The sequence below is a fragment of the Salmo salar genome, chromosome ssa02, assembly GCF_905237065.1.
Source record: "Salmo salar chromosome ssa02, Ssal_v3.1, whole genome shotgun sequence".
Taxonomy (NCBI): Eukaryota; Metazoa; Chordata; class Actinopteri; order Salmoniformes; family Salmonidae; genus Salmo; species Salmo salar.
This window is the reverse complement of record NC_059443.1, coordinates 15509947-15651020: the sequence shown is the minus strand read 5'-3', so window position 1 is coordinate 15651020 and position 141074 is coordinate 15509947. Positions and strand designations below refer to the sequence as shown.

Genomic DNA, 141074 nt, shown 5'->3' with positions numbered 1-141074 from the left:
CAGGTAGGGGTGTGTTTGATCAGTGTCTACACTGTTAACCAGGTAGGGGTGTGTTTGATCAGCGTCTACACTGTTAACCAGGTAGGGGTGTGTTTGATCAGTGTCTACACTGTTAACCAGGTAGGGATGTGTTTGATCAGCGTCTACACTGTTAACCAGGTAGGGGTGTGTTTGATCAGTGTCTGTTAACCAGGTAGGGTTGTGTTTGATCAGTGTCTGTAAACCAGGTAGGGTGTGTTTGATCAGTGTCTATTAACCAGGTAGGGGTGTGTTTGATCAGCGTCTACACTGTTAACCAGGTAGGGTGTGTTTGATCAGTGTCTGTTAACCAGGTAGGGGTGTGTTTGATCAGTGTCTGTTAACCAGGTAGGGGTGTGTTTGATCAGTGTCTGTTAACCAGGTAGGGTGTGTTTGATCAGTGTCTGTTAACCAGGTAGGGTGTGTTTGATCAGCGTCTACACTGTTAACCAGGTAGGGTGTGTTTGATCAGTGTCTGTTAACCAGGTAGGGTGTGTTTGATCAGCGTCTACACTGTTAACCAGGTAGGGGTGTGTTTGATCAGCGTCTACACTGTTAACCAGGTAGGGTGTGTTTGATGAGCGTCTACACTGTTAACCAGGTAGGGTGTGTTTGATCAGCGTCTACACTGTTAACCATGTAGGGTGTGTTTGATCAGCGTCTACACTGTTAACCATGTAGGGTGTGTTTGATCAGTGTCTGTTAACCAGGTAGGGGTGTGTTTGATCAGTGTCTGTTAACCAGGTAGGGGTGTGTTTGATCAGTGTCTGTTAACCAGGTAGGGTGTGTTTGATCAGTGTCTACACTGTTAACCAGGTAGGGTGTGTTTGATCAGTGTCTGTTAACCAGGTAGGGTTGTGTTTGATCAGTGTCTGTAAACCAGGTAGGGTGTGTTTGATCAGTGTCTGTTAACCAGGTAGGGTGTGTTTGATCAGTGTCTGTTAACCAGGTAGGGGTGTGTTTGATCAGCGTCTACACTGTTAACCAGGTAGGGTGTGTTTGATCAGTGTCTGTTAACCAGGTAGGGGTGTGTTTGATCAGTGTCTGTTAACCAGGTAGGGTGTGTTTGATCAGTGTCTGTTAACCAGGTAGGGTGTGTTTGATCAGTGTCTGTTAACCAGGTAGGGTGTGTTTGATCAGCGTCTACACTGTTAACCAGGTAGGGTGTGTTTGATCAGTGTCTGTTAACCAGGTAGGGTGTGTTTGATCAGTGTCTGTTAACCAGGTAGGGTGTGTTTGATCAGTGTCTACACTGTTAACCAGGTAGGGGTGTGTTTGATCAGCGTCTACACTGTTAACCAGGTAGGGGTGTGTTTGATCAGTGTCTACACTGTTAACCAGGTAGGGTGTGTTTAATCAATGTCTGTTAACCAGGTAGGGTGTGTTTGATCAGTGTCTACACTGTTAACCAGGTAGGGTGTGTTTGATCAGTGTCTGTTAACCAGGTAGGGTTGTGTTTGATCAGTGTCTGTAAACCAGGTAGGGGTGTGTTTGATCAGTGTCTACACTGTTAACCAGGTAGGGGTGTGTTTGATCAGCGTCTACACTGTTAACCAGGTAGGGGTGTGTTTGATCAGCGTCTACACTGTTAACCAGGTAGGGGTGTGTTTGATCAGCGTCTACACTGTTAACCAGGTAGGGGTGTGTTTGATCAGCGTCTACACTGTTAACCAGGTAGGGTGTGTTTGATCAGTGTCTGTTAACCAGGTAGGGGTGTGTTTGATCAGTGTCTGTTAACCAGGTAGGGTGTGTTTGATCAGCGTCTACACTGTTAACCAGGTAGGGGTGTGTTTGATCAGCGTCTACACTGTTAACCAGGTAGGGTGTGTTTAATCAATGTCTGTTAACCAGGTAGGGTGTGTTTGATCAGTGTCTACACTGTTAACCAGGTAGGGTGTGTTTGATCAGTGTCTGTTAACCAGGTAGGGTTGTGTTTGATCAGTGTCTGTAAACCAGGTAGGGGTGTGTTTGATCAGTGTCTACACTGTTAACCAGGTAGGGGTGTGTTTGATCAGCGTCTACACTGTTAACCAGGTAGGGGTGTGTTTGATCAGCGTCTACACTGTTAACCAGGTAGGGTGTGTTTGATCAGCGTCTACACTGTTAACCAGGTAGGGGTGTGTTTGATCAGCGTCTACACTGTTAACCAGGTAGGGGTGTGTTTGATCAGCGTCTACACTGTTAACCAGGTAGGGTGTGTTTGATCAGTGTCTGTTAACCAGGTAGGGGTGTGTTTGATCAGTGTCTACACTGTTAACCAGGTAGGGTGTGTTTGATCAGTGTCTGTTAACCAGGTAGGGGTGTGTTTGATCAGTGTCTACACTGTTAACCAGGTAGGGGTGTGTTTGATCAGTGTCTACACTGTTAACCAGGTAGGGGTGTGTTTGATCAGTGTCTACACTGTTAACAAGGTAGGGGTGTGTTTGATCAGTTTCTACACTGTTAACCATGTAGGGTGTGATCAGCGTCTACACTGTTAACCAGGTAGGGGTGTGTTTGATCAGTGTCTACACTGTTAACCATGTAGGGTGTGTTTGATCAGTGTCTGTTAACCAGGTAGGGTGTGTTTGATCAGTGTCTGTTAACCAGGTAGGGTGTGTTTGATCAGTGTCTGTTAACCAGGTAGGGGTGTGTTTGATCAGTGTCTACACTGTTAACCAGGTAGGGGTGTGTTTGATCAGCGTCTACACTGTTAACCAGGTAGGGGTGTGTTTGATCAGCGTCTACACTGTTAACCAGGTAGGGTGTGTTTGATCAGTGTCTACACTGTTAACCAGGTAGGGGTGTGTTTGATCAGTGTCTACACTGTTAACAAGGTAGGGGTGTGTTTGATCAGCGTCTACACTGTTAACCAGGTAGGGTGTGTTTGATCAGTGTCTACACTGTTAACCAGGTAGGGTGTGTTTGATCAGTGTCTGTTAACCAGGTAGGGTTGTGTTTGATCAGTGTCTGTAATCCAGGTAGGGTGTGTTTGATCAGTGTCTATTAACCAGGTAGGGGTGTGTTTGATCAGCGTCTACACTGTTAACCAGGTAGGGTGTGTTTGATCAGTGTCTGTTAACCAGGTAGGGGTGTGTTTGATCAGTGTCTGTTAACCAGGTAGGGGTGTGTTTGATCAGTGTCTGTTAACCAGGTAGGGTGTGTTTGATCAGTGTCTGTTAACCAGGTAGGGTGTGTTTGATCAGCGTCTACACTGTTAACCAGGTAGGGTGTGTTTGATCAGTGTCTGTTAACCAGGTAGGGTGTGTTTGATCAGCGTCTACACTGTTAACCAGGTAGGGGTGTGTTTGATCAGCGTCTACACTGTTAACCAGGTAGGGTGTGTTTGATGAGCGTCTACACTGTTAACCAGGTAGGGTGTGTTTGATCAGCGTCTACACTGTTAACCATGTAGGGTGTGTTTGATCAGCGTCTACACTGTTAACCATGTAGGGTGTGTTTGATCAGTGTCTGTTAACCAGGTAGGGGTGTGTTTGATCAGTGTCTGTTAACCAGGTAGGGTGTGTTTGATCAGTGTCTACACTGTTAACCAGGTAGGGTGTGTTTGATCAGTGTCTGTTAACCAGGTAGGGTTGTGTTTGATCAGTGTCTGTAAACCAGGTAGGGTGTGTTTGATCAGTGTCTGTTAACCAGGTAGGGTGTGTTTGATCAGTGTCTGTTAACCAGGTAGGGGTGTGTTTGATCAGCGTCTACACTGTTAACCAGGTAGGGTGTGTTTGATCAGTGTCTGTTAACCAGGTAGGGGTGTGTTTGATCAGTGTCTGTTAACCAGGTAGGGTGTGTTTGATCAGTGTCTGTTAACCAGGTAGGGTGTGTTTGATCAGTGTCTGTTAACCAGGTAGGGTGTGTTTGATCAGCGTCTACACTGTTAACCAGGTAGGGTGTGTTTGATCAGTGTCTGTTAACCAGGTAGGGTGTGTTTAATCAATGTCTGTTAACCAGGTAGGGTGTGTTTGATCAGTGTCTACACTGTTAACCAGGTAGGGGTGTGTTTGATCAGCGTCTACACTGTTAACCAGGTAGGGGTGTGTTTGATCAGTGTCTACACTGTTAACCAGGTAGGGTGTGTTTAATCAATGTCTGTTAACCAGGTAGGGTGTGTTTGATCAGTGTCTACACTGTTAACCAGGTAGGGTGTGTTTGATCAGTGTCTGTTAACCAGGTAGGGGTGTGTTTGATCAGCGTCTACACTGTTAACCAGGTAGGGTGTGTTTGATCAGCGTCTACACTGTTAACCAGGTAGGGGTGTGTTTGATCAGCGTCTACACTGTTAACCAGGTAGGGGTGTGTTTGATCAGCGTCTACACTGTTAACCAGGTAGGGTGTGTTTGATCAGTGTCTGTTAACCAGGTAGGGGTGTGTTTGATCAGTGTCTACACTGTTAACCAGGTAGGGTGTGTTTGATCAGTGTCTGTTAACCAGGTAGGGGTGTGTTTGATCAGTGTCTACACTGTTAACCAGGTAGGGGTGTGTTTGATCAGTGTCTACACTGTTAACCAGGTAGGGGTGTGTTTGATCAGTGTCTACACTGTTAACAAGGTAGGGGTGTGTTTGATCAGCGTCTACACTGTTAACCAGGTAGGGGTGTGTTAGGCCATGATCAGTGTCTACACTGTTAACCATGTAGGGTGTGTTTGATCAGTGTCTGTTAACCAGGTAGGGTGTGTTTGATCAGTGTCTGTTAACCAGGTAGGGTGTGTTTGATCAGTGTCTGTTAACCAGGTAGGGGTGTGTTTGATCAGTGTCTACACTGTTAACCAGGTAGGGGTGTGTTTGATCAGCGTCTACACTGTTAACCAGGTAGGGGTGTGTTTGATCAGCGTCTACACTATTAACCAGGTAGGGTGTGTTTGATCAGTGTCTACACTGTTAACCAGGTAGGGGTGTGTTTGATCAGTGTCTACACTGTTAACAAGGTAGGGGTGTGTTTGATCAGCGTCTACACTGTTAACCAGGTAGGGTGTGTTTGATCAGTGTCTACACTGTTAACCAGGTAGGGTGTGTTTGATCAGTGTCTGTTAACCAGGTAGGGTTGTGTTTGATCAGTGTCTGTAATCCAGGTAGGGGTGTGTTTGATCAGTGTCTACACTGTTAACCAGGTAGGGGTGTGTTTGATCAGCGTCTACACTGTTAACCAGGTAGGGGTGTGTTTGATCAGTGTCTACACTGTTAACCAGGTAGGGATGTGTTTGATCAGCGTCTACACTGTTAACCAGGTAGGGGTGTGTTTGATCAGTGTCTGTTAACCAGGTAGGGTTGTGTTTGATCAGTGTCTGTAAACCAGGTAGGGTGTGTTTGATCAGTGTCTATTAACCAGGTAGGGGTGTGTTTGATCAGCGTCTACACTGTTAACCAGGTAGGGTGTGTTTGATCAGTGTCTGTTAACCAGGTAGGGGTGTGTTTGATCAGTGTCTGTTAACCAGGTAGGGGTGTGTTTGATCAGTGTCTGTTAACCAGGTAGGGTGTGTTTGATCAGCGTCTACACTGTTAACCAGGTAGGGGTGTGTTTGATCAGCGTCTGTTAACCAGGTAGGGGTGTGTTTGATCAGTGTCTCTGTTAACCAGGTAGGGGTGTGTTTGATCAGCGTCTACACTGTTAACCAGGTAGGGGTGTGTTTGATCAGCGTCTACACTGTTAACCAGGTAGGGTGTGTTTGATCAGCGTCTACACTGTTAACCAGGTAGGGGTGTGTTTGATCAGCGTCTACACTGTTAACCAGGTAGGGGTGTGTTTGATCAGTGTCTGTTAACCAGGTAGGGGTGTGTTTGATCAGTGTCTGTTAACCAGGTAGGGGTGTGTTTGATCAGCGTCTACACTGTTAACCAGGTAGGGGTGTGTTTGATCAGCGTCTACACGAACGGGGAGGTCTGTTAACCAGGTAGGGTGTGTTTGATCAGTGTCTACACTGTTAACCAGGTAGGGTGTGTTTGATCAGTGTCTGTTAACCAGGTAGGGTTGTGTTTGATCAGCGTCTGTAAACCAGGTAGGGGTGTGTTTGATCAGCGTCTACACTGTTAACCAGGTAGGGGTGTGTTTGATCAGCGTCTACACTGTTAACCAGGTAGGGGTGTGTTTGATGAGCGTCTACACTGTTAACCAGGTAGGGTGTGTTTGATCAGCGTCTACACTGTTAACCAGGTAGGGGTGTGTTTGATCAGCGTCTACACTGTTAACCAGGTAGGGGTGTGTTTGATCAGCGTCTACACTGTTAACCAGGTAGGGTGTGTTTGATCAGTGTCTGTTAACCAGGTAGGGGTGTGTTTGATCAGTGTCTACACTGTTAACCAGGTAGGGTGTGTTTGATCAGTGTCTGTTAACCAGGTAGGGGTGTGTTTGATCAGTGTCTACACTGTTAACCAGGTAGGGGTGTGTTTGATCAGTGTCTACACTGTTAACCAGGTAGGGGTGTGTTTGATCAGTGTCTACACTGTTAACAAGGTAGGGGTGTGTTTGATCAGTTTCTACACTGTTAACCATGTAGGGTGTGATCAGCGTCTACACTGTTAACCAGGTAGGGGTGTGTTTGATCAGTGTCTACACTGTTAACCATGTAGGGTGTGTTTGATCAGTGTCTGTTAACCAGGTAGGGTGTGTTTGATCAGTGTCTGTTAACCAGGTAGGGTGTGTTTGATCAGTGTCTGTTAACCAGGTAGGGGTGTGTTTGATCAGTGTCTACACTGTTAACCAGGTAGGGGTGTGTTTGATCAGCGTCTACACTGTTAACCAGGTAGGGGTGTGTTTGATCAGCGTCTACACTGTTAACCAGGTAGGGTGTGTTTGATCAGTGTCTACACTGTTAACCAGGTAGGGGTGTGTTTGATCAGTGTCTACACTGTTAACAAGGTAGGGGTGTGTTTGATCAGCGTCTACACTGTTAACCAGGTAGGGTGTGTTTGATCAGTGTCTACACTGTTAACCAGGTAGGGTGTGTTTGATCAGTGTCTGTTAACCAGGTAGGGTTGTGTTTGATCAGTGTCTGTAATCCAGGTAGGGGTGTGTTTGATCAGTGTCTACACTGTTAACCAGGTAGGGGTGTGTTTGATCAGCGTCTACACTGTTAACCAGGTAGGGGTGTGTTTGATCAGTGTCTACACTGTTAACCAGGTAGGGATGTGTTTGATCAGCGTCTACACTGTTAACCAGGTAGGGGTGTGTTTGATCAGTGTCTGTTAACCAGGTAGGGGTGTGTTTGATCAGCGTCACACTGTAAACCAGGTAGGGTGTGTTTGATCAGTGTCTGTTAACCAGGTAGGGGTGTGTTTGATCAGCGTCTGTAAACCAGGTAGGGTGTGTTTGATCAGTGTCTGTTAACCAGGTAGGGGTGTGTTTGATCAGCGTCTACACTGTTAACCAGGTAGGGGTGTGTTTGATCAGTGTCTGTTAACCAGGTAGGGGTGTGTTTGATCAGTGTCTGTTAACCAGGTAGGGGTGTGTTTGATCAGCGTCTGTTAACCAGGTAGGGTGTGTTTGATCAGTGTCTGTTAACCAGGTAGGGTGTGTTTGATCAGCGTCTACACTGTTAACCAGGTAGGGTGTGTTTGATCAGTGTCTGTTAACCAGGTAGGGTGTGTTTGATCAGCGTCTACACTGTTAACCAGGTAGGGTGTGTTTGATGAGCGTCTACACTGTTAACCAGGTAGGGTGTGTTTGATCAGCGTCTACACTGTTAACCATGTAGGGTGTGTTTGATCAGCGTCTACACTGTTAACCATGTAGGGTGTGTTTGATCAGTGTCTGTTAACCAGGTAGGGGTGTGTTTGATCAGTGTCTGTTAACCAGGTAGGGTGTGTTTGATCAGCGTCTACACTGTTAACCAGGTAGGGTGTGTTTGATCAGTGTCTGTTAACCAGGTAGGGTTGTGTTTGATCAGTGTCTGTAAACCAGGTAGGGTGTGTTTGATCAGTGTCTGTTAACCAGGTAGGGTGTGTTTGATCAGTGTCTGTTAACCAGGTAGGGGTGTGTTTGATCAGCGTCTACACTGTTAACCAGGTAGGGTGTGTTTGATCAGTGTCTGTTAACCAGGTAGGGGTGTGTTTGATCAGTGTCTGTTAACCAGGTAGGGTGTGTTTGATCAGTGTCTGTTAACCAGGTAGGGTGTGTTTGATCAGCGTCTACACTGTTAACCAGGTAGGGTGTGTTTGATCAGTGTCTGTTAACCAGGTAGGGGTGTGTTTGATCAGTGTCTGTTAACCAGGTAGGGTGTGTTTGATCAGTGTTACACTGTTAACCAGGTAGGGGTGTGTTTGATCAGCGTCTACACTGTTAACCAGGTAGGGGTGTGTTTGATCAGCGTCTACACTGTTAACCAGGTAGGGTGTGTTTAATCAGTGTCTGTTAACCAGGTAGGGTGTGTTTGATCAGTGTTCACTGTTAACCAGGTAGGGTGTGTTTGATCAGTGTCTGTTAACCAGGTAGGGGTGTGTTTGATCAGCGTCTACACTGTTAACCAGGTAGGGGTGTGTTTGATCAGCGTCTACACTGTTAACCAGGTAGGGTGTGTTTGATCAGCGTCTAAACTGTTAACCAGGTAGGGGTGTGTTTGATCAGCGTCTACACTGTTAACCAGGTAGGGGTGTGTTTGATCAGCGTCTACACTGTTAACCAGGTAGGGTGTGTTTGATCAGTGTCTGTTAACCAGGTAGGGGTGTGTTTGATCAGTGTCTACACTGTTAACCAGGTAGGGTGTGTTTGATCAGTGTCTGTTAACCAGGTAGGGGTGTGTTTGATCAGTGTCTGTAAACCAGGTAGGGGTGTGTTTGATCAGTGTCTACACTGTTAACCAGGTAGGGGTGTGTTTGATCAGCGTCTACACTGTTAACAAGGTAGGGGTGTGTTTGATCAGTTTCTACACTGTTAACCATGTAGGGTGTGATCAGCGTCTACACTGTTAACCAGGTAGGGGTGTGTTTGATCAGTGTCTACACTGTTAACCATGTAGGGTGTGTTTGATCAGTGTCTGTTAACCAGGTAGGGTGTGTTTGATCAGTGTCTGTTAACCAGGTAGGGTGTGTTTGATCAGTGTCTGTTAACCAGGTAGGGGTGTGTTTGATCAGCGTCTACACTGTTAACCAGGTAGGGGTGTGTTTGATCAGCGTCTACACTGTTAACCAGGTAGGGGTGTGTTTGATCAGTGTCTACACTGTTAACCAGGTAGGGGTGTGTTTGATCAGCGTCTACACTGTTAACCAGGTAGGGGTGTGTTTGATCAGTGTCTACACTGTTAACCAGGTAGGGTGTGTTTGATCAGTGTCTGTTAACCAGGTAGGGTTGTGTTTGATCAGTGTCTGTAATCCAGGTAGGGGTGTGTTTGATCAGTGTCTACACTGTTAACCAGGTAGGGGTGTGTTTGATCAGCGTCTACACTGTTAACCAGGTAGGGGTGTGTTTGATCAGTGTCTACACTGTTAACCAGGTAGGGATGTGTTTGATCAGCGTCTACACTGTTAACCAGGTAGGGGTGTGTTTGATCAGTGTCTGTTAACCAGGTAGGGTTGTGTTTGATCAGTGTCTGTAAACCAGGTAGGGTGTGTTTGATCAGTGTCTATTAACCAGGTAGGGGTGTGTTTGATCAGCGTCTACACTGTTAACCAGGTAGGGTGTGTTTGATCAGTGTCTGTTAACCAGGTAGGGGTGTGTTTGATCAGTGTCTGTTAACCAGGTAGGGGTGTGTTTGATCAGTGTCTGTTAACCAGGTAGGGTGTGTTTGATCAGTGTCTGTTAACCAGGTAGGGTGTGTTTGATCAGCGTCTACACTGTTAACCAGGTAGGGTGTGTTTGATCAGTGTCTGTTAACCAGGTAGGGGTGTGTTTGATCAGTGTCTGTTAACCAGGTAGGGGTGTGTTTGATCAGCGTCTACACTGTTAACCAGGTAGGGTGTGTTTGATCAGCGTCTACACTGTTAACCAGGTAGGGGTGTGTTTGATCAGCGTCTACACTGTTAACCAGGTAGGGTGTGTTTGATGAGCGTCTACACTGTTAACCAGGTAGGGTGTGTTTGATCAGCGTCTACACTGTTAACCATGTAGGGTGTGTTTGATCAGCGTCTACAATGTTAACCATGTAGGGTGTGTTTGATCAGTGTCTGTTAACCAGGTAGGGGTGTGTTTGATCAGTGTCTGTTAACCAGGTAGGGTGTGTTTGATCAGTGTCTACACTGTTAACCAGGTAGGGTGTGTTTGATCAGTGTCTGTTAACCAGGTAGGGTTGTGTTTGATCAGTGTCTGTAAACCAGGTAGGGTGTGTTTGATCAGTGTCTGTTAACCAGGTAGGGTGTGTTTGATCAGTGTCTGTTAACCAGGTAGGGGTGTGTTTGATCAGCGTCTACACTGTTAACCAGGTAGGGTGTGTTTGATCAGTGTCTGTTAACCAGGTAGGGGTGTGTTTGATCAGTGTCTGTTAACCAGGTAGGGTGTGTTTGATCAGTGTCTGTTAACCAGGTAGGGTGTGTTTGATCAGTGTCTGTTAACCAGGTAGGGTGTGTTTGATCAGCGTCTACACTGTTAACCAGGTAGGGTGTGTTTGATCAGTGTCTGTTAACCAGGTAGGGGTGTGTTTGATCAGTGTCTGTTAACCAGGTAGGGGTGTGTTTGATAAGTGTCTGTTAACCAGGTAGGGGTGTGTTTGATCAGCGTCTACACTGTTAACCAGGTAGGGTGTGTTTGATCAGCGTCTACACTGTTAACCAGGTAGGGGTGTGTTTGATCAGCGTCTACACTGTTAACCAGGTAGGGTGTGTTTGATGAGCGTCTACACTGTTAACCAGGTAGGGTGTGTTTGATCAGCGTCTACACTGTTAACCATGTAGGGTGTGTTTGATCAGCGTCTACACTGTTAACCATGTAGGGTGTGTTTGATCAGTGTCTGTTTACCAGGTAGGGTGTGTTTGATCAGTGTCTGTTAACCAGGTAGGGGTGTGTTTGATCAGCGTCTACACTGTTAACCAGGTATGGGTGTGTTTGATCAGTGTCTGTTAACCAGGTAGGGTGTGTTTGATCAGCGTCTACACTGTTAACCAGGTAGGGGTGTGTTTGATCAGCGTCTACACTGTTAACCAGGTATTGGTGTGTTTGATCAGTGTCTGTTAACCAGGTAGGGTGTGTTTGATCAGTGTCTACACTGTTAACCAGGTAGGGGTGTGTTTGATCAGCGTCTACACTGTTAACCAGGTAGGGTGTGTTTGATCAGTGTCTACACTGTTAACCAGGTAGGGTGTGTTTGATCAGTGTCTGTTAACCAGGTAGGGGTGTGTTTGATCAGCGTCTACACTGTTAACCAGGTATTGGTGTGTTTGATCAGTGTCTGTAAACCAGGTAGGGGTGTGTTTGATCAGTGTCTACACTGTTAACCAGGTAGGGGTGTGTTTGATCAGCGTCTACACTGTTAACCAGGTAGGGGTGTGTTTGATCAGTGTCTACACTGTTAACCAGGTAGGGATGTGTTTGATCAGCGTCTACACTGTTAACCAGTTAGGGGTGTGTTTGATCAGCGTCTGTTAACCAGGTAGGGGTGTGTTTGATCAGTGTCTGTTAACCAGGTAGGGGTGTGTTTGATCAGTGTCTGTTAACCAGGTAGGGGTGTGTTTGATCAGTGTCTGTTAACCAGGTAGGGTGTGTTTGATCAGTGTCTGTTAACCAGGTAGGGTGTGTTTGATCAGCGTCTACACTGTTAACCAGGTAGGGTGTGTTTGTTCAGCGTCTACACTGTTAACCAGGTAGGGTGTGTTTGATCAGTGTCTGTTAACCAGGTAGGGTGTGTTTGATCAGTGTCTGTTAACCAGGTAGGGGTGTGTTTGATCAGCGTCTACACTGTTAACCAGGTATGGGTGTGTTTGATCAGTGTCTGTTAACCAGGTAGGGTGTGTTTGATCAGCATCTACACTGTTAACCAGGTAGGGGTGTGTTTGATCAGTGTCTACACTGTTAACCAGGTAGGGTGTGTTTGATCAGCGTCTACACTGTTAACCATGTAGGGTGTGTTTGATCAGTGTCCGTTAACCAGGTAGGGGTGTGTTTGATCAGTGTCTACACTGTTAACCAGGTAGGGGTGTGTTTGATCAGTGTCTACACTGTTAACCAGGTAGGGGTGTGTTTGATCAGTGTCTACACTGTTAACCAGGTAGGGTGTGTTTGATCAGTGTCTACACTGTTAACCAGGTAGGGTTGTGTTTGATCAGTGTCTGTAAACCAGGTAGGGGTGTGTTTGATCAGTGTCTACACTGTTAACCAGGTAGGGGTGTGTTTGATCAGCGTCTACACTGTTAACCAGGTAGGGGTGTGTTTGATCAGTGTCTACACTGTTAACCAGGTAGGGGTGTGTTTGATCAGCGTCTACACTGTTAACCAGGTAGGGGTGTGTTTGATCAGTGTCTGTAAACCAGGTAGGGTGTGTTTGATCAGTGTCTGTTAACCAGGTAGGGGTGTGTTTGATCAGTGTCTGTTAACCAGGTAGGGGTGTGTTTGATCAGTGTCTGTTAACCAGGTAGGGTGTGTTTGATCAGTGTCTGTTAACCAGGTAGGGGTGTGTTTGATCAGTGTCTGTTAACCAGGTAGGGGTGTGTTTGATCAGTGTCTGTTAACCAGGTAGGGGTGTGTTTGATCAGTGTCTGTTAACCAGGTAGGGTGTGTTTGATCAGCGTCTACACTGTTAACCAGGTAGGGTGTGTTTGTTCAGCGTCTACACTGTTAACCAGGTAGGGTGTGTTTGATCAGTGTCTGTTAACCAGGTAGGGTGTGTTTGATCAGTGTCTGTTAACCAGGTAGGGGTGTGTTTGATCAGCGTCTACACTGTTAACCAGGTATGGGTGTGTTTGATCAGCGTCTGTTAACCAGGTAGGGGTGTGTTTGATCAGCGTCTACACTGTTAACCAGGTAGGGGTGTGTTTGATCAGTGTCTACACTGTTAACCAGGTAGGGTGTGTTTGATCAGTGTCTACACTGTTAACCAGGTAGGGTGTGTTTGATCAGCGTCTACACTGTTAACCATGTAGGGTGTGTTTGATCAGTGTCCACTGTTAACCAGGTAGGGGTGTGTTTGATCAGCGTCTACACTGTTAACCAGGTAGGGTGTGTTTGATCAGTGTCTACACTGTTAACCAGGTAGGGTTGTGTTTGATCAGTGTCTGTAAACCAGGTAGGGGTGTGTTTGATCAGCGTCTACACTGTTAACCAGGTAGGGGTGTGTTTGATCAGCGTCTACACTGTTAACCAGGTAGGGGTGTGTTTGATCAGTGTCTACACTGTTAACCAGGTAGGGATGTGTTTGATCAGCGTCTACACTGTTAACCAGGTAGGGGTGTGTTTGATCAGTGTCTGTTAACCAGGTAGGGTGTGTTTGATCAGTGTCTGTTAACCAGGTAGGGGTGTGTTTGATCAGCGTCTACACTGTTAACCAGGTAGGGTGTGTTTGATCAGTGTCTGTTAACCAGGTAGGGGTGTGTTTGATCAGTGTCTGTTAACCAGGTAGGGGTGTGTTTGATCAGTGTCTGTTAACCAGGTAGGGTGTGTTTGATCAGCGTCTGTTAACCAGGTAGGGTGTGTTTGATCAGCGTCTACACTGTTAACCAGGTAGGGTGTGTTTGATCAGTGTCTACTGTTAACCAGGTAGGGGTGTGTTTGATCAGTGTCTGTTAACCAGGTAGGGGTGTGTTTGATAAGTGTCTGTTAACCAGGTAGGGGTGTGTTTGATCAGCGTCTACACTGTTAACCAGGTAGGGTGTGTTTGATCAGCGTCTACACTGTTAACCAGGTAGGGGTGTGTTTGATCAGCGTCTACACTGTTAACCAGGTAGGGGTGTGTTTGATGAGCGTCTACACTGTTAACCAGGTAGGGGTGTGTTTGATCAGCGTCTACACTGTTAACCAGGTAGGGTGTGTTTGATCAGCGTCTACACTGTTAACCAGGTAGGGGTGTGTTTGATCAGCGTCTACACTGTTAACCAGGTAGGGGTGTGTTTGATCAGCGTCTACACTGTTAACCATGTAGGGGTGTGTTTGATCAGTGTCTGTTAACCAGGTAGGGGTGTGTTTGATCAGCGTCTGTTAACCAGGTAGGGGTGTGTTTGATCAGTGTCCTGTTAACCAGGTAGGGTGTGTTTGATCAGTGTCTCACTGTTAACCAGGTAGGGTGTGTTTGATCAGCGTCTACACTGTTAACCAGGTAGGGTTTGTTTGATCAGTGTCTACACTGTTAACCAGGTAGGGGTGTGTTTGATCAGTGTCTGTTAACCAGGTAGGGTGTGTTTGATCAGTGTCTGTTAACCAGGTAGGGGGGTGTTTGATCAGCGTCTACACTGTTAACCAGGTATGGGTGTGTTTGATCAGTGTCTGTTAACCAGGTAGGGTGTGTTTGATCAGTGTCTACACTGTTAACCAGGTAGGGGTGTGTTTGATCAGCGTCTACACTGTTAACCAGGTAGGGTGTGTTTGATCAGCGTACACTGTTAACCAGGTAGGGGTGTGTTTGATCAGTGTCTGTTAACCAGGTAGGGGTGTGTTTGATCAGTGTCTACACTGTTAACCAGGTAGGGTGTGTTTGATCAGTGTCTGTTAACCAGGTAGGAGGGTGTTTGATCAGCATCTACACTGTTAACCAGGTAGGGATGTGTTTGATCAGCGTCTACACTGTTAACCAGGTAGGGATGTGTTTGATCAGCGTCTACACTGTTAACCAGGTAGGGGTGTGTTTGATCAGTGTCTACACTGTTAACCAGGTAGGTGTGTGTTTGATCAGTGTCTACACTGTTAACCAGGTAGGGGTGTGTTTGATCAGTGTCTGTTAACCAGGTAGGGTTGTGTTTGATCAGTGTCTGTAAACCAGGTAGGGGTGTGTTTGATCAGTGTCTGTTAACCAGGTAGGGGTGTGTTTGATCAGTGTCTGTTAACCAGGTAGGGTGTGTTTGATCAGCGTCTACACTGTTAACCAGGTAGGGTGTGTTTGATCAGCGTCTACACTGTTAACCAGGTAGGGGTGTGTTTGATCAGCGTCTACACTGTTAACCAGGTAGGGGTGTGTTTGATCAGCGTCTACACTGTTAACCAGGTAGGGTGTGTTTGATCAGCGTCTACACTGTTAACCAGGTAGGGGTGTGTTTGATCAGCGTCTACACTGTTAACCAGGTAGGGGTGTGTTTGATCAGCGTCTACACTGTTAACCAGGTAGGGGTGTGTTTGATCAGCGTCTACACTGTTAACCAGGTAGGGGTGTGTTTGATCAGCGTCTACACTGTTAACCAGGTAGGGTGTGTTTGATCAGTGTCTACACTGTTAACCAGGTAGGGTGTGTTTGATCAGTGTCTACACTGTTAACAAGGTAGGGGTGTGTTTGATCAGTGTCTACACTGTTAACAAGGTAGGGGTGTGTTTGATCAGTGTCTACACTGTTAACAAGGTTGGGGTGTGTTTGATCAGCGTCTGTTAACCAGGTAGGGGTGTGTTTGATCAGTGTCTGTTAACCAGGTAGGGGTGTGTTTGATCAGCGTCTGTTAACCAGGTAGGGGTGTGTTTGGAGGAAGAGGGGGAGTGTGTTTCCCTGTAGTGCTGTTTCTGATCCATATGGTGATGTGTGTGTTCCGTGTTGTGTTGTCATTAGGACCACAGGGTGGAGCTGTTTGCAGCGTCTCCTCTCCACAGTGTATTGGTGATCAGCTATGAGATGCTGCTCCGCTCTCTGGAGGTGGTGAGTTGGTTCACAGCAGCTTATCTAACAGGGGGGAAGTACCAGTGTTACAACACTGTTGAATTACACCTCAACTCCTAAATGACACAGATTAGGAGTACGATGGATGATACACTCATGGGACATCATAACGTTCTGTGCGTGTGTTGTGTAGGTACAGAAGCTGGAGTTTGGGCTGGTGATCTGTGATGAGGGTCACAGGTTGAAGAACAGCAGCATCAAGACTTCCTCTGCCCTCAGTGGTCTCAGCTGTACACGCAGAGTTATTCTGACAGGTACACACACAGCCCTCTGTTTTATTGACCGTATACTTTCTCCTAGTGTTTTCTGATATATTGTGTGTGCTGTACTGTAGGTACTCCTGTCCAGAATGACCTGCAGGAGTTCTATGCCATCATAGAGTTTGTGAACCCGGGCATTCTGGGGTCATCTGCTGCCTACAGGAAGGTGTATGAGGAGCCAATCCTCCGCTCCCGACAGCCCATCTGCACTGAGGTACATTACCCATCTACACTCTCTATCTCTATACCTCTACACTATCTCTCTATTGTACGCTCACAACAGCCCTCCTGCACTGAGGTACTGTCCCCATCTCTTTCCCTCCCATCATTCCTTCTCTATATCTCTCCCTGTAGGAGGAGAGAGTTTTGGGGGAGGAGCGAGCGGCTGAGCTCTCTCGTCTGACTGGTCTGTTTATTCTGAGGCGGACCCAAGAGATCATCAACCGCTACCTGCCGCCTCGTCTTGATTGGACAGTGTTCTGTAGCCCCTCCCCCTTGCAGCGGGAACTGTACCAGGCTCTCCTCTCGCACCGTGTCATCCGAGCCTGTCTACTGGGGTCGACTCAGACACAGACTCACACACACCTCGCCTGCATCACCAGCCTGAAAAAGCTCTGCAACCACCCAGGACTGCTCTACTCCGCTGTACAGGTATGACACATAAAGACATGATGAAGATGATGACAACAATGATGATGGTGATGATTGTGTGTTCCAGGAGCGTTCTGATGGCGGCTCAGCAGAGGGTTCTCTGTATGAAGGGCTAAGAGGTGTCTTTCCAGAGTCTTACTCTTCTGGGGTCTTCAGTACAGCTGACTCAGGGAAACTACTGGTCCTGTCTGACCTACTGACCACTATTCGCCACCTCAGCCCTACTGACAGGTCTGTGCGTGTGTCTGTGTGTGCGTGTTTGTATGAAGTGCGTCAAGAGATTCGGCCACACTGGCATTGGTTTGTTGACACCATACGGATCCTATTACATTACTAGATGGGCTGTCATAAACCCTCAAAGTTCCAGAATGGGGTGAAATGGCAGCCATATTGGCCAAGGAGAAATCCAAACCTGTCTAATTGGAATGAATGGCAGTAGAGGCAGAATCCAGATGTTTCTTATAGAGGAAAATAAAAGCGACGCATGTGATATCAGAAATTGTGTTATAGAATAATTTTCTACCTAAAATATTGTCATATAATTATAAATACAATTTATATGGATTTTATACACATTTTCTGTATAAATAGCCTTTGAAATATATGTAAACAGACCATAAATGTCAACATTTTAGTTTTCTTGGAAAGCTGTTAGTTACAACTTGTCTCAGTCCCATCATCAACTGATTGACTGTGTTCTTTCAATGGAATGTTGGCATATTGGCAGTTAATTAGAAACATTTATAGAATCATTCCTCTAAAACTGGCTGGCTAACAAACACAGTGCAGATAAATTCTTAAAATGCATTACTTTATACAATATCTTATCACAACATCTTATCACAGAACTCCCTGACCAACATGGCTGACCTTTAGACCATCATAAGAAGGTTCATGTCCAGTCTAGTATTCTAATTCTATGGTTGACACACTCATATGCTGGCACATAACCGTGAGATGATCTTGATCGTGTGTGTGTGTGTGTGTGTGTCTACAGGGTGGTGTTGGTGTCAAACTACACTCAGACATTAGACCTACTCCAGGACCTGTGTGTCCACCTGGGCTACACCTACTGTCGCCTGGACGGCAACACCCCCACCATCCAGAGGCAGCGATTGGTGGACAACTTCAACAGCCCTCACTCCGCCCACTTCCTCTTCCTCCTGAGTTCTAAAGCCGGAGGGGTGGGGCTTAACCTGATCGGCGCCTCCCACCTGGTCCTGTACGACATCGACTGGAACCCTGCCAACGATATACAGGTACACACACACACACACACACACACACACACACACACACACACACACACACACACACACACACACACACACACTCACCACCATTAGTGTATGTTTCATTCACATCTGAAACACTCACCATGTACACGTTACTGGTCGGTCAGTACCTGCTATGCTCTTGGGAGGAGTGATGATGAGGAAGAGGCCTTCCTGCTGATGTGATAGTTGGGCTGATGTGTGTGTGTCTGTCCCCCTCCAGGCAATGGCACGAGTGTGGAGAGACGGACAGAAGAAGACTGTTCACATCTACCGCCTGCTCACTGCAGGTACCATAGAGGAGCGTATCTTCCAGAGGCAGGTGTCCAAACAGGGGCTTTCTGGGACAGTGGTGGACTTGGGGAAAGGGGCAGAGCACACCAGCTTCTCTTCCAATGAGCTGCGAGATCTCTTCAGCCTGACGGACACACCCTGTCTCACTCACGACCTGCTACACTGCAGCTGCAGTATGGACGGATCAGCCCCAGGTTATATATATATATATATATATATATGTCACACCCATTGTCTGCTTGTGTTTTTATTTAATGTGTTTCTTGTGTGTATTATAGAAGAAGGCGAGGATGAGGCGCCTGCGTCTGATAGGCCGTGTCAGCTGGGTCGTCAAGGTGACCGTGGTGGGGCAGGGCAGAAGCATCTGAGCATGTCAGAGCTGATGCAGTGGAGACACTTTGCAGGGGACACACACACCTTCAGAGATGCTTACCTGGACCACGCACGAAACCACATCTCCTTCGCCTTCCAGTCCACCATCTCACACAGCACTCAGTAACACACACACACACACACACACAGGCTTTCCACAAATGACCTCATGCAGAGACCAAAGAAGTGTCCCTTTCTGAGAAACATTGGACTATGTTATTCTTTCTTTATATTTTCTACTGTTTTTACAGTTTGATAGAAGAGAAAGTGTAAATTATCGAAATAAACTGCTAAGTTATACTGCGTATTCCATCTGTCTTTTTTTCTGTTTCAGAAATAACAAGATGAATCAAACACTGCAGATGAATCATACACTGCAGATGAATCATACACTGCAGATGAATCATACACTGCAGATGAATCAAACACTGCAGATGAATCATACACTGCAGATGAATCATACACTGCAGATGAATCATACACTGCAGATGAATCAAACACTGCAGATGAATCATACACTGCAGATGAATCATACACTGCAGATGAATCAAACACTGCAGATGAATCAAACACTGCAGATGAATCATACACTGCAGATGAATCATACACTGCAGATGAATCAAACACTGCAGATGAATCAAACACTGCAGATGAATCATACACTGCAGATGAATCAAACACTGCAGATGAATCAAACACTGCAGATGAATCAAACACTGCAGATGAATCAAACACTGCAAATGAATCAAACACTGCAAATGAATCATACACTGCAGATGAATCAAACACTGCAGATGAATCATACACTGCAGATGAATCATACACTGCAGATGAATCATACCATACACTGCAGATGAATCAACACTGCAGATCAAATCAAATGTTATTTGTTTCATGCGCCAAATACAACAGTTGTAGCCCTGACCATGAAATGCTTACTTACATGAATCAAACGCTGCAAATTAATCAAATCAAATTGTATTGGTCACATACACATGTTTAGCAGGTGTTATTGCCGGTGTAGTGAAATGCTTGTGTTCCTAGCTCCAACAGTGCAGTAGTATCTAAACACTGCAGATGAATTAAAACACTCCATTAAAACCTGTGTTTGACTTATAGGGATGGAGAGGTGGAAATTACTTCTGGAATGAGAGGAATCCAGCTGTGTGAGTGTGTCCATGTCAACTGTTTCATTCTTGGCAAAGTGTGTTTCCACTGTCTTCAACTGTTTCATAAAGGTATATATTATCTGAGTTATAGTCCAGGACCACACACATAGCAAGGCTGGCATGAAGGGCATGTGTACACACACCACCACCCTGGGAGAGCCAGCCTCAGTACTGTAGTTACTACTGGTAGAGATGGAGGGCCTCAGTACTGTAGTTACTACTGGTAGAGATGGAGAGCCTCAGTACTATAGTTACTACTGGTAGAGATGGAGAGCCTCAGTACTTTAGTTACTACTGGTAGAGATGGAGAGCCTCAGTACTGTAGTTACTACTGGTAGAGATGGAGAGCCTCAGTACTGTAGTTACTACTGATAGAGATGGAGCCTCAGTACTGTAGTTACTACTGGTAGAGATGGAGGGCCTCAGTACTGTAGTTACTACTGGTAGAGATGGAGAGCCTCAGTACTGTAGTTACTACTGGTAGAGATGGAGAGCCTCAGTACTGTAGTTACTACTGGTAGAGATGGAGAGCCTCAGTACTGTTGTTACTACTGGTAGAGATGGAGTCTCAGTACTGTAGTTACTACTGGTAGAGATGGAGAGCCTCAGTACTGTAGTTACTACTGGTAGAGATGGAGAGCCTCAGTACTGTAGTTACTACTGGTAGAGATGGAGAGCCTCAGTACTGTAGTTACTACTGGTAGAGATGGAGAGCCTCAGTACTGTAGTTACTACTGGTAGAGATGGAGCCTCAGTACTGTAGTTACTACTGGTAGAGATGGAGCCTCAGTACTGTAGTTTCTACTGGTAGAGATGGAGAGCCTCAGTACTGTAGTTACTACTGGTAGAGATGGAGAGCCTCAGTACTGTAGTTACTACTGGTAGAGATGTAGAGCCTCAGTACTGTAGTTACTACTGGTAGAGATGGAGAGCCTCAGTACTGTAGTTACTACTGGTAGAGATGGAGATCCTCAGTACTGTAGTTACTACTGGTAGAGATGGAGAGCCTCAGTACTGTAGTTACTACTGGTAGAGATGGAGAGCCTTAGTACTGTAGTTACTACTGGTAGAGATGGAGAGCCTCAGTACTGTAGTTACTACTGGTAGAGATGGAGATCCTCAGTACTATAGTTACTACTGGTAGAGATGGAGAGCCTTAGTACTGTAGTTACTACTGGTAGAGATGGAGAGCCTCAGTACTGTAGTTACTACTGGTAGAGATGGAGAGCCTCAGTACTGTAGTTACTACTGGTAGAGATGGAGAACCTCAGTACTGTAGTTACTACTGGTAGAGATGGAGAGCCTCAGTACTGTAGTTACTACTGGTAGAGATGGAGAGCCTCAGTACTGTAGTTACTACTGGTAGAGATGGAGAGCCTCAGTACTGTAGTTACTACTGGTAGAGATGGAGAGCCTCAGTACTGTAGTTACTACTGGTAGAGATGGAGAGCCTCAGTACTGTAGTTACTACTGGTAGAGATGGAGAGCCTTAGTACTGTAGTTACTACTGGTAGAGATGGAGAGCCTCAGTACTATAGTTACTACTGGTAAAGATGGAGCCTCAGTACTGTAGTTACTACTGGTAGAGATGGAGAGTCTCAGTACTGTAGTTACTACTGGTAGAGATGGAGAGCCTCAGTACTGTAGTTACTACTGGTAGAGATGGAGAGCCTCAGTACTGTAGTTACTACTGGTAGAGATGGAGAGCCTCAGTACTGTCGTTACTACTGGTAGAGATGGAGATCCTCAGTACTATAGTTACTACTGGTAGAGATGGAGAGCCTCAGTACTGTCGTTACTACTGGTAGAGATGGAGCCTCAGTACTGTAGTTACTACTGGTAGAGATGGAGAGCCTCAGTACTGTAGGTACTACTGGTAGAGATGGAGGGCCTCAGAACTGTAGTTACTGCTGGTAGAGATGGAGAGCCTCAGAACTGTTGTTACTGCTGGTAGAGATGGAGAGCCTCTTATCTCCTGCTTCTAGAGGTCTGTACATTTGTATTGTGTGTTCTTTGGTGTGTGTGTGTAGTCAGTTGTATTTTATGTAGGACAGTCTCAGGCTGGGTGATTGCCTCGTGTTTTCCTGCATGTGTGTGTCCTTTGTCTGCTGGAGCACCAAGCAGCTGCGTGGGACTTATGGATCAGAGTGTGTCCACTGTCCTTGTTTCAGATGATATAGTCTGTGTTTGTGTGGCACTGTGGGTTGATTTGTATGGCAGATGGAATGAAGTCTGTCTGACATGCCCTGTCCTCAACAGAACCATGATTATTATAATTATTACACAGCACAAGTGATCAGGCCCGCACCCTGTGTTTGTCAGCTTGGAATGTTGTGTAATAACTAGGTCTGAATGGCATTCAGCTCTTCCTTTTAGTGTAGTGATATAGGTGAAACTGCTGGAGTGGGCCTTGAACCAGTAACCCTGCGCTTAGTTACAGGGCAGGTGCACTACCTCCTATGCCATAAAGGCCCAGACTCTTGACAGAAGAAGTAGGTGTGACTCACTTGGTATTATTGAACCGAGTTCATCCCCGAGCCTCAAGACCTTTAGCCTACAGAGCTAAAGCCTAAATATATTGGCACCTTTACACAGTTTATCATTTCTTCTAAAATCACTTGAAATTGATAAACGTTCGTTGTTCACACGTGTAATTGTTTGATTAACAATTTCACACGACCTCAACAATTATAATAATCTAAACTGAAATTGAGATTTGTCACTTCAAAGTAAAAAAAAAAAAAAAAAGAAAAGTATTATTACAAATTCTCATTACTTTGGTTCGAGGCAAGTGTCATTTATCTCACCTGTGGTAAGTTACAGGTGCATACTGGGTAAAAATAGCCATTCAAGCAGTTTTGAAAGAGAAAACAAAACATTCTACCCCATTGGACTCCATTGTAAAGTACAAGGTTGCCAATATATTTGATCGTATATTGGTATATGCATGAGATTCGAGTCTTCATGGCACAGGCAAGATGACTCATCATACGAACGCAGTTTCCCAACCACTTCCTCTACATCTGCGTCCATACAGAGAGAAGAGACAGTTAAAGTACTACCTAGAGTTCTTTGCAAAATGGCATCACCATAGCAACCATCTCTATATAACTCATGAACGCATTCAGCCTCGCACTCCCGCTTAGAGCACGTCATGGTGTCGTGAGACGCATCTCGCCTCAGACACAGTGCATTGTGGGTTCTATAGACCATGTTGTTTTTCACGTGTCCAGCAGACAAAAGAGTCAAACAGTCACTCTCTATCCAGACAGTGATCTTTGTTGAGAGGACATGACACACACTAATGGAAAGATGTTAGAAACGCTCCTGTGTGTCTAACACGCACGCACAAGGACACACACACAGACAAGTAGACTGTGTGTGAGTCCAGGCTTATTGTTGAAGAAGGTATGAATAGAGATGTGGTATTAACCTTATAGGTCACTGCAGTAGTGTATTAGTGCACATCCATTCACAAGGCTTTAATCCAGGGCCCACAGACTCACGTTTTACTGTCATAAAATATATTCATAGCAAACAACAAGCATTAGCAGCAGATGAAAAAAGGGCATGTTTGGGACTGGACTGGCTGCTCTGACTGGACTGGCTGCTCTGACTCTGACTGGACTGGCTGCTCTGACTCTGACTGGACTGGCTGCTCTGACTGGCCTGGCTGCTCTGACTCTGACTGGACTGGCTGCTCTGACTGGCCTGGCTGCTCTGACTCTGACTGGACTGGCTGCTCTGACTCTGACTGGACTGGCTGTTCTGACTCTGACTGGACTGGCTGTTCTGACTCTGACTGGACCGGCTGTTCTGACTCTGACTGGCCTGGCTGCTCTGACTCTGACTGGACTGGCTGTTCTGACTCTGACTGGACTGGCTGTTCTGACTCTGACTGGACTGGCTGCTCTGACTCTGACTGGACTGGCTGTTCTGACTCTGACTGGACTGGCTGCTCTGACTCTGACTGGACTGGCTGTTCTGACTCTGACTGGACTGGCTGTTCTGACTCTGACTGGACTGGCTGTTCTGACTCTGACTGGACTGGCTGTTCTGACTCTGACTGGACTGGCTGCTCTGACTCTGACTGGACTGGCTGCTCTGACTCTGACTGGACTGGCTGTTCTGACTCTGACTGGACTGGCTGTTCTGACTCTGACTGGACTGGCTGTTCTGACTCTGACTGGCCTGGCTGTTCTGACTCTGACTGGACTGGCTGCTCTGACTCTGACTGGACAGGCTGTTCTGACTCTGACTGGACTGGCTGTTCTGACTCTGACTGGACTGGCTGCTCTGACTCTGACTGGACTGGCTGTTCTGACTCTGACTGGACTGGCTGCTCTGACTCTGACTGGACTGGCTGTTCTGACTCTGACTGGACTGGCTGTTCTGACTCTGACTGGACTGGCTGTTCTGACTCTGACTGGACTGGCTGTTCTGACTCTGACTGGACTGGCTGCTCTGACTCTGACTGGACCGGCTGCTCAGAGGCTCTGAATCTCTGAATCTCTAGAGGCCATTGGACACATGGAAACCCACCCAGGAGACGATAATCCAGGGGTCAGAGAATAATGTAGTGTCGATATAGTCACTGAAAGTTGGTGAACACGCCTGTTGTCACCCAGGCAGAGAAGTGGTACTGAGAGAGAGATTTGTTGTTTTGGTCCAAGTTCAAGAACAAGACTTGCAGTCCTACCTTGGCCCTCGGCTGTCTCAGGAGCTGCGAGTTTGGGAAACCCTGGACTACTGCACCTTATAGACATGTGAAATGAAACCTGGCCCCATAATGTAAATAGTATAAATGTGGATGACAGGACTCTTGTCTGGTGCCTGAATTGTGAAAGAGTGTGTGAGTGGATATGTGGAAGTGTGATTGTGTGGACTTACCACTGTCATTATTTTGGTTTGTTAGGTAGGAAAAGAGATGCCAATGCATAGGTTGGGTGAGGACATCAGAGGACTGTGTGACTCGTGATGTAACTCCTGGCCCAGTGTGACTCATGGTTTTACTCCTGGCCCAGGGTGACTCATGGTGTAACTCCTGGCCCAGTGTTTCATCTCATTGGCGGTATTAATCTAAGTCTTCCGTAAGCCTACTGCGTTAAGGCTACCTCTAAATCTATCTGTTCATTCAGCTTCTTTACCAGTCAGAGGTTAATGGAGACATAGACCTGCTTCAGGAGGAATTGTGATAATGACATAGTAAATGCATTCTGATGCCCTATATACCTCATCTAGAGGTAGGGGGCACAAAGTACCTGGGGATGGGGGGGCACTAAAGAAACAAAAGATTCTCTGCTAAAATCTGGGTAAAAGATTAAAAGGAATGTGAGTCCTATTCATTACATTTAGTAATGTCTTTCTTTTCTAAAGTCTACCAACCATGACAACAGGCTTGTTAGTTAGACAAGCTACAGTGCATTCGGAAAGTGTTCAGACCCCTTGACTTTTTCCACATTTTGTTACATTACAGCCTTATTCTAAAGTGGATTAAATAATGTTTTTACCTCATCAGTCTACACACAATACTCCATAATGACAAATGAAAACAGTTTTTAGAAATTTTTGCAACTTTATTAAAAAAAAAAACAGAAATAGCTTATTTACAGACGTATTCAGACACTTTGCTATGAGTCTCAAAATTGAGCTCAGGTGCGTCCTGTTTCCATTGATCATCCTTGAGATGTTTCTACAACTTGACTTGAGTCCACCTGTGGTAAATTCAATTGATTGTACATGATTTGGAACGGCACACACCTGTGCCTTTTCTGGTCCCACAGTTGACAGTGCATGTCAGAGCAAAAACCAAGTCAAGAGGTTGAAGGTATTGTCTGTAGAGCTCCATGACAGTATTGAAGGTCCCCAAGAACACAGTGGCCTCCATCATTCTTAAGTGGAAGAAGTTTGGACTCTTCCTAAAGCTGGCCACCTGGCCAAACTGAACAATCGGGGGAGAATGGCCTTGGTCAGGGAGGTGACCAAGAACCCGAAAGTCACTCTGACAGAGCTCCGGAGTTCATCTGTGGAGATGGGAGAATCTTCCAGAGGGACAACCATCTCTCAGGCCTTTATGGTAGAGTGGACAGACGGACGCCTCAGTAAAGGCACAAGACAGCCTGCTTGGAGTTTGCCAAAAGGCAGCTAAAGGACTCTCAGACCATGAGAAACAAGATTCTCTGGTCTGATGAAACCAAGATTGAACTCTTTGGCCTGAATGCCAAGCGTCACGTCTGGAGGAAACCTGGCACTATCCCTACGGTCAAGCATGGTGGTGGCAGCATCATGCTGTGGGAATGTTTTTCAGCGGCAGGGACTGGGGGACTAGTCAGGATCGAGGCAAAGATGAACGGAGCAAAGTACAGAGAGATCCTTGCCGAAACCTGCTCCAGAGCGAAGGTTTACCTTCCAACAGGACAACGACCCTAAGCACACAGCCAAGACAACGCATGAGTGGCTTTGGGACAAGTCTCTGAATGTCTTTGAGTGGCCCAGCCAGAACCTGGACTTGAACCCGATCGAACATCTCTGGACAGACCTGAAAATAGCTGTGCAGTGACACTCCCCATCCAACCGAACAGAGCTTGAGAGGATCTGCAGAGATGAATGGGAGAAACTCCCCAAATACAGGTGTGCCACGCTTGTAGCGACATACCCAAGAAGACTTGAGGCTGTAATCGCTGCCAAAGGTGCTTCAGCAAAGTACTGAGTAAAGGGTCTGAATACTTACATAAATGGAACGTTTCTGTTTTTTATATATATATATATATATATATATATACTGCTCAAAAAAATAAAGGGAACACTTAAACAACACAATGTAACTCCAAGTCAATCACACTTCTGTGAAATCAAACTGTCCACTTAGGAAGCAACACTGATTGACAATAAATTTCACATGCTGTTGTGCAAATGGAATAGACAACAGGTGGAAATTATAGGCAATTAGCAAGACACCCCCAATAAAGGAGTGGTTCTGCAGGTGGGGACCACAGACCACTTCTCAGTTCCTATGCTTCCTGGCTGATGTTTTGGTCACTTTTGAATGCTGGCGGTGCTTTCGCTCTAGTGGTAGCATGAGACGGAGTCTACAACCCACACAAGTGGCTCAGGTAGTGCAGCTCATCCAGGATGGCACATCAATGCGAGCTGTGGCAGGAAGGTTTGCTGTGTCTGTCAGCGTAGTGTCCAGAGCATGGAGGCGCTACCAGGAGACAGGACAGTACATCAGGAGACGTGGAGGAGGCCGTAGGAGGGCAACAACCCAGCAGCAGGACCGCTACCTCCGCCTTTGTGCAAGGAGGAGCAGGAGAAGCACTGCCAGAGCCCTGCAAAATGACCTCCAGCAGGCCACAAATGTGCATGTGTCTGCTCAAACGGTCAGAAACAGACTCCATGAGGGTGGTATGAGGGCCCGACGTCCACAGGTGGGGGTTGTGCTTACAGCCCAACACCGTGCAGCACGTTTGGCATTTGCCAGAGAACACCAAGATTGGCAAATTCGCCACTGGCGCCCTGTGCTCTTCACAGATGAAAGCAGGTTCACACTGAGCAAGTGACAGACGTGACAGAGTCTGGAGACGCCGTGGAGAACGTTCTGCTGCCTGCAACATCCTCCAGCATGACCGGTTTGGCGGTGGGTCAGTCATGGTGTGGGGTGGCATTTCTTTGGGGGGCCGCACAGCCCTCCATGTGCTCGCCAGAGGTAGCCTGACTGCCATTAGGTACCGAGATGAGATCCTCAGACCCCTTGTGAGACCATATGCTGGTGCAGTTGGCTCTGGGTTCCTCCTAATGCAAGACAATGCTAGACCTCATGTGGCTGGAGTGTGTCAGCAGTTCCTGCAAGAGGAAGGCATTGATGCTATGGACTGGCCCGCCCGTTCCCCAGACCTGAATCCAATTGAGCACATTGGGACATCATGTCTCGCTCCATCCACCAACGCCACGTTGCACCACAGACTGTCCAGGAGTTGGCGGATGCTTTAGTCCAGGTCTGGGAGGAGATCCCTCAGGAGACCATCCGCCACCTCATCAGGAGCATGCCCAGGCGTTGTAGCGAGGTCATACAGGCACATGGAGACCACACACACTACTGAGCCTCATTTTGCCTTGTTTTAAGGACATTACATCAAAGTTGGATCAGCCTGTAGTGTGGTTTTCCACTTTAATTTTGAGTGTGACTCCAAATCCAGACCTCCATGGGTTGATAAATTGGATTTCCATTGATTATTTTTGTGTGATTTTGTTGTCAGCACATTCAACTATGTAAAGAAAAAAGTATTTAATAAGATTATTTCTTTCATTCAGATCTAGGATGTGTTGTTTAAGTGTTCCCTTTATTTTTTTGAGCAGTATATATTTGCAAACATTTCTATAAACCTGTTTTTGTTTGTCATTATGGGGCATTGTGTGTAGATTGGTGAAGGGAAAAAACGATATAATCAATTTTATAATAAGGCTGTAACGTAATAAAATGTGGAAAAAGTCAAGGGGTCTGAATACTTTCCAAATGCACTGTAGCAACTCTAATTTGATAACCTGAAATGGCTCTTGGTAGCTAGTTATGAGGCTATGTAACGGCTGTCTGTAAGAGGGAACCAAGGTACAGCAGAGGATGTGTTCATCATTAGAATTTTAATTCAACAAACAAGAGAACACTACAAAATGAACAAAAAACGACAGCAAACAGTCCTGTTAGGAAAATATTCTAAACAGAAACAATTACCCACAAAACCCAAAGGAAAAACATGCTCCTTATGTGTGACTCCCAATCAGCAGCAACGAGCTTCAGCTGTGCCTGATTGGGAGCCACACACATGGCCCAAAACAAAGAAATACCAAAACATAGAAAAAGGAACATAGAACGCCCACCCAATGTAACACCCTGGCCTAACCAAAATAAAGAACAAAAAACCCCTCTCTATGGCCAGGGCGTTACAGGCTAGCTAAAGCCAACTTCATAAAATTGCTATGGGGCTAGTAGTATTACAGAGAAACAACAACATATCTTTTTTATTATTCTGATTTTTTAAACAGGACACATCTGTGCCCTTGTGCCCCCTGTGGGCATGATGCCTCTGCCTAGAGGAGAATGTACTGGGGCCTTCTGTCACTCAAATGCATGGCTTTTTAGGACCTTTTCCCATTGCAGCACCAGAGTGTAACCAGTGATTATGTTAATGTGAGCTCTACTGTTATTTTGGGGAAGTGTGTATCCATCACCCAGTGTGACACTGAAGACATGTGAAGAGGAGAATCAACAACTTCTGCATAATCAAAACAGTTGCTTTGTGAGAAAGTCTTAGCACTGGATCTTAATGCATGTCCAAAGTTAGCCATTTTTATGTAAAGGAAACCATGTAGCCATACCAAACATAACATAACATAACATAACATAACATATCATACTACTACTATACTCATTTGGTATCCCGGAATTACGTTTACTATGTTATGTCTAGTCCATGAGACCAGGCTGTTATGATATGTCCCTGCTCAGCCTCTACAGTATCGGAAACATTGGCAGGGATACAGTAGCCTACACATGTGGAAACACACATCTCCACTTATCCACTGCTGCCTCTGGGTGGGAGGGCCAGTCCCCCTCAACACCGCTGGTCCCGAGCTGTGAGAACGCACAAGGGTGAGGGAGGAGACACAGACTTGACGTCAAGGAAACCCTATCTCGCGCTGAGCCCTTCTTTATATAAATCTCGCCGCGGAAGAAATCCCATTATAACATTAGAGGGAGACCGATTTACGGGATTACACGCGCTCACAGTGTTCAGAGACCTCAACAACCAAACAGCCTCTTCCTTTCCCATCTCGAGGATTTAACTGTCTACCGGCACTAATGCGTGACTTACACTGATGTGGGACAACTTCTGACATGTTCTCTTATTCCTGAGTTTGGACATTCGGTTGTATCCAGTCTTCATCCATTTCACTCAATTATGGACTTGTAGGATTTATTTTACTTTCTGAGAATACTTTGGAGATTCTCATCTGTTCCATTATTTGTTTTATAGTCCAGTCCAGGGGTGTTTTTTCAGCGCACCTTTATTTTTAAAGGGCGAGTTTTATTGGTTTGATTTATTTTATTATCTTATCATCATGCTGTTGAGCATGCGACGACACAGTCTGCGGCTGCAGCACCAACTCCACCGGTGGAGCATCAGTGATACCGGGAGCCACCTATCAGACAGCCTCGCGTCTCCAGCGTGCATGTCCCGCTCCAAATCCTGTTCCAACTCCGCCGGGGAATCGGATGGGAGCCGCGACAGCTGGGCCTCTTTAGACTCCACAGACTACGTCATCTCCACTGGGTCTACCGGGAATACCGGCGGCAGCTCGAGACCGTTTCGCGTGGTGCTGCTGGGCGCAAGAGGGGTCGGTAAATCCGCGATTGCCAGCATCTTCGCTGGAGCGGCGGACAGCATGGACAGTGACGAGTGCGAGCTCTATGGAGGTGAATGAATTACAATGCGCTTGAGAATAAGGAAAATATGTTTTATAGGGTAGGCCAATACTATGACTTTGTGATGGATGTATTTAATGCTTTTGTGCGTAATGGGCACATAGGGAAACATCCACTTGGGCTCCTTTTTACGCATCCATCTTACATCAATATAAAAGTAAGATGCTTGACCAATTCTATTTGTATGAATCTAAATGTTGTTTGTGAATGTGGTTCTTAACACAGTGATTGGTTTGTTGTTCAGATGAGGTGTGTGAGCAGACCATCACAGTGGATGGAGAGAAAGCCACAGTCATTCTAGTGGACAACTGGGACTCAGAGGTAAGAGAGAAACTTCTAATGGTTACTTGATGAAACTCTAGTCTGTAGGCCTAGTCTCATCTCTGTCTTGCTGTGTGTGTTCTTGCCATACTCCAACAGTTTGTTTACATATCACAGTTCTAACATAGTAGTCTCTATTTGTGTTCCCTTCAGGATGAGGGAGGCTCGTCTCAGGACCAGTGTATACAGACAGGCGATGCGTACCTGCTGGTATACTCTATAACTGACCGGTCCTCCTTCCTGCAAGCCTCAGAGCTACGTATAGCCCTCCGCCAACGCCGCCCTGCCCACCACACACCAATCATCCTGGTGGGAAACAAGTGTGACTTGGTCCGCCGCAGAGAGGTGTCAGTTACCGGTGAGATTAGAGGCGCAGGTTTGGTGTGTGTGTGTGTGTGCATGCGTGCACATGTGTATACAGTTGAAGTCAGAAGTTTACATACACTTAGGTTGGAATCATTAAAACTTGTTTTTCAACCACTCCACAAATTTCTTGTTAACAAGCTATAGTTTTGGCAAGTCGGTTAGGACATCTACTTTGTGCATGACAAGTAATTTTTCCAACAATTGTTTACAGGCAGATTATTTCACTTATAATGCACTGTATCACAATTTCAGTGGGTCAGAAGTTTACATACACTAAGTTGACTGTGCCTTTAAACAGCTTGGAACACTCCAGAAAATTATGTCATGGCTTTAGAAGATTCTGATAGGCTAATTGACATCATTTTAGTCAATTGGTGGTGTACCTGTGGATGTATTTCAAGGCCTACCTTCAAACTCAGTGCCTCTTTGCTTGACATCATGGGAAAATCAAAAGAAATCAGCCAAGACCTCAGAAAAAACAATTGTAGGCCTCCACAAGTCTGGTTCATCCTTGGGAGCAATTTCCAAACGCCTGAAGGTACCACGTTCATCTGTACAAACAATAGTATGCAAGTATAAACACCATGGGACCACGCAGCCGTCATACCGCTCAGGAAGGAGACGCGTTCTGTCTCCTAGAGATGAACGTATTTTGGTGCGAAAAGTGCAAATCAATCCCAGAACAACAGCAAAGGACCTTGTGAAGATGCTGGAGGAAACAGGTACAAAGTTTCTATATGCACAGTAAAACAAGTCCTATATCGACATAATGTGAGAGGCTGCTCAGCAAGGAAGAAGCCACTGCTCCAAAACCGCCATAAAAACGCCAGACTACGGTTTGCAACTGCACGTGGGGACAAAGATCGGACTTTTTGGAGAAATGTCCTTTGGTCTGATGAAACAAAAATATAACTGTTTGCCCATAATGACCATCGTTATGTTTGAAGGAAAAAGGGGGAGGCTTGCATGCTGAAGAACACCATCTCAACAGTGAAGCACGGGGGTGACAGCATCATGTTGTGGGGGTGCTTTGCTGCAGGAGGGACTGGTGCACTTCACAAAATAGATGGCATCATGAGGGAGGAAAATTATGTGGACATATTGAAGCAACAACTCCAGACATCAGTCAGGAAGCTAAAGCTCGGTCGCAAATAGGTCTTCCAAATGACAAGCATACTTCCAAAGATGTGGCAAAATGGCTTAAGGACAACAAAGTCAAGGTATTGGAGTGGCCATTACAAAGCCCTGACCGCAATCCTATAGAAAATTTGTGGTCAGAACTGAAAAAGCGTGTGCGAGCAAGGAGGCCTACAAACCTGACTCAGTTACACCAGCTCTGTCAGGAGGAATGGGCCAAAATTCACCCAACTTATTGTGGGAAGCTTGTGGAAGGCTACCCACAACATTTGACCAGTTAAACAATTTAAAGGCAATACACTCAATTAGTATTTGATAGCATGTAAACTTCTGACCCACTGGGAATGTTATGAAAGAAATAAAAGCTGAAATAAATCATTCTCTCTACTATTATTCTGACATTTCACATTCTTAAAATAAAGTAGTGATCCTAACTGACCTAAGACAGGGAATTTTTACTAGGATTAAATGTCAGGAATTGTGAAAAACTGAGTTTAAATGTATTTGGCTAAGGTGTATGTAAACTCCCGACTTCAACTGTGTGTTACAGAGGGCTGTGGATGAGCTATGGTGTTTGATAGTGTGTTTATGAGTTTCTCAGCAGCTATCTGACTGTGTGTGACTGTTTTTCTCTCCAGAGGGCCGTGCGTGTGCTGCAGTGTTTGACTGTAAGTTCATCGAGACGTCAGCAGCGATGCAACACAACGTCTGGCCAGCCTTCCATGGCATTGTACAGCAGCTACGACTACGCAGAGACACCAAGGAGAACAACAACCGCCGCAGACACACACACTCACACACACGCTGCGACAGCATACCCAAGAAGGCCAAACGCTTCCTGGACAAGATGGTGGCCAAGAACAATGCCAACGTCGCATTCCGTCTGAAGTCCAAATCCTGCCATGACCTTTCAGTGCTCTAAGACCCAGGACACACACACAACCCCAACCCTACTGCAGTCTACATTAGACTGACCCCTCAAAACTGTCGCCCCATTCGCCAGCCTCTGTGACGGTCTGGAGAATCAACCAATGGACATGCAGTGTTCTGACAATCTCAGCCGACAGAGAGATTGAAATAGGAAAAGAGAGAGAGGTGCTAGATAATTAGTGATCTCTAATCCTTTTAGGATCCCTCACTGAGACGCTCTCTCTCTCTCTCTCTCTCTCTCTATCATCCGTCGTTCTCTCTCCCAAGTGCTTTAACTAGGTTACCCGGACAATTTGAATTCTGATAACAAGGTGTTTGTATGTCTGTGGTTTTGTATATAGTCCTATCTGTCCGATTGAGATAACTGACAATCTGCACAGCTCATCATGTGTATGTTTTGCTGTGTGTGGATATTTTCCATTGGTTTTGTTTAGCTGTGGAATAAAATCCATATTTTCTTTAAAATGTCATAATGTTCACTTGTTGTCTTTGTCTTGCGAGACTCCAATAACATCACACACACAAACATGCTATTGGAATGACTAGCAAGTTTCCAGGTAACTATGTGTGTGTTTTTTTTTGTGTGTGTGTGTGTGTGTGTGTGTGTGTGTGTGTGTGTGTGTGTGTGTGTGTGTGTGTGTATTCCCACCAGAGTGATTGGCACTGACCCCCTAGAGACCTGGGATTGGGGCCATGGCAGTAGCGTGTGTGAGAGAGGGATAATTAGGCTACCTTCAGCCAGAGTGTGTTTGGGGTCCAGCTAAATCTGTTACGAGATTGAAGCCAGCGGGGAATGAGAGAGCCATGTCTGGATTAATGACTGACTGGAGAGGGCTGCCTTTATAAACACTCCTTCAATTAATGAAGGGAAACTGGACACACAGACATGTCTTGTACAGTGGCATCAGATTGTGAGAAGTGAGTGAGTTGTCAAGGTAACATCCTGGAGGAGGAGTCAAGAACCAGGAAGTGGTTAGATAGAAGCCTGATTAAATTGTGTTTGTCTGTCTGTGTGTGTGTGTCAGGGGCATAGGCATGGGTGGGCTGGGGTGGACACAGGCCCACCCACTGGGGAGACAGGCCCTGCCAGGTCCACCCAATTAGATTGAGCAAAAACAAAAAAATGCAGGCCTACCCACAAACTAATTTCTGGCTATTCCCCTGGTGTATGTGTATGTGTGCATGCGTGTGTATTTGCGTTCCTTATCTCAGAGGCAAGGTAGGTTAGGTTGATATCCTAATCTTGATTCAGTACTTTAACACTGATTGATCAAAGTAGACAATTATCGATTATGGATCACCTACTGAACGAGTCAGCAGGGAGATGAATACCTTCATCCTCATCCTCATCATCATTGAAGGGTTTGCAGGATGGCAGCACTATTACTGACCAACCTTTCATGGAGGGACAGAGAACCACAGAGATATGGGTTTGTGGTTATACATTTGCGTAGTTCTCAACTAACCACATGGTACCTTTAGTTTAGACCAGTGGTTTTGAACTTTTTTATTTATTTTTTATTTTACCTTTATTTAACTAGGCAAGTCAGTTATTAAGAACCAATTCTTATTTACAATGACGGCCTACCCCGGCCAAACCCAGACGACGCTGGGTCAATTGCGCGCCTCCCTGTGGGACTCCCAATCACGGCCGGAGGTGATGCAGCCTGGAGCCTTTTTGAATCTTCTTGTGATGCTAAGTGTACAACACCAAGTCAGCAACTGTAAATACGACCAGATCAACTGGTCTGTCTGACTATTTGGGATACAGTTCCTTATTCCACCAATCAGCACACTGTATCAGTTCATTATTACAGGGGACCTGTCAGAGGTGTGTGTGTCTGTGTGAGAAGCAGTCATATCTGTGTCTGAGCTAAGCTCCTCTAAACAGCTTCCTACTAGACATTCTCAGACAGGAAGCAGTTCATAAAGTCAAAGGTTGAAGTTCGCTTTGAGTGAGAAACTTTTCCAGTCCTTTGTAATCCCCACCTCCACCCTTACAGATTGTTCAGTCTGCCTGCTGGTTCTGACTGTGTTGTGATGAGTCCAGTAGCCAGTTGTATGGTTCTACAGAGATGAGTCTTCAGCTTGTAGTAACAGTAACAACTCTAATAGGGGCTTAGCACTGAATATTCATACATACATTACAACCTACAGTACTTTTGGTTCCTGTGTCCTGTTCATGGTTACCATTCTGTGACGATCATGTTATATTATACTATAATAATGTTATATTCATTTATTACATCCCTTAGTTACACTCACTTCTCCTGTCCCCCTGTTTCTATATTGGCTCGGCCTGTTGTAGGGGTGGGGAGATTAGACAATGATTAGGTTCAATAAAGTATTGCGTGTTAATGTTGAGTTAACGTTTGACCAGGCTGGATGGGGCAGTAGTGATCACACTACAGTCGAAGGAGTGAAACGTGAACTCTTAAGCAAGGTATGTCTCTCCCTCTTCCTCTCTCACTCTTTCTCTCCCTATCTCTCTTTCTCTCTCTGTCTTTTTCTGTGTCAGCAATGTTGAGTTGAAGCCTGTATCTATGTTGGTTACTTCTGTTTTCTATATGCGTGTTTAATATTGAGCATTTTCCATTAGGCGATTTCTTTTGGGTGTGTGTTGTGATCTTGACTTGACTTTGCCAGGGCCTGTGTGTATATATGGCATCTTGAAGTCTGTGTTATTGAGCACCACAGTCCTGGAGCCTCTGGGCTCTGGTTTCTGGGTCAGACACAGGGGCCTGGGTTTGATCAGTCTGGTCTGGTCTGGTCTTGGGGGCAGAAAGACACTAAAGGTCACCCAGTGTCGGCCTTCTAGAGACAGGCCTACATCAGGCCTCACACAAAGTTTGAAAAATGCATTCTACAGGCTGAGATGAATCTGTTTTATAAGGGCGACATGTCCCAACATGTCAGAGTAGTGTGTTTCCTTCAGTCCTCCACCTGGTGCTTGTCTGGGAGTGCCGGTTTGCTGTGTTCTGATCCCCATGTGTTGAGCATGATTAGTTATGGCGATGCTGGCATGTGTCAGTCAGCCAGTCAGCCAGTCAGTCAGCCAGTCAGTCAGTCAGCCAGTCAGTCAGCCAGTCAGCCAGTCAGCCAGGACAGAACTCCTGGAGGTGCAGAGAGCCAGCAGGAGAGAGATGTAACAGGTGACTAACAGAAGACAATTTGTGTTTTAGGAGAAGGTCGTAGAAAAGGTCGTAGCAGTAGGTAGATAGTGAGACAGGTAATGGAAGTTCTATGTAGGCACCACAGGCGGCTGGTGGCACCTTAGTTGGGGAGGACAGGCTCATAGTAATGGCTGGCATGGAATAAATGGAATGGTGTCGAACACATCAAACACATGGTTTCTATGTGTTTGATACATACCATTCACTCCATTCCAGCCATTATTATGAGTCATCCTACCCTTAGCAGCCATCTGTGGTAGGGAAAATTAAATGGAGTGTCAGGTGGAGTGAGCGAAGCAAAGGTCGTCTGCAGCGGCAAGCCTCAAAGTCACATTCACACTATTAATATCCCCCTATCACCTCTCTCTGCCCTCTGCAAGACTGGTCATACACAGAGACACATGTACTGGACACACTGTAGACTCACATGTACTGGACACACTGAAGACTCACATGTACTGGACACACTGAAGACTCACATGTACTGGACATACTATAGACTCACATGTAGAGGACACACTATAGACTCACATGTAGAGGACACACTATAGACTCACATGTAGAGGACACACTATAGACTCACATGTACAGGACACACTATAGACTCACATGTACTGGACACACTAAAGACTCACATGTACTGGACACACTGAAGACTCACATGTACTGGACACACTATAGACTCACATGTCGTGGACACACTATAGACTCACATGTACTGGACACACTATAGACTCACATGTCGTGGACACACTATAGACTCACATGTACTGGACACACTATAGACTCACATGTAGAGGACACACTATAGACTCACATGTACTGGACACACTATAGACTCACATGTAGTGGACACACTATAGACTCACATGTACTGGACACACTATAGACTCACATGTAGAGGACACACTATAGACTCACATGTACTGGACACACAATAGACTCACATGTACTGGACACACTATAGACTCACATGTACTGGACACACTATAGACTCACATGTCGTGGACACACTATAGACTCACATGTACTGGACACACTATAGACTCACATGTACTGGACACACTATAGACTCACATGTACTGGACACACTATAGACTCATGTACCGGACACACTGTAGACTCACATGTACTGGACACACTATAGACTCACATGTACTGGACACACTACAGTCCTGTAGCCTGAAATGGAGACGTGTACATAACAGAATGTCCTGTAGCCTGAAATGGAGACGTGTACATAACAGAATGTCCTGTAGCCTGTCATGGAGACGTGTACATCAAAAGGCTGACGTTTTGATTGTGTGTGTTATGGAGTATATTTACATGTTAGTAATTTAGCAGACGCAATTATTCAGAGTGACTTACAATAAGTGCGTTCATCTTAGGACACTGTAGCCAGGTGAGACAACAACACATCACAATGGTATCAGGTACATTTTCACTCAACAAAGTATTTATCAGCAAAGTCAGTGCTAGTGGAGAAAGAGAATTGCCTTTTTGTGGTGGGGTTTCAGATGTTTTTGAAAGATGGGCAGGGACTCTGCTGTATATATACAGTTGAAGTCAGAAGTTTACATACACCTTAGCCAAATACATTTAAACTCAGTTTATCACAATTCCTGACATTTAATCCTAGTAACAATTCCCTGTCTTAGGTCAGTTAAGATCACCACTTTATTTTAAAAATGTGAAATGACAGAATAATAATAGAGAGAATGATTTATTTCAGCTTTTATTTCTTTCATCACATTCCCAGTGGGTCAGAAGTTTACATACACTCAATTAGTATTTGGTAGCATTGCCTTTAAATTGTTTATCTGGGGTCAAACGTTTCGGGTTGCCTTCCACAAGCTTCCCACAATATGTTGGGTGAATTTTGGCCCATTCCTCCTGACAGAGCTGGTGTAACTGAGTCAGGTTTGTAGGCCTCCTTGCTCGCACACGCTTTTTCATTTCTGCCCACAAATTTTCTATAGGATTGAGGTCAGGGCTTTGTGATGGCCACTCCAATACCTTGACTTTGTTGTCCTTAAGCCATGTTGCCACAACTTTGGAAGTATGCTTGGGGTCATTGTCCATTTGGAAGACCCATTTGCGACCAAGCTTTAGCTTCCTGACTGATGTCTTGAGATTTTGCTTCAATATATCCACATAATTTTCCTCCCTCATGATTCCATCTATTTTGTGAAGTGCACCAGTCCCTCCTGCAGCAAAGCACCCCCAGAAGATGATGCTGCCACCCCCGTGTTTCACTGTTGGGATGGTGTTTTTCGGCTTGCAAGCCTCCCCCTTTTTCCTCCAAACATAACGATGGTCATTATGGGCAAACAGTTCTATTTTTGTTTCATCAGACCAGAGGATATTTCTCCAAAAAGTACAATCTTTGTCCCCATGTGCAGTTGCAAATCGTAGTCTGGCTTTTTTTTATGGTGGTTCCTTGCTGAGCGGCCCTTCAGGTTATGTCGATATAGGACTCGTTTTAATGTGGATATAGATACTTTCGTACCTGTTTCCTCCAGCACCTTCACAAGGTCCTTTGCTGTCCTTTGCTGTTTGATTTTCCCATGATGTCAAGCAAAGAGGCACTGAGTTTGAAGGTAGGCCTTGAAATACATCCACAGGTACACCTCCAATTGACTCAAATTATGTCAATTAGCCTATTAGAATCTTCTAAAGCCATTACATAATTTTCTGGAATGTACCAAGCTATTTAAAGGCACAGTAAACTTAGTGTATGTAAACTTCTGACCAACTGGGATTGTGATACAGTGATAAGTTAAATATTCTGTCTGATCTGGGGAAGGGTACCAAAAAATGTAAAGCGTCACGCCTGGAGGAAACCTGGCACCTTCCCTACGGTCAAGCATGGTGGTGGCAGCATCATGCTGTGGGAATGTTTTTCAGCGGCAGGGACTGGGAGACTAGCCAGGATCGAGGCAAAGATGAATTGAGCAAAGTACAGAGAGATCCTTGATGAAAACCTGCTCCAGAGCTTTCAGGATCTCAGACTGGGGCGAAGGTTCACCTTCCAACAGGACAATGACCCTAAGCACACAGCCAAGACAACGCAGGAGTGGCTTCAGGACAAGTCTCTGAATGTCCTTGAGTGGCCCAGCCAGAGTCCGGACTTGAACCCGATTGAACTTCTCTGGAGAGACCTGAAAATAGCTGTGCAGCGACGCTCCCCATCCAACCTGAAGGAACTTGAAAGGATCTGCAGAGAAGAATGGGAGAAACTCCCAAAATACAGGTGTGCCAAGCTTGTAGCGTCATACCCAAGAAGACTCAAGGCTGTAATCGCTGCCAAAGGTGCTTCAACAAAGTACTGAGTAAAGGGTCTGAATACTTATGCAAATGTTATATTTCAGTTTTATATTTGTAGTAAATTAGCAAAATGTTCTAAAAACCTGTTTTTGCTTTGTCATTATGGGTGTTGTGATGTCGTTATGGGGTGTTGTGATGTCATTATGGGGTGTTGTGATGTCATTATGGGGTATTGTGTGTAGATTGATGAGGGGGAAAAAAATATGTAATCAATTTTAGAATAAGGCTGTAACGTAACAAAATGTGGGAAAAGTCAAGGGGTCTGAATACTTTCTGAAGGCACTGTATATATATTTGTAAGGTTGACAGGTGTGTGGGTGTGTGTTGTGAATCCTCATGAGTGTTTATAGTGAAGGAGTGTCAGTAGAGATAAGAATTGGCTCTCAGTAGATGTATTCTGTTCCTCATATCTGTCTCTGTCTCTCTATGACTGTGCTGCTGTTGGGGCAAGGAGGAGCTCACAGACGAACACTATTTCAATCTACAGTAATACACACACACCTTTAGGGTGTTTTTACTCTCTCTGTTCCCCGCCCTAAGCTGTTATATCAGGCTCTGAGGTCACTGTCAGGTCATGGGGGGGTTTCACACCTGAGTGACCTTTCACTAACGAATGAGTCACGTCTGGAGGGGGAGGGGGGTGGTGGTCATCCAGTCATCTTCAAAAGGGAGTACTTACTCAGATAACCTAGCTACCTGTCCCCTCTCTGCCCCTAGAGCTTAAAACTCCCATGTATGGTCAGTCATGGCTGCCACTGGCTCAAACTTTCTGTTTCTAACCAGGGGGCGGGGCTTTCTGGTTGAGTGGGAGGGGTCCTGCACATGAAGCCATTGACTTCCCCATCAGCTCAAAGTCTGTCTGATAGAGAGAGAGATAGTGTGGCCCTGGCAGGGGACAGTTGGACTACAGTAACACTCCCTTAGTGGATCCCTGTTACTGATACTAAGAGAGAGAGATAGTGTGGCCCTGGCAGGGGACAGTTGGACTACAGTAACACTCCCTTAGTGGATCCCTGTTACTGACACTAAGAGAGAAAGATAGTGTGGCCCTGGCAGGGGACAGTTGGACTACAGTAACACTCCCTTAGTGGATCCCTGTTACTGACACTAAGCTAGAAAGATAGTGTGGCCCTGGCAGGGGACAGTTGGACTACAGTAACACTCCCTTAGTGGATCCCTGTTACTGATACTAAGATAGAAAGATAGTGTGGCCCTGGCAGGGGACAGTTGGACTACAGTAACACTCCCTTAGTGGATCCCTGTTACTGATACTAAGATAGAAAGATAGTGTGGCCCTGGCAGGGGACAGTTGGACTACAGTAACACTCCCTTAGTGGATCCCTGTTACTGATACTAAGATAGAGCCTGTTTGCCCTTGACTCTAGTCCTTCAGGTGAATTAGTAACAGACTCTACTACCAGGGAATGTGCTGAAAAACTAACCACTTCTCACCACTGGTGGACCCCTACACATACACATATACACACATATATACACACACACACACACACACACACACACACACACACACACACACACACACATATACACACATATTTATACACACACACACACACACACACACACACACACACACACACACACACACACACACACACACACACACACACACACACCTAGACCAGGGTTTCCCTAACTCGGCCCTGGGCCCCCCCGGGTGCACGTTTTGGTTGTTGCCATAGCACTACACAGCTGATTCAAATAACCAACTCATCATCAAGCTTTGATGATGTTTCCCAAACTCTCATCTTCACATGACAATGTTACACTAACACAAACAAAGGACCAACCCTATTCAGGAACCAAATCCTAGAGGATGGGTTGCTGCACTGTAGTCAGAGTTCCAGGGAGGAAAATAAAACGTGCACCCAGGGGGGCCTAGGGGGTGACCCAGGGGGGGGGCCTAGGGGGTGACCCGGGGGGGGGGGCCCAGGCACGAGTTTGGGAAGCCCTGATCTACACAACCTCTCATTGACAAAGGGTTTATTACAGTCTACCTCTGTGTATTCTAATCCTCCTCCACCCCATCCTCTCCCTCTCCTCTTCCTCCTCTCCTCTCAGAGTCTCATCCCTGAAGCTCATCATGGCACATCCCACAATGCACCTGCTGCTGCTCAGCCTCCTCATCGCCACTGTGAGTTCCCTCCGACCTCAAATATTTGAAGTTATACTGTATTACTCTACATACATGAACTCTTACGTTGATATTTGACTGTCACTGTTTGAGGAGTGAGACTTCTCTGGGTTCTATTCCGGTTTGTTTCTGCTTGGTGAGCTTTGGCTCTGGTTGGCTTGGAAACGAGCCACAGGGTGTTGTGCCGCCCTCTGTGACTTATTAGCGTTACTGAAAGATTGAATGAAGGACAGACGCACAGGCTCACGCAGGCCAGACAGTCTCCTTCAGTGGAAACCTGTAGAGTCGGTCAATGAGTAACTGTCCTTCTGCAAGGAGAGAGAGAACGTCTACCTCATGCTGTAGTGTTTTGTCCTTGAGAACACCAAGGGTTTTACATTTTCATTACAGCCCAATACTGGCACACTGGATTCAGCTAATCAAGGTGCTCATTTATAGTTGAGTGATTGAATCAGGAGTGCAAGTACTGGGCTGGTGCAAAAATGTGCAACTCTGGAGCTTTTCAACGACTAGAGTCCAGGAACACTGGTCTACTGTATATTCATCACATGTGTTGTGATAGGCTGCTGGGAAAGGCCTGGAGAAGGGACCACTGGAGAACAAGGTTCTAGACGTACCAGAGGGGACACCTGTACCCTACGCCCTGTACCAGGTAACACACACACACACCTGTCCCCTTCATTTCTGGTCTTTGTATTAATACATTCTCCCTCCGTCTGCAGTTCCAAGCGTCCCACCTCGAGGTTGATGGGTTCAGATTGACAGGAGAGACTGAAGGAAAGATCAGCGTCTCAGAGGACGGTTGGCTCTACCTGGAACAGACCCTGGACTGGGCCCACACACAGACACATACTCTGGAGGTGACACACACACACACACACACACACACACACACACACACACACTGTAGAAGTTAACACACACTGTAGAAGATAACACAAACTGTAGAAGTTAATACACACACACACACACACACACTGTAGAAGTTAACACACACAGACATACACTGTAGAAGTTAACACACACACACACACACTGTAGAAGTTCACACACACACACTGTAGAAGTTAACACACACAGACACACACTGTAGAAGTTAACACACACACACACACTGTAGAAGATAACACACACAGACACACACTGTAGAAGTTAACACACACACTGTAGAAGTTAACACACACACACAATGTAGTAGTTAACACACACAGACCACACAATGTAGTAGTTAAACACACACAGACCACACAATGTAGTAGTTAATAACACACAGACCACACAATGTAGTAGTTAACACACACAGACCACACAATGTAGTAGTTAATACACACACAGACCACACAATGTAGTAGTTAATACACACAGACCACACAATGTAGTAGTTAACACACACACCACACAATGTAGTAGTTAACACACACAGACCACACAATGTAGAAGTTAACACACACAGACCACACAATGTAGTAGTTAACATACACAGACCACACACTGTAGAAGTTAACACACACACACACTGTAGAAGTTAACACACACAGACACACACTGTAGAAGTTAACACACACACACACATGTAGAAGTTAACACACAGACATACACTGTAGAAGTTAACATACACAGACACACACTGTAGACGTTAACACACACACACACACACACACACTGTAGAAGTTAACACACACAGACACACACTGTAGAAGTTAATACACACACACACACACACACACACACACACTGTAGAAGTTAATACACAGACCACACAATGTAGTATTTAACATACACATGATACAAGTTAGTATTTGATGTCCATCCATGTCATGGATGTGGAAAGACAGGAGATGATGTGGAAACTGCCCACTAGGGGCAACAGTGAGTGCTGTTACCTTCAAGTAGGTTTTGACATTGTGGATGGGGATGGTGGATGGGTGTAAGCATCTGCCTCTGATTCCAAAGGTTGCATGTTCAAATCCAGCAATAAAAAGTTGTTTCTGATTTTTTAAAATGAAACCTATCCCAAACCTTAACCCTTACCTTAACCATTCAGAGTTAAGGTCTAACCTTAAGAATTTGGAGTTAATGCCTAAGCTTAACCCTAACCTTAACAATTCTGACTTAATACCTAAACTTAACCTTAAACACTTCCAAATTTGATATTTGGAACGACTTCAAAATGTGACGTTTGAGAAACATGGATGAACGTCTAATTCTGACGTGAGACTGTGAGAGCTGGTAGGACACACACACAGACATACACACACTGTCCATTCACAGATCTGACAAGTATCTGCATGCACACACATACACAAAGACATTTTGTACAGACCCACACACCACCCAGCGTCATGTTGTTGTTGTTGTTGTTGTAGCTGGAGGCCTTAGTGGGTTCAGAACCAGTAGAAGGTCCAGTCAGCATCACCATCAACGTGGTGGATGTCAACAACCACGCCCCCTCCTTCAACCAGACTGACTACATCAGCATCGTCAAGGAACGTACCCCCGCAGGTCTGTCAGTCTGTCTGTCTGTCTGTCTGTCTGTCTGTCTGTCTGTCTGTCTGTCTGTCTGTCTGTCTGTCTGTCTGTCTGTCTGTCTGTCTGTCTGTCTGTCTGTCTGTCTGTCTGTCTGTCTGTCTGTCTGTCTGTCTGTCTGTCTGTCTGTCTGTCTGTCTGTCACTCTGTCACTCTGTCTGTCTGTGTGTGTGTTCATTATGTGTGTGTGTGTTGCAGGTGTTCCATTTGCGCGTGTGTTTGCTACTGACCTGGACGACCCAGAGTCTCCCAACGCCCATCTGAGTTACACCCTGGTCTCCCAGATCCCCAACAGAGACAACACCCTGTTCTTCCAGATCAACAGCAACACAGGAGAGATTTCTACTACTGCCGAGGGTAACACACACACACAAACACACACACACCCCCTGGAGATCCTCAAAGTGCACACACATAGATCATCCCAGATGTTGTGGTCTCTAATCTCATCCTGTATGAGTGCTAATCTGTGAGTTCTGCATCCTTTAATCTCACACCAGCCCAGATTACCACAACTCAACTCTCGTGCTCCAGATTAACACATCAGATTAACACATGCTTGGTGTCAGATTGACCACATGTAACACGTGATTATATTACTGATTACAGCTGTGTGTGTGTGTGTGTGTGTGTGTGTGTGTGTGTGTGTGTGTGTGTGTGTGTGTGTGTGTGTGTGTGTGTGTGTGTGTGTGTGTGTGTGTGTGTGTGTGTGTGTGTGTGTGTGTGTGTGTGTGTTCCTGCAGGAGAGCGTCTGCTGAAGGCCAGAGAAAGTGTTATTCATTCCAGAGGAGGGGACTTCAGTGATTCTCTGAAGAAGAGGTTTGATGACTACTGCACCCCGACACAGGACATCCCTTATGAACGCAACCCCTTCTACAGCTGTGTTCAGAGAGCAGGTCTGTGTGTACTTCACTATATTTACTTGTAGTTTCAGATCAAACTAGAAAATCACTATTGTCAGGTAAGCCTGACCAAGATGGTCCTAATAGATAGACGACTGAGCCTATAGCAGACCACAAGGGGGGTGGATAAAGAGAAAAAGAGGAGGGCATTTCAGAGAGGAAGCAAATAGAGCAGAGCACAAGCAGACACTTGGAAACATGTCAGGCAGAGAGAGAGAGGGGGGGATAAAGAGAGAGATAGGGATAGAGAGAGCGAGAAGGATAGATAGCGCGAGAGGGATAGACACACAGGCATAGAGAGCGAGGGATAGATAGATTAATTCAAGTGATTAAGGCTGATTAAGAGGTTAATGGTGTGATTGAGAGGCTGCTGAACTGAACCTCCTCTACATAATGTTGTTGAGTTCAGCTGTGGCCACTGGCCAGAGCAGCCTGACCTCTCACCTCTGACCCCTGTGTTATCACACAGAGAGCCCCGAGGTCACGCTCAGATATTCCCGTATAGTACACTACTACTAGTACACTACTTTTGTCCAGGGCCCTACGTTTGGCCAGTTCATCCATAGACATACAGGGCGACAGTCAAACACAGTGTGCCATATGGGAAATAGGGCATCATTTGGGCCTGTCTTCTTCGGTGGTGCCTGTGTATTGACTGTGAATGGTCCTGTTTCTTCCTCTGTGGTTTAGAGTCTCGGAGGCTGAACCCTCTGGAAGACCCAGACTTCACGCTGATTGTTCGTGTGGAGGACATGGGCGGGGAGTCGGTGAACGCTCTCAACGGTAACGCGAGGGTTAAAATTGTCGTGCAGGAGAACCTGTGGGTCAATCCTGGACCGATCAACCTCAGAGAACAGTTGAAAGGGATATACCCCATGCCCATCGGGAAGGTACGGCAAGGGTGGAAATCACACTCACACAATCACTATAGGTGACCCAGTACCTAACTAAGGAGACTGTTTAGAAAACACTAAGGACCTAAAGAGGCTGTTTAGAAAACACCAAGGACCTAAAGAGACTGTTTAGAAAACACTAAGGACCTAAAGAGACTGTTTAGAAAACACTAAGGACCTAAAGAGACTGTTTAGAAAACACTAAGGACCTAAAGAGACTGTTTAGAAAACACTAAGGACCTAAAGAGACTGTTTAGAAAACACTAAGGACCTAAAGAGGCTGTTTAGAAAACACCAAGGACTTAAAGAGACTGTTTAGAAAACACCAAGGACCTAAGAAAACACCAAGGACCTAATTAGGCTGTTTAGAAAACACTAAGGACCTAAGAAAACACCAAGGACCTAATTAGGCTGTTTAGAAAACACTAAGGACCTAAGAAAACACCAAGGACCTAAAGAGACTGTTTAGAAAACACTAAGGACCTAAAGAGACTGTTTAGAAAACACTAAGGACCTAAAGAGACTGTTTAGAAAACACATAATCAGCATGCATACCTTAAATTTGATCTCCTATTGACATCACTGCATGATTAAAGGAAAATGTTACATAAAGCAGTTAAGATACAGTACATATCTAAAGCTGTCTGTCTGTCTGTCTGTCTGTCTGTCTGTCTGTCTGTCTGTCTGTCTGTCTGTCTGTCTGTCTGTCTGTCTGTCTGTCTGTCTGATGTCTCCCTGCAGGTCCAGTCTAATGATCCCAGTGCCTTCTACAGGCTGGTACAGAAAGAACGGGAGCTGACGTTCCCCTTCAATGTCACGGAGGATGGAGACATTCTGCTGACTGAGGAGCTGGACAGAGAGGATAAGGCCATGGTAACCAGCTAGTCCTCCTCATCACAATCAATGGAGTACTGTCCATCACTGGATAGTTCACATCAAAATAAATGTGTGTGTGTGTGTGTGTGTGTGTGTGTGTGTGTGTGTGTGTGTGTGTGTGTGTGTGTGTGTGTGTGTGTGTGTGTGTGTGTGTGTGTGTGTGTGTGTGTTCCAGTACATCCTGGTGGTGTTTGCTGAGGATAGCTACGGTAACCAGGTCGAACCTCCCCTGGAGGTGCAGGTGGTGGTGGACGATGTGAATGATAACGCTCCAATCTGTGAGGAGGAACTCAGTGTGTTTGAAGTGCAGGAGAACGAACCCACAGGTAACTTACTACTGGATGTGTGTGTGATAGGTTGGAGATGTGTGATACACTACACAGCCAGAAGTATATGGACACCCCTTTAAATGAGTGGATTAGCTATTTCAGCCGTAGCAGCAAAGGGGGGACCAACTCCATATTAATGCCCAGGATTTTGGAATGAGATGTTTGATGAGCAGGTGTCCACATGCTTACTTTTACATTTCATTGACCCTGATGTGCATTCCATAAATGTCTGAAAAGTCTTGTATCTTGTGACTTTGATGTTAGGACTGTGTTGAGACTGATGTTAGGACTGTGTTGAGACGGATGTTAGGACTGTGTTGAGACTGGTGTTAGGACTGTGTTGAGACTGATATTAGGACTGTGTTGTGACTGATGTTAGGACTGTGTTGTGACGGATGTTAGGACTGTGTTGAGACTGGTGTTAGGACTGTGTTGTGACTGATGTTAGGACTGTGTTGTGACGGATGTTAGGACTGTGTTGAGACTGGTGTTAGGACTGTGTTGAGACTGGTGTTAGGACTGTGTTGGGACTGATGTTAGGACTGTGTTGTGACTGATGTTAGGACTGTGTTGAGACTGGTGTTAGGACTGTGTTGAGACTGGTGTTAGGACTGTGTTGTGACTGGTGTTAGGACTGTGTTGGGACTGATGTTAGGACTGTGTTGACTGGTGTTAGGACTGTGTTGTGACTGATGTTAGGACTGTGTTGACTGATATTAGGACTGTGTTGAGACTGGTGTTAGGACTGTGTTGAGACTGGTGTTAGGACTGTGTTGTGACTGGTGTTAGGACTGTATTGAGACTGGTGTTAGGACTGTGTTGACTGGTGTTAGGACTGTGTTGAGACTGATATTAGGACTGTGTTGAGAATGGTGTTAGGACTGTGTTGAGACTGGTGTTAGGACTGTGTTGACTGGTGTTAGGACTGTGTTGACTGGTGTTAGGACTGTGTTGAGACTGGTGTTAGGACTGTGTTGACTGGTGTTAGGACTGTGTTGGACTGGTGTTAGGACTGTGTTGAGACTGGTGTTAGGACTGTGTTGAGACTGGTGTTAGGACTGTGTTGTTATATTAAAGGTATGTGTGTTCACAGCTGAAGCATTCTAATAGGAACTCATATAACCTGTGTGATTGGTTCCTCTGGGTTCCAGGCAGCCCGGTTGGACATCTGATGGTGCATGATGCTGATGATGACAACACACCCAACGCACTGCTCTCCTATTCGCTGGTGTCCCAAACCCCTTCCTCCGTCTTTACCATCGATGGCATCAGCGGCCGCATCCAGGCCAAGCAGATGCTCCAACGCAGAGACGCAACAGAGTACCACCTCACTGTCAGAGTAAACGACCCAGGTACATGCACACACACACTTGACCTTTGTCTAAAAGTTTGAACAGCACAGACACGTGTTTGCTTCAATGGGCCCTCACATACTATTGTGTGTCTCCGTCAGGTTTCAGCACAGAATGTAAGGTCCTCATCAAGGTTATCGACATCAACAATGAGCTGCCCATCTTCGAGATGAATGACGTGAGACATACCTGAGACACACCTGAGACATACCTGAGATATACCTGAGATATACCTGAGATATACCTGAGATATACCTGAGATATACCTGAGATATACCTGAGATATACCTGAGATATACCTGAGATATACCTGAGACATACCTGAGACACCTGAGTTTCATAGATGCTTTAGTTGGTATGGGTTGTTGACCTGTGACCTTTAATACTGTCTCTCTCTCTCTCTCGCTCTGTCTCTCTCTCCCTCTCGCTCTCTCTCTGTCTCTCCCTCTCTGTCTCTCTCTCTCTCTCTCTTTCTCTCTCTGTCTCTCTCTCCCTCTCTATCTTTCTCTCTCCCTCTCTCTGTCTCTGTCTCTGTCTCTCTCTCCCTCTCTCTGTCTATCTTTCTCTCTCTCTCCCTCTCTCTCCCTCTCTTTCTCTCCCTCTCTCTGTCTCTCTCTGTCTCTCTCTGTCTCTCTCTCCCTCTCTGTCTCTCTCCCTCTCTATCTCTCCCTCTCTCTCTGTCTCTCTGTAGTATGGTAGTCACAACCTGTCTGAAGACACAGCTCTAGGCCACACCCTCCTGACAGTGAAAGCCACAGACGCTGACGACCCTGGAACAGGAAGCTCCCGCATCGAGTTCCACATAACCGCTGGCAACGAAGACGGAGTTTTCGCCATGGAGACAGATGACAATGGGGAGGGCAGGCTTGTTGTTGCTAAGGTAACTTCATACTGGAAGACACCTACGGAAGGTCAGATTTCGATAGGTGATGATAAAGATGGCAAGCTGATCCTAGATCTATGGTTGTATTGATTATTAAAGGAAACGTCCACCAGCAGCCTGAAACAAACCCACACAAATGCTTCCATTTTGCTCAAGAATGCTCACAGATCTCTCTCTCCTTTCCTTCCCATCTGCCTCCCTCCCCCTTCCCCTCTCCATCCCCCTCTCTTTCCCTTCCTCTCCCCTCTCTCTCCCTTCCTCCCCCTCTCTCTCCCTTCCTCCCCCTCCCTTCCTCCCCCTTTCTCTCCCTTCCTCCTCCTCTCTCTCCCTTCCTACCCTTCTCTCTCCCTTCATCCCCCCTTGATCTCCCTTCCTTCCTCCCCCTCTCTCTTCCTCCCTCCCCTCTCTCCCTCCTTCCCCCTCTTTCTCCAGCCTCTGAACTATGAGACTGCTTCCTCCTATAAGCTACAGATTGATGCTCGTAACCCAGAGCCGCTGGTGAGCGGTCTCGAGTACAGCGCTGAGTCGTCCGCCGTGGTCTATGTGGCGATCAGTGACGTTGATGAGGCTCCAGTGTTTGACATGGACATTCTGGATGTCACGGTGCCAGAGGACACCAAGGAGGGAGCTACGCTGCTCAAAATAGATGCCAAGGACCCAGAGGGCAAAGAGATACTGTAATCACATTATGAGAGGGACTGATGTTGTGTGTGTGTTATAGCTCTGATAGTGTAGGTTTTGTGCTCTAACTGTGTGTGTATTGTAGGTTCAAGATGGAGGGAGACACTAAGGGTTGGTTGGAGATTGATCCTGCTACTGGAGAGATAAAGATAAAGAATAAAGCTGTGCTGGACAGAGAGGCGGTGGAGGCCTTCCACTTTACTGTTGTCGCCTTCGAGAAAGGTGAAGAACACACATGTATATTTAGGATAATTTTTTGACCCACACACTGCCAGTTTGAGTCCAGATTAGAGAATATCCATAATGAATAATATCTCTCCACCCCCAGCCAATCCAGAGCTGTCCTCAGAGCGTGAGGTGTCTGTGAGGCTGCTGGATGTGAATGACAATGTCCCCAAGCTGACAGAGAACCAGGCCTTCATCTGTGTGAAGAAGCCCCAGCCTATAGTCCTGACGGCCCTGGACGCAGACGCAGATCCCTTCGGAGCACCTTTCACATTCAGCCTGGCCCAGGGCAAGAAGTCCCCCAACTGGGACCTAAGCGCTGTGGACGGTACACATTTGTTAGACAAGACTACATCTCCTAGAGATCCTGTCTATTAATGTGCTCCCATGCTGATGTGGGATTGTGTCTCTTCCCTTGGTTTCCTGTAGGTACGTCTGCTAAACTGACCCTGAAGAAATCTCCCAGCGAGGACAAAACCTTCCTAATCCCCATCAACATCAAAGACAACGCTGGCATGGGCATCACACAGAAGTTTGAGGGTGAGTGGTTACAGCCAGCTGTGTGTGATAGATCACACACCAGAACGTGTAGCTGTGAGCGGGTGTCTTTTACCAATGTGTATTTGTCTCTGATGTGTGTGTTCTCCCTACAGTGCGAGTGTGTAACTGTACAGAGCTGGGATACTGTTTCACCGAGCCAGGCGTTCATGCAGGGGTGTTAGGAATGCCCACCACCATCGGAATCCTGGCTGGAACTGTCGGATTCATCGGTGGGTAGCATGCGCTGTTGATCACTGGTGTTGTTGCTATGCACTTTAAGGGAAGAGGGCGGAATGGTACAATCGAGGAACTAAGACCTAACTGTAGCATAAAACGTTGTATTGTTGTTGATAGTTGTTGTTATTTTGGACTAATCGAGTATCTAACGCAATTACGCAGGATTTTAGTTCTGGGTTTCCAATATTATTTTTGGACTGTTATTGATGGGTGATGTCACTTCCTCCCTAGCCCTGGTCCTGATTATCGCTTTCCATCGTATAAAAAAGGACAACCAGAAGAAATCCGTGCTGGGAGAAACGGACGCCATTCTCTAGAAACACATGAGATAGCATGTGATTGTTTAATTGTTATATTTCTGAAGAACAGATCTACTTTGATTGGTTGTATGCATATGTTATAAATACTACCTGGTCTTGTCATAATCATGCACTCACGCAGCTCAATAACTTATTTCCCCTGTCAGTGAATTTTGTCTGTATTTAGAATGTAGACTGTCCATTCTCAGCTAGTGTGTCTTGACTGGCTGTGCACTGTGTGATGGTTCAAACACTCCATTTCAAGCTGCTTGCTGTAATTGTGTAGACTGTTGCTTAGAGACTTTAGTTCACTGTTTGCCTCTGACTGTTATTTGTGGTTGATACTGTCTTTATACTGATACTCCATGATGTTTTTTGTTGAGGCCTGATATTAGTGAAGATGCTAGCTAGCCGAGGGTTAAATTAGGACGGTTCCACCACTTTAGAATGGGAGAAAGACGGCATACAGTAAAGAGTAGAAATGACCATGGAAAAACAACCTGTTGGAGACAGTTCCAACACCTAAACATCCCTCAGTTTAACCCTTGGTGTTAACTGTTTGACAAGCCCAGTGTAAATGAGTGCCTGGTGAATGTCTGAGTGTGTACCAAGGTTATTATAGATTTGTGATTTTCTATTCAATTTTATTTCTATTACTTTTTAGATTTTATTTGAAATTCAGTTGAGTTTCCATTCGGTTTCAGACTTGATTTACTAGTTTTTATTCTGTTTCAGTAGGATAAAAAACATTTTGTTTTTATATTATTCAGTTGTAGTTTCAGTTTGAGTTGTAGTTTTTTGTGTTAGGGACAGAAAGTAGCCTCAAGTGTCCTTATGCTAGGGGCCATGTATGTGTTGTAGGACTATAGGAGATACACACACATTTCCTAGGTGGAAAAAGTCCTGATGGATATTTTCATTTATCAGCGTAGTAACAAACCCCCACCTCGCAATCCATGCCACACCAAACTGTTGAAACCGTTCATACCCTTCTTGTTGGTAGAGAGAATCATTTGTTGTTTTAATGCTCATTGTCGGCAATTCTACATATTATCCACATCTTATGCGTGTTCATATGATACCGGGAGTCGAATCCTCAGCGAATTACAAAAATAAAACAATAGCTATCTCCCAGTCTTTATCCTGAAATTCTTTGTGGGTGCTGTACAGATTAACTTTGAGGTTGGTTGGGTTTTTCCCTTTTATATCTGTTCCACACATGCTGCCAGCCAGCAGCATACCACCCTGCATCCCACTGCTGCCAGCCAGCAGCATACCACCCTGCATCCCACTGCTGCCAGCCAGCAGCATACCACCCTGCATCCCACTGCTGCCAGCCAGCAGCATACCACCCTGCATCCCACTGCTGCCAGCCAGCAGCATACCACCCTGCATCCCACTGCTGCCAGCCAGCCAGCAGCATACCACTCTAGATCCCACTGTTGGCTTGCTCTGAAACTAAGCCAGGTCGGTCCTGGTTGGTCCCTGGATGGGAGAGCAGATGCTGCTGGAAGTGGTGTTGGAAGGCCAGTATGGGGCACTTTTGCCTCTGGTCTAAGGAGATCCCCAGGGCAGTGAAGGGGACATTGCCCTGTGTAGGGTGCTGTCTTTTGGATGGGATGTTAAACGGATGTCCTGACTCTCTGTGGTCATTAAAAAGCCCGTTACTTATCATTAGAGTAAGGGTGTTAACACTGGTGTCATGACAAAATTACCAACCTGGTCCCATTCCCATCATGACCACCTAGCTGATGTGTGGTGAGTGTTCTGGCACAAAAATGGTTGGTGAGTTTCCCCCCTACAAGGTAAAGTGCTTGGAGTACCTCAGTTGGTAGAAAAGTGCTATATAAATCCAATAAATGATTATTAGCTTACATTTGATTTTGTCCTTTCCAGCAATGTACTCAAAATAATCTCATACAGGGTTTTGTCTTTTGCAACCAACCACTGCTGGTGTTGTGTTTGCTGCTGCCATTGTTCACGCTCATGCTTCGTGCTCGCCCTGGGATTTCTTCCGTTAGCTAGCATGCAGTGATGCATCAGCTAGGCCTATTTGAAACATCGCCATCTACTGGCAGCATTTACCCTCCAGATTCAGAAGCTTCAAAACCCCATTAGATTTTTGTCCAAAGTTTAGAAGGAAAAAAACAACTGAACATAATTCATGATGGTTTTAATTCTATTTTAGTTTGTTTTGCAGTCAAAGATAATAGTTTCAGTATAGTTTGTTTTTCAGTTTACTCAATTGTTTTTCCAATTTTTGTTTTTATTTAATTTAATTTTCATTTCAGTTTTTGTTTACTATTATTACCTTGGTGTGTGCAACACAGTAATGGAGAGAGGAGTGGGGAAAATGTCTGTCTGAATAAAGGCTATCTGGACCTACTGATTTTCAGTAAAATGGTGTGCTTTGGGCTGAGAGAGGAATGTAATATTATGTGCATGTGTGTGTGTGTGTGCTTTGGGCTGAGAGAGGAATGTAATATTATGTGCATGTGTGTGTGTGTGCTTTGGGCTGAGAGAGGAATGTAATATTATGTGCATGTGTGTGTGCTTTGGGCTGAGAGAGGAATGTAGGTGCGTGCTTGTGTATGTTTCTGACAGGTGAGTGATGAGGTAACTGTAATAACCGTTAAAACTTCTCTGGTCATAACTGCAGAGAACAGTCTGTCACGTTGATCGTACAGCAGCAGCTTTTTATACCTCTGAAAAGGCTTCTGATGAGGAAAACTCCTTAGAGGTGGTATTTCAGTTCTCTCTCTGCCTGTTTTTGTGTCTACCTGTCATTCTGTCCTCTGAACTGAATGATGATGACTCGTCTCAGGGAGAGGGGAAGAGGGAGAGAGAGAGAAGAACTAAAGACTTTTCTTAAAGGTACTGGGAGAATGAAAGACAATTATCTCTCTGCAAATTATTTCACAGCTATTCTTTCAAAATAATATTTATTGTAAGTTAATGGCAGCACCTGTCAATGATTTTAGAGGTTGGAATAATTCTGATTTAAATGGTTTCTTTGTCCAGATCCGTCTACACTTGTAAGATATCCAGACACAATGTGTGTCTGACTACCTCCAAGGTGGGCAGGATGATGATCACAATCAGATCACAATGTGCCTTTTGACTGTCTAAAAATGTGGGCATAATCAGAATGTGGACAAGATCAGGACAAAAGAGGCAAGTTAGAACCATGTAGGTATAAACGGGCCTAGTGTGTGTGTGGAGACAGAGGCAGAGTGCAGTTTAGGTTTCAGAGCTCATAAAGTGCATCTAAGCATCAGACAACTTTTATTGTTTACGCCTGGGTCCACTCTGCTCTCGTAACCTGGTAACGCATTCCACAACAACAGACCCAAACACACCCACCAGAGAGACAGAAGAGATGAAGTGATAGGATGTCGTTACTGTCACAAAACACAAATGTGTGCAGGTCAGGTGTGTGTGTGTGTGTGTGTGTCATCACAGCTTCTCATGACCATCAACTGACCTCTGATCTCTCCGCCCATGCAATACATATCACCAGAACGGCCCTTATTCCTTTAACTGTGTGGTGTGTGTGCGCATGTGTGTTTTTGTTTGCCAGTTTGTGTGTGTGGGTGTGTGTGTTACTTTAGATTTTTAAAGTTGAATAGGAATTTGTAACACCATCACCACGCTGTTCAGCAAGACACAAAATACTGTTTTGTGAGGAAATGCAGGTCTTTTAACATTGACAATAGAGTCTACATGTTTGCTTTGTATATGTTTCACAGGAGTTTAGTTTTTCAGAACAAAAATACAACACGTAGCTAACAGGGCAAAACTGCACCTGCAAGATGTCCTCATGTAACTGCGACATGGCCAGAGGAATTCCTGTAAAGACATTATGAACACAAGTGACGAGCAGTGTGTATGTGCTGAGGGGTGAGCCAGGGGACAAGGATGTGACATAATAGGAAGAGCCTCCTCCACCCCGTCACCATCGCTGTTCCACAGGGAGATAACGCAGGTCTCATGAGAGAAAGACTCACGCACACGAAACAAGATGTTTACTATTAGTTAAGCGCGAAGAGGTGTCAGAGCGTGGAGTCTGGGCTGTGTAGACACAAACCTTAAGGTAAACTATGATCTGTGATCAGTAAATAACCTCCCAGTGGTGCGTTAGTGAGTGATGGTGGAGCGTTGTCCTTCAAGTGTTCCCGTAGCAACACCCACTCCTCCACTCCTGACAGGAAGTGGTGATGCGTGAGCGTTCCAGAGTGGAGCATCTGTTTCTGTGACTCAGTCCTTCTCACTCACTCACAATGCAGGGCCACAATCCAGAATCACATTGGATCCCAGCAGGGAAGTTCTGGAGCGGTAACAGAGGGGTCAACACAGCCTTCTACTACTGGGCCCATTCTTGTCCACCAGCCGCCTCTCTATGTTTGATCTACTGTTGATGCCATTGTTATTTACCTGGTGACAAGGTGACTTTATGCCAGACTCGTGTGATGACTGAAGCTCTGAATGGGTGTTAATTACTATCAACTCAATAAATAAACATCACAACAACAAATCAAATTGTATTTGTCACATCATAAGCAACATGTGTAGACTAACAGTGAAGTGCTTACTTACGGTTCCTTTTCTAACAATGCAGTTAAATAACTTTTTTATAGAAATAGTGACACGAGGAATAAATGAAAAACATGGCTCTATACAGGGATTACCAGAACAGAGTCGATGTGCAGGAGTAAATAAATGAAAAACATGGCTCTATACAGGGATTACCAGAACAGAGTCGATGTGCAGGAGTAGATACAGTTGAAGTCGGAAGTTTACATAAACGAGTTCTAATGACTCCAACCTAAGTGTTTCAACCACTCCACAAATTTCTTGTTAATTAACAAACTATAGTTTTGGCAAGTCGGTTAGGACATCTACCTTGTGCATGACAAGTAATTTTTTCAACAATGGTTTACAGATTATTTCACTTATAATTCATTGTATCACAATTCCAGTGGGTCAGAAGTTTACATACACTAAATTGACTGTGCCTTTAAACAGCTTGGAAAATTCCAGAAAATTATGTCATAGCTTTAGAAGATTCTGATAGGCTAATTGACATCATTTGAGTTAATTGGAGGTGTACCTGTGGATGTATTTCAAGGCCTACCTTCAAACTCAGTGCCTCTTTGCTTGACATCATGGGAAAATCAAACAAATCAGCCATGACCTCAGAAAAAAAATTGTAGACCTCCACAAGTCTGGTTCATCCTTGGGAGCAATTTCCAAACGCCTGAAGTTACCACATTCATCTGTACAAACAATAATGTGCAAGTATAAACACCATGGGACCACGCAGCCGTCATACCGCTCAGGAAGGAGACGCGTTCTGTCTCCTAGAGATGAACGTACTTTGGTGCAAAAAGTGCAAATCAATCCCAGAACAACAGCAAAGGACCTTGTGAAGATGCTGGAGGAAACAGGTACAAAAGTATCTATATCCACAGTAAAACGAGTCCTATATCGACATAACCTGAAAGTCCGCTCAGCAAGGAAGAAGCCACTGCTCCAAAACCACCATTAAAAAGCCAGACTACTGTTTGCAACTGCACATGAGGACAAAGATCGTACTTTTTGGAGAAATGTCCTCTGGTCTGATGAAACTAAAATTGAACTGTTTGGATATAATGACCATCGTTATGTTTGGAGGAAAAAGGGGGAGGCTTGCAAGCCGATGAACACCATCCCAACAGTGAAGCACGGGGGTGGCAGCATCATCTTCTGGGGGTGCTTTGCTGCAGGAGGGACTGGTGCACTTCACAAAATAGATGGCATCATGAGGGAGGAAAATTATGTGGATATATTGAGGCAACATCTCAAGACATCAGTCAGGAAGTTAAAACTTGGTCGTAAATGGGTCTTCAAAATGGACAATGACCCCAAGCATACTTCCAAAGTTGTGGCAAAATGGCTCAAGGACAACAAAGTCAAGGTATTGGAGTGGCCATCATAAAGCCCTGACCTCAAACCCATAGAAAAATTGTGGGAAGAACTGAAAATGTGTGTGCGAGCAAGGAGGCCTACAAACCTGACTCGGTTACTGATAAGGGAATTTATATGTTTAAGGTAATGACTAAAGAATTCCACCCTGAAACAAAATTATTAGATTATGTAACATGTATTATGAATAATTAGACAAACGTAACTATTAGTAATTATTAGATTATGTAACATGTATAATGAATAATTAGAGTGATAAACCTAAGTCCAATAAGGTTTGGTCGAGACTAGTAAGGGAGAGAAATGTGTGTGTGACTAAGAAAATAAAGAGGACAATTTAACTATTCATGACCTGACCTGGTTAGAACTCTAAGAAACTTATGACAGGAAAGGGAGTCCTGTCAAGGTCCCTCTAATGTCGGGAGGATAGAACTCCCAGCTTGGTAGTGATAGACGAGGAATGCGGACTGTGGGGAAAGATACAGCCCACCTACTGTTTGTGTGTCTCTATGTGCATGTAAGGAGGTGGGGGATAATGGGAGTTATAAAATGTCATGTCTTTGCATTTTTTGATTTTAGAACGTTCTCTGAATAAACTGTACAGACCTTTTGCATAAGCTGAGTCTTTGCCTAATTATTATTAAACCCAGGGTCTTACAAACCTCTGGGATTGGTCAAAGCTTAAATAATTGTTAGTTATCATCATTGGGATTGAACATTCTTGTGACAGTTTCACCAGCTCTGTCAGGAGGAATGGGCTAAAATTCACCCAGCTTATTGTGGGAAGCTTGTGGAAGGCTACCCGAAACGTTTGACCCAAGTTAAACAATTTAAAGGCAATGCTACCAAATACTAATTGAGTGTATGTAAACTTCTGACCCACTGGGAATGTGATGAAAGAAATAAAAGCTGAAATAAATCATTCCCTCTACTATTATTCTGACATTTCACATTTTTAAAATAAAGTGGTGATTCTAACTGACCTAAGACAGAGAATTTTTACTAGGATTAAATGTCAGGAATTGTGAAGAACTGAGTTTAAATGCATTTGGCTAAGGTATATGTAAACTTCCGACTTCAACTGTATGTACATATAGATAGGGGTAACGTGACTATGCAACAGGAGTGTGAAAGTCTCTCTGTGTGTGAGTGGCATCAGTATGCATGTGTGCGCGTGTTATATGTGTGTGTATGGATGTGCGGTTAGAGTCCAGTGTGTGTGCATAGTGTCACTACAGGAGAGTTAGTGCAAACAAGTGTGTGTGTATGTTGGGTTGTCAGTGTAAATATGTGTGGGTAGAGTCCAGTGTGTGTGCATAGAGTCAGTGCAAAAAAGGGTCAATGCAGGTAGTCCGGGTGTCCGTTTTACTAACTATTTAGCAATCTTGTTTAGCAGTCTTATGGCTTGGTAGTAGAAGCTTTTCAGGGTCCTGTTGGTTCTAGACTTGGTGTACTGGTTCTTCTTGCTGTGGGATAGCAGAGAAAACAGTCTATGGTTTGGGTGGTTGGAGTCTTTGACAATTTTTTGGGCCTTCCTCTGACACCGTCTGGTATAGAGTTCCTGGATGGCAGGGAGCTCGGCACCAGTGATGTACTGGGCCATACACACTATCCTCTGTAGTGCCTTGCGGTCGGGTGCTTTGCAGTTGTCATACCAAGCGGTGACACAGCCAGTCAAGATGCTCTCAATGATGCAGCTGTGAGGATCTGAGGGCCCGTGCCAAATCTTTTCAGCCTCCTGAGGGGGAAGAGGCGCTGTAGTGCCCTCTTCATAACTGTGTGGGTGTGTGTGGGCCATGATAATTCCTAAGTGATGTGGACACCGAGGAACTTGAAGCTCTGGACCAGCTCCAATACAGCCACGTCGATGTGGATGGGTTGAGCTCGGCCTTCTGTTTCCTGTAGTCCACGATCAGCTCCTTTGTCTTGCTGACATTGAGGGAGAGGTTGTTGCCCTGGCACCACACGGGCAGGTCTCTGACCTCCTCCCTATAGGCTGCCTCATCATCCTCTGTGATCAGTCCTACTACCAATGCCTTGTCAGCAAAGTTGATGATGGTGTTGGAGTAGTGCATGGACATGCAGTCATGAGTGAACAGGGAGTACAGGAAGGGCCCCCGTGTTGACGGTCAGCGTGGCGGATGTGTTTTTGCTGCCTAGGGGTGGCCCGTCAGTAAGTCCAGGATCCAGTTTCAGAGGGAGGTGTTCAGTCCCAGGGTCCTGAGCTTGGTGCTGTGCTTGCAGGGGACTATGTTGTTGAATGCTGAGGTGCAGTCAATGAACAGAATTCTTACATAGGTATTACTTTTTTCCAGGTGGGTGAGGGCATTTTGGAGTGCAATAGAAATTTACTCATCTGTGGATCTGTTGGGGTGGTATGGAAACTGCAGTGGGTCCAGGGTGACCAGGCTTTCAAAGCATTTCATGGCTATAGATGTGAGTGCTGCGGGGTGATAGTCATTTAGGCTTTGGTGTTCTTGGGTACAGGGACTATGGTGGTCTGCTTGAAACAAGTTGGTACAGACCGGGTCGGGGTAGGTTGAAAAGTCTTAAATCACCTCGCCTACAGAGAGTGATATCACATAGTTGTCCGGAACAGCTGGTGCTCTCATGCATGGTTCAGTGTTCCTTGCCTTGAAGCGAGCATAAAAGGCATTTACATGTCTGGTAGACTTGCAACGCTGGGCAACACGCGGCTTGGTTTCCCTTTATAATCCTTGATAGTTTGCAAGCCTTGCACATCCTTCAAGTGTCAGAGCCGGCGTAGCAGCATTCGATATTAGTCCTGTATTGATGCTTTGCCTGTTTGATGGCTCGTCTGGTTGGGTATGTGTGTACGATCACTGTGGGGACGACATTGTTGATGCAATTATAATGAAGCTGGTGACTGATGTGGTAAACTCCTCAATGTTATCATATGAATCCCAAAACACACTCCAGTCTGTGCAAGATAAACAGTCCTGTAGCTTGGCATCTGCTACGTAGGAACACTTCTGTATTGAGGGTGTCACTGGTACTTCCTGTTTGAGTTTTTGCTTGTAAGCAGGAAGTTATGGTCTGATTTGCCAAAGGGAGGACTTGTATGCGTTTTTGTGTGTGGCGTAAAAGTGATGTAGAGTTTTGTCTCCTCTAGTTGCACAGCTGACATGCTGGTAAAAATGAGGTAAAATGGATTTCAGTTTCCCTGCATTAAAATCCCCGGCCACGAGAAACGCCGCCTCTGGATGTGCATTTTATTTTTTGCTTATGGCCCTATACAGCTCATTGAGTGCAGTCTTAGTGCCAGCATCGGTTTGTGGTGGTAAATAGGCAGCAACAAAAAATATAGATGAAAACTCTCTTGGTAAATAGTATGGGCTGCAGCTTATCATGAGGTACTTTAATTCAGGCAAGCAAAAACCACACCGGCTGTTGTTAACAAAGAGACACACCACTACGCCCTTCGTCTTACCCGAGTCAGCCGTCCGGTCTTGACGACGCATAGAACAACCAGCTAGATGTATATTATCCATGTCCTCGTTCAGCCACGACTCGGAGAAACACCAAATATTACAATTTTTCAGGTCCCGTTGATAGCTTTGCCTCGAAAGGAGCTCATCCAGTTTGTTTTCCAGTGACTGCACGTTCGCCAATAGAACAGAGGACAACGATGGTCTATTTACTCTCCAACGTAGTCTCGTCAGGATGTCGCCTCGCCTGCCTCTCCTTGGGCCTGGTCCGGAGGAAGCACAACATCCAGAGCTACTCGTTGAAGTAGAAATGTTCATCCAGACGGAAGTCAGTGATCAATGTTCTGATATCCAGAATATGTTTTCAGATATAGGAAATTATGGTGGAAATATTATGTACAAAAAAAGTTAAGATCAGCGTAAAAAGACCACATGAAAAAGGTCTGGAGCCCGTAAGACGGTAACAAGAACAGTCCAATAACACCAGCCTTAAAACCATAACAACAACACAGTCCAATAACACCAGCCTTAAAACCATAACAACAACACAGTCCAATAACACCAGCCTTAAAACCATAACAACAACACAGTCCAATAACACCAGCCTTAAAACCATAACAACAACACAGTCCAATAACACCAGCCTTAAAACCATAACAACAACACAGTCGAATAACACCAGCCTTAACACATAACAACAACACAGTCCAATAACACCAGCCTTAACACATAACAACAACACAGTCGAATAACACCAGCCTTAAAACCATAACAACAACACAGTCGAATAACACCAGCCTTAAAACCATAACAACAACACAGTCGAATAACACCAGCCTTAAAACCATAACAACAACACAGTCGAATAACACCAGCCTTAACACATAACAACAACACAGTCCAATAACACCAGCCTTAAAACCATAACAACAACACAGTCGAATAACACCAGCCTTAAAACCATAACAACAACACAGTCGAATAACACCAGCCTTAAAACCATAACAACAACACAGTCGAATAACACCAGCCTTAACACATAACAACAACACAGTCCAATAACACCAGCCTTAACACATAACAACACAGTACAATAACACCAGCCTTAACACATAACAACAACACAGTCCAATAACACCAGCCTTAACACATAACAACAACACAGTCCAATAACACCAGCCTTAACACATAACAACAACAACACAGTCCAATAACACAAGCATAAACATGTAACACAGTCCAATAACACCAGCATAAACAGGTGGTAACACAGTCCAATAACACCAGCATAAACATACAACACCACAGTCCAATAACACCAGCATAAACATATAACACCACAGTCCAATAACACCAGCATAAACACGTAACACCACAGTCCAATAACACCAGCATAAACATGTAACACCACAGTCCAATAACACCAGCATAAACATGTAACACCACAGTCCAATAACACCAGCATAAACACGTAACACCACAGTCCAATAACACCAGCATAAACACGTAACACCACAGTCCAATAACACCAGCATAAACACGTAACACCACAGTCCAATAACACCAGCATAAACACGTAACACACAGTCCAATAACACCAGCATAAACACGTAACACACAGTCCAATAACACCAGCATAAACACGTAACACACAGTCCAATAACACCAGCATAAACACGTAAACCACAGTCCAATAACACCAGCATAAACACGTAAACACAGTCCAATAACACCAGCATAAACACGTAACAGTCCAATAACACCAGCATAAACACGTAACAGTCCAATAACACCAGCATAAACACGTAACAGTCCAATAACACCAGCATAAACACGTAACACCACAGTCCAATAACACCAGCATAAACACGTAACACAGTCCAATAACACCAGCATAAACAGGTAACACAGTCCAATAACACCAGCATAAACATGTAACACAGTCCAATAACACCAGCATAAACACGTAACACCACAGTCCAATAACACCAGCATAAACACGTAACACAGTCCAATAACACCAGCATAAACAGGTAACACAGTCCAATAACACCAGCATAAACAGGTAACACAGTCCAATAACACCAGCATAAACACATAACAGTCCAATAACACCAGCATAAACACGTAACACCACAGTCCAATAACACCAGCATAAACACGTAACACAGTCCAATAACACCAGCATAAACAGGTAAACACAGTCCAATAACACCAGCATAAACATGTAACACCACAATAACACCAGCATAAACATGTAACACCACAGTCCAATAACACCAGCATAAACAGGTAACACAGTCCAATAACACCAACATAAACACGTAACACAGTCCAATAACACCAGCATAAACACGTAACACAGTCCAATAACACCAGCATAAACACGTAACACAGTCCAATAACACCAGCATAAACAGGTAACACAGTCCAATAACACCAGCATAAACACGTAACACAGTCCAATAACACCAGCATAAACATGTAACACAGTCCAATAACACCAGCATAAACATGTAACAACACAGTCCAATAACACCAGCATAAACATGTAACAACACAGTCCAATAACACCAGCATAAACAGGTAACACAGTCCAATAACACCAGCATAAACACGTAACACAGTCCAATAACACCAGCATAAACACGTAACACAGTCCAATAACACCAGCATAAACAGGTAACACAGTCCAATAACACCAGCATAAACATGTAACAACACAGTCCAATAACACCAGCATAAACAGGTAACACAGTCCAATAACACCAGCATAAACATGTAACAACACAGTCCAATAACACCAGCATAAACATGTAACAACACAGTCCAATAACACCAGCATAAACACGTAACAACACAGTCCAATAACACCAGCATAAACATGTAACAACACAGTCCAATAACACCAGCATAAACAGGTAACACAGTCCAATAACACCAGCATAAACAGGTAACACAGTCCAATAACACCAGCATAAACAGGTAACACAGTCCAATAACACCAGCATAAACAGGTAACACAGTCCAATAACACCAGCATAAACATGTAACACAGTCCAATAACACCAGCATAAACAGGTAACACAGTCCAATAACACCAGCATAAACAGGTAACACAGTCCAATAACACCAGCATAAACATGTAACAACACAGTCCAATAACACCAGCATAAACATGTAACACAGTCCAATAACACCAGCATAAACACGTAACACAGTCCAATAACACCAACATAAACATGTAACACAGTCCAACACCAGCATAAACATGTAACACAGTCCAATAACACCAGCATAAACAGGTAACACAGTCCAATAACACCAACATAAACATGTAACACAGTCCAATAACACCAGCATAAACACGTAACACAGTCCAATAACACCAGCATAAACATGTAACACAGTCCAATAACACCAGCATAAACACGTAACACAGTCCAATAACACCAACATAAACATGTAACAGTCCAATAACACCAGCATAAACACGTAACACCACAGTCCAATAACACCAGCATAAACACGTAACACAGTCCAATAACACCAGCATAAACATGTAACACAGTCCAATAACACCAGCATAAACAGGTAACACAGTCCAATAACACCAGCATAAACAGGTAACACAGTCCAATAACACCAGCATAAACAGGTAACACAGTCCAATAACACCAGCATAAACAGGTAACACAGTCCAATAACACCAGCATAAACATGTAACACAGTCCAATAACACCAGCATAAAGAAAATAGCCCATAAAGTACCCTCCTTCCAAACACAACCTTACTTGACTTCAGAAATACACTCATTATGCCAGTAGGACATGCTGAGAATGATAAACACAATACCCACTGACACACACGATGCAGGAATGCACACACACACACACACACACACACACACACACAAACACACAAAAACTCCCACTATCAAAACAGGTCTATACACCCAAACACATAGATTGGTAACTAAGGACAGAAAAACCTAGGAGAATAACAATCCTGCCTAGAGGTCACTGAATCAAATAAATTAAACACGTGTGCATGGGGACGTCTCAGTCATATTTCTGTGTAAGGGATCTTCTCATATTTCTGTGTAAGGGATCTTCTCATATGTCTGTGTAAGGGATCTTCTCATATGTCTGTGTAAGGGATCTTCTCATATGTCTGTGTAAGGGATCTTCTCATATGTCTGTGTAAGGGATCTTCTCATATGTCTGTGTAAGGGATCTTCCCATATGTCTGTGTTAGGGATCTTCTCATATTTCTGTGTAAGGGATCTTCCAATATTTCTGTGTAAGGGATTTTCCAATAAGGTTCTCTGACTACTAGCGCCATCTAGTGGCTGACAATGGACACGCCTGAGTTACTGACTGACTAGACTGCAGAATGAGAGCAGTGTGAACATAATATGAACCAGACTGGTTACATTACATGGACTCTTCTTGCTATCCAAGTAGCCAAAAAAAGCACCACTGATTACTGATCCAACTACACAAACTAGAAGATAACTCCATGTCAGGCAGACAGGGACACAGATTAAACTACTCCAGAGCTACAAAGCAATAGGGGATTGTTGTTGGGGAGAGTGCGGAGCAAGAGGGTGAGCTGAACACACACAAATACACACCAGTGTAACTTGACACCTCGCTGGCTGACCTCTGGAATGAACTCAGTCTGCCTTGACCTTCTGAGAGCACCGCGGGCACACAGTCCGGTCTGACCACATTCCAGGGGTGTGGGAGGAGAGAGTTAAAGACAGAGGCACTGCAGAACAGCACAACCAGGCAGCAATACGTACAGACAGGCAGAACTAAATATAACATGTGTAGTAGCCATTGTGTGTAGTCAGTGTTTTATTCAAAGTTTCCAAATACAAAAAAACTTTTGTCTCAAGCCCAAACAGGTAAAGACACTGTACATACATACCTGTCACATCTCATATAATTGTGGATAAATACCTGCGACATATTAAAAGTTGCATAAATAACCTTCAAGTATTCAGCCAGCGTCCAGACAGAGCCACCTTCAGCTTTACATGTTCTCCTCTCCTAAATATACACCACCATAAGATATACAACCTCATATTATGCACACCCTTCATTTGGCCTATAAAAGCCTAGAACCACACCAACGTGGTTAGTGTCCTACCAACAATGACGAAGTCTGTCTCTGTTTTAGTCACTCCTGGAGGTGGCATGAATATGACAGATGGTTACAGTTCTAATTCCTAATTCCATGGTTACATCAGACCGAGATCTGACACCAGGCTAGCAATGATTCACTGTTAAAAACTAAAAAGTTTACTTTTTAATCAAATCCACACCATGTAAGCATGATGACGTTAGTATACCATATCCCCGTATGAGCGTATAACTGTCAAAAAACACAAGAGGTTGTGCCTGGGAGTTCTTGGCTGTCCGTCTGTAACAAGTAGAAAGGACAGTATTCCATCCAATGACAGAACACAGACCAGACAGAGCCCTACTATGTAACAGCAGAGCCATGCAGTAGAGCCAGGATGGAGGCCAGTTGCAGCTCTAGAGCAAGACAGATGCTGCAACTGCACAGCACAGAATCTGTGATATGAAAGAGGGAGGGATGTTTGTAGAGGAGTAGACAGGCCAGATTCAACAAACACAAAGGCTGCCACCGTATCATTACCTCAATGCTCAGACAACATAGTTATAACACAGCAAACTCTTTTGGCACAAATTAAAGTTTCCTATGGGCAGAGACTGTGACAGGGCAGAGACTGTGACAGGGCAGAGACTGTGACAGGGCAGAGACTGTGACAGGGCAGAGACTGTGACAGGGCAGAGACTGTGACAGGGCAGAGACTGTGACAGGGCAGAGACTGTGACAGATGGGCAGAGACTGTGACAGGGCAGAGACTGTGACAGGGCAGAGACTGTGACAGGGCAGAGACTGTGACAGGGCAGAGACTGTGACAGGGCAGAGACTGTGACAGAGCAGAGAAGCAGAATGCTGCAGGGAGGTTGATCAAACATCCTTTAGAAGCTTCATACACACACAAGGCCACAAAACTCAGAAAAGAGCCAACTTGTGGTCAGTTTCAGCAAGCATTTCAACAATCCACATGACCAGGACTGTGTGCTCACATGTGCACATACTGTACACGCACCTCTTTAATAACCATCCTAAAATAATGAGTCCGAAGGTAGGCAGTCCTCCCTCTGCACGGTTAGTCCATAAACAGTATGTTTTATGCGCGTTTGGTAAAATAAAGATTAGGGCTTAACTATGTGTCTGTAGCAAGACCCAGTCCTCACATCAGTGTTTTTCCTTCTAGAAAGTAAACTTCCTGTTCATGTCCACGTTCCCCTCTGAGAGGCTGAGCTGGCTCAGGACTCCCCCCCTTGGCGCTGGTGTCCAACCACGTGGGGGTTGAACTGTGTGATGATGATGGTGATGTCGTCGCGGTACATGCGGGCCAGTTCCTCAGGCAGAGACAGCATCTTGGACAGCGTCTCGTGGTCCACTGCTCCAAACTCATTGTTGCCCACCGCGTGGCGAATCAGGTGGGTGGCAGCGTTCTGGTCCTGGAACGCCAAGGAGGCACGGGCCTTCCTCTCAGCCAGCAGCCCCTGCATCTGTCCCAGGGTGACATGGTAACCCCCCACGGTGAGGGGCTGGCGCTGGTGGACCCCCGTTAGATACTCCCCTACGATCCGGACCACCTCCTGTCGGTGGAGCGTCTCCCACAGCCCGTCTGTACCCAGCACCTGCGGAAGGATGGACAAAGACCTGTAGTGAACAAAAGGAAACTTCTAACTACATAACTTCAGATATAGGTATGTTTTAATGGAGCACAATGCAAGTTTCTGTTCAAGAAAAGACAACAAAGCCTCATCAATCAATCAATAAACGAATGAAATCATGAATTGGTCAATCAGCCAATTGACCAATCCTTTGTCTCTCACCAGGAAGCGGTCCTGAGGTCGGAGGCGGTGGTGTGTGATCTCAGGCTCGGCCGTGAGGTAGGGAGGGGTGTGGTAATTGGGGGGGATGAACTTGGTGTGTTCGTTGTCATGGAGCTGGTCTGGTCCTGACTCCAACACACCTCGCTGCAAGTCAATGCTCCACTTGAACTTCACATCTCCAAACGCACGGAACGGCATCAGCAGGCCCAACAACCGGTCCTGACAGAGGGAGAGAAAGAGATAGGGGATATATGTTTGTTTTTACTTTATGTTTAACTGACCTGCTCTGCCAACGTTCTCTCTGGATGTGTAACGGTACTGACCTGCTGTGCCACCGTTCTCTCTGGATGTGTAACGGTACTGACCTGCTGTGCCACCGTTCTCTCTGGATGTGTAACGGTACTGACCTGCTGTGCCACCGTTCTCTCTGGATGTGTAACGGTACTGACCTGCTGTGCCACCGTTCTCTCTGGATGTGTAACGGTACTGACCTGCTGTGCCACCGTTCTCTCTGGATGTGTAACGGTACTGACCTGCTGTGCCATCGTTCTCTCTGGCTGTGTAACGGTACTGACCTGCTGTGCCACCGTTCTCTCTGGCTGTGTAACGGTACTGACCTGCTGTGCCATCGTTCTCTCTGGATGTGTAACGGTACTGACCTGCTGTGCCACCGTTCTCTCTGGATGTATAACAGTACTGACCTGCTGTGCCACCGTTCTCTCTGGATGTGTAACGGTACTGACCTGCTGTGCCATCGTTCTCTCTGGATGTGTAACGGTACTGACCTGCTGTGCCACCGTTCTCTCTGGATGTGTAACGGTACTGACCTGTCGTACGACAGTCTTCTTCTCAGAGGGGGGGTGCTCCCCCTGGATGCGGGCCACCTCGTTCTCATTCTGGGCGTTGTGGTCGTTGGAGAGCGTGTGAGCGCTGAACGAGCCGTCCTCCTCCTGGACCCCCAGCACCGCCCGGCCGTCGCCCGTGTTCGCTACATACCTACACAACCACAGTCAGAGGTTTCAGACACTCAGTCAGAGCAGACAGATGGAGACCAGGCAGTACATATGGGAGCCAACAGAGAGAGATCCGTGGCTGTGGACTACAGTACGTACAGGTCGGATCCATCGATGTGAGCTACGCAGGCAGTCGCTCCAGAGAAGGCCACTCTCAGAACCCAGTAGTGGAGGAAGGAATTGGCGTCTCCCACCTGGACAACACAACATAGGGATCAGCACTACACATTTATACCCAGGGCTGGATACTATGGTAACACAGAGACATCGATGGACAGAGGATAGAAGTCAAGGGCATAGAACAGGGTCTCCCACCTGAGCCTCCAGAGACAGGTCACTGTCCAGTCTCTTAAAGGCACTCAGCAATGCCTCTCTGGGCCCTAGGCTCTCCCCTGGACTGGGAACACAATCACATACAATCAACTCCAACACTGCATATACCCTATGCCTGTTGAGGTCTATGACTTTCTGCGTGTGTACCTGTTGAGGTCTATGACTGCTGTGTGTGTGTACCTGCTGAGGTCTATGACTTGCTGTGTGTGTGTACCTGCTGAGGTCTATGACTTGCTGTGTGTGTGTACCTGTTGAGGTCTATGACTGCTGTGTGTGTGTACGTGCTGAGGTCTATGACTTGCTGTGTGTGTGTACCTGCTGAGGTCTATGACTTGCTGTGTGTGTGTACCTGCTGAGGTCTATGACTTGCTGTGTGTGTGTACCTGCTGAGGTCTATGACTTGCTGTGTGTGTGTACCTGCTGAGGTCTATGACTTGCTGTGTGTGTGTGTACCTGCTGAGGTCTATGACTTGCTGTGTGTGTGTGTGTGTGTGTGTGTGTGTGTGTGTGTGTGTGTGTGTGTGTGTGTACCTGCTGAGGTCTATGAGTTCCTGCCAGTAGGTTCTGAGGCTGTTGAAGTACATAGTCTGAGCCTCCCTGGTGAAGTAGTCATTGGGGTGTTTGTGCCACTGCAGGATGGGGCTGAGGGGTCTGCCTGCCTCTACTGCCGACTCCAGCTCACACAGGGTCTCATGGGGCATCAAGGACATGGCTACGTAGTAGAACAACCTCTCACTCAGCGCCTGAGAAACAGACAGGTAGATGTTTTAACTGCACATTAAAACTAACTCGCCGATTATACACAATGACAGCAGAAACTTTACCTGAGCACAGGCGCAGCCCGCATGGCCGTCGAACACTCCCAGCAGCATCCCCCGCGTCTGCAGACAGGTGGCAGCGCTGCGCCGGTCCTCGATGGGTGCGTTGGCAGGCAGCTGGTTACTGTCGAACCCCATCACCGACGACACGTTCTTACCATCAAACTCTGGAACCTAGAACCAAAGCACACACTCATATTCTTATGGTCTCAGCGCAATCGTGAAGCTGTACTCGTTGTGTGTATCATCCGCCCCTACCTTGAAGCTGTACTCGTTGGGTGTAAATGTGTGTATCGTCCGCCCCTACCTTGAAGCTGTACTCGTTGTGTGTAAATGTGTGTATCGTCCGCCCCTACCTTGAAGCTGTACTCGTTGTGTGTAAATGTGTGTATCGTCCGCCCCTACCTTGAAGCTGTACTCGTTGTGTGTAAATGTGTGTATCGTCCGCCCCTACCTTGAAGCTGTACTCGTTGTGTGTAAATGTGTGTATCGTCCGCCCCTACCTTGAAGCTGTACTCGTTGGGTGTAAATGTGTGTATCGTCCGTCCCTACCTTGAAGCTGTACTCGTTGTGTGTAAATGTGTGTATCGTCCGCCCCTACCTTGAAGCTGTACTCGTTGTGTGTAAATGTGTGTATCGTCCGCCCCTACCTTGAAGCTGTACTCGTTGTGTGTAAATGTGTGTATCGTCCGCCCCTACCTAGAAGCTGTACTCGCTGGGTGTAAATGTGTGTATCGTCCGCCCCTACCTTGAAGCTGTACTCGTTGTGTGTAAATGTGTGTATCGTCCGCCCCTCCCTGAAGCTGTACTCGCTGGGTGTAAATGTGTGTATCGTCCGCCCCTACCTTGAAGCTGTACTCGTTGGCCTTGAGGATTGAGTTGACCTGTGGGGGGGTGAGATTGTAGCTGTGGAGGTCAGGGCTCCTCCTATAGCCACGCACAGGCATGGCTGTCGGCCATATGGGGTGGGGCGGCGACGAGGTGGGCCGGTGGGAGGTGGGGCAGCAGGGGGAGCTGGCGTTGGCATGGGAACAGGGAGGAACCCCAGAGCTTCGCCCGAGGGAAGCCTCGGAACAGCTGTGATGTCACGGGCATGGTGGCTCGCTCTGGGCGCACACACTCTCAGAGCACCGCCACATACACACACAGACTCTCAGAGCACCGCCACACACACACACACTCTCAGAGCACCGCCAATACTCCTACACCTACGGGAGACACCAGGAACTGTGAGCGATGGGCAAAATTGCAGCTTGTATCATCTGTATCATTCAGTCAACACAACCACGGCTGACTATGGCATTTTGATTGTGTACACACCTCTCATTCAGTCAGTGTACAGAAAATGACTGACACGTAGTAACAGAGCTCTCAACAAAGGTACCATTACAGATCAACACAAACAAAAGTGACATGCAAATAACATAACAGATCAAGACAAGCACTTTTATCTTCCAACTGTATTTATTTTGATTGTGTGGTGAATAAGGGAGCTGGAACCAGTGACCTTGCTACAAGGAAACCTCCTGGGCAATAAAGGTCTGAGCCTCTTGGCAGAGGCTTTATTATGCTTTGAGGCAGGTTGCACTCCAACAATGGAACACTGCATTCCAGTACTCTAGCGGGCTAGTGTGACAGACTGGCACTAGGTTGCCAGGCTGTGTTGCTCCATGAAAGAGCCTTGCCCCTCTACAGCAGTGGTTTTCAAACCTCTCCCCAGACGTTTCACAATTTAGCTCTAAACTAGCTCACTGATTACAACAAAGGCTTAGATGTGAAAGTTGGATCAGTGTGCTAGTTTAAAAAACATGGAATGGCTCGAGGTCCCAAGGACAGGTTTGAGACCCAGTGCGCTACAGGGGTCAACCACCACTAGTCGTCTTCCAGGCTTTGTTGCTCCATGAAAGAGCCTTGCCCCTCTACAGGGGTCAGCCACGGCTAGTGGTCTTCCAGGCTGTGTTGCTCCATGAAAGAGCCTTGCAACCACCACTAGCTTTCTGACAGACTATATATAGTCCTGTGAAGCGGCTCTGACATTTGCTCACTCCTGAAAACCCAATCTTGTCCTACTGAACTAGATTCTCTCAAATGGCATAGGCTATCCCTCTCTCTGCCCTTTCCACCGCCTAGATTAGGACCCCAGGGAAAGGAGCTACTGCTATTGTAACAGCTAATGGGGATCCTAATAAAACATAAAAAAATACAATAATTACACAATAATTAAAGGGGCAATCAGCAGTTGCTAAATTAATGATATGGACCCATTGATTCTTGAAGAATATAACTTAGAAAAGCCTCGATCTTAGTTCAACTGTCACACTCCATCAGAACCCAAAATAAAAGCTTGTTTACCTTCAATGTTTGTAAACAAAGTAAATGTAAACAAACACTATACAGCCTCAAGACATGGTTAAAACTATTATTTCGATATCATGGACGGTCAGTCCTTGCATCCATAGCTCTGTCTATGAATTTGAGTGTAGATACATTTCTCCAGCCCTATCCCCCAGTTTTTTTCTTACCGAAACAGGAGCCGGGATTTCGCTTTGCTGATTGACGCTTTAATCTAGCTATTTGTAGCGAAGGGGCAATGAGTGCAGCTGCTCTGGTCGGTCGAAAGAGACCCAGGCACGGCTGAAATACACGGAACCACCCGGTACTCGTTGAAATACCGCTCAAACCGCCAGTCTATAACCAGTGACCACGGCCTATCCCTGGATAGGCCTGACTGCTACAGATTTGCCATATTGATTACAGTACAGTTCAGAGTCAGCCTTCTTTGTACTTAGATTAAATCGACATCAATATCTACATAGTTCCCAATAGCGAATAATCCCAAATACAAGCCAGCACATTGTCACCTATTAATTTGATGGGCCGACAAAGTCTTCTCTACTGCTGGGTAGTAACGTTGGCTAGCGATGATCTAGCTATGCGTCACCGCAAGCCAGCTAAAAATACCACTCCCTCCGTCAGTCTTGTACATTACTGTCACGGTAACAAAGCTCACAACATATAACAGAAGTTAGTTATCAATGCATTAACACATACTGCACAAAAGTAACATGCCAAACACATTTATCTAGACACCGACCTTGTTCTCAGAGTTTACTATTTCGTTTTCCTACGCTACCCACCCTGCTGCATCTCTCTCCAGCTCACAACATACTAAACTCTGATTGGCTCACCTCTCTGACAGAGGAGATCTGGCTGGCTTGTTAACCCTTTGCACGCTGCTGGGTGTGACAGACTTTCAAGCACCAAAATTAGTTGTCTAGATCTCTATTCATCATGAACTATTTGCAAAATAACACAAGGTGTAGTAAAGGAACAGGTGAATGGAACCTGCTGGCTGCAGCTCCTACTGGCCCTGGAGCAGAGCAGAGCTGGGCCTATTCTGTTATCTAGTTTTATAGCACCATAATAAGGTCATCACACTTCAGCAGAAGATATGTTTGCTGGCACGTTAGGTTAGTAATTGATGATGCCACTACAGCAGCCAATAGCTAATGTGTGGATGGTTTTAAGTACCACAATCCTTCTCTCTTCTACCTTCACCTCCCTCCATCTTCTCTCTCTACAGGGCCAATAACAGAGGAGGCGAATGAAGAGACAATATGAAATCAGACACATTGCTTTAATTTTTAAAAACATATCACAAAGAAAAACTGAATTACAAAATGTACATCATCGACCCTGTGAAGAACATGTACAAAATAAATGTCTAAACAAGTAGAAAAGCATTTGTCCAAAAAAAAGAAGCTGCAAAAGCTGTAAACAAAACAATTAAACCGTGCTAGTCACACAGCTACCAAGGCTGTTACATGCTAACAGGACATGGCATACTATAGTCTATACCACTCAAGCTCATCTCTGGACCAGCTCCACTGCTTTTTTCCAGATTTAGAGCTGGGACACCAGGTGGGTGTAATTAATGATCAGGTAGAACAGAAAACTAGCAGGCTCTGGACCTCGTCACACTTTTTCTCCATCCCTAGCAAACACAGCTGATTGATCAAATGTCATTGTAAACTGAAGATCATGATTAGTTAGCTGGAGTCAGGTGTGTTAGCTGGGGCAAAACTGTGACACCAATCAGGCCCCCGAGGACTAGAATGACCTGCGCCTGGTCTATACTTTCACCATTCTGACAGCAGAAACTAGATAAGGAACCTCTGGTCCACCAATGTTTTGTTGGCCAGGTTTCTCCGCCCAATACCGTTACGGATTAACCGAAAGATCTAGAATAGAAAATAAATCAAATGTTATTTTTTGCTGTTATACAACTAACACAAACAAACAAAGACAAGTACACCCACAATACTGACCATTTGCTGGAAGTATGTGAGTACGCCTGCCAGTATGAAGCTCTGTGCTCCCAGGTCGACCACACAGAAGAAGAGCGTGTCAAAGATCAACAGAGTGGCTTCGTTCCCATAGAACAGCACGTCACTGAATGAATGGGACTCATCTGTCAGAGTTTAATAAAGACATTTCAGAGGTCATACAGCTGTAGAGGCTTGTTCACACAGACCACACCACCATTTATCTGCAGCCCACACAGTGTGTGTAATGTAGTAATATAGACAGCGTATTACTGTTGTATCTGCCATGTTTTGAGATATATACAGAACCAGTCAAAAGTTGACACCTACTCATTCAAGGGTTTTACTTTATTTTAAAAAAATTCTACATTGTAGAATAATAGTGAAGACATCAAAACTATGAAATAACACATATGGAATCATGAAGTAACCAAAAAAAAGTGTTAAACAAATCAAAATCTATTTTATATGAGATTCTTCAAAGAAGCCACCCTTTGCCTTGATGACAGATTTGCACACTCTTGGCATTCTCTCAACCAGCTTCATGAGGTAGTCACCTGGATTGCATTTCAATTAACAGGTGTGCCTTTTTAAAAATGTATTTGTGGATTTTATTTCCTTCTTAATACATTTGAGCAAATCAGTTGTGTTGTGACAAGGTAGGGGTGGTATACAGAAGATAGCCCTATTCGATAAAAGACCAAGTCCATATTATGGCAAGAACAGCTCAAATAAGCAAAGAGAAACAACAGGTGTGCTTCACGGTGGGAACCACACATGCGGAGATCATCTGTTCACCTACTATGCGTCTCACAAAGACATGGCGATTGGAACCAAAAATCTCAGATTTGGACTCATCAGACCAAAGGAAAGATTTCCACTGGTCTAATGTCCATTGCTCGTGTTTCTTGGCCCAAGCAAGTCTCTTCTTATTATTATTTGTGTCCTTTAGTATTGGTTTCTTTGCAGAAATTTGACCATGAAGGCCTGATTCACGCGGTCTCCTCTGAACAGTTGATGTTGAGATGTGTTTGTTACTTGAACTCTGAAGCATTTATTTGGGCTGCAATTTCTGAGGCTGGTAACTCTAATTAACTTCTCCTCTGCAGCAGAGGTAACTCTGGGTCTTCCTTTCCTGAGGTGGTCCTCGTGAGAGCCAGTTTCATCATCGTGCTTAATGGTTTTTGCAACAATTTTCGGATTGACTGACCTGCATGTCTTAAAGTAATGATGGACTGTCGTTTCTCTTTGCTTATTTGAGCTGTTCTTGCCATAATATGGACTTGGTCTTTTACCAAATAGGGCTATCGTCTGTACATCACCCCTACCTTGTCACAACACAAATTATTTGCTCAAGCGCATTAAGGAAAGAAATTCCACAAATTAACTTTTAACAAGGCACACCTGTTAATTGAAATGCATTCCAGGTGACTACCTCATGAAGCTGGTTGAGAGAATGCCAAGAGTGTACAAAGCTGTCAAGGCAAAGGGTGGCTACTTTGAAGAATCTGAAATATAAAATATATTTTGATTTGTTTAACACTTTTGTGGTTAGTACATGATTCATATGTGTTATTTCATAGTTTTGATGTCTTCACTATTATTCTACAATGTAGAAAATAGTCAAAATAAAGAAAATCCCTTGAATGAGTAGGTGTGTCCAAACTTTTGATTGGTACTGTATATACATATAAACTATTGAAACCAAGATTGAAAAAGCAGTGAGGGAAGGTTGCAGCATAACCGTTGTAGAAGATGCTCTTGTCCATAGGCTCCATGAACTCCATCCCTATGACTCTCTCAAAAAACAGTTTGTCTCTCACAACATATTCCATGTCCCGATGGGCCTACAGAGAATACAACATAACATCAGGTAAGGGTGTGTGTGTTTAACCGATGGGCCTACAGAGAATACAACATAACATCAGGTAAGGGTGTGTGTTTAACCGATGGGCCTACAGAGAATACAACATAACATCAGGTAAGGGTGTGTGTGTTTAACCGATGGGCCTACAGAGAATACAACATAACATCAGGTAAGGGTGTGTGTGTTTAACCGATGGGCCTACAGAGAATACAACATAACATCAGGTAAGGGTGTGTGTGTTTAACCGATGGGCCTACAGAGAATACAACATAACATCAGGTAAGGGTGTGTGTGTGTGAAAATGATTAGAACAGATCCCAGGAAGTGACTCATGGTGTGTTGTGTGTGTTTGGTATGTTGATATCTTACATGGTCTATGACAGATCCTAGGAAACGGTTCATGGTATGTTGATATCTTACATGGTCTATGACAGATCCTAGGAAACGGTTCATGGTGTGTGGTATGTTGATATCTTACATGGTCTATGACAGATCCTAGGAAATGGTTCATGGTATGTTGATATCTTACATGGTCTATGACAGATCCTAGGAAACGGTTCATGGTATGTTGATATCTTACATGGTCTATGACAGATCCTAGGAAACGGTTCATTGGTATGTTGATATCTTACATGGTCTATGACAGATCCTAGGAAACGGTTCATGGTATGTTATATCTTACATGGTCTATGACAGATCCTAGGAAACGGTTCATGGTATGTTGATATCTTACATGGTCTATGACAGATCCTAGGAAACGGTTCATGGTATGTTGATATCTTACATGGTCTATGACAGATCCTAGGAAACGGTTCATGGTATGTTGATATCTTACATGGTCTATGACAGATCCTAGGAAATGGTTCATGGTATGTTGATATCTTACATGGTCTATGACAGATCCTAGGAAATGGTTCATGGTGTGTGGTATGTTGATATCTTACATGGTCTATGACAGATCCTAGGAAACGGTTCATGGTGTGTGGTATGTTGATATCTTACATGGTCTATGACAGATCCTAGGAAACGGTTCATGGTATGTTGACATCTTACATGGTCTATGACAGATCCTAGGAAACGGTTCATGGTGTGTGGTATGTTGATATCTTACATGGTCTATGACAGATCCTAGGAAATGGTTCATGGTATGTTGATATCTTACATGGTCTATGACAGATCCTAGGAAACGGTTCATGGTATGTTGATATCTTACATGGTCTATGACAGATCCTAGGAAACGGTTCATGGTGTGGTAGGCTTTGGTGCTCCGGTCAAAGGGGTGACCCGAGGCTGCGTCCACCAACCGCGACGGTCCATTTCTCTGTTAGAGACAAACACAGATATACCTTTGAACAAGGTAAACATTTCCATGCCCTTGAGTGTACCTGACCCATTGAACTCTACGAAGTAATCTGAAATTGCAAATCATGAAATGTGTTGTAACCTGAAATAATATGAAAACTACATTTTTAAAAGCTTCAGACAGAGGCACGTTCAAAGTGCTACAACGTAACAGAATATTCTGATAGAAACACATTGCATAGAACAGACATGAATATCTTTCCTGTTGATTATGATGATCTCAAACACACAGACACACACACAGCCCCACCCTGCTGAGGGGCTCCAGGATGCGGTCGTACTGCAGGCGTAGGCGGCTGGTGATGGAGATCTGGAAGGTCTGAGTGTCTGTGTTGGGAAGGAGACCTCTCTGACCACACAGAGACTCCTACAGGGAGAGAGAGGGAGAAAGGGTTGAATAGCTTTTTATATCGGAACGAAATACACACAAGCACACATCCCAATTCCACACCCTCTCTCTCTCTCTGTCTGTCTCTCTGTGTGAACATACGGCCTCTCTCTTGAGGTTGATGTTCATCTCCTCCATGTTGGTGTCAGCGTGGCCGTGGACGGAGCGCCCGTGGATGTAGTAACCAAAACACCTGTGGGACAGCAGCAGCACCGAGATCTAAGACAGAAGAAAAATGTTCTTTAAATGACTGATCGCATTAAAACAGCAGCAGTTCATCATCAGCCCATCTCACTTTTACAAAATGTGCACGGCAGCTGAGACACACACACACACACTGTGCATGCTGGTGAGAGTGATACTCACGTTGCTGATGGAGCATAGGTCCACAAACTGACGGATCTTATCCTCCACAAAACGCTCATGGAACGCAGTGAAGAAAATGATCTGCAGAGAGAAAGACAGAGTGAGAAAGCCTGTCCAGAGACCCACTCTGGTAACAGGTCCGACCAACGTCTGCAGTTCATAGGGGTGTACCTACCTGCAGCAGTCCAATGCAGAGCCAGAGTGTGGCGGCCAGGCCATAGCGCAGCGTCAGACTGTAGGGAGGGGAGTAGGACTGAGGGGGGCGCTGGAGATCTGACCAGGGGTCCCTAAGGGCCAGACTGGAGAAGCCAACCACCTAGATACACAGGGAGAGAGAAAGAGAGAGCAACAGAGTCAATGAGAGAGCGTTAAGAAAGTGATTTGAAATGTATCAGGGGAGAGTGCTGACATTTCTCTGATGGGAAAGAGTCACAGAGAGAGACAGAGGGAGAGAGGGAGAGAGAGAGACAGAGAGAGGGACAGACAAGGAGACAGACAAGGAGACAGAGAGAGACAAGGAGACAGAGAAAGAAGACGTGTGTGTACCTCCAGTAGGAAAAGCACAGCCATGATCTGGAAGGTGGGGCTGATCTTGCGTATGGTCTGAATCTCATTCCACTCGTTGGCCACAAAGTAGGTCCTCCAGATGCTGACAGGAGAAGGGTTGTGCTTCGCCTCACCGATGGCATTGCCTGACAACAACCCAAATCATGGTCACTTGTAATTCAGAGAGACAGAGGGGTAAAACAACTTTCAGAGAAAAGGGGAAAGGTGTTTTTTGACTACGTACCCTGGATGGTCTTGTTGGCTTTGCCACGCGGTCTCTCCCAGTCGATGAAGAAGATATCCACTGACAACTGCTGGATCAGCTTATGGAGAAACTGCACAGTCTGGAGGACAGGAAGACCATTTAGACCAGTGGTATTCAAACTTTTTCAGCAGGGATCCCATTTCTATCGGCAGAATTTCTCGTGACTCCACCCCAAATCTAATGACCGATATCGGCCAATAATTCCATCGCTATTCGATGAATAGGATGAAAAAGGCAAATATGTTCCTTTTCCCCCCCAACTTTATTATTAGGATTAGGAGGCTCCAACACAAGGTTACCACAGGAAAGTGGGAAAATCACTTCCTCAGCAAAACCTCTCACTGTCCAAATCGGCATGTGCTTCAGGGAAGAGAACAGAGTTGTGAAGTAGTAGATCCATGAACAACTGACTGCTCAGCTGCAGTGTTTTCCCCGTAAAACACAAGGGTTATTCTTTGACTGTGCATGTTTATGTTAATGTTATGTTCCGAACGTTGGGTCAGAATCTGTGTGTGGGTTTGGGTGTGTGCGTTAAGTCATGTGGTGTTCCTAGGTGTGGATTGACGAGGCATTCAGATCTTCTATTATGCCATTGGCACCTTGGGAAAAACTGTCAGAAAAATATAGTTTATTCTCCATAAGATTTGTTTCATGAAATAATAGATAATTAGGATCCTTGGCATCCTAACGATGATAGTCAGAGGAGTTGGACTGCAAGTTTCAACAGATTCATCTATATTAACACCAGCTCTATTTTCCTGACAGTTTTCCTATGGGTGTGCCACAAAGCGGTATCCTTAGCGTTGGCACACAAAACAGAAAAGTATTAGGATTTTGGAACTAGATGTTCATGCACATGTTTGAGGACGTTACATCATGTTATCCCCCCACCAGTGGTGAGAACCTGTTCTCGCTCTTATTATCATCTTCTATGCCTTAGTTGGTTTGAACCAATTTATATACTAACACAACCTTAAACATCTGTAAATGGACATTTTACATCAACAAATAACACTCAATTCATTTTTATCTCTTACAAAATTAGGAGAACCAATATAAATAATTTACTAAATCACATTTCATTTTTCAAATAATCTGTACTGTAATCCCCCCGACCCCTTTAAAAAAATATATATATAATACTTTTTTTTTTTACGGCGGCGACCCCACTGCAATTCCCCCACGCCCACACTAGGGGTCGCTCCCCGACTTTGAATACCACATTTTTGGACAAATATTAGCATACACATAACACAAGCTGTCAACCGGGTGGGATGGCCTCACCTTGAGAGCGAAGGCACAGCCCACATACGCCACAAACCTCTCCTCCTGCAGACCTGGTAACGGTAGCAGCACTGACACAAAATGCTGGGCCTAGACACACATACACACACACGTTTGCATGTTTAATGTTCTTGTGTGGGAGGGGGAGAGGAAAGGAGGAGGGGAGGAGAAGAGAAAGACTTGCCTCCACCGTCTGAGTGTGCAACCCAGGAGAAGAAAGAAGAGAAAAACCTTGAATAAAATCAGAATCGGTATAAACAGGAGTAAAGACCAGAGGTCAGAGCTAAAGGTGTACAAGAGAGGGAAAGGTCTGTTAGTGTGTGTGTGGGGGGCTGTGGTGTGGTGGGGGGCTGTGGTGTGGGGGGGGGCTGTGGTGTGGGGGGGCTGTGGTGTGGGGGGGCTGCGGTGTGGGGGGGCTGTGGTGTGGTGGGGGCTGTGGTGTGGTGGGGGCTGTGGTGTGGGGGGGGCTGTGGTGTGGGGGGGGCTGCGGTGTGGGGGGGCTGCGGTGTGGGGGCTGTGGTGTGGGGGGGCTGTGGTGTGGGGGGGGCTGTGGTGTGGGGGGGCTGTGGTGGGGGGGCTGTGGTGTGGGGGGGCTGTGGTGTGGGGGGGCTGTGGTGTGGTGGGGGCTGTGGTGTGGGGGGGCTGTGGTGTGGGGGGGCTGTGGTGTGGGGGGGCTGTGGTGTGGTGGGGGCTGTGGTGTGGTGGGGGCTGTGGTGTGGTGGGGGCTGTGGTGTGGGGGGGGCTGTGGTGTGTGTCTGTCTGCGGGGGTCTCCGTCTACCTTATAGAAGATGAGCCAGTACAGGCCTGTTCCCACGGTGATGAAGAAGAAGACGTTAGCCAGATCACCAGCGTAAAACAAAAGGAACTTCAATACGGTCTGAGAGCAAGAAAAAGAGAGGGGTGAGAGACAGAGAAAAATAGAGAGGGAGAGGCAGAGAGAGAGAGAGGTCAGGGAAAATATATGACAAACATACAATCAATGGAATTCTACATTTAAATAAATGCATTTGGGTGTTTAAAGGTTAGAAGTCAGGGGTTACAGGTCAGGTACCTCCATGTCAATGAGAGGAGAGCCAATCCTCCTCTTCCAGCTGGCTGTCTTCACCAGGGAATACAGAACAGAAACGCCACCCAACACACCCAGGGCGATCTACACACACACACACACTAATCATTATGGTCTTCACTATGCATGCAATCGCAACAGCATTACCCTTCTCGTTCTCTGCCCCCTGGTTACTCACATCAGTCTTCATGTGAGCCTCAGTCTGGTCCATCTCATATTCCACAGCAAACGACACCTAGAACACACAGAAGTTACAGTGGGATCAGGGATGTGTGTGTGTGCTGTGATAGGCGTGTGTGATGTGTTACTCACAGAGACAGTCTGTGTGTTTGGGGCAGTGATGACGACGTCTGAGTAGGTCACAGAGAGGAGAGGAGGGTACACCTGTCCCTTCTGAGTCCCTGGCACCAGCTGAAACCTATGTCACAAATACACACACACGTTTTCACACCCTGCTAACATTGATGAATGCGTGTAGTCCTACATGGATGTGTGTTTGTGTGTGCAACTCACCCAATCCTGATGCTGCTTGCGATGCGTATGACTTTTGGCAGAGAGCCGAGGCTCTTCTCTCTCCCACTCAGAGTGTCCACCAGTAACACACGTCTCGATAGGTACCAGTCGTTCAAGTTACCTACACACACACACCAGTTATTCAAGATACTTGTTGAGGGAGAAAGGATTTAAAACAAATGTACCCCCTCCCACATTCACCCCGGTTGATGAACTTCCTGTTGTATTCTTGGTTGAGGTTGCGTGTGGGGAGAGGGAGCAGTCTCCTGTCCTCTCCTCGGCTCAGATCCACAAACACATCGTAGAATAAAGGCTCAGCATAAACACGCAACAGGTCTGCTACGGAGAGAACACACTACACACACAGATGTAACAGAATAGACGGATGAGTACCGGAACCTATTTCAGTCCAAGTCAAGCACTGGATAGAGGTAGAAACTCACAGTCTCCTGGTAGGCCGTGCCAAAGGTGTAAGCTGCCTCCTGTCTCCTGGCGGTGTCTGGACAGAGCTGGGAGAGGAGACAGTCACTTTCCTCATGTCAAAACTAATAATGATAACAACTGATCTATGACTGAGCTGTATCATGAAACACTGGCGTCTCAACACTGGAACCAACAGTGTGATGGAAAGAAGACCACCTTTAGGCTTGTGTGTCACTCAGGGCTCTGCTCCCAACCTCAGGTCGTTACAAATATTACTACAGTAGACAGCTCAGCTTGAAGGTCAATATGAATGGGAGTCATTATGAGACTGCAAAGTGTGGCAATGCAAGACTAGCCTTCACTAGGCAGGCTCAAGATTAACTTCCTGTTTTACCTGCAAATTGTTTCCTCCCACTTTCTCCCATTGGAGGAAGTCTCCTCTGGCATTGTAGACAGCAGCCACTAGGTTGATGTCTGTATTCTGAGAAAGAGAGACAACGCACGTAGAATCGGAGTGATCATCATAGGTGTTATGGTAATAGTGTTGGGTCAATGTGTGTATTACGGACCCTGCTGCGTCCCTTGAAGCTGAATCCAGTGGGAAGTGGCTCTGTCTGCAGCACGCGGTTGGCCAGACCCGGCTGGTCCCCGTAGTAAAGCCATGGGAGATTGGCTCTCCTAAAGCCACAGGGGCAGGAATGGACAGTTCCATTGACTGATCTACTCCAGATTTTACATCATTGGTTGAAAACAGTGGTTAGAGACTCCAGAGCAAGAGTAGATCTTCAGAAGATGTTTTAGGGGTTATAAGTCAGGGGTCAGGAAAAGGGTTCGAGGTTTACCAGTAGGATATGTCCTGTGTAGATCCCAGGGCTGCGGTAGCTCTGAAGATGGTGTTGTAGAGACCACAGGCATCGTTGGCCACGCTGCTGAAGGAGTGCATGTTCATCACACACATGTTCCCCAATGCCTGGCATGCTGTCAGGTTAGTATACACCTGTACAACGCACACATACCAACACGGTCAGGTCAGAGAACACATGCAGCACCACAAACACGGACAAGTGCACATAGATCGTCCAGGGACGGAAAGGTAAACAGGTATTTGAAAGATTGTATATTTTACCAAGCAGGCAGCTGCTGAAGAGTAGAGGTTTGTGGAGAACCATGCCGATTGCACAGGAAGGGACTACAGGGGGAACATACCAAACAGTGTTACAGTATTACTATAACTCCACAGTCACATAATTACAGCAGGCTCACTGATGCTCTGGGCCCAGTTTTTAAAAAATTACAGTATCTACCTGGATTTGCCTATCGGATAGGATTAAAACAGAGAAATAGAATGAATACAACGGAATACCCCATTCAAGTAAATTATTCGTTCTATTTCTATGCATTTAATCTTATCCGATAGACAAAATCCAGATAGATAACATTTGAAAAACGGGGCCCTGTTGTGTTGACTTACCAGCTCGGCATAGTTGACGTTTGGGTTCACAGCTGTAGGGAGGTTGTTGGGAGGGAAACACAAACCTCCAGCCTGTAAAGAAAGACGACATATGATTCACGGATGCTCTAGACTTGTATTTCATTTTAAACCCATACATGACACACACGCGTATTATAGAGGGTGGGCTCACCAGGATGTTGGAACCACACATACAGGACTGAGAGGTGTTGATGAGGGAAGCCTGGCATCTCTGACACCTGGCAGAGTCAGACAGAGACAGAGTCAGACAGAGTCAGTCAGACAGACAGACAGTAAATGGTTCAATCAGCAGAATCTTAACAAGTCATGCCATCTGAGAGTTTAGAGCAGAAATATCAGTTGTTCTGCAGGAAGACTTGGCTGTGTCTGGTACCTGTCTCCGTAGCTGTCAGGGGCTGAGAGGGCAGGTTCAGCTCCGTTACACACCTCACACCTGGCCTCTTCCAGAGGGTTCCCCTGGACATCCCGCTCCACTACAGTACAACAATACAGCATTAGCATCACATAGCGCCGCACCATAAACACCATCACATCCCCTGTAGACGTGGCTCCTCCAGCTGCTGTCTCACCCAGTATACTCCCAGACGGGCACTGACAGGTTCCCTGCTCAGTCAGACTGCCCGGACAGAGGATACACCCATAGCCATCCTCTGTTACTGCCTACAGGAGACAGGCAGAACAACACATGCAGTTCAGCACCAGTGGAGGCTGCTGAGGGGAGAACAGCTCATAATAATGGCTGGAACGTAGCAATGGAATGGCATTAAACACATAAAAAACATGTGTTTGACGGATTTGATACCATTCCACTTATTCCGCTCCAGCCATTACCATGAGCTGTCCTCCCCAACTACGGTGCCACCAACCTCCTGTGTTCAGCACACTTCCCAGGACAATCTGTATTGACTGAGACCTTTAAACTGGTCGGTGAATGATAAGTAAATTGAAATAGCGGATTTTGTAATGCATTATATGGTGTGATGCACTGTCTAGCAGTACGGAATAAGAACATACCGGTTTTTGTAGTGGACACTGCTGACAGGTGATGGAAGCTCCGTTGGTGGCGAGAACTCTGAACCCAGTCACACATTCACAAGACAGACCTGATGAAGAAGGAGAGGGTAATTGGTTAACACAAGAGATTATAACAGTAGACACAGCTGTAGGTTACGTTGTAAACCATCAGTGCTCTCAGCAAACAATACCTGCAGTAATCTTATTGACTGATGAACCAGCTAACATAGTCTACATATAGGACAATGCAACTAGCAGGCCAGTTTAAACTATATTAGCTGCATTATTATCCAATTCTAACCAGCTAGCTAGCCAGGTGGTTTACTGCAATACATTCCTCCCCTATGATTCGCTACTGCTATATTTAAGTACTATTTAGCAAAGATGGTTGAGCCTGTTCTATTCTTACACGTAACGTTTTAAACAAAGCGATTGACTCTACAACAAACCCGGACTGGAGTCGATTAGAGTACTGCTAATTAGGTAGCCCGTTAGTCACAGTATAACCAGCAACACCACTGATAAACGCACCAGTTGCACTCGAACTCTGGTTCGGACCGCATTTCACACAGGACTGACTGGAGATGTCGTAGAACTGTTCCACGCCGCAGTCTGAAGGACGCTGAAACGAAATCGTAAACTGCTGGGAGTGAAGTAGGTTTGATTTTATTGTTAGAAATAGTGCCAATCCGCACACAAGTAACTTCCCCGTTGCCATGGTAGAGAAACTGACTTCCTGTTATTTTACCCACAACCCCTTCTGTCTTTTGGGGCGTGTGCTCGCGCCACTTTTCTCGCGCCTCCCTATTTCCCCATAAAATGCGCGCACAAGGCAGCTCGTGCACAGTTAATGTGGTCGGGCTCGTAAAGGGACAACGTTTTGACCTATCATCATCACATAAAATTACGATATAGAGGCTAAAATACAGAGGAGCCAGAGTTGTTATGGTTTTCATCTGGTAAGTAATTTGAGGAGTTGAGCTGTTTACCTTTTTAACTGAAATATTCTTAAATGTTTCGTCTTACAGGGCAGGCTAGCTAGTCTCATTTCACAGCAACTGTGCCTCCGGGCTAACTAGCTAGCCAACCAGGTGTTCATCATAATAATGTACCGCGTGCCAGCGTTCATCAGTTGTGTTGTTGGTTACTTAATTAACGTGTTTAATTTCTATGGAAATTTGGATGTTCCTAATATAAGTAAAAATGAATGTGCCCATTTAAATGTTTATCCTTTTGTTGCTGTTCTTAATGTATTAAATAACTCGATTTCAGCTTCATGTTAAAGACAGATTTTTTTTTTGTATCTGTTTCCAGATCTCTGGTTGCCAGATAAAAGGAGTTAAATATGACCATAGTACTTCGGTTGCAGGGTCTGAGTATTGAGGCCGGGACTGAAGACATACGCAGATTATTTACCAATTTATACATCCCAGAAGGTGGTGTATATATTATAGGAGGACACCTTGGTGAAGTTTTCATTGTGTTCACTACAGAGAGAGATGCCCAGCACGCAATGAGGCGCTCTGGAACTCTTCTTAAAGGGTCTCCGGTGACCCTACATATTAGTAGCATCGCAGAACTGCAACGAAAAATAGAGTCCAAACTACAGAGGGAGAAGCTCCTTCCAGTGCTGTTACCTGAGAAGAAGCCTTTGCTGCCCCCGGCAGTGCCCTTGCCCGACCCTGCCACAGCCCTACTGATCGGCCTTGTTGCTGTTATCAAGGACTGCAGTCTAATCGGCCAGGAGAGCACAACAAAGCAACAGCAGCACCTGGTCCTGTGCTCAGGGCCGATAGCCCAGCTGTCGGTCCTGTGCTCAGGGCTGATAACACAGCTGTGCCTGGGGGTGAGCTAAGGAGACCAGAAGAGGCTTACAGGCCAAGGCCAGGCTACGTCAGGCTCTTTGGCCTGCCAAAGACTGTCACCAGCCAGGAGATCTGCCACTTCTTCAAAGGCCTGTTGGTCCAGGATGTGATAGCTAATGTGAAGCTGGGTGTGAGACAGGGCTGCCTTGTAAAGTTTGGGCATGCCCAGGACGCATGTGATGCTCTAAGCTTCAACCACCAGCAACTGGGCCGCATCAGCGTGGAGGTCCGTGGGGCCTCTGAGGAGATGTGGAGCTATGCCATCCAGCAGTGTCAGAACCCTTCTTATGACCCCTTGGAAAACCCCTTGTATAGGCCCACAACCCAGAGAGAAATACCCTCGTATACAATCCAGAGAGATGGACCCTCATTAGAATCCAAGGAAACGCAGCACCAGGAAAGGGCAAGGCCCTCATACAGAACCCAAAGACAAAGCTTGTATGAGCCTGACAGAGAAACACACAGGACCTGGGCCAAGAGGCGCTCTGAGGACAGGTCGCTGTCACGGTCACCGAAGAGGCTCAGATCCTGTGAGTCTCTTTCACCGAGCGTGGGTCAACTGGGTGACACCATGGCAACCCCAAGACAACACCAGCAGTGTCAGAGCGAGGAGAAACATCAGATTGGGAGACCCAGGGTGAGACCGTTTCCCACAGCACAGACGTGTTTATGTACGAAACCTCCAGTCAGACGTGACGAAAATGGAAATAAAATATTTTTTCTGCGACCTTCCTCTGACTGAACAGTTTATCTACATTCTGTGTGATCAAGATGGCAATGGCATCGGTGAGGCTGTGGCTCAGTTTAAAACGGAGGATTTTGCCACACAGGCCCAGAAACGACATGGCAAGACATATATGGGGACCAGAGTGCTACTCACCTGTATCAGCTTCCAGCAGATGGAGGACATCTTGAAAAGGAATGCGTGAGGAAAGACGACCTACTCATATTTACATTTGTCATTTAGCAGACGCTCTTATAGAGCGACTTACAGTAGTGAGTGCATACATTTTCATACTATTTTCTACTGGTCCCCGTGGGAAATGAAACCCAAACCTTAGCGATGCAAGCGTCATGCTATACCAACTGAGAAATAATGGACAACTGTTGACCAGAGCCACATGGGGATCTGGTTGGAAGTAGTGGACTCTATGGGGATAGGGTGTCATCTGAGATTGTCCCTAAAACTCATAAAGATGGCACTTTAGGACTGAGCTGTCACTGGAATGAGAATCCTTGAGTTGTAGTGGCTTTGAGAAGTGTTAACCCCATACCCTCCAGTCAGTCATCAACAGTAACATTTGGACAAGTCTAAACTGGATATGAGTCAATATCTATTGTTATTGAATGATTCTAACTTTAATTTCAAGACCTCCCATGGTATAGAAACCCTTTAATATTTCTATAATACCAATGGCAGTAAATCATTCTACACCTAAACTGTTTAATTATGCTAGTATGTCAATTCACTGCGTTTATGGTAGATTTAAGGTCAACTTGAGAGCCAGCAACATTTCTCACACAGCTGGAGAAGCATAGATGACACCACTGGAGTTTATTTTCAGTTCCCTATTTTGTTGGATCAGATAAAATGCAACTCATGGAATCCCTTGGGTGATGCAGTTCCAGTTTTACATCGAAGGAACAACATCCTCCATACTGTGCATTTGGAAAGTACTCTAAAATGGATTAAATACATTTTGCCCGTCACACACAACCCATATGGACAAAGCGAAAAAGTTTTTTTTTAGAAATGTTTGCAAATGTATTACGAATAAAAAAGCATAACTTATTCACAAGCATTCAGACCCTTTGCTATGAGACTCAAAATTGAGCTCTGGTGCATCCTGTTTCCATTGATCAACCTTGATGTTTGGAGTCCACCTGTGGTAAATTAAATTGATTGGACATGATTTGGAAAGGCATACCAGTCTATATAATGTCCCACAGTTGACAGTGCATGTCAGAGTAAGAAGTTTGGAACCACCAAGACTTCCTAGAGCTGGCTGCAGTCGGGGGAGAAGGGCCTTGGTCGGAGGTGACCAAGAACCCGATGGTCACTTTGACAGAGTTCCTCTGTGGAGAACCTTCCAGACGGACAACCATCTCGGCAGCACTCCACCAATCAGGCCTTTATGGTAGAGGCCAGACGGAACCCACTCCTCAGTAAAGGCACAAGGCAGCCTGCTTGGAGTTTGCTAAAATGCAGCTAAAGGACTCTGACCATGAGGAACAAGATTCTCTGGTCTGATGAAACCAAGATTGAACTCTTTGGCCTGAATGCCAAGCGTCACATCTGGAGGAAACCTGGCACCATCCCCATGGTGAAGTATGGTGGCAGCATCATGCTGTGGGGATGTTTTTCAGTGGCAGGGAGACCAGTCAGGACCAAGTGAAAGACAAACGTAGCAAAGTACAGAGAGATCCTTGATGAAAACCTGCTCCAGAGTGCTCAGGACCTCCAGACTGGGGTGAAGGTTCACTTTCAACAGGACAATGACCCTAAGCACACAGCCAAGACAACCCAGGAGTGGCTTCAGAACAAGTCTCAATGTCCTGGAGTGGCCCAGCCAGAGCCCAGACTTGAATCCAAAATAGCTATGCAGTGATGCTCCCCATCCAATCTGACAGAGCTTGAAAGGATCTGCAGAGAACAAGACGAAACTCCCCAAATACAGCTTGTAGCGTCATACAGAAGACAACTCGAGGCTGTAATTGTAGACAATGGTGCTTCAACAAAGTACTGATGTAAAGGGTCTGAATACTTATGCAAATATTTCAGTTTAATTCATCTGCAAACATTTCTAAAACCTGTTTTTACTTATTGGGTAGGTGTGTAGATTAATACATATTAGAATACGGCTGGAAAATGTGAAAAAGTCAGGGTCTGAATTCTTTCCAAATGCACCATACATCCTGGGATTCCGTTCAGGCCCAGCCACTCAGAATGAGTTTATCCCTCACAAAAGGGCTTTAATACAGACAGAAATACTCCTCGGTTTCATCAGCTGTCAGGGTGGCTGGTCTCAAGACGATTCCGCAGGTGAAGCCAGGTGTGGAGAAAAGCCCAACTCAAACAGCAGTCAGTACATCAGTAACCCATTTGCCACAAAACATCTGTTTCCCTAAACATTACACTTGTTTTTAATCAAACACTTAATTTCTAACAGACAAGATTGTCCAAGAAATCCCAGTAAAAATATGCCAAAATCACATGAATACAGACAATGGTGAAAACTAAAAGTCAAACTTTGGTCCAACCTATTCATGTCAAAATAAGTTATTTAAAACAAAGTCTGCACTAATAAGTACACAATTATATCAGAGTTTCTGCTTTGAAGGAAAATTATAACTATAAAATAAAAATCCTCTTCAGTGGCTAGACAGACAGCTGCAGACCCCATGGACTCAGGGTATATCTTGGGGGTGAGGCGGAGGTGGTGGATGGGTTACCCCAGGAAGATGGATGTGTCACGTGGGGATGGATCAGTTAGTTGTAGTACCTGGATGGACCATCAGAGTATCTGGAAGGGCCTGCAGAGAGGAGATAAAATAGATGACTGATGTACTGTAGATTATTTCTGAACCGAACTACAGCCATAAAGAATGGATGTGTGTGTATTTAATTTGTCAACTGGGGCCGTGCGTACCGGAGAGGTTCCCAGAGAAGCCACCTGAGAAGCGGTCACTACCGCTAGACATTCTGGGGGAATCGGAGTAGCTCGTGGAGCCCAGCGACGAACCGCTCTTCATACTAGGACCCTGCTGGACACAAACGCACATACACTGAATCAAGGAGAACAAAGGGGACAAACTACTGAGGAATTATTTGTGGTTTCCTGAATCACACCATCTACCTTACGACTGTATGGGAGTACACAAGGAACAGGTTTAGCCACAGTAAGAATGTGTGCTGTCAGATCACATAAGGTTCTAGAGCACTGCCTTGTACTGCCATAATCAACAGCAATAAATCACTGACTCAACAGACAGGAAGTGGGTTAAAGGACTGAATCAAGTGACATTTATCCTCACGTCACCAGTTCCTGTTGCAGGAAGCACCTGAGAGCTGCTTGTTGCACTGGTATTGCAGCTGCCAGAGCACAGGTGTGTGTGTGTGTGTGTGTGTGTGTGCTGCATACCGAGGAAACATTCCTAAGTCTGTAGTCCATTAGGACATCCGTCAGCTTCTGTGTCACCTTCAGCACGATCTGAGCATCACCCTCGTTCTCGATCCGGAAATTGTCCTACACACAGGAAACAGACCATCAACACACACAGCATGTTTAAATAACATGGGAAAGCATAGTTTCACACACACACACAGTTCCACTCACCAGGTATTTGAGCAGTGTTGACGGAAGGCTGCTGGTTTCAGGTACCGCTCCCATCAATCCTTGGCCTGATCCACTTCCCATCTGTCCCCCACTGAACTCATCAAGGTAGCGGCTTCCCGGACTCTCCCCCAACAGCCCCTCCTGGCCAAAGCCTCCGTCCCTTCCCCCTCCCAGCCCAAAGCCATCGGCTGAACCCCCCAGCCTCTGCCCCCCAGTATTGTCAGGGTAGCCTCGGAAGCTCATGTCCCTTTTCTGGAAGGCCGTAGAGGGTGTGGAGCGAGACAGGGGGTCAGAGTAGCCCCCCATACCGCCCATGGGGTAGTTGAGGAGGCCGCCTTGGAGAGGGAACTCCCCTGGGAACAGAGGCTCTGCAAACCTGCCACCTAGAGGGAGACAAAAGACTGCATTTGGACTACTACACAACACTGCATCCAAACATAGACCAGTCAAGCACACAACAAAGGTCTTATCACCTCAGCAATCTCTGTTAACCCAGAAGTAAAATCTCAAGTAATTTGGACAGCTGCGTGATTATTTATACTTGTTTGAAATTGCAACAAACTCAACTAAACCCCCCTAACTTGAGGCGAAGCAGGTTAAGCACCGGCTTTACCCAATAAGGCCAAATAACCAGTGATGAAAAACAAAACCAGAACTAATGCTGCTCGGATCTCACGCATCATTCAGTCCTTGCAGATTATCTCAGTCTACATTCAGAATCTGTCCACGGGAGATTATCACCTCAGAGGCAACCTTACACTTCTCCCCCACACACGCTCTCACCTGGTTTTGGTCCTCTAGTTCCCATCCCTCCTGGCACTCCCATTCCTCCTGGCCCTCCCATCCCTCCTGGTGGCCCCATGTTGGGGATTGCTGAACCTGGGACGACAGGGAGATATGTCAGAACCACAGTACATTTAAAAACAGACTGAGCACAATGAGATTCAGACAAACTTGAGAATAAACAGAAAAACATACGTAGTCCTGCAAACGCTTGGACCTCACTGGGCTCCTTCAGAATCACCTGAAAACACCGTACAGAATCAAGTCAATAACCAACAGCACCAGATAGTTTCTTCTCCCCCCCGACGCATCTCAATAGTCTGCCGTGTTTTCTTTTCCTCATCCATAGCTTTCTGCTCCTCCTCCTCACCTTTAGCTGTCCCCTGCCCTCTGCCTTCTCCAGCTCTGCTGCTGCTTCTTTCACCTTCTTCCTCACTTCATGGTCCTTTGTGGCAGCATCTTCCTCAAAGGGCATCTTGGCAGGATGATTTTGCTTCTGGAGAACAGATGAGACCATACAGTTACACAGCATCATAACACAGACCTGTAGATCCAACAGCCTTTTACAGGGACTTTTACGGTGAAAGTTAAGTGACACACACACGGCCTCACCATGTATCTGAAGGAGTGCTTCCAGCCCTTGATGTGAGCCAGCATGTCAGTCTGCAGACGGCTCACCTTGCAGAGTTTACACTGGTAATGGGGCGGGACTGACTTACTGGGGCTGCGGTACTCCCACACATACTGAAGACCTGCAGAACATGAGTGACAGCTCTAACAACCATGGGCAATGAAACATCTCAACAACCAATCATAGAGCCCCATGAAGCCTATATTAGTGAGAGTGCAATGGAGTGACTTGACTTAAATCTCTTGAACCCTTTGGGGCATAGGGATACTTCCATGGTGCAATGAGTAGGTACTCACCAATGACAGTCTCACCAGTGATGGCCTTCAACTGTTTGGTCAAGGTGGGGATGGTCTGCACATTTCCCGCCTTGGTGGTGAACACTGGGAAACGCACAGAAGTCAACACAAAGCACAAACATGGCAGAGACTGCATAATGAGATCGCCATCCTGCCCACGGACAGGTGAGACCAAAGGGTCCACACATCCAGTCATCTGACCAGCAGACAGCCAATAGCCGTCTGCATACTTCAGGAAGTGAAACACTGCAGGTATACTTCAAAAGAAGGTATAGCTTTAAAAAGGTCACTGCATTCCTTACACAAACCCCCAGTCAAAAGACTTGTAGTGGAGTTTAGAGGTCCTTCATTTACTGAACAACAGTTAGAAACACAACCCCTGCTCTTCTGAGCCTCTGAGGTCCTGTTTCAAGGTCTGGTAAGAATCCTTACCATTTGTGCGCTGGTTAGGTTCTGCTAAAAACAGATTGGTTGGGAGTACTGGAATCTCCTGCTCTGGCTGGTTATCAAAGTTGCTGGTAACCAAAAATAACTTCATTTGATTCGCTGTGTGCAATTCGAGCCCCACCGTCACAAGATCATGATTCATTAGAAGGTTGCCTGGAAGGCTCACCAGGGTCTGTTTCGTGCCAGGGTTATAGTACTGACCGCTACACAGAAGAGAAGCTAATCTGAGGTATGGAGGCCTGCTGAAAACCGTGGGGGCTGCAGTTCTTCTGCCCACCTAGACACAGGTCAGAGCTGGGCTATAGGATTCTCTCACTCCCATCAGGCACTCCTCCATACCTGTGTCCAATCAAAGCAGTGAAACACTTGCATGGGCACAGAAGGTCCCAGCCCCATTGGCAGACAGTGAGTTGAAACACTTCCTACTCTTTGAGGGCCACAAAGGCCCTGAAAGAAAATCCCGCTGCCAGCATCCATTGCCCATCTGAACTACCATAGGCCTATGAGGCCACATTTTTGTGCCGGGGGCTGATAGCCCTAAATTACATTGGGATGTAGTATCCCATCTCATCCACCACCAATGTGTAGCACCCAACTGGGTGATGCACGGCAGTCATTTAGGCCCACAACATCTGACCCAGACAGGATCCTTACTGATTTGACTTGCACCAATATGGGGCAACAGCTCTACAGGACTGCAGAGAACCTGCACACCTATGAGTTCCCTAGAGTTAGACATTCTTCTGAGAGGACAGGTTTCACGTTGTGGTTTCTAAAGTTGTTCAGACTGTAAATCATGGACCAAAGTGTTTTATGATATAAAACTACTTTTAATGCATCTAAAAAGATTTGTGCACATTGTATCAAAGACAGACCCCCCAAAAAGTCATTGAAATGAACACTAGGGAAAGGCCTTTGTGAGCCACACAGCCTAAGCCTGTGGACAGTGACTAAGTTCACTGGCATTTACATCAACCTCTATCTAAGAGGCAGTGAATCTCAGACGCAGCCCAGAGCCCACGCTTGGACTTGGCCCCTGCCCAATCAGCCACCAGCAAAAAGGCAGGAGGATGTGAAGTCACAGCTCCCAACCTCCTATCAGAGGCAGTGATGCTGTGTGGAGGCAGAACTTACCTATGTCAGCAGAGAAGTTAGGCTGCTTTCTCTGTCAGTTGGGATAACCAGGCCGAAGGAGAGAGAGACAGAGAGGCATTAGTGAGACTGGAGGAGGCAGCAGAGGGGCAAACCCCACTGCACTGTTCCCCAAACAGTGGGTCAGGATCCCCTAGAGGGTTGCAGCTTAAGATCGGGTTCTGGATAGAAACATTGGTTTGGTTTAAGCAAAAGCTTCAGGTGGACCACAGCAGAGAAACACATTGGAGAACCCAAAGTCGCTCTGGACAAGAGCGTCTGCTAAATGACGTAAATGTAAATGTACTGCACTCCTGTCTCTATGGAGAGACAGAAATGTCATTTCAGCCTCTCCTCCATGACCCTGTCAGTGACATGAGAGAACTCTGAGCTGTCACTGACTCTGCACCGTACACATGCGCTTTACCTTGAAAGGAAAGTACAAGTACTCTAGTCAGGTGTTCCAATCAGAATATATATCTGTCACAAAGGCATCATAGAACCAAGCTGCCAGTGAGCCCTAGTGCTAATAGCTCAGCAGGAAAATAAAAATGGTGTTATGGGGGCTGACTGCCCACTGAATAGAAAGACAGCGATAAAGAGGGCATGATATTCCCCAGAGAAAACAACCAGCCCTGTTACCCTTGTTAGTTGCAGCCCTTCTACACTTGGTAACAGGGTTATCTGGAATTCCTGCGGCCCACAATAAGCTTTAGCATCTCGTAGTCAATGGGTAACTCAGGCCCTGATTGAGGGGCAGTACAGCAGGCTGCATCTCCACAGAAACACTTAGTCTTAGGAGACCAGAGAGCACTGGTCAGTCCCTGCTGCTCCAGCAGTGTCCAGTGTCTGTGTCCAGCCAAGGGCGGCTAGTAAAGATCCATACCACTTCCTCTGCACAGAGCACTGCTACAACTTTAGGAATGAAACCGGTTAGAAGACCATACGACTACGTACACAGTACTCTCAAAACCACCGTTTTGGAATCCTCTTATCACAATAGACACTATTCAGGATGGATTAATTAACCTCATCTGGGTTGTAAATGACTAGTAACACAACTATAATCCTAACCGGTGGCAAACGGCATAACTGGGGGCAATTGGCATGATTACCATGGGAGACTGAACTTACCCTGTTGTTAGCCCCTCCATTAGCGTTCCTGAACCTCTTCTGTGGTGGAGCGCCATAAGATGGCCTTGGATAGTTGCCTTGCTGCATTCTGAGGGTCATCACAAACAAATAAAGACAGCGTTTAATATCTAGCTATATGGGTCACATTTTTTTAGGGCGACTAAGAAACAACGCAGCTGGCCTTCTTTTGGGCAAAACCACTTGGCCACGCACAGTGTAAAATATGGTGATTAGCTAGCTGTAGCCACAATATAGTAACGCTACCCGGACAACGTCCTCCAGGGTTACTATATAATAAATACGGTGTGGTATGAGTGACATGAAATACTCTACCTGAAAAATTAAGATTCGCTAAAGCAAACCAGAGCGGGGTGAATTTTGAGAGTCAAGAAGAACAACTAGCAAATTGACGCACGCGCAATTGTGTATATCTTTATAGAAAGACCCGTGACGTACCTGATTTTGTGAGTCTATGCGTTTGCCTGTGTACTCGAACTCGGAAATTTGAGTTCAAATGAATACAAAAATATTAAAAGATAATAACGACATACATTTTTCATTTGAAATGTATCCTTTACACGTTGCAATAAAACACTGATATATGTAGACGTGAAATTGAGAACAGGAAAAAACAAACAAATGTTGCAGGCAAATGTGAAGACAGCTTAGCTAGTTATCGTATCAAAGAGAAAGGCCCATGTTTGTAAAGAAACAACAAGAGCGTGGTTTTGCTAATTGACCGTCTTCAAAAGCTACATTCGGCGCGGGAACGCTACTGCATGCACAATTATTTCTGACAGTCAACACACGTGGGTATTATTATTACGTTTCAAAACGCAATCAATTATTCTTGGTTTACTACTTATAGATTCTGTGTAAGAGCCGATAGCATGCTGGCTTGCAAACTCACTGCTGCCCACTGTGATTGTGGTCTCCTGGTCCAGCACTAGCACACACTTCGTTATTGTATCAAATGGCACCATATTCCCCATATAGTGAACCACTTCATCAACATCAACCCTGTTTGGCTCTGGTCAGAACAGAAGTAGTGCACTATATTAGAGAATTGGTTGCAATTTAAGATGTTCCCCATGTTTCTCTCCACAGATAGTCCAATCCAGCAGAGATGACCAAGTGCAAGAAGAAGAAGAGGCAGGATGACTTCCAGAAGGTCAAGCTGAAGGTGGGGAAGACTAAGCCTAAAGCTGACAACGCCACCAACATCAACTTCCGTACCAAGGGAATAAACCTAACTGAACAGCTGAAGAAAGATGCTAATGCACTCACCACACACAGGAAGCTCAACATCAAGGTAGGTAACACACACACACACACACACACACACACTCCTCTACTGTACCTTATGCTGTGTGCCTCCCCTCCTCTAGGACCTGTTGTCCCAGCTGCATCACTACAGTGGTACAGTGAAACAGGGAGCTCTTGTGGGACTGAGGGAGCTGCTGACCCTTCACCCCTCAGAGTTAGACCAACACCTCTTCAGTCTGCTCAGCGAGGCTGCTGCTGTCTTCACAGACAAGGACCCAAATGTGCGGATGTCTGCCACACGCCTGCTCAGGTTAGACAAATATTTTGTTATGACAAAAAAATATATTTCACCTTTATTTAACCAGGTAGACCAGTTGAGAACAAGTTCTCATTTACAACTGCGACCTGGTCAAAATAAAGCAAAGCAGTGTGACAAAAACAACAACACAGAGTTATACATAGGATAAAGAAAAGTACAGTCAATAACACAATAGAAACATCTATATACAGTGTGTGCAAATGGAGTAAGGAGGTAAGGCAATAAATAGGCCATAGTGGCGAAATAATTACAATATAGCAATTAAACACTAGAGTGATAGATGTGCAGAAGATGAATGTGCAAGTAGAGATACTTGGGTGCAAAGGAGCAAAATAAATAACAGTATGGGGATGAGGTAGTTGAATGGGCTATGTACAGGTGCAGTGATCTGACAGCTGGTGCTTAAAGTTAGAGAGTGAGATATGAGTCTCCAGCTTCAGTGATTTTTGCAGTTTGTTCCAGTCATTGGCAGCAGAGAACTGGAAGGAAAGGCAGCTAAAGGAGGAATTGGCTTTGGGGGTGACCAGTGAGATATACCTGCTGGAGTGCGTGCTACGGGTGGGTGGTGTTATGGTGACCAGTGAGCTGAGATAAGGTGGGGTTTTACCTAGCAGAGACTTGTAGATGACCTGGAGCCTGGCGATGAATATGTAGCGAGGGCCAGCCGACGAGAGCATACAGGTCGCAGTGGTGGGTAGTAAATGGGGCTTTGGTGACAAAATGGATGGCACTGTGATAGACTGCATCCAGTTTGCTGTGTAGAGTGTTGGAGGCTATTTTGTAAATGACATCGTCGAGAATCGGTAGGATAGTCCGTTTTACGAGGGTATGTTTGGCAGTATGAGTGAAGGAGGCTTTGTTGCGAAATAGGAAGCCGATTCTAGATTTAATTTTAAATTGGAGATGGTTAATATGAGTCTGGAAGGAGAGTTTACAGTCTAACCAGACACCTAAGTATTTGTAGTTGTCCACATATTCTAAGTCAGAACCGTCCAGAGTAGTGATGCTGGACGGGCGGGCAGGTGCGGGCAGTGATCAGTTGAAGATCATGCATTTAGTTTTACTTGCTTTAAGAGCAGTTGGAGACCACGGAAGGAGAGTTGTATGGCATTGAAGCTCGTTTGGAGGTTTGTTAACACAGTGTCCACAGTGTCTGTTCTCCAACCCCCACAAAACCATACACCACTTGAGAGCAGCACAGTCCTTGGAGAAATGCCTTAATGCCAGTTCTTCTACTGTCGCACCTTCCTACCCAATATGAGATTTGAACCAGAAACTCTCCTGCTACTTGTGCACCTCCCTAACCTTTAACCTCTACCCTCTCCGTGCCCTGCTCAGGTTCATAGCCCAGAGTGTGCCAGCGGAGCGGACGTCTCCATTCTTCCCTCTCCTCTCTGCCCACCTCTCCTGTGCCATGACCCACATCGAGACGGGTATCCAGGAGGATGCCCTGAAGGTCCTCGACGTTTTGCTGGACCACTATCCTGCCCTGCTGGCCGCTCGTCCCGCCCTGCTGCTCACCAACTTCCTGGAGCTGATCTCGCACAGAAGTACCGGGGGCGGGGCAAGGAAGGGGCAGGAGGGGAAGGGGAGGAGCTGGGCCCTGTCAGTCAACCCTAACAGGAACGTGACTGGTCAGCAGTGGAGACTCACAGTGCTGTTCAGGTACTCATACACTTGCAATAAGTTAGCAGTATCCTATTGGTGTGTACATATATTTTTCTGGCGTGACCTTTGTTTGTGTGTTTTCCAGACTGTGGCGTTTTCTTCAGGCGGTAGTTGAGGAGAGGCGAGGGGAGGAGGGGGTTGCATGTGTCTCAGGTGACATGTTCAGTGTTTTGAATGGACAAGGAGGAGCTAACGTACCTTTGGAGCTCAACTGGGAGGAGCTTACCTACAAAAAAGGCGGATTTCAGGTGTTTGAACATTCAGGAGCCACGCCCACTCCGCACTCCACCTTCAAACTCAGGTACGCACATCACAAACACACTTCATTAACAAGCATATACACACACATACTCTGCTGATTCACTCTCCTGTCCTGCTCATCATCTGTCCCGCTCATCATCTGTCCCTTTCCTCCACTTTATTTGTAGGCCGGAGACTGAGCCTGGGGTGAGTGAGGGGCTGGGCACAGGGGAGGCTGTACGGGGCTTTGCCTCCACCCTGGTGCCCCTTTTACTAGACGTCTGGGTAGAGGCTAGTGCCAGCGACCGGAGCAAGACTGACAGTGCTCATCTCCTCACCCCCGACGCCATGTCATTGATGTACCAGGTCCTCTCCATACTACAGCTGCTACACAAGCTGGCGCCACAGAGAGAACACCAGGAAACACTGGTAACACACACACACACACAGGCGTTCTCTCTCAGTATAACATGTGTGGTTACCTTTGTTCTATTAACAGTGGTGTTTGTGTGTTTAGGATGCGTGGTTTCGCAGTGAGTACCTGGGGGATTTTAAGCAGCACTTCATGAAGAACTTCCCCTATGGAAATCTGGACACTCCTAAACAAAGGCGGAAGACGGACCCCAAGAGGTGAGGTGGTGCTAGGGCCCTTGGTGTATGTGTAGGTTCTCCAGCGTTTCCCAAACTAGGGGTCGCCACCCCATATGTGTCGCCTGATTTGAAAATCGGGTCGTGAGAGAAACTCTGGGGGGAGAACATCTGGTCTATAGTCAACTGAATGCTCTGCTTAGTCGTAGAACCACTGTTCAATTTCAGCTGTTAGCAGTTAGGACAAACAGCGCTTTCTGTTTTCTTCCTAAACATTTGCTCTGACCATTGAACAGTTTGAGCTATTAGTAATTATGATATATTATATCAGCACAAAATGACTGGGGGGGACATAATTAAAAGTGTGTGTGTTTGGGTGTGGTGTGTCAGGAGTAAGCAGGCCCCTACAATCCCAGGGCAGACAGTGGAACCCTTGGCTCTGAACGTGCTGCTCTGCCAGGTCATGGTTTCCATGGTTACCCTCGGCCAGAGGGAGGGGCCAGCCCAGGAGCCCGATGCTGAGTGGCTGATGCCTCTGAGAGGGTTTGTCCAAGAGACTCTGTCCAGTGGGGCCAAGCTGAGCCAGAGACACCTGCATACACTCCTGGAGACTGTCTGGAGAATGGTCATCACACAACGCAGCAGGGGTAAGACTGTGTGTGTGTGTTTGTGTGGGCTGTCAGGGTGCGGTTATGAGTTAACGTGGTGTCCACATGTCTGGCGTCCTAACCGGTGGTGTGTGTAGCGGTGACGGAGGACCTGTTACAGGCGGTGTATGTTCAGTACCAGCAGATGAACCTGAATCTGCAGACCAGAACACTGCTACTTTCCTTCTACAGCAGACTGTACCTACAGGAACACAACCACACACACATCGCCAGGTAACACACACGTTGTAGTGTTTACTGTACCAAATAACCAAGTCTGCAGGGTAGACTACTCTGCTCCTAAATGTCTTCCTCTTCGGTCTCCCCCTTCAGGAGTAGAGTGTTGTCTCGGTGGCTGGCTGCTCTACCGCTCCAGTTGTCCCAGCTGGGCCACCGTAACCCTGCCCTCTCAGACAGGCTCCTCCTCTCCATCCAGGCTGCTGCCTCCCGCGGGAACAAGGCCCTGCTGAACTCCCTACACACACATGCATGCAGGCTCTACGGTGAATACACACACACACACACACACCTGTATGCAAGCTCTACGGTATATACAACAACAAAAACACACACGTGAAGCTCCACTTATAACAGTCGGGCAGATCGTTACTAAACAGGTAGTCACTAAATGGCCATACTAGAAAAGACACAAAAGACAATGTACCTTTTGGAGCTATTTTCTGTGTTTCTCCACAGGGGGGCAGTAAAGGTCCATCTGAACATAGCAGGAGAGAGAGGGGAGCATGTTGTACAAGCTAGAGACATGTTGGAGGAGTATCAGTTAAAAGGGGTGGAGGTTGTTAGTGGTGGAGGGCACCTATGTTGTAATATAAGCTAAGACAGAACTGGTGAGGGGGTTTGTGTTATGATTAAAGGTCCCAGAGAAGACAGAACTGGTGAGGGGGTTTGTGTTATGATTAAAGGCCCCAGAGAAGACAGAACTGGTGAGGGGGTTTGTGTTATGATTAAAGGTCCCAGAGAAGACAGAACTGGTGAGGGGGTTTGTGTTATGATTAAAGGTCCCAGAGAAGACAGAACTGGTGAGGGGGGTTTGTGTTATGATTAAAGGTCCCAGAGAAGACAGAACTGGTGAGGGGGGTTTGTGTTATGATTAAAGGTCCCAGAGAAGACAGAACTGGTGAGGGGGTTTGTGTTATGATTAAAGGTCCCAGAGAAGACAGAACTGGTGAGGGGGTTTGTGTTATGATTAAAGGTCCCAGAGAAGACAGAACTGGTGAGGGGGTTTGTGTTATGATTAAAGGCCCCAGAGAAGACAGAACTGGTGAGGGGGTTTGTGTTATGATTAAAGGTCCCAGAGAAGACAGAACTGGTGAGGGGGTTTGTGTTATGATTAAAGGCCCCAGAGAAGACAGAACTGGTGAGGGGGTTTGTGTTATGATTAAAGGCCCCAGAGAAGACAGAACTGGTGAGGGGTTTGTGTTATGATTAAAGGTCCCAGAGAAGACAGAACTGGTGAGGGGGTTTGTGTTATGATTAAAGGTCCCAGAGAAGACAGAACTGGTGAGGGGGTTTGTGTTATGATTAAAGGTCCCAGAGAAGACAGAACTGGTGAGGGGGTTTGTGTTATGATTAAAGGCCCCAGAGAAGACAGAACTGGTGAGGGGGTTTGTGTTATGATTAAAGGTCCCAGAGAAGACAGAGTGGGCGATTCACCATCACAAGACTCTGTTTGTCTGAATGGTCTGTGACATCAGCAATGTGCGTCAGCAGCCAACATAACATAATACAGACGATCTGATCATTACTACTCTCTCTATCTCCCTCTCTTTATCTCTGTCTGATGATTTTCTTTGTTAGACCATAAACTGGTGATGGATAGTCCATTCACTCTTTACGTCACCATTGGCTCCTTGCTGCTAGGTACGGTGTGTGTGTTTACAACACCATGCTCCTGGATAGGTACAGGAGTGCAAGCTTTTGTTCCAGCCCAGCACTAACACACCAGATTCAGCTAATCAGTGACTTGATGGGTACAGGTGATTCTAATGATGGGGTGTGTTGGACAGGAACTCAGGCTCTCCAGGACCACAGTTACCATCCTCTGCTATAGTGTATGAGCTGTAGTTAGTGATGTGTAGAGCAGCCAAACTGGTGAACTTTAACGACTTTAACAAGGTAGAAAGTGTTTAGAGTTGATAATAAATGTACATTTCTAAGTAATTTAATCTCTGAAAAAGTGTTCTTCAATCACAGTATTTTTTTATATAACGCTTTTAGCAGCATTTTAGTTGATTTTGTGGTCTCAAACCAGTGAGTTTATTTAAATTCTTAATCAAGAATATGGGCAAAATGTAATTATTGAGAATGAAAGAGGTGGGAATGTTGTTCCCTTGTCATATAATTGCTACATTTAATATCAATATAGAATTAAAAATAGTTTTCCAAATTGTATTTTGACTATTTTTCTCGATGCGAATATTGGGTCAAGACTGAGACAACCTGGTTCAATATGGGTCCTGAGACAACCAGTTGAGAACCACTGTTGTAGAGTTTGTGTGTGTGTGTGTGTGTGTGTGTGTGTGTGTGTGTGTGTGTGTGTGTGTGTGTGTGTAGACCCACAGGAGGGCAGTGTGGTATTGTTACCGGCTGAGTCTCAGCAGCGATTGGTCCAGCTACTCTACTTCCTGCCTGTGATGTCACAGGGTCTGTTGGCCAATCTGAGTCGCTGCTGCACTGCGGGACGCGTCTCTGCCGGCCTGGCTGCCTCCCTCATACGCATCATACACCTCAGGTAACCCCAGCAACCTCCCAAAGCTACGCATCATACACCTCAGGTAACCCCCAGCAACCTCCCAAAGCTACGCATCATACACCTCAGGTAACCCCCAGCAACCTCCCAAAGCTACGCATCATACACCTCAGGTAACCCCAGCAACCTCCCTCATACGCATCATACACCTCAGGTAACCCCAGCAACCTCCCAAAGCTACGCATCATACACCTCAGGTAACCCCAGCAACCTCCCAAAGCTACGCATCATACACCTCAGGTAACCCCAGCAACCTCCCAAAGCTACGCATCATACACCTCAGGTAACCCCAGCAACCTCCCAAAGCTACGCATCATACACCTCAGGTAACCCCAGCATTCTCCCTCATACGCATCATACACCTCAGGTAACCCCAGCAACCTCCCAAAGCTACGCATCATACACCTCAGGTAACCCCAGCAACCTCCCAAAGCTACGCATCATACACCTCAGGTAACCCCAGCAACCTCCCAAAGCTACGCATCATACACCTCAGGTAACCCCAGCAACCTCCCTCATACGCATCATACACCTCAGGTAACCCCAGCAACCTCCCAAAGCTACGCATCATACACCTCAGGTAACCCCAGCAACCTCCCAAAGCTACGCATCATACACCTCAGGTAACCCCAGCAACCTCCCAAAGCTACGCATCATACACCTCAGGTAACCCCCAGCAACCTCCCTCATACGCATCATACACCTCAGGTAACCCCAGCAACCTCCCTCATACGCATCATACACCTCAGGTAAGCCCAGCAACCTCCCAAAGCTACGCATCATACACCTCAGGTAACCCCAGCAACCTCCCAAAGCTACGCATCATACACCTCAGGTAACCCCAGCATTCTCCCTCATACGCATCATACACCTCAGGTAACCCCAGCAACCTCCCAAAGCTACGCATCATACACCTCAGGTAACCCCAGCAACCTCCCAAAGCTACGCATCATACACCTCAGGTAACCCCCAGCAACCTCCCTCATACGCATCATACACCTCAGGTAACCCCAGCAACCTCCCAAAGCTACGCATCATACACCTCAGGTAACCCCAGCAACCTCCCAAAGCTACGCATCATACACCTCAGGTAACCCCAGCAACCTCCCAAAGCTACGCATCATACACCTCAGGTAACCCCAGCAACCTCCCTCATACGCATCATACACCTCAGGTAACCCCAGCAACCTCCCAAAGCTACGCATCATACACCTCAGGTAACCCCAGCAACCTCCCAAAGCTACGCATCATACACCTCAGGTAACCCCAGCAACCTCCCAAAGCTACGCATCATACACCTCAGGTAACCCCAGCAACCTCCCAAAGCTACGCATCATACACCTCAGGTAACCCCAGCAACCTCCCTCATACGCATCATACACCTCAGGTAACCCCAGCAACCTCCCAAAGCTACGCATCATACACCTCAGGTAACCCCAGCAACCTCCCTCATACGCATCATACACCTCAGGTAACCCCAGCAACCTCCCAAAGCTACAGACTGAGGTTCTTACATGATCCCTGTGTAACAGAAATGTGAGTCATGTGGTTTAAAGTTAAACAAGGTTTGACCGTTGAGGTTTCATCCTCAACATGTAGATGATATCCAGGGCAGCCCAACATCACGTGGTCTTTACGGTTTGACATCTTTTCTCTTGCACTTAAAAATGTTCTGAGTAGAATTTTCAATTCATAAAAGTGTGTGTGTGAGAGAGAGAGCTGTCAGTCGTTCCCAGTTAGAGAGGGGAGACAGCAGACCGATGGTTCGCCACCTTAATGGAATCAAACAATCAACCAATTAAGGCACGTCGAGGGTTGTGGCACAAGATTAGTGTCATGAGCTCATGGTTTATAACAAGGCCTGACGCTGATGGTACTTGATGGGAATTTCTAGATGTCAGTGTTGGTCCTTTAGTGTGCTGTTGTGTGTGAGCTTAATGTTGTGCTGTTTGGTCATGCTGTGGTTTGCCAGTGATTTCTCACATGCATCCAGCCTTGCATGATGTCATCAGTGTGCATCGCCAGCAAGTGTGTGTGTATTTGTGAGACACCCAGTGTTTCTCTGGGGTAGTGTTACACACACACACACACACACACACACACACACACACACACGACTAGGGGTTGGGGCAGTGTGTGTGTAGAGACTAGGGGTTGGGGCAGTGTGTGTGTGTAGAGACTAGGGGTTTTGGGCAGTGTGTGTGTGTGTAGAGACTAGGGGTTGGGGCAGTGTGTGTGTAGAGACTAGGGGTTTTGGGCAGTGTGTGTGTAGAGACTAGGGGTTTTGGGCAGTGTGTGTGTGTGTGTGTGTAGAGACTAGGGGTTTTGGGAAGTGTGTGTGTGTAGAGACTAGGGGTTTTGGGAAGTGTGTGTGTGTAGAGACTAGGGGTTTTGGGAAGTGGTGTGTGTGTGTAGAGACTAGGGGTTTTGGGAAGTGTGTGTGTGTGTAGAGACTAGGGGTTTTGGGAAGTGTGTGTGTGTGTGTAGAGACTAGGGGTTTTGGGAAGTGTGTGTGTGTGTAGAGACTAGGGGTTTTGGGAAGTGTGTGTGTGTGTGTGTGTGTGTAGAGACTAGGGGTTTTGGGAAGTGTGTGTGTGTGTGTGTGTAGAGACTAGGGGTTTTGGGAAGGGTGTGTGTGTGTAGAGACTATGGGTTTTGGGAAGTGTGTGTGTGTGTGTGTGTGTAGAGACTAGGGGTTTTGGGAAGTGTGTGTGTGTGTGTAGAGACTATGGGTTTTGGGAAGTGTGTGTGTGTGTGTGTGTGTAGAGACTAGGGGTTTTGGGAAGTGTGTAGAGACTAGGGGTTTTGGGAAGTGTGTAGAGACTAGGGGTTTTGGGAAGTGTGTGTGTGTGTGTAGAGACTAGGGGTTTTGGGAAGTGTGTGTGTGTGTGTGTGTAGAGACTAGGGGTTTTGGGAAGTGTGTGTGTGTGTGTGTAGAGACTAGGGGTTTTGGGAAGTGTGTGTGTGTGTGTAGAGACTAGGGGTTTTGGGAAGTGTGTGTGTGTAGAGACTAGGGGTTTTGGGAAGTGGTGTGTGTGTGTAGAGACTAGGGGTTTTGGGAAGTGTGTGTGGAGGTTTGGGAAGTGTGTGTGTGTAGAGACTAGGGGTTTTGGGAAGGTGTGTGTGTGTGTGTAGAGACTAGGGGTTTTGGGAAGTGTGTGTGTGTGTGTGTAGAGACTAGGGGTTTTGGGAAGTGTGTGTGTGTGTGTGTAGAGACTAGGGGTTTTGGGAAGTGTGTGTGTGTGTGTGTGTAGAGACTAGGGGTTTTGGGAAGTGTGTGTGTGTGTGTGTGTAGAGACTAGGGGTTTTGGGAAGTGTGTGTGTGTGTGTGTAGAGACTAGGGGTTTTGGGAAGTGTGTGTGTGTGTGTAGAGACTAGGGGTTTTGGGAAGTGTGTGTGTGTGTGTGTAGAGACTAGGGGTTTTGGGAAGTGTGTGTGTGTGTGTAGAGACTAGGGGTTTTGGGAAGTGTGTGTGTGTGTGTAGAGACTAGGGGTTTTGGGATGTGTGTGTGTGTGTGTGTAGAGACTAGGGGTTTTGGGAGTGTGTGTGTGTGTAGAGACTAGGGGTTTTGGGATGTGTGTGTGTGTGTGTAGAGACTAGGGGTTTTGGGATGTGTGTGTGTGTGTAGAGACTAGGGGTTTTGGGATGTGTGTGTGTGTGTGTGTGTAGAGACTAGGGGTTTTGGGATGTGTGTGTGTGTGTGTGTGTGTGTGTGTGTGTGTGTGTGTGTGTGTGTGTAGAGACTAGGGGTTTTGGGAAGTGTGTGTGTGTAGAGACTAGGGGTTTTGGGAAGTGTGTGTGTGTGTAGAGACTAGGGGTTTTGGGAAGTGTGTGTGTGTGTAGAGACTAGGGGTTTTGGGAAGTGTGTGTGTGTGTAGAGACTAGGGGTTTTGGGAAGTGTGTGTGTGTGTAGAGACTAGGGGTTTTGGGAAGTGTGTGTGTGTGTGTAGAGACTAGGGGTTTTGGGAAGTGTGTGTGTGTGTAGAGACTAGGGGTTTTGGGAAGTGTGTGTGTGTGTGTAGAGACTAGGGGTTTTGGGAAGGGTGTGTGTGTGTAGAGACTAGGGGTTTTGGGAAGTGTGTGTGTGTGTAGAGACTAGGGGTTTTGGGAAGTGTGTGTGTGTGTAGAGACTAGGGGTTTTGGGAAGTGTGTGTGTGTGTGTAGAGACTAGGGGTTTTGGGAAGTGTGTGTGTGTGTGTAGAGACTAGGGGTTTTGGGAAGTGTGTGTGTGTGTAGAGACTAGGGGTTTTGGGAAGTGTGTGTGTGTGTAGAGACTAGGGGTTTTGGGATGTGTGTGTGTGTGTGTAGAGACTAGGGGTTTTGGGAAGTGTGTGTGTGTGTAGAGACTAGGGGTTTTGGGAAGTGGTGTGTGTGTGTGTAGAGACTAGGGGTTTTGGGAAGTGTGTGTGTGTGTGTAGAGACTAGGGGTTTTGGGAAGTGTGTGTGTGTGTGTAGAGACTAGGGGTTTTGGGAAGTGTGTGTGTGTGTGTAGAGACTAGGGGTTTTGGGAAGTGTGTGTGTGTGTGTAGAGACTAGGGGTTTTGGGAAGTGTGTGTGTGTGTGTAGAGACTAGGGGTTTTGGGAAGTGTGTGTGTGTGTGTAGAGACTAGGGGTTTTGGGAAGGTGTGTGTGTGTGTGTAGAGACTAGGGGTTTTGGGAAGTGTGTGTGTGTGTGTAGAGACTAGGGGTTTTGGGAAGGTGTGTGTGTGTGTGTAGAGACTAGGGGTTTTGGGAAGTGTGTGTGTGTGTGTGTAGAGACTAGGGGTTTTGGGAAGTGGTGTGTGTGTGTGTGTAGAGACTAGGGGTTTTGGGAAGGTGTGTGTGTGTGTGTGTAGAGACTAGGGGTTTTGGGAAGGTGTGTGTGTGTGTGTGTAGAGACTAGGGGTTTTGGGAAGGTGTGTGTGTGTGTGTGTAGAGACTAGGGGTTTTGGGCAGGTGTGTGTGTGTGTGTAGAGACTAGGGGTTTTGGGCAGTGTGTGTGTGTGTGTGTAGAGACTAGGGGTTTTGGGCAGTGTGTGTGTGTGTGTGTAGAGACTAGGGGTTTTGGGCAGTGGTGTGTGTGTGTGTGTAGAGACTAGGGGTTTTGGGCAGGTGTGTGTGTGTGTAGAGACTAGGGGTTTTGGGCAGTGTGTGTGTGTGTAGAGACTAGGGGTTTTGGGCAGTGTGTGTGTGTGTAGAGACTAGGGGTTTTGGGCAGGTGTGTGTGTGTGTGTAGAGACTAGGGGTTTTGGGCAGGTGTGTGTGTGTGTGTGTGTGTAGAGACTAGGGGTTTTGGGCAGTGTGTGTGTGTGTGTGTAGAGACTAGGGGTTTTGGGCAGTGGTGTGTGTGTGTAGAGACTAGGGGTTTTGGGCAGGGGTGTGTGTGTGTGTGTAGAGACTAGGGGTTTTGGGCAGGTGTGTGTGTGTGTGTGTGTAGAGACTAGGGGTTTTGGGAAGGTGTGTGTGTGTGTAGAGACTAGGGGTTTTGGGCAGTGTGTGTGTGTGTAGAGACTAGGGGTTTTGGGCAGTGTGTGTGTGTAGAGACTAGGGGTTTTGGGAAGTGTGTGTGTGTGTAGAGACTAGGGGTTTTGGGAAGTGTGTGTGTGTGTAGAGACTAGGGGTTTTGGGAATGTGTGTGTGTGTGTAGAGACTAGGGGTTTTGGGAAGTGTGTGTGTGTGTAGAGACTAGGGGTTTTGGGAAGGTGTGTGTGTGTGTAGAGACTAGGGGTTTTGGGAAGTGTGTGTGTGTGTGTGTAGAGACTAGGGGTTTTGGGAAGTGTGTGTGTGTGTGTGTAGAGACTAGGGGTTTTGGGAAGTGTGTGTGTGTGTAGAGACTAGGGGTTTTGGGAAGTGTGTGTGTGTGTGTGTAGAGACTAGGGGTTTTGGGAAGTGTGTGTGTGTGTGTAGAGACTAGGGGTTTTGGGAAGTGTGTGTGTGTGTGTAGAGACTAGGGGTTTTGGGATGTGTGTGTGTGTGTAGAGACTAGGGGTTTTGGGATGTGTGTGTGTGTGTAGAGACTAGGGGTTTTGGGAGTGTGTGTGTGTGTGTAGAGACTAGGGGTTTTGGGATGTGTGTGTGTGTGTAGAGACTAGGGGTTTTGGGATGTGTGTGTGTGTGTGTGTGTGTAGAGACTAGGGGTTTTGGGAAGTGTGTGTGTGTGTAGAGACTAGGGGTTTTGGGAGTGTGTGTGTGTGTGTGGACTAGGGGTTTGTGTGTGTGTGTGTGTGTGTGTAGAGACTAGGGGTTTTGGGAGTGTGTGTGTGTGTGTGTGTAGAGACTAGGGGTTTTGGGAAGTGTGTGTGTGTGTAGAGACTAGGGGTTTTGGGAAGTGTGTGTGTGTGTAGAGACTAGGGGTTTTGGGAAGTGTGTGTGTGTGTGTAGAGACTAGGGGTTTTGGGAAGGTGTGTGTGTGTGTAGAGACTAGGGGTTTTGGGAAGTGTGTGTGTGTGTGTAGAGACTAGGGGTTTTGGGAAGTGTGTGTGTGTGTGTAGAGACTAGGGGTTTTGGGAAGGTGTGTGTGTGTGTAGAGACTAGGGGTTTTGGGAAGTGTGTGTGTGTGTGTAGAGACTAGGGGTTTTGGGATAGTGTGTGTGTGTGTGTGTGTGTAGAGACTAGGGGTTTTGGGAAGGTGTGTGTGTGTGTAGAGACTAGGGGTTTTGGGAAGTGTGTGTGTGTGTGTAGAGACTAGGGGTTTTGGGTAGTGTGTGTGTGTGTGTAGAGACTAGGGGTTTTGGGAAGTGTGTGTGTGTGTGTGTAGAGACTAGGGGTTTTGGGAAGTGTGTGTGTGTGTGTGTAGAGACTAGGGGTTTTGGGAAGTGTGTGTGTGTGTGTGTAGAGACTAGGGGTTTTGGGAAGGTGTGTGTGTGTGTGTAGAGACTAGGGGTTTTGGGAAGTGTGTGTGTGTGTGTAGAGACTAGGGGTTTTGGGAAGGTGTGTGTGTGTGTGTAGAGACTAGGGGTTTTGGGAAGTGTGTGTGTGTGTGTAGAGACTAGGGGTTTTGGGAAGGTGTGTGTGTGTGTAGAGACTAGGGGTTTTGGGAAGTGTGTGTGTGTGTGTAGAGACTAGGGGTTTTGGGAAGTGTGTGTGTGTGTGTAGAGACTAGGGGTTTTGGGAAGTGTGTGTGTGTGTGTAGAGACTAGGGGTTTTGGGAAGTGTGTGTGTGTGTGTAGAGACTAGGGGTTTTGGGAAGTGTGTGTGTGTGTGTAGAGACTAGGGGTTTTGGGAAGGTGTGTGTGTGTGTGTAGAGACTAGGGGTTTTGGGAAGTGTGTGTGTGTGTGTAGAGACTAGGGGTTTTGGGAAGTGTGTGTGTGTGTGTAGAGACTAGGGGTTTTGGGAAGTGTGTGTGTGTGTGTGTAGAGACTAGGGGTTTTGGGAAGTGTGTGTGTGTGTGTAGAGACTAGGGGTTTTGGGAAGGTGTGTGTGTGTGTGTGTAGAGACTAGGGGTTTTGGGAAGTGTGTGTGTGTGTGTGTAGAGACTAGGGGTTTTGGGAAGTTGTGTGTGTGTGTGTGTAGAGACTAGGGGTTTTGGGAAGTGTGTGTGTGTGTGTAGAGACTAGGGGTTTTGGGAAGGTGTGTGTGTGTGTAGAGACTAGGGGTTTTGGGAAGGTGTGTGTGTGTGTAGAGACTAGGGGTTTTGGGCAGTGTGTGTGTGTGTGTGTAGAGACTAGGGGTTTTGGGCAGTGTTGTGTGTGTGTGTGTGTGTGTAGAGACTAGGGGTTTTGGGCAGTGTGTGTGTGTGTGTGTGTGTGTAGAGACTAGGGGTTTTGGGCAGTGTGTGTGTGTGTGTGTGTGTGTGTGAGAGACTAGGGGTTTTGGGCAGTGTGTGTGTGTGTGTGTAGAGACTAGGGGTTTTGGGCAGTGTGTGTGTGTGTGTGTAGAGACTAGGGGTTTTGGGCAGTGTGTGTGTGTGTGTAGAGACTAGGGGTTTTGGGCAGTGTGTGTGTGTGTGTAGAGACTAGGGGTTTTGGGAAGTGTGTGTGTGTGTGTAGAGACTAGGGGTTTTGGGAAGTGTGTGTGTGTGTGTAGAGACTAGGGGTTTTGGGCAGTGTGTGTGTGTGTGTAGAGACTAGGGGTTTTGGGAAGTGTGTGTGTGTGTAGAGACTAGGGGTTTTGGGAAGTGTGTGTGTGTGTGTAGAGACTAGGGGTTTTGGGAAGTGTGTGTGTGTGTGTAGAGACTAGGGGTTTTGGGAAGTGGTGTGTGTGTGTGTGTAGAGACTAGGGGTTTTGGGAAGTGTGTGTGTGTGTAGAGACTAGGGGTTTTGGGCAGTGTGTGTGTGTGTAGAGACTAAGGGTTTTGGGAAGTGTGTGGTGTGTGTGTGTGTGTGTAGAGACTAGGGGTTTTGGGAAGTGTGTGTGTGTGTGTAGAGACTAGGGGTTTTGGGAAGTGTGTGTGTGTGTGTGTGTAGAGACTAGGGGTTTTGGGAAGTGTGTGTGTGTGTGTGTAGAGACTAGGGGTTTTGGGAAGTGTGTGTAGAGACTAGGGGTTTTGGGAAGTGTGTGTAGAGACTAGGGGTTTTGGGAAGTGTGTGTAGAGACTAGGGGTTTTGGGAAGTGTGTGTGTGTAGAGACTAGGGGTTTTGGGAAGTGTGTGTGTGTAGAGACTAGGGGTTTTGGGAAGTGTGTGTGTGTAGAGACTAGGGGTTTTGGGAAGTGTGTGTGTGTAGAGACTAGGGGTTTTGGGAAGTGTGTGTGTGTAGAGACTAGGGGTTTTGGGAAGTGTGTGTGTGTGTGTGTGTGTGTAGAGACTAGGGGTTTTGGGAAGTGTGTGTGTGTGTGTGTGTGTGTAGAGACTAGGGGTTTTGGGAAGTGTGTGTGTGTGTGTGTGTGTGTAGAGACTAGGGGTTTTGGGAAGTGTGTGTGTGTGTGTGTGTGTGTAGAGACTAGGGGTTTTGGGAAGTGTGTGTGTGTGTGTGTAGAGACTAGGGGTTTTGGGAAGTGTGTGTGTGTGTGTGTAGAGACTAGGGGTTTTGGGAAGTGTGTGTGTGTGTGTGTAGAGACTAGGGGTTTTGGGAAGTGTGTGTGTGTGTAGAGACTAGGGGTTTTGGGAAGTGTGTGTGTGTGTAGAGACTAGGGGTTTTAGTGTGTGTGTGTGTGTGTAGAGACTAGGAGTTTTGGGAAGTGTGTGTGTGTAGAGGCTAGGGGTTTTGGTAAGTGTGTGTGTGTAGAGGCTAGGGGTTTTGGTAAGTGTGTGTGTGTAGAGGCTAGGGGTTTTGGGAAGTGTGTGTGTGTAGAGGCTAGGGGTTTTGGGAAGTGTGTGTGTGTAGAGACTAGGGGTTTTGGGAAGTGTGTGTGTGTAGAGACTAGGGGTTTTGGGAAGTGTGTGTGTGTGTGTAGAGACTAGGGGTTTTGGGTGTGTGTGTAGAGACTAGGGGTTTTGGGAGGTGTGTGTGTGTAGAGACTAGGGGTTTTGGGAAGTGTGTGTGTGTAGAGGCTAGGGGTTTTGGGAAGTGTGTGTGTGTAGAGGCTAGGGGTTTTGGGAAGTGTGTGTGTGTAGAGGCTAGGGGTTTTGGGAAGTGTGTGTGTGTAGAGACTAGGGGTTTTGGGAAGTGTGTGTGTGTAGAGACTAGGGGTTTTGGGAAGGTGTGTGTGTGTGTGTGTGTGTGTGTGTGTGTAGAGACTAGGGGTTTTGGGAGGTGTGTGTGTGTAGAGACTAGGGGTTTTGGGAGGTGTGTGTGTGTGTGTGTGTGTGTGTGTGTAGAGACTAGGGGTTTTGGGAAGTGTGTGTGTGTGTGTGTAGAGACTAGGGGTTGGGGCAGTGTGTGTGTGTGTGTGTGTGTGTGTGTGTAGAGACTAGGGGTTGGGGCAGTGGTGTGTGTGTGTGTGTGTAGAGACTAGGGGTTGGGGCAGTGTGTGTTTGTAGAGACTAGGGGTTGGGGCTGTGTGTGTGTGTGTGTGTGTGTAGAGACTAGGGGTTGGGGCAGTGTGTGTGTGTAGAGACTAGGGGTTGGGGCAGTGGAATATGGCAGAGACGTCAAGGAAGGATGGGAATATTGTCCTGTTGTCACGTCTCTGTTTCAGAACACACCATGTATTTATCTCTGACCCCCCCCTTGCTCCTCACCTCCACCCTTCTCGCTCTCTCTCTGTCTCTCTCTGTCTCTCTCTGTCTCTCTCTGTCTCTCTCTGTCTCTCTCTGTCTCTCTCTGTCTCTCTCTGTCTCTCTCTGTCTGTCTGTCTGTCTGTCTGTCTGTCTGTCTGTCTGCTCGGGGGAAACTCAGTTCTGTGTGATGTGGACAGTTCCAGGTAAGCCTACAGAAATAGACATAGGTGTGATCATATGGTCAGACAACAAACTGGAACAATCCTCCATCCTCCACCAACTCTCCAGACCCTCCTCTTTCTCACTCCATAGTAACCTGTGTGTGTTTCAGGTCCTCTTTGAGTGGCTGGTCAGTAGGGTCTCAGGACGCGACGCTGCGTGATGTTGACTACATCAGCTTCCTGTTCTCCACCCTCACAGGTCAGGCTCCGCCCTCACATTTCCTGTCTCACTGATATCTGGTCAACAGATGTGATGAACCTTCAGGTTCATGAAGAAGTACACTCCAAGAAAACTGACCAATCTTTCTCTCTTTCAGGGTTTTCATCTGATGAGCTGTCCACCCTGCAGGAGGCTGGGGATGACAGCGTGCTCCCTCCCTCCCCCCTCTCCCCCCTCAGCCTCTACCCCACCCCCCTGGAGCAGTTCACACACCACTGGGACGTGGTGGAGGTCAGGACACACCTCCCTCACAACACCTAGCAGGGCTTTAGAAGTGACTGTTGTGACAGGAACAGGAAGAGAGTGTAAAATGTGAAAAGAGAAGGACAGTGACCGAGATGGAGACTGAGCACTTCTGCCAGTGTAGTGTACCTGTGAGAGGTGTTCTGGAGACTGTCTGTTATTTAGTTCCCCCTGGTGTCTCACACAGGGCTCAGAGGGGGAAGATTTATCTGACCGCGCTGGCCGAGAGGGGAACCTTTATCGCGTTGCGCAGGCTGTGTCTGCGTGGTTATCGGGCACTGTGTAAATGCAGAAATGCTAATGAGAGCCTGTGGCATGATGGGAGTGTGACATTTGTGCTCGGAAATGAGCATTAAAGGAAATGTGCCCCGAAGCAAGAGGTGTGTGTGGAGGGGGGGCTATAATCACTAATTCAGCTCTTCAATTAGAGCCTGGGATCCTGCTCATCTCATCTCCATGTCTGAGTCAATCAGACTGAGGGTTGGGGGGGCAGGGGGGACAGGATTAGGGAACGGACCATGTCTGCTCTGATTCCACTAATGAGACAGGATTGTTTTTAATGGAGGAGAGAATGCCAACAGGTGCACAGGTCTGGGGGCTGGCACACACACACATTCTAACACATTGAACACACCTCATTTCAATAGAACGTAATGACAAATTGGGTTTTGATTTGAAGTTAATGAGGAAAAGTTGAACATTGTTTCTCACCTCTGAAAGTTTGTGTGATGCCCTCTAGTCTCACCTGTACCCCTCTGTCGCTCTCTACAGTGTGTATGTGAGCAGTGACATAGAGATGTAGGGAGCACTAAAAACAACATATTGTAATGTACTTGTTGGCCCCAACCTGTTATGTATCTCTTGGATGTGTGGAGAAAGACCATCTGTTAGATATAAAAATAACTAAGTAGACATTTGCACGTGTGGTGTAATGTGGTTTGTCTGATGAATGGTTGTGGGTGACGTTGATTAGAGAAGAGAGTGACATGTGCCTCTCCTTCATTTGTCCTCTAATTCCATCCCTCCATAATGCCATTACTGCTATTGGATTTCACCCTCCTCACACAGACACTTCCTGGTTGTTTGGGCTCATAAAACAATGTTTAAAAAGATTGTCAGGTCTGCCACGTCAGCTCCCATTACCCAGCCTCGCTTAACCCTTTCATTTCTAGGAAAAGGGGGAGTGTGGAGGAGAGGTATCTGGTGGATGGGGAGGAGAGGTATCTGGTGGATGGGGAGGAGAGGTATCTGGTGGATGGGGAGGAGAGGTATCTGGTGGATGGGGAGGAGAGGTATCTGGTGGATGGGGAGGAGAGGTATCTGGTGGATGGGGAGGAGAGGTATCTGGTGGATGGGGAGGAGAGGTATCTGGTGGATGGGGAGGAGAGGTATCTGGTGGATGGGGAGGAGAGGTATCTGGTGGATGGGGAGGAGAGGTATCTGGTGGATGGGGAGGAGAGGTATCTGGTGGATGGGGAGGAGAGGTATCTGGTGGATGGGGAGGAGAGGTATCTGGTGGATGGGGAGGAGAGGTATCTGGTGGATGGGGAGGAGAGGTATCTGGTGGATGGGGAGGAGAGGTATCTGGTGGATGGGGAGGAGAGGTATCTGGTGGATGGGGAGGAGAGGTATCTGGTGGATGGGGAGGAGAGGTATCTGGTGGATGGGGAGGAGAGGTATCTGGTGGATGGGGAGGAGAGGTATCTGGTGGATGGGGAGGAGAGGTATCTGGTGGATGGGGAGGAGAGGTATCTGGTGGATGGGGAGGAGAGGTATCTGGTGGATGGGGAGGAGAGGTATCTGGTGGATGGGGAGGAGAGGTATCTGGTGGATGGGGAGGAGAGGTATCTGGTGGATGGGGAGGAGAGGTATCTGGTGGATGGGGAGGAGAGGTATCTGGTGGATGGGGAGGAGAGGTATCTGGTGGATGGGGAGGAGAGGTATCTGGTGGATGGGGAGGAGAGGTATCTGGTGGATGGGGAGGAGAGGTATCTGGTGGATGGGGAGGAGAGGTATCTGGTGGATGGGGAGGAGAGGTATCTGGTGGATGGGGAGGAGAGGTATCTGGTGGTTGGGGAGGAGAGGTATCTGGTGGTTGGGGAGGAGAGGTATCTGGTGGATGGGGAGGAGAGGTATCTGGTGGATGGGGAGGAGAGGTATCTGGTGGTTGGGGAGGAGAGGTATCTGGTGGTTGGGGAGGAGAGGTATCTGGTGGTTGGGGAGGAGAGGTATCTGGTGGTTGGGGAGGAGAGGTATCTGGTGGTTGGGGAGGAGAGGTATCTGGTGGTTGGGGAGGAGAGGTATCTGGTGGTTGGGGAGGAGAGGTATCTGGTGGTTGGGGAGGAGAGGTATCTGGTGGTTGGGGAGGAGAGGTATCTGGTGGTTGGGGAGGAGAGGTATCTGGTGGTTGGGGAGGAGAGGTATCTGGTGGTTGGGGAGGAGAGGTATCTGGTGGTTGGGGAGGAGAGGTATCTGGTGGTTGGGGAGGAGAGGTATCTGGTGGTTGGGGAGGAGAGGTATCTGGTGGTTGGGGAGGAGAGGTATCTGGTGGTTGGGGAGGAGAGGTATCTGGTGGTTGGGGAGGAGAGGCATCTGGTGGTTGGGGAGGAGAGGCATCTGGTGGTTGGGGAGGAGAGGCATCTGGTGGTTGGGAGAGGAGAGGCATCTGGTGGTTGGGGAGGAGGGAGGAGAGGCATCTGGTGGTTGGGGAGGAGAGGAGAGGCATCTGGTGGTTGGGGGGGAGGAGAGGCATCTATCTGGTGGTTGGGGGGGAGGAGAGGCATCTATCTGGTGGTTGGGGAGGAGAGGCATCTATCTGGTGGTTGGGGAGAGGAGAGGCATCTATCTGGTGGTTGGGGAGGGGAGAGGCATCTATCTGGTGGTTGGGGAGGAGAGGCATCTATCTGGTGGATGGGGAGGAGAGGAGAGGCATCTATCTGGTGGATGGGGAGGAGAGGAGAGGCATCTATCTGGTGGATGGGGAGGAGAGGAGAGGCATCTATCTGGTGGATGGGGAGGAGAGGAGAGGCATCTATCTGGTGGATGGGGAGGAGAGGAGAGGCATCTATCTGGTGGATGGGGAGGAGAGGAGAGGCATCTATCTGGTGGATGGGGAGGAGAGGAGAGGCATCTATCTGGTGGATGGGGAGGAGAGGAGAGGCATCTATCTGGTGGATGGGGAGGAGAGGAGAGGCATCTATCTGGTGGATGGGGAGGAGAGGAGAGGCATCTATCTGGTGGATGGGGAGGAGAGGAGAGGCATCTATCTGGTGGATGGGGAGGAGAGGAGAGGCATCTATCTGGTGGATGTGGAGGAGAGGAGAGGCATCTATCTGGTGGATGGGGAGGAGAGGAGAGGCATCTATCTGGTGGATGTGGAGGAGAGGAGAGGAGAGGTATCTATCTGGTGGATGGAGAGGAGAGGAGAGGAGAGGTATCTATCTGGTGGATGGAGAGGAGAGGAGAGGAGAGGTATCTATCTGGTGGATGTGGAGGAGAGGAGAGGCATCTATCTGGTGGATGTGGAGGAGAGGAGAGGCATCTATCTGGTGGATGTGGAGGAGAGGCATCTATCTGGTGGATGTGGAGGAGAGGAGAGGCATCTATCTGGTGGATGTGGAGGAGAGGAGAGGTAACTGGTGGATGGGGAGGAGAGGAGAGGTATCTGGTGGATGTGGAGGTGAGGAGAGGTATCTGGTGGATGGGGAGGAGAGGAGAGGTATCTGGTGGATGGGGAGGAGAGGTATCTGGTGGATGGAGAGGAGAGGTATCTGGTGGATGGAGAGGAGAGGTATCTGGTGGATGGAGAGGAGAGGTATCTGGTGGATGGGGAGGAGAGGAGAGGCATCTATCTGGTGGATGGGGAGGAGAGGAGAGGCATCTATCTGGTGGATGGGGAGGAGAGGAGAGGCATCTATCTGGTGGATGGGGAGGAGAGGAGAGGCATCTATCTGGTGGATGGGGAGGAGAGGAGAGGCATCTATCTGGTGGATGGGGAGGAGAGGAGAGGCATCTATCTGGTGGATGTGGAGGAGAGGAGAGGCATCTATCTGGTGGATGGAGAGGAGAGGAGAGGTATCTATCTGGTGGATGTGGAGGAGAGGAGAGGTATCTATCTGGTGGATGTGGAGGAGAGGAGAGGTATCTATCTGGTGGATGGAGAGGAGAGGAGAGGTATCTATCTGGTGGATGGGGAGGAGAGGAGAGGTATCTATCTGGTGGATGTGGAGGAGAGGAGAGGTATCTATCTGGTGGATGTGGAGGAGAGGAGAGATATCTATCTGGTGGATGTGGAGGAGAGGCATCTATCTGGTGGATGTGGAGGAGAGGAGAGGTAACTGGTGGATGGGGAGGAGAGGAGAGGTATCTGGTGGATGTGGAGGTGAGGAGAGGTATCTGGTGGATGTGGAGGAGAGGAGAGGTATCTGGTGGATGGGGAGGAGAGGAGAGGTATCTGGTGGATGGGGAGGAGAGGTATCTGGTGGATGGAGAGGAGAGGTATCTGGTGGATGGAGAGGAGAGGAGAGGTATCTGGTGGATGGAGAGGAGAGGTATCTGGTGGATGGAGAGGAGAGGAGAGGTATCTATCTGGTGGATGGATAGGAGAGGAGAGGAGAGGTATCTATCTGGTGGATGGATAGGAGAGGAGAGGAGAGGTATCTATCTGGTGGATGTGGAGGAGAGGAGAGGTATCTCTGGTGGATGTGGAGGAGAGGAGAGGTATCTATCTGGTGGATGTGGAGGAGAGGAGAGGTATCTATCTGGTGGATGTGGAGGAGAGGAGAGGTATCTATCTGGTGGATGTGGAGGAGAGGAGAGGCATCTATCTGGTGGATGTGGAGGAGAGGAGAGGCATCTATCTGGTGGATGTGGAGGAGAGGCATCTATCTGGTGGATGTGGAGGAGAGGAGAGGCATCTATCTGGTGGATGTGGAGGAGAGGAGAGGCATCTATCTGGTGGATGTGGAGGAGAGGAGAGGCATCTATCTGGTGGATGTGGAGGAGAGGAGAGGTAACTGGTGGATGGGGAGGAGAGGAGAGGTATCTGGTGGATGGGGAGGAGAGGAGAGGCATCTATCTGGTGGATGTGGAGGAGAGGAGAGGTAACTGGTGGATGGGGAGGAGAGGAGAGGCATCTATCTGGTGGATGTGGAGGAGAGGAGAGGCATGTAACTGGTGGATGGGGAGGAGAGGAGAGGTATCTGGTGGATGTGGAGGTGAGGAGAGGTATCTGGTGGATGTGGAGGAGAGGAGAGGTATCTGGTGGATGGGGAGGAGAGGAGAGGTATCTGGTGGATGGGGAGGAGAGGAGAGGCATCTATCTGGTGGATGTGGAGGAGAGGAGAGGCATCTATCTGGTGGATGTGGAGGAGAGGCATCTATCTGGTGGATGTGGAGGAGAGGAGAGGCATCTATCTGGTGGATGTGGAGGAGAGGAGAGGCATCTATCTGGTGGATGTGGAGGAGAGGAGAGGCATCTATCTGGTGGATGTGGAGGAGAGGAGAGGCATCTATCTGGTGGATGTGGAGGAGAGGAGAGGTATCTGGTGGATGTGGAGGAGAGGTATTGGGTGGATGTGGAGGAGAGGAGAGGTATCTGGTGGATGTGGAGGAGAGGTATTGGGTGGATGGGGAGGAGAGGAGAGGCATCTATCTGGTGGATGGAGTGGATGGAGAGGAGAGGTATCTGGTGGATGGAGAGGAGAGGTATCTATCTGGTGGATGGAGAGGAGAGGAGAGGTATCTATCTGGTGGATGGAGAGGAGAGGAGAGGTATCTATCTGGTGGATGGAGAGGAGAGGTATCTATCTGGTGGATGTGGAGGAGAGGAGAGGCATCTATCTGGTGGATGTGGAGGAGAGGCATCTATCTGGTGGATGTGGAGGAGAGGAGAGGCATCTATCTGGTGGATGTGGAGGAGAGGAGAGGCATCTATCTGGTGGATGTGGAGGAGAGGAGAGGTATCTGGTGAATGTGGAGGTGAGGAGAGGTATCTGGTGAATGTGGAGGTGAGGAGAGGTATCTGGTGGATGGGGAGGAGAGGAGAGGTATCTGGTGGATGGGGAGGAGAGGAGAGGTATCTGGTGGATGGAGAGGAGAGGTATCTGGTGGATGGAGAGGAGAGGTATCTGGTGGATGGAGAGGAGAGGTATCTGGTGGATGGAGAGGAGAGGTATCTGGTGGATGGGGAGGAGAGGTATCTGGTGGATGGGGAGGAGAGGAGAGGTATCTGGTGGAGGAGAGGAGAGGTATATGGTGGATGGAGAGGAGAGGTATATGGTGGATGGGGAGGAGAGGAGAGGTATCTGGTGGATGTGGAGGAGAGGAGAGGTATCTGGTGGATGTGGAGGAGAGGAGAGGTATCTGGTGGATGTGGAGGAGAGGTATTGGGTGGATGTGGAGGAGAGGAGAGGTATCTGGTGGATGTGGAGGAGAGGTATTGGGTGGATGTGGAGGAGAGGAGAGGTATCTGGTAGATGGGGAGGAGAGGTATCTGGTGGGTGTGGAGGAGAGGAGATGTATCTGGTGGGTGTGAAGGAGAGGAGAGGTATCTGGTGGGTGTGAAGGAGAGGAGAGGTATCTGGTGGATGTGGAGGAGAGGAGAGGTATCTGGTGGAGGAGAGGAGAGGTATCTGGTGGGAGGAGAGGTATCTGGTGGAGGAGAGGAGAGGTATCTGGTGGAGGAGAGGAGAGGTATCTGGTGGATGTGGAGGAGAGGAGAGGTATCTGGTGGATGGGGAGGAGAGGAGAGGTATCTGGTGGATGGGGAGGAGAGGTATCTGGTGGATGGGGAGGAGAGGAGAGGTATCTGGTGGATGTGGAGGAGAGGAGAGGTATCTGGTGGATGGGGAGGAGAGGTATCTGGTGGATGGGGAGGAGAGGTATCTGGTGGATGGGGAGGAGAGGAGAGGTATCTGGTGGATGTGGAGGAGAGGAGAGGTATCTGGTGGAGGAGAGGAGAGGTATCTGGTGGAGGAGAGGAGAGGTATCTGGTGGATGTGGAGGAGAGGTATCTGGTGGATGTGGAGGAGAGGAGAGGTATCTGGTGGATGGAGAGGAGAGGTATCTGGTGGATGGAGAGGAGAGGTATCTGGTGGATGGAGAGGAGAGGTATCTATCTGGTGGATGGAGAGGAGAGGTATCTATCTGGTGGATGGGGAGGAGAGGTATCTATCTGGTGGATGGGGAGGAGAGGTATCTATCTGGTGGATGGGGAGGAGAGGTATCTATCTGGTGGATGGGGAGGAGAGGAGAGGTATCTATCTGGTGGATGTGGAGGAGAGGAGAGGTATCTATCTGGTGGATGTGGAGGAGAGGAGAGGTATCTATCTGGTGGATGTGGAGGAGAGGAGAGGTATCTATCTGGTGGATGTGGAGGAGAGGCATCTATCTGGTGGATGTGGAGGAGAGGAGAGGCATCTATCTGGTGGATGTGGAGGAGAGGAGAGGCATCTATCTGGTGGATGTGGAGGAGAGGAGAGGTATCTGGTGAATGTGGAGGTGAGGAGAGGTATCTGGTGGATGGGGAGGAGAGGAGAGGTATCTGGTGGATGGAGAGGAGAGGTATCTGGTGGATGGGGAGGAGAGGAGAGGTATCTGGTGGATGGGGAGGAGAGGAGAGGTATCTGGTGGAGGAGAGGAGAGGTATCTGGTGGAGGAGAGGAGAGGTATCTGGTGGATGGGGAGGAGAGGAGAGGTATCTGGTGGAGGAGAGGAGAGGTATATGGTGGATGGAGAGGAGAGGTATATGGTGGATGGGGAGGAGAGGAGAGGTATCTGGTGGATGTGGAGGAGAGGAGAGGTATCTGGTGGATGTGGAGGAGAGGAGAGGTATCTGGTGGATGTGGAGGAGAGGTATTGGGTGGATGTGGAGGAGAGGTATCTGGTAGATGGGGAGGAGAGGAGAGGTATCTGGTGGGTGTGGAGGAGAGGAGATGTATCTGGTGGGTGTGAAGGAGAGGAGAGGTATCTGGTGGGTGTGAAGGAGAGGAGAGGTATCTGGTGGATGTGGAGGAGAGGAGAGGTATCTGGTGGATGTGGAGGAGAGGTATCTGGTGGGTGTGGAGGAGAGGAGAGGTATCTGGTGGGTGTGGAGGAGAGGAGAGGTATCTGGTGGGTGTGGAGGAGAGGAGAGGTATCTGGTGGAGGAGAGGAGAGGTATCTGGTGGATGTGGAGGAGAGGAGAGGTATCTGGTGGATGTGGAGGAGAGGAGAGGTATCTGGTGGATGGGGAGGAGAGGAGAGGTATCTGGTGGATGTGGAGGAGAGGAGAGGTATCTGGTGGAGGAGAGGAGAGGTATATGGTGGATGGAGAGGAGAGGTATATGGTGGATGGGGAGGAGAGGAGATGTATCTGGTGGATGTGGAGGAGAGGAGAGGTATCTGGTGGGTGTGGAGGAGAGGAGAGGTATCTGGTGGATGTGGAGGAGAGGAGAGGTATCTGGTGGATGTGGAGGAGAGGAGAGGTATCTGGTGGGTGTGGAGGAGAGGAGAGGTATCTGGTGGGTGTGGAGGAGAGGAGAGGTATCTGGTGGGTGTGGAGGAGAGGAGAGGTATCTGGTGGGTGTGGAGGAGAGGAGAGGTATCTGGTGGAGGAGAGGAGAGGTATCTGGTGGATGTGGAGGAGAGGAGAGGTATCTGGTGGATGTGGAGGAGAGGAGAGGTATCTGGTGGATGGGGAGGAGAGGAGAGGTATCTGGTGGATGGGGAGGAGAGGAGAGGTATCTGGTGGAGGAGAGGAGAGGTATATGGTGGATGGAGAGGAGAGGTATATGGTGGATGGGGAGGAGAGGAGAGGTATCTGGTGGATGTGGAGGAGAGGAGAGGTATCTGGTGGATGTGGAGGAGAGGAGAGGTATCTGGTGGATGTGGAGGAGAGGAGAGGTATCTGGTGGATGTGGAGGAGAGGTATCGGGTGGATGTGGAGGAGAGGAGAGGTATCTGGTAGATGGGGAGGAGAGGAGAGGTATCTGGTGGGTGTGGAGGAGAGGAGATGTATCTGGTGGGTGTGAAGGAGAGGAGAGGTATCTGGTGGGTGTGAAGGAGAGGTATCTGGTGGATGTGGAGGAGAGGTATTGGGTGGGTGTGGAGGAGAGGAGAGGTATCTGGTGGGTGTGGAGGAGAGGAGAGGTATCTGGTGGGTGTGGAGGAGAGGAGAGGTATCTGGTGGAGGAGAGGAGAGGTATCTGGTGGATGTGGAGGAGAGGAGAGGTATCTGGTGGATGGGGAGGAGAGGAGAGGTATCTGGTGGATGGGGAGGAGAGGTATCTGGTGGATGGGGAGGAGAGGTATCTGGTGGATGGGGAGGAGAGGAGAGGTATCTGGTGGATGGAGAGGAGAGGTATCTGGTGGATGTGGAGGAGAGGTATCTGGTGGATGGGGAGGAGAGGAGAGGTATCTGGTGGATGTGGAGGAGAGGAGAGGTATCTGGTGGATGTGGAGGAGAGGAGAGGTATCTGGTGGATGGGGAGGAGAGGAGAGGTATCTGGTGGATGGGGAGGAGAGGAGAGGTATCTGGTGGATGGGGAGGAGAGGAGAGGTATCTGGTGGATGTGGAGGAGAGGAGAGGTATCTGGTGGATGTGTAACATATTGGTTACATTACATTTAATTTAATTTAAAATGTTTAATCAAGCAGACCTATATTTTTTTTTTGTTAACTAGGCAAGTCAGTTAAGAACAAATTCTTATTTACAATGACGGCCTACACCGGCCAAACCCAGACGATGCTGGGACAATTGTGCGCTGCCGTATGGGACTCCCAATCACGTCCGGATGTGATACAGCCTGGATTCGAACCAGGGACTGTTGTGACGCCTCTTGTACTGAGATTAGGCTGGACAATAGAACGAGTCAATATTCTGAAAAGCTGAAAATGGCACAAGAACGTTGGCTAAGCTGGAACACTTGCGCGAGCCCATAGCAAATGAATGGAATGGAACATTCGCAGAGACTGTTTTGACTGGAGTGATGCTTAGAATTCCATTTCGCCTAAATGGCACTAAAAATGTATCCCTTTTTATTTTACCACTAAAATCTGTTCTTAGGACGAAACTGAAAAATAACAACTTGTGTTGAAAGTTAACATCCGCAACTCGACGGTGCCAAGTGTGCTTATGTCAGCATAATGAGGAAGTAGGAAAAAATGGCAACTTCTATTATTGGTCTAGCGTTTGATGACAAGGAGATACACTGCCCAGCATTACGTAATTTGAGAGAGGAGATTCTCATGATTAAAATGGTGTCCAAATTGAAAAAAAATCAAAATATACACATTGTGAGATATTTGGCGAAATATACCAGCGTGCTTCTCCATAGGAAAACAATGTGGGGAGCTCGGCGTTCCAAGGGCAAAAGGTATTTCGGGGATAGCATTTAATGACAACGAGAGACACTGCCCAGCCTTACATAATTAGAAAGAGGAGATTCTCATGATTTAAAATGGTGTCCAATTTTAAAAAAAATATCTAAATATACACATTCTGCGATATTTGGCAAAATAGACAGACATACCTATATTTCCCTGTAGTAAACAATGGGACGACCTCAGAGGTCCATGAGTAATTTTTAGTTGTTTACATTTGAACTATGAACAAGGTGCACAGGTCTCCATTGCCAACAATAGCAAAGCAGACATTGTGACAGTACAATAAACTGGGATTAGAACGTTTGGAAGGGGAGTTAGTGCCACAGTGTTCAATAGAACTAATAGGAGCTGGCAGGGTGAAAAATGCCCTAAAATAAGGCCTGTTTTTTCATGATCACTTCAAAACTACGGCAGGCAGCTAGGATATATGGTAATATTATGAAACTGGGCTCCACCGCGGATGCAATGAACTAGTTTTATTAGAAAAAAGCATTGTTAAAAATGTCATGTGTCCAGCCTACTGAGCTGCAGCACCTTAGACCGCTGCCCCACTCGGGAGACACTCCGATATGAATGATATTAATGTTGTGAAATATGACCTTTAAAACAGCAGGAAGTGATCTTAACCACTGTCTGTATGTCCCGCCCACAGGAAGTGTGCCACTGCTTGGAGACGCTGGGGTCTCGTTCACAGTGCTTCGACGTGCTGCAGAACGGCATCTGCAAGAACCTGGTGAGATGGTGTACTTGTGTGTACTCATCTCTGTGCGTGTGTGTGTGTGTAACTGTGTCTCTCCCTCCCAGACTGGTCTGGCTGTGGTACCAGACAGTATGGCAGCAGGGTTGTTGAGAGCAGTGGCCAGACTGTTGGACCTGTCCTTCCTCCCCAGTGAACCTCTGCTGAGGTTCCTGTCCCGCTGCTGCCTCAGCCTACTGTCTCTGCTACTGACACTACAGCAGGACACCGCCTCAGAGAACAACCACAAGAGGTAGCCTGTGTGTGACCTCTCTGTGCAGTCATGTTGTCTCTGTGTGTGTAACCTTTTTCCTTCCCTGTAGGGAGGCGGTGTGGGGAGCGTGAGTGTGTGTGTATAGATTGTGTCCAACCTTTCTCTCTCTCTCCCTGCAGGGAGGCAGTGTGGGGCGCGTGTGTGGCAGCGCTGAGCAGCATTCCCCGGCTGTTGCGGTTGGTTCTGCAGTCTTTGCGAGTTAGGGACCTGTGTGAGGAGGAGCTGCCTCAGCTGGCCCAGATACTGTCCCTGCTGCTGCAGCACACAGCGCTACGCAACCACATGCTGGCTAACGCAACTCTACTACAACACATTATACAGGACCTCACGGTAAACACACACAGTCAACTACTCAACCACATGCTGGCTAACGCAACTCTACTACAACACATTATACAGGACCTCACGGTAAACACACACAGTCAACCTACTCAACCACATGCTGGCTAATGCAACTCCTACAACACATTATACAGGACCTCACGGTAAACACACAGTCAACTACTCAACCACAAGTTGGCTAACGCAACTCTACAATACATTATACAGGACCTCACGGTAAACACACAGTCAACTACTCAACCACATGCTGGCTAATGCAACTCTACAACACATTATACAGGACCTCACGGTAAACACACAGTCAACTACTCAACCACATGCTGGCTAACGCAACTCTACTACAACACATTATACAGGACCTCACGGTAAACACACAGTCAACTACTCAACCACATGCTGGCTAACGCAACTCTACTACAACACATTATACAGGACCTCACGGTAAACACACAGTCAACTACTCAACCACATGCTGGCTAACGCAACTCTACAATACATTATACAGGACCTCACGGTAAACACACAGTCAACTACTCAACCACATGCTGGCTAACGCAACTCTACTACAACACATTATACAGGACCTCACGGTAAACACACAGTCAACTACTCAACCACATGCTGGCTAATGCAACTCTACAATACATTATACAGGACCTCATGGTAAACACACAGTCAACTACTCAACCACATGCTGGCTAACGCAACTCTACAACACATTATACAGGACCTCACTGTAGTATGTTAGAATAAAAAGGTCAGTGTGAGGTGTGTGTTCTCTGAGGTTCTAATGATGGCGTGTGTGTTCCAGAGGTACTGTCGAGGTGAGTCCAAGGAGCAGTGGATGACTGACCTCCTGTACTGCTACAGCGTAACCATGGCGACTCACCGGGGAAACCTGGGGCTCCGAGACATCTACTGACCTAGGCCCCAAACCAACCACAGACCCTTCTGCCCGTCTTACTGTTCTCTGTCCACTGTCTAACCCATATGTCAAACTTATTCCACTGAGGTACGAGTGTCTGCGGGCTTTCGCTCCACCCTTGTACTTGATGGATGAATTAAGTTCACTAACGAGTCAGGAACTCCCCTCACCTGATTGTCTTAATTGAAAGGAAAAAAGTAAAACCTGCAGACACTCAGTCGTCCGTGGAATGAGTTTGACACCCCTGGTCTAACCTCAGACATCCTGTCTTCCCCATCGGTCTCTCTGTCCTCCTCATTCAGCTTTTATTCCTGGCCCAAAACCAACTGTCTTCATATTGCTAAATATTGTGGCCACCACTAGTCCTGGAGAGATAAAATGATGTGCAAGCTTTAGTTACAGTGCAGCACTAACATACTGATCGCCTGAATCAGTGCTGGGTTGGAACTAATGCCTGCACACACTGCATCTCCAAGACCAGGATTGAATTAAAGGATTTCTCAACTGATTACTGCTTTTATTACAAAAAGAGAAAATAAAGCTTGAGTCAGTGAAACTTATCAATGTATTTATTTGAGAAGTTTTCTAAAAAGGTAGAAAAACAACATGGACATTAACATTGAGGCTGGTATTCATTCATAAATGTAAAGCCTTGACATCTGATTGTTTCAACAGTAGTGCATCAGAGTGAACAGCATCGACACTGAAACACAGTTTCTATCTTTAAAGTGACAGTTCCCCTTGATGAGGTGCCACAAACATCTGGCTAACTTTTTAAGTCAACTATCTCTAAGGCAGGAAGTGATGTATAATATACAATTAAAGAGTAACGGAGTGTGTATAAAATGCATAAATATACCCCCCTCCACAGAGTCCTTCTACAGAGAAAGCACAGGTACACCTGTACCCTCTGGACCTAAATGACCTTGTGTACATCTGTGTACCTACTATTATGGCTGAGGGGGAAAGTGGGAGGGGCATGCATGCCTGTGGGAACCTGCTCAGGTAGATACTGAGGTAGAGTTGACTACAACCTAGTACAAGTGTTATGGCTGACGGGAAGAGTGTGTGTCTGCAAGCAGGCGTGTGTGTCAGCGTCTGCAGGTGGGCTGGCTGTATGACCGGCTGTTGACAGACTGCCTCATTCCCCACATGGGAGGAAAGGTTAACTGTGTGTGTGTTCATTTTCTGTATGGTTGAAATTATCTTGCACACATACCATGTCGGTTGACTTAACTCCGCCCTGTGAGGTCATGACTGTGACGTCTCATAACTTTGTCCTCTCTTCCTGTGTCCAGTAGTATAAACAATCAGGCCAAGAACTCCATGGTTAATACTGAGCACAGAAAGAGAGTACAATCTGAGAGGAAATGCAAGAGTGATTACTCTGCCCAAAAATACAGCATGACACAGACTGGGGATTTTTTATATGGTGGTCAATGAGTGAGGCTTATTTGACCTATTATACATTTTGTAATATTTAGGTTATTACAAGTGTACTGATAAGTGGACACACATGGCATCTCTGAGAAGTCAGTTATATCAGAGTTGTTCACGTGCAAATCTGCCCTCATTGGCTCAAGAGTTCCCACCTCCTCTGCAGAAACATATTCATGTAGTCACACCATTGGGGCCCCGCTCTTGTCAGTATATAGATGCTCTGTTTACAATGTGGCCAATAACTCCATGTGGAGTTTGATAAGTAATTTCAAGGCAACACACATATGTTTTTATGCCATTTAACAGATGCTTTTATCTAAAGCAACTCAGTCACGCATGCATACAGTGGGGGAAAAAAGTATACTGCTCAAAAAAATAAAGGGAACCCTTAAACAACACATCCTAGATCTGAATGAAAGAAATAATCTTATTAAATACTTTTTTCTTTACATAGTTGAATGTGCTGACAACAAAATCACACAAAAATAATCAATGGAAATCCAATTTATCAACCCTTGGAGGTCTGGATTTGGAGTCACACTCAAAATTAAAGTGGAAAACCACACTACAGGCTGATCCAACTTTGATGTAATGTCCTTAAAACAAGTCAAAATGAGGCTCAGTAGTGTGTGTGGCCTCCACGTGCCTGTATGACCTCCCTACAATGCCTGGGCATGCTCCTGATGAGGTGGCGGATGGTCTCCTGAGGGATCTCCTCCCAGACCTGGACTAAAGCATCCGCCAACTCCTGGACAGTCTGTGGTGAAACGTGGCGTTGGTGGATGGAGCGAGACATGATGTCCCAGATGTGCTCAATTGGATTCAGGTCTGGGGAACGGGCGGGCCAGTCCATAGCATCAATGCCTTCCTCTTGCAGGAACTGCTGACACACTCCAGCCACATGAGGTCTAGCATTGTCTTGCATTAGGAGGAACCCAGGGCCAACCGCACCAGCATATGGTCTCACAAGGGGTCTGAGGATCTCATCTCGGTACATAATGGCAGTCAGGCTACCTCTGGCGAGCACATGGAGGACTGTGTGGCCCCCCAAAGAAATGCCACCCCACACCATGACTGACCCACCGCCAAACCGGTCATGCTGGAGGATGTTGCAGGCAGCAGAACGTTCTCCACGGCATCTCCAGACTCTGTCACATCTGTCACTTGTTTAGTGTGAACCTGCTTTCATCTGTGAAGAGCACAGGGCGCCAGTGGCGAATTTGCCAATCTTGGTGTTCTCTGGCAAATGCCAAACGTCCTGCATGGTGTTGGGCTGTAAGCACAACCCCCACCTGTGGACGTCGGGTCCTCATACCACCCTCATGGAGTCTGTTTCTGACCGTTTGAGCAGACACATGCACATTTGTGGCCTGCTGGAGGTCATTTTGCAGGGCTCTGGCAGTGCTTCTCCTGCTCCTCCTTGTACAAAGGCGGAGGTAGTGTTCCTGCTGCTGGGTTGTTGCCCTCCTACGGCCTCCTCCACGTCTCCTGATGTACTGGCCTGTCTCCTGGTAGCGCCTCCATGCTCTGGACACTACGCTGACAGACACAGCAAACCTTCTTGCCACAGCTCGCATTGATGTGCCATCCTGGATGAGCTGCACTACCTGAGCCACTTGTGTGGGTTGTAGACTCTGTCTCATGCTACCACTAGAGTGAAAGCACCGCCAGCATTCAAAAGTGACCAAAACATCAGTCAGGAAGCATAGGAACTGAGAAGTGGTCTGTGGTCCCCACCTGCAGAACCACTCCTTTATTGGGGGTGTCTTGCTAATTGCCTATAATTTCCACCTGTTGTCTATTCCATTTTCACAACAGCATGTGAAATGTATTGTCAATCAGTGTTGCTTCCTAAGTGGACAGTTTGATTTCACAGAAGTGTGATTGACTTGGAATTACATTGTGTTGTTTAAGTGTTCCCTTTATTTTTTTGAGCAGTGTATTTGATCCCCTGCTGATTTTGTACGTTTGCCCACTGACAAAGAAAGGATCAGTCTATAATTTTAATGGTAGGTTTATTTGAACAGTGAGATATATCCAGAAAAACGCATGTCAAAAATGTTATAAATTGATTTGCATTTTAATGAGGGAAATAAGTATTTGACCCCCTCTCAATCAGAAATATTTCTGGCTCCCAGGTGTCTTTTATACAGGTAACGAGCTGAGATTAGGAGCACACTCTTAAAGGGAGTGCTCCTAACCGCAGCTTGTTACCTGTGTAAAAGACACCTGTCCACAGAAGCAATCAATCAATCAAATTCCAAACTCTCCATCATGGCAAAGACCAAAGAGCTCTCCAAGGATGTCAGGTACAAGATTGTAGACCTACACAAGGCTGGAATGGGCTACAAGACCATCGCCAAGCAGCTTGGTGAGAAGGTGACAACAGTTTGTGCGATTATTCGCAAATGGAAGAAACACAAAAGAACTGTCAATCTCCCTCAGCCTGGGGCTCCATGCAAGATCTCACCTCGTGGAGTTGCAATGATCATGAGAACGGTGAGGAATCAGCCCAGAACTACACGGGAGGATCTTGTCAATGATCTCAAGGCAGCTGGGACCATTGTCACCAAGAAAACAATTGGTAACGCACTACGCCGTGAAGGACTGAAATCCTGCAGCACCCGCAAGGTCCCCCTGCTCAAGAATACATATACATGCCCATCTGAAGTTTGCCAATGAACATCTGAATGATTCAGAGGACAACTGGTGAAAGTGTTGTGTTTAGATGAGACCAAAATGGAGCTCTGGCATCAACTCAACTCGCCGTGTTTGGAGGAGGAGGAATGCTGCCTATGACCCCAAGAACACCATCTCCACCGTCAAACATGGAGGTGGAAACATTATGCTTTGGGGGTATTTTTCTGCTAAGGGGACAGGACAACTTCACCGCATCATTTGACAGGGCCATGTACTGTCAAATCGTGTGAGAACCTCCCTCCCTCAGCCAGGGAATTGAAAATGGGTCGTGGATGGGTATTCCAGCATGACAATGACCCAAAACACACGGCCAAGGCAACAAAGGAGTGGCTCAAGAAGAAGCACATTAAGGTCCTGGAGTGGCCTAGCCTGTCTCCAGACCTTAATCCCATAGAAAATCTGTGGAGGGAGCTGAAGGTTCAAGTTGCCAAACGTCAGCCTCGAAACCTTAATGACTTGGAGAAGATCTGCAAAGAGGAGTGGGACAAAATCCCTCCTGAGATGTGTGCAAACCTGTTGGCCAACTACAAGAAACGTCTGACCTCTGTGATTTCCAACAAGGGTTTTGCCACCAAGTACTAAGTCATGTTTTGCAGAGGGGTCAAATACTTATTTCCCTCATTAAAATGGAAATCGTTTTATAACATTTTTGACATGCGTTTTTCTGGATTTTTGTTGTTGTTATTCTGTCTCTCACTGTTCAAATAAACCTACTATTAAAATTATAGACTGATCATTTCTTTGTAAGTGGGCAAACGTACAAAATCAGCAGGGGATCAAATACTTTTTTCCCCCACTGTACATTTTACATATGGCTGGTCCTGGGAATCAAACCCAGTACCCAAGCATCAGAAGCACCATGCTCTACCAACTGAGCCATGAAGGACACATGCAGGGTGTGTGTGTGGTCATCAGTGTTTCCCCCGGCCCTGTCCAGCGCTGTGGGGTCTGAGGTGGTAGGAGTACTGGCTGGCCTGCCCCACTGCATCACACAGGTGCACACACTCCACACTGCTCACTGCAAAAACACATACAGAAATAACATGCGAACAGAGGAAACTGATTTTGTACAGTTCATCCACATCACTCTATTCCCATAATCAAATCACATTTTATTGGTCACATACACATGGTTAGCAGATGTTAATGCGAGTGTAGAGAAATGCTTGTGTTTCTAGTTACGACAGTGCAGCAATAACTAACATGTAATCTAACAATTCCACAACAACTACCTGCTACACACAAATCTAAGTAAAGGAACGGAATAAGAATATGTACATATAAATATATGGATGAGCAATGACACAGCGGCATAGGCAAGATGCAATAGATGGTATAAAACACAATATATACACACTACCGTTCAAAAGTTTGGGGTCACTTAGAAATGTCCTTGTTTTTGAAAGAAATGCTATTTTTTGGTCCATTAAAATAACATCAAATTTATCAGAAATACAGTGTAGACATTGTTAATGTTGTAATTGACTATTGTAGCTGGAAAGTGCTGATTTGTTATGGAATATCTACATAGGTGTACAGAGGCCCATTATCAGCAACCATAACTCCTGTGTTCCAATGGCACGTTGTGTTAGCTAATCCAAGTTGATTGTTTTAAAAGGCTAATTGATCATTAGAAAACCCTTTTGCAATTATGTTAGCACAGCTGAAAACTGTTGTCCTGATTAAAGAAGCAATACAACTGGCCTTTAGACTTGCTGAGTATCTGGAGCATCAGCATTTGTGGGTTTGATTACAGGCTCAAAATGGCCAGAAACAAAGAACTTTCTTCTGAAACTCATCAGTCTATTCTTGTTCTGAGAAATGAAGGCTATTCCATGTGAGAAATTGCCAATACACTGAAGATCTGGTACAGCGCTGTGTACTACTCCCTTTACAGAACAGCGCAAACTGGCTCTAACCAGAAAGGAAAGAGGAGTGGGAGGCCCCAGTACACAACTGAGCAAGAGGACAAGTACATTAGAGTGTCTAGTTTGAGAAACAAACGCCTCACAAGTCCTCAACTGGCAGCTTCATTAAATAGTACCTGCAAAACACCAATCTCAACGTCAACAGTGAAGAGGCGACTCCGGGATGCTGGCCTGCTAGGCAGAGTTCAGTGTCTGTGTTCTTTTGCCCATCTTAATCTTTTCTTTTTATTGGCCAGTCTGAGATATGGCTTTTTCTTTGCAACTCTGCCTAGAAGGCCAGCATCCCGGAGTCACCTCTTCACTGTTGACGTTGAGACTGGTGTTTTGCGGATACTATTTAATGAAGCTGAGCTTTTCTTTCAAAAAGAAGGACATTTCTAAATGACCCCAAACTTCTGAACAGTAGTGTACATATGAGATGAGTGATGCAAGATATGTAAAGATTATTAAAGTGGCATTATTAAAGTGACTAGTGATCCAGTGATGTGTGTGTGTGTGTGTGTGTGTGTGTGTGTGTGAGATAGTACTCACGCTGGCTGTGTGTGCGTAGTGACAGGTCCAGCAGTATCTGAGACTGAGAACCCCCGAGAGAGCGCCCCCTTCGGGCCACAGAACCTCCTACAAGACAATAAACACACATCATCTCCATACATATATCAACACACACACACACACACACACACACACACACACACACACACACACATACAGTCATTATACACAGAAACATCTGGAGAGCCTACTGCAAGACAAAAAAATAGCAACATTGTTAGTCTGAAATATACAAATTGGCCAGGGCTGCTATGGTGAATCGCTACACACACAGTCCTTCTGGAAAGACCAAGGTAAAATAGGGCATTTGCAATCCATCTCATTTAGGTTTCATTCGTGCATCTAACTGTAACTGCTAAACTGAGGTAAGCTGTATAAGTGAGATCAGGGAGAGTCCTTTGTTTTAGGAGTCTGACTGGTAACCTGCCTGTCAGGTTGGGTGTGTGGCTGTCTTCGTTCTCAAAAGGGAGTATCATTTAAATCCTTTTCTCCTCCTGGTTGAACTGTAAAAAGCAAGGCTCCATAGCTCAGTGGTTAGAGCACTGGTCTCGTAAACCAGGGGTCGCGAGTTCAAATCCCGCTGGGGCCTGCAAGTGATAACAGTTTTTGTCAACACTACACCTGTACCACCAAACACTGCATGGTGAAAGGAATGAAGTAACGACTTGGAAATGTCAACCTGTAAGAAGATTGAAACTGAACAAAAGAAATAGGGAAAACACCAACGTTCTGCGATTCCTCTGTACACACACAGGTGAATGTGGTTGACTGGTTTGTATGTCTGACAGAGAGACTATGGGTTTCATGAGTGTGTGTGTGTGTGTTCAGCAGACAGCTCCACGCAGTTGTCTGACATTCCCCCTGACAGCTCTGAACTTTTCACAGCAGCAGTCGACAGGACAGTCGACAGGACAGTCAGTGTGTGTATGTGTGAAAGGGGGCGGGCTACCACGTCAGGCCAGAAAAGGTAGGGGGTCTATCTGGCTGTATCGGTGTGTATGTTTGTGTGTGTGTGACGGTGTGTATGCCTGTGTGTGTTGGCACTAGTAGGTGTCTGCCCATTCTCCCATCATCACCTGGTCATGTGTGATGAAGGTCAGGTGTGTCTACGGGCCGGACCCATACCAGAAGTTATTACAACACACAACGCACACACATCTCTATATGATTATACAACTATGTATTCACAGCTGAGAGTGTGATTGCATGTGTATATTAACATCATAAGGTAAATAGTTATTGCTCTGCATTGATGCTACTCTGATTCTGTTTTAACATAACATCACATTCCAAACCAAACAGCGTCATACCATCACCTCAGGAAACAAACGTTTTCCTTCATCGCGAAACTGTACATTTCTTAGATGGAGGTCTGCTAATATCTTCAGCGGACTGTACACCTCCCTATACTAATTCTATACAGATATTAATATCTTCAGCGGACTGTACACCTCCCTATACTAATTCTATACAGATATTAATATCTTCAGCGGACTGTACACCTCCCTATACTAATTCTATACAGATATTAATATCTTCAGCGGACTGTACACCTCCCTATACTAATTCTATACAGATATTAATATCTTCAGCGGACTGTACACCTCCCTATACTAATTCTATACAGATATTAATATCTTCAGCGGACTATACACCTCCCTATACTAATTCCATGTTGGAGTTTGAAGCTGCAGCTCGGCAGTAATGCACCCATTCACAGTAGGCGACTAGGCGCTGTTAAGAATTGGTTTATTTGTAAATGTTAACAGTTCAGAGTTGAAACAAATTAAAGGCAGAATCAAACATTCTGGACAGAACGCCAGGCTTTACCATAGATGCTTTGCAGCACTGAGCTCTTGGCTGCTGTCTTGGTGGGTGGAACTCTGGCCTCAGGCTTGGTCCTAATAGGGGTGTGACCAGGGAAAGCCGCCCTATCCCAGAGCAGCTGGATCAGGAGGGAGGCGACCTCAGGTGGCTCCACTCCTTTCCCAGCACCAAAAGCCTCCCTCAATCTGCCTCGCACATGGAACCTACACACAAACACACCCAGAACACGGTACATTAGAGAGGCCTTCATTTGTCCAACCTATTCGGTTTGTATATTACACAGCACATGACATTTGGACATTATTCAGTTCACTGAAAAACGTTACAGGCATCCCTGGAAAAGCTGCTTTAAGAGGGGTGAGAAATAATAATTCAGTGTCCAACCTCAGGGGTTCCACAAGGATCAATTCTGGGTCCGCTACTCTTCAGCATCAATACATAACACTTCCTCTCGGGGAACTGAACCCGGCCATGGCATACTTCAAGAGCTTAGTAGAAAAAGCTTATTACTTGTATACTACAATTAAATCAGTGCACGCATCTGCACGCACACACATCTACTGGTGGCTGGGAACAGAGGGCTTTCCAATGTGGGGTAGTAGATCCTGAATGAGAGGCTGCTGGTAGCTATTAGAATGGCACGCCTGAACTTTTAGCCTCTCGTTAAAACACTGAGAGGGCTCCAGATTATACCCCTGTCTCCCCCTGTCTCCCCCTCTCTCCCCCGTCATGGAGGTGTTGATGGTAGGAGGGCAGGCAGCCAGACCACAGAGAGCGAGAGGGGGAGACGTTGTGTGTAAGTTGGTGTGTGTGTGTGTGGAGGGAAGACATGTGGGCACCACATGGCACTGCCACACTCTCATGGTATGAGAGAACGCTACTGTGGAGCACAGTATACCCCTCCCCCCTTTCAACCATACACACACTTCCTCCAGGCTGTTTGGGAAGCCATCTCAGAGCCAACCTTGGTATCGGTCCAGAGAGAAACTACCTGAGCCCCTCTGCTTTGGTAAAGGGGCCACAGGCTCTATTCCATGGCAGTACCCCCAGTACTGGCTCAGCTTGGAGAGGGAATGGGAAGAATGAAAAGCAGGCTTCAACCTTACCTCCTCCAGGCTCGTTGGATAGTGCAGGCAGCCTGGTCTCTGTCCCCCTCCCTGGGCTTGCTGCTGGGGCGGTGTGACTGTGTGGAGGCTTTAGTGTGGTTCTTGCTGGAGGAGGTGGTATGGTCTGTGGCAGGGCGTGTTCTGTGTCTGGGGTTGGGTGTGTTGGTGTGTGTATCTCTCTTGCTTCTAGGGGTGCGTTCCCTGGTGCTGGGGGCTTCTTGATCCATGGTGGGGCGAGTAGATGTGTGTGTGTTGGATGGAGTGTGTGTGTGGGAAGGAGTGTGTGTTTTGGAAGGAGTGTGTGTGTTGGAGGTAGTGTGTGTTTTGGAAGGAGTGTGTGTTTTGGAAGGAGTGTGTGTGTTGGAGGGAGTGTGTGTTTTGGAAGGAGTGTGTGTGTTGGAGGGAGTGTGTGTGTTGGAGGGAGTGTGTGTGTTGGAGGGAGTGTGTGTGTTGGAGGTAGTGTGTGTTTTGGAAGGAGTGTGTGTTTTGGAAGGAGTGTGTGTGTTGGAGGGAGTGTGTGTTTTGGAAGGAGTGTGTGTGTTGGAAGGAGTGTGTGTGTTGGAGGGAGTGTGTGTTTTGGAAGGAGTGTGTGTGTTGGAGGGAGTGTGTGTTTTGGAAGGAGTGTGTGTTTTGGAAGGAGTGTGTGTGTTGGAAGGAGTGTGTGTGTTGGAGGGAGTGTGTGTTTTGGAAGGAGTGTGTGTGTTGGAAGGAGTGTGTGTGTTGGAGGGAGTGTGTGTGTTGGAAGGAGTGTGTGTTTTGGAAGGAGTGTGTGTGTTGGAAGGAGTGTGTGTGTTGGAAGGAGTGTGTGTGTTGGAAGGAGTGTGTGTGTTGGAAGGAGTGTGTGTTTTGGAAGGAGTGTGTGTGTTGGAGGGAGTGTGTGTGTTGGAGGGAGTGTGTGTGTTGGAGGGAGTGTGTGTGTTTGCAGAGGTGAGTCTCTTGGTCCTGGGTGTGGTGGGGGGTCTGTGTTTTGGGCTGGGGGGTCGGCTGCAGCCTGCAGGAGAGAGACGCTCCCTGACCCTAGACCCCTGGGCAGGGGGCATGGGGTCAGAGGTCACTGAGGGGTGAGGGGTCACCACGGGGTCAGGGTCTTTGGCTGGCTGTGCCTCCTTCCCTCTCCTGAAGGGTCTGCTTCTATGTGCTGAGAAAGAGAGGGAAGTAAGAGATTGACAGAGTGGGTGAGTGTGTGTGTGTGTGTGTGTGTGTGTGTGTGTGTGTGTGTGTGTGTGTGTGTGTGTGTGTGTGTGTGTGTGTATACGTGTGTGTGTGTGTGTGTGTGTGTGTGTGTATACGTGTGTGTGTGTGTGTGTGTGTGTGTGTGTGTGTGTGTGTGTGTGTGTGTGTGTATATACGTGTGTGTGTGTGTGTGTGTGTTAGGTTTGGGCGGTGTACCGTATATACCATAGGCCAGGGTTTTGGAAATAGCCACGGGATGGTTTTTCAATACCGTCAATACTGTTTAAACTACTTCTTTTAAGTTTTTTAATACATTTGAATATTTCTAGCTACTTTTTAAGTAAATACCTGCAGTCAACTTGTGCAACATGGTAGGAGATAATGAAGATGGCATTCATAATTTCACCTGTTATTCATTGAGCGGATCTGATTAAGCCGAGCCGCGGGGCACCGGTCTATGACCCGTGACGTGAACGGACAAAAGCAGTGAGGGAGGAGCGCCCGTCTCAAAGGAACAGTAATGAGTTGGATTCACATATCTGCCTTCCCAATGAAAACTAGTTTGGTGTCATGTTAATTGGGGAGAATGGGCTCATAGTAATGGCTGGAACAGAATAAATGGAATGGTATCAAATTCATCAAACACATGTTTGATACGTCCTCCTCTCAGCAGCCTCCTGTGTGTGTGTGTATGTCCGTACCTCTATGTTTCCGTGTCTCCTCTTTGCTATTGATCTGTTCTGCTTTGGAGGCTGTATTAGCCCCGCCCCCTGCCTCTCTCTCATACACTGACAGTTCCTTCATAGTCTCAGCCAATGACAGCTGCTCCTGTTCAGCGCGGGCCAATAACATCCTCTGTTTCTCTGTTCTGGCCAATGAGATTTGCTGCTCCGCCTCCCGTCTCCGCTGCTCCTCCTCGCGTTTCCTGAGTGACATCATGACACATCTTACACACGTCTCACACACATACACCCTAACCCTAGTAACAACCTTATCTCAAAGCCTTATCTAAACCCTACCGCTGGACCAGCCCTGACTCTAACATCACAAACTAGTCCCGACGTTACAAAGAACAACAGGAGAATCCTTTCAGTAATCCAAGTCTAATAGGAGTCCCAAGCACACAGAGACCCTTACAGGCTGTTTATACAAACAGTGTAGAATTATAAGAGAGGGATGTGTGAGCAAGAGAGAGAGAGAGAGAGAGAGAGAGAGAGAGAGAGAGAGAGAGAGAGAGAGAGAGAGAGAGAGAGAGAGAGAGAGAGAGAGAGAGAGAGAGAGAGAGAGAGAGAGAGAGAGAGAGAGAGAGAGAAAGAGAGAGAGAGAGAGAGAGAGAGAGAGAGAGAGAGAGAGAGAGAGAGAGAGAGAGAGAGAGAGAGAGAGAGAGAGAGAGAGAGAGAGAGAGAGAGAGAGAGAGAGAGAGAGAGAGAGAGGGAGAGAGGGAGAGAGAGAGAGAAAGAGAGGGAGAGAGAGAGAGAGAGAGAGAGAGAGAGAGAGAGAGAGAGAGAGAGAGAGAGAGAGAGACAGAGAGGGAGAGAGAGGAGAGAGAGGGAGAGAGAGGAGAGAGAGAGAGAGAGGGAGACAGGGAGAGAGGGAGACAGGGAGAGAGAGAGAGAGAGAGAGAGAGAGAGAGGAGAGAGAGAGAGAGAGAGGGAGACAGGGAGAAGATGTATGTGTGTGTTGTGATGACAGGTGGAAAGATGGATATGGAGAGAGTGTGACTGTTTCTATATGGGTTGGGGGAATAACACAGGGAGAGATGGAGAGAAAGGGAGAGGAGAGAGAAAGAGAGAGAGAGAGAAAATAGATAGAAAGAGAATGTGTGTGTGTGTCTGTCTGTCTGTCTGTCTGTCTGTCTGTCTGTCTGTCTGTCTGTCTGTCTGTCTGTCTGTCTGTCTGTCTGTCTGTCTGTCTGTCTGTCTGTCTGTCTGTCTGTCTGTCTGTCTGTCTGTCTGTCTGTCTGTCTGTGTGTGTGTGTGTGTGTGTGTGTGTGTGTGTGTGTGTGTATGGCATGATCTGGTTGACTATGATAGATTTGTTGACAGAGAGTACTGAGCAGACAGGGGATGGATCACAATGCTTGTTTCTATGTGTGTACATGTGTGTGTCTGTGTGTATGGTACTTGGCTGCGTCCTTGCGTAGCTGTTCGTGTCTCATCAGTAGTTGTTTCCTCTCGGTGAAGGCCTTGCGGACGGTGTATCCTTTATACAGGGCCTGGATGGAAGCAGCAGCGATGTCCTGGATGGCTGCTATAGACAGAGCTCCATGCTCCAACATGTACTGAGTCACCTCACTGTGTTCCCCTAGGAGAGCGTAGTCCAGGGGGGTGTACCTACACACACACACACACACACACACACACACACACACACACACACACACACGCTTCCTGTTGTTAAGTTTTTTGCTTCTGTACACCAGGTTCAAACAGCTGAAAATACAACATTATTGGTTATGGAACATATATTTCACAGCGGTTTAGATGCTACAATGATTCTCTACAATATACTTGCTTGTTTTGTCACATAAACTGATATTAGAATTAGAATTTTAGTAACCAGGAAATGGCGCAGTGATTTCAGAATAGTGCATCTTTAACCTAATGAACTTGCTTTGTGAAAAACACAGAGAATAGATTCACAAAATTGTTTCGGAAAATTACTACATATCTTTTTACATTGATATTTCAGTCATTTAGTAGACGCTCTTATGCAGAGTGACATTAGTGCATTCATCTTAACATAGCTAGGTGAGACAACATCACTATCGTAGCAAGTACATTTTCCCTCATAAAGTACAGGTAACTGCCAAAATAAAGGAAACACTTGAGGAAATGAGGGATATAAAGTATATTGAAAACAGGTGCTTCCACACAGGTGTAGTTCCTGAGTTAATTAAGCAATTAACATCCCATCATGCTTAGGGTCATGTATGAAAATGCTGTGCAGGACATTATTTTGGCTGCCATGTCTATGCCTCCATCCACAGGACACGAGTGGTTACTGAATGGTTTGAGGAGCATGAAAAGATGTAAACCACATGTCATGTCCGTCTCAGTCACCAGATCTCAACCCAGTTGATTCTGGAGCGGAGCCTGAGACAGCCTTTTCCACCACCACCAACAAAACACGAAATGATGGAATTTCTGGTGGAAGAATGGTGTCGCATCCCTCCAAGAGTTTCAGATACTTGGAGAATCTATGCCAAGGTGCATTGAAGCGGTTCTGGCTCGTGGTGCCCAATGCCCTATTAAGACACTATGTGATGGGGTTTCCTTTATCTTGCCAGTTACCTGTAGTTATCAGCAAAGTCAGTGCCAGTAGGAAAATACAAGTAAAAATACAATTAAGTAGGCCACTAGGTAGAGAGACAGCACGAAAACTAAATTGCCTTAGCAAGACAATACCAACAGCTACTTTTTGAATCTAAATCGATACTTGCTACTGTTGTAGGAGCTGATGTCCTTCCAAACTATAGACGAGGCACTTCCTCATCATCCACCTCCTCCTCACCTCTCCTCGTTGTGTTCCATGTGGTTGGGGAAGGCATTAGAGTTCAGCAGCAGCTTCACAGCATCCAGATAGCCATTGTTACACGACCAGTGGAGAGCTGTCCTGCCCTGCAGACACACACGGTAAGACAGGACCAGTGGAGAGCTGTCCTGCCCTGAAGACACACACGGTAGGACAGGACCAGTGGAGAGCTGTCCTGCCCTGCAGACACACACGGTAGGACAGGACCAGTGGAGAGCTGTCCTGCCCTGCAGACACACACGGTAGGACAGGACCAGTGGAGAGCTGTCCTGCCCTGCAGACACACACGGTAGGACAGGACCAGTGGAGAGCTGTCCTGCCCTGCAGACACACACGGTAGGACAGGACCAGTGGAGAGCTGTCCTGCCCTGCAGACACACACGGTAGGACAGGACCAGTGGAGAGCTGTCCTGCCCTGCAGACACACATGGTAAGACAGGACCAGTGGAGAGCTGTCCTGCCCTGCAGACACACACGGTAAGACAGGACCAGTGGAGAGCTGTCCTGTCTGTCTGTCTGTCTGTCTGTCTGTCTGTCTGTCT

The 141074-nt window shown here is 46.8% G+C and overlaps 9 protein-coding genes and 1 non-coding gene across 19 annotated transcripts in view; 6 read left to right on the top strand and 4 right to left on the bottom strand.

Moving 5' to 3' along the window:
- Window positions 1–14371: 14371 nt before the first annotated feature.
- Window positions 14372–18864, top strand: rad54b (RAD54 homolog B). Its single transcript, XM_045698362.1, has 9 exons — window positions 14372–14390; window positions 15606–15692; window positions 15847–15967; window positions 16048–16187; window positions 16328–16624; window positions 16692–16855; window positions 17622–17883; window positions 18122–18386; window positions 18471–18864. Exons 2-9 carry the CDS (start codon window positions 15669–15671, stop codon window positions 18689–18691), a joined length of 1494 nt encoding a protein of 497 aa, XP_045554318.1. The 5' UTR covers window positions 14372–14390; window positions 15606–15668; the 3' UTR covers window positions 18692–18864.
- A 10313-nt stretch (window positions 18865–29177) lies between these two features.
- Window positions 29178–33437, top strand: gem (GTP binding protein overexpressed in skeletal muscle). Its single transcript, XM_045698348.1, has 4 exons — window positions 29178–30204; window positions 30458–30534; window positions 30688–30892; window positions 32676–33437. Exons 1-4 carry the CDS (start codon window positions 29850–29852, stop codon window positions 32957–32959), a joined length of 921 nt encoding a protein of 306 aa, XP_045554304.1. The 5' UTR covers window positions 29178–29849; the 3' UTR covers window positions 32960–33437.
- A 1935-nt stretch (window positions 33438–35372) lies between these two features.
- On the top strand, window positions 35373–52499 carry cdh17 (cadherin 17, LI cadherin (liver-intestine)). The gene is given in 19 exon segments (NM_001140113.1): window positions 35373–35410; window positions 41550–41622; window positions 42185–42274; window positions 42345–42482; window positions 43989–44124; window positions 44347–44505; window positions 44892–45044; window positions 45741–45940; window positions 46685–46816; window positions 46995–47145; window positions 48300–48500; window positions 48602–48678; window positions 49192–49380; window positions 49816–50060; window positions 50150–50286; window positions 50393–50617; window positions 50719–50829; window positions 50943–51059; window positions 51298–52499. Coding segments are annotated over 18 exon segments (2598 nt in total). The 5' UTR covers window positions 35373–35410; window positions 41550–41571; the 3' UTR covers window positions 51384–52499.
- A 13123-nt stretch (window positions 52500–65622) lies between these two features.
- pdp1 (pyruvate dehydrogenase phosphatase catalytic subunit 1) lies at window positions 65623–73072 on the bottom strand. 5 transcript variants are annotated; one of them, XM_014201951.2, is made up of 9 exons: window positions 72987–73072; window positions 70738–71100; window positions 69899–70066; window positions 69606–69817; window positions 69057–69138; window positions 68841–68935; window positions 68556–68724; window positions 67729–67947; window positions 65623–67530 (listed from the first exon to the last, which is right to left on the bottom strand). In XM_014201951.2, exons 2-9 carry the CDS (start codon window positions 70837–70839, stop codon window positions 67150–67152), a joined length of 1428 nt encoding a protein of 475 aa, XP_014057426.2. In that variant the 5' UTR covers window positions 70840–71100; window positions 72987–73072; the 3' UTR covers window positions 65623–67149. The 5 variants fall into 5 exon arrangements, with proteins under 5 accessions (XP_014057426.2, XP_014057429.2, XP_014057431.2 ...); XM_014201954.2 differs by having other exon boundaries at window positions 72754–73057; XM_014201956.2 differs by lacking the exon at window positions 72987–73072 and having other exon boundaries at window positions 65623–67552.
- Window positions 73073–73510: 438 nt separating this feature from the next.
- tmem67 (transmembrane protein 67) lies at window positions 73511–85582 on the bottom strand. Of its 2 annotated transcripts, XM_045712861.1 has the most exons (28): window positions 85336–85582; window positions 84805–84893; window positions 84360–84450; window positions 84164–84263; window positions 83942–84008; window positions 83770–83841; window positions 83425–83487; window positions 83141–83295; window positions 82868–82976; window positions 82693–82779; window positions 82319–82384; window positions 82077–82230; window positions 81876–81996; window positions 81675–81780; window positions 81541–81597; window positions 81348–81446; window positions 81075–81173; window positions 80296–80385; window positions 78991–79090; window positions 78747–78892; window positions 78376–78516; window positions 78201–78281; window positions 77937–78053; window positions 77697–77813; window positions 77298–77405; window positions 75962–76064; window positions 74221–74363; window positions 73511–74133 (listed from the first exon to the last, which is right to left on the bottom strand). In XM_045712861.1, the coding sequence occupies exons 1-28, from the start codon at window positions 85520–85522 to the stop codon at window positions 74053–74055; spliced, it is 2949 nt and encodes a 982-aa protein (XP_045568817.1). In that variant the 5' UTR covers window positions 85523–85582; the 3' UTR covers window positions 73511–74052. The 2 variants fall into 2 exon arrangements, with proteins under 2 accessions (XP_045568817.1, XP_045568819.1); XM_045712863.1 differs by lacking the exons at window positions 73511–74133; window positions 74221–74363; window positions 75962–76064 and adding an exon at window positions 76591–77182 and having other exon boundaries at window positions 77234–77405.
- Window positions 85583–85616: 34 nt separating this feature from the next.
- On the top strand, window positions 85617–88436 carry rbm12ba (RNA binding motif protein 12Ba). The gene is given in 4 exon segments (XM_014201948.2): window positions 85617–85763; window positions 86119–86641; window positions 86644–87410; window positions 87412–88436. Coding segments are annotated over 3 exon segments (1446 nt in total). The 5' UTR covers window positions 85617–85763; window positions 86119–86149; the 3' UTR covers window positions 87599–88436.
- Window positions 88437–89431: 995 nt separating this feature from the next.
- LOC106574428 (uncharacterized) lies at window positions 89432–95881 on the bottom strand. Of its 5 annotated transcripts, none has more exons than XM_014150314.2 (12): window positions 95762–95881; window positions 95429–95516; window positions 94298–94328; window positions 92717–92800; window positions 92402–92541; window positions 92160–92285; window positions 91985–92030; window positions 91790–91885; window positions 91007–91389; window positions 90812–90916; window positions 90320–90434; window positions 89432–90203 (listed from the first exon to the last, which is right to left on the bottom strand). In XM_014150314.2, the coding sequence occupies exons 2-12, from the start codon at window positions 95513–95515 to the stop codon at window positions 90160–90162; spliced, it is 1257 nt and encodes a 418-aa protein (XP_014005789.1). In that variant the 5' UTR covers window position 95516; window positions 95762–95881; the 3' UTR covers window positions 89432–90159. The 5 variants fall into 5 exon arrangements, with proteins under 5 accessions (XP_014005789.1, XP_014005815.1, XP_045568875.1 ...); XM_014150340.2 differs by having other exon boundaries at window positions 90344–90434; XM_045712919.1 differs by having other exon boundaries at window positions 90344–90431.
- A 120-nt stretch (window positions 95882–96001) lies between these two features.
- Window positions 96002–126832, top strand: tex10 (testis expressed 10). The gene is made up of 17 exons (XM_045712902.1): window positions 96002–96237; window positions 96536–96740; window positions 96817–97004; window positions 98352–98678; window positions 98767–98982; window positions 99110–99350; window positions 99439–99551; window positions 99900–100156; window positions 100255–100390; window positions 100490–100659; window positions 102731–102908; window positions 113278–113366; window positions 113485–113618; window positions 124648–124728; window positions 124800–124984; window positions 125125–125335; window positions 126159–126832. The coding sequence occupies exons 2-17, from the start codon at window positions 96555–96557 to the stop codon at window positions 126267–126269; spliced, it is 2823 nt and encodes a 940-aa protein (XP_045568858.1). The 5' UTR covers window positions 96002–96237; window positions 96536–96554; the 3' UTR covers window positions 126270–126832.
- Window positions 126833–131149: 4317 nt separating this feature from the next.
- Window positions 131150–141074, bottom strand: part of invs (inversin) — a 46031-nt gene continuing 36106 nt past the window's right edge. The window contains exons 13-20 of the mRNA XM_045712823.1: window positions 140512–140618; window positions 139122–139331; window positions 137700–137923; window positions 136626–136963; window positions 135826–136280; window positions 134723–134922; window positions 132872–132958; window positions 131150–131430 (exon numbers count right to left, since the gene is read on the bottom strand). Coding sequence (XP_045568779.1) covers window positions 131324–131430; window positions 132872–132958; window positions 134723–134922; window positions 135826–136280; window positions 136626–136963; window positions 137700–137923; window positions 139122–139331; window positions 140512–140618 — 1728 coding nt within the window. The 3' untranslated portion in view covers window positions 131150–131323. The remainder of the gene's footprint in view (window positions 131431–132871; window positions 132959–134722; window positions 134923–135825; window positions 136281–136625; window positions 136964–137699; window positions 137924–139121; window positions 139332–140511; window positions 140619–141074) is intronic.
- Window positions 133409–133481, top strand: trnat-cgu (transfer RNA threonine (anticodon CGU)). Its single transcript has one exon. It is a non-coding gene; the product is annotated as a tRNA-Thr (tRNA).

Coding starts and splice junctions, on each gene's coding strand:
- rad54b (XM_045698362.1), top strand. CDS start 15,669: ATGCTGCTCCGCTCTCTGGAGGTG. Junction 16,188..16,327: donor GACAGCCCATCTGCACTGAG/GTACATTACCCA, acceptor CTCTCCCTGTAG/GAGGAGAGAGTTTTGGGGGA. Junction 17,884..18,121: donor ACCCTGCCAACGATATACAG/GTACACACACAC, acceptor GTCCCCCTCCAG/GCAATGGCACGAGTGTGGAG.
- gem (XM_045698348.1), top strand. CDS start 29,850: ATGCTGTTGAGCATGCGACGACACAGTCTGCGGCTGCAGCACCAACTC. Junction 30,205..30,457: donor CGAGTGCGAGCTCTATGGAG/GTGAATGAATTA, acceptor TTTGTTGTTCAG/ATGAGGTGTGTGAGCAGACC. Junction 30,535..30,687: donor TGGACAACTGGGACTCAGAG/GTAAGAGAGAAA, acceptor TGTTCCCTTCAG/GATGAGGGAGGCTCGTCTCA.
- pdp1 (XM_014201951.2), bottom strand. CDS start 70,839: ATGCCTGTGCGTGGCTATAGGAGGAGCCCTGACCTCCACAGCTACAAT. Junction 68,936..69,056: donor ACCTGTCTCTGGAGGCTCAG/GTGGGAGACCCT, acceptor TGTGTTGTCCAG/GTGGGAGACGCCAATTCCTT. Junction 67,531..67,728: donor GACCTCAGGACCGCTTCCTG/GTGAGAGACAAA, acceptor ATCCTTCCGCAG/GTGCTGGGTACAGACGGGCT.
- tmem67 (XM_045712861.1), bottom strand. CDS start 85,522: ATGGCAACGGGGAAGTTACTTGTGTGCGGATTGGCACTATTTCTAACA. Junction 83,296..83,424: donor CTTCAGCAGCTGCCTGCTTG/GTAAAATATACA, acceptor TGCGTTGTACAG/GTGTATACTAACCTGACAGC. Junction 76,065..77,297: donor TAGGATCTGTCATAGACCAT/GTAAGATATCAA, acceptor TATTCTCTGTAG/GCCCATCGGGACATGGAATA.
- LOC106574428 (XM_014150314.2), bottom strand. CDS start 95,515: ATGCAGCAAGGCAACTATCCAAGGCCATCTTATGGCGCTCCACCACAG. Junction 91,390..91,789: donor AACTAGAGGACCAAAACCAG/GTGAGAGCGTGT, acceptor GTCTCCCTCTAG/GTGGCAGGTTTGCAGAGCCT. Junction 90,435..90,811: donor GACTTAGGAATGTTTCCTCG/GTATGCAGCACA, acceptor GTTTGTGTCCAG/CAGGGTCCTAGTATGAAGAG.
- tex10 (XM_045712902.1), top strand. CDS start 96,555: ATGACCAAGTGCAAGAAGAAGAAGAGGCAGGATGACTTCCAGAAGGTC. Junction 99,552..99,899: donor CGGAAGACGGACCCCAAGAG/GTGAGGTGGTGC, acceptor GTGGTGTGTCAG/GAGTAAGCAGGCCCCTACAA. Junction 100,391..100,489: donor AACCACACACACATCGCCAG/GTAACACACACG, acceptor CTCCCCCTTCAG/GAGTAGAGTGTTGTCTCGGT.